We start from the raw sequence: 144179 nt of genomic DNA, 5'->3' as shown, positions 1-144179 counted from the left end.
TGGGTCAGTCGCAGTGGTCAGGTATTCTGCCGCTGTGTACTCTCTGTGTAGGGCCAAATAGCATTCTAGTTTGCTCTGTTTTTTGTTAATTCTTTCCAATGTGTCAAGTAATTATCTTTTTGTTTTCTCATGATTTGGTTGGGTCTAATTGTGCTGCTGTCCTGGGGCTCTGTAGGGTGTGTTTGTGTTTGTGAACAGAGCCCCAGGACCAGCTTGATTAGGGGACTCTTCTCCAGGTTCATCTCTCTGTAAGTGATGGCTTTGTTATGGAAGGTTTGGGAATCGCTTCCTTTTAGGTGGTTATAGAATTTAACGGCTCTTTTCTGGATTTTGATAATTAGTGGGTATCGGCCTAATTCTGCTCTGCATGCATCATTTGGTGTTCTACGTTGTACACGGAGGATATTTTTGCAGAATTCTGTGTGCAGAGTCTCAATTTGGTATTTGTCCCATTTTGTGAAGTATTGGTTGGTGAGCGGACCCCAGACCTCACAACCATAAAGGGCAATGGGCTCTATGACTGATTCAAGTATTTTTAGCCAAATCCTAATTGGTATGTGGAAATTTATGTTCCTTTTGATGGCATAGAATGAATGCCCTTCTTGCCTTGTCTCTCAGATCGTTCACAGCTTTGTGGAAGTTACCTGTGGCGCTGATGTTTAGGCCAAGGTATGTATAGTTTTTGGTGTGCTCTAGGGCAACAGTGTCTAGATGGAATTTGTATTTGTGGTCCTGGTGACTGGACCTTTTTTGGAACACCATTATTTTGGTCTTACTGAGATTTACTGTCAGGGTCCAGGTCTGACAGAATCTGTGCATAAGATCTAGATCTCTCTCTCACTCTCACCACTCTGAGTGTAGCACAGCACACACATAGACCGGTTTGAGTAAGGTTAAAAATAAGGTGGCAGGGTGAACATGAGCCCCCGAGCTACACCTTATAAAAACCTCAAACCACAGTATCCTAGGAGTAATGTGGTTCAGGTTGTACATAGCAGACTGTGTGCACAGCCTGCTTCGGAGCTGATAACGCAATCGCTGTTTGGGAACGGCGCTCTGTCAGTGCAGCTCAGACCAGTGCTACGTTCACGAAGGGCTGGAACCACGAGGTTAAACGAGTATAACCAACGCATCATCGCCCCCGTTTCTCACAGAACGCCCAATTTTTCCTCTCCCTTTTGAAGGGGGCCCACCTTGGGCTCTCGCACCACTTCAATGTTCGGGGACAGCGGCTTGGGCCATAGAGGAATACAGGTCCTTCCTACTGTCTGCACCACAGCTTCGTACTCTCCCACTCTCAGAGCCTTATTGTGAGTGGCAGCAAAGCTGCACCCCCTCCCCCTGGCTAAGCCGGACGCTGGACAAGGGTTATGCCATCCAACTCCTCCCCTGTTTTTGGGCATGGTGGAGATGGTGATGAAGACGCCAGAGAAAGTAGCCGCTCTTGTGAAAAAGATTACGGAACTTTTGGCGAAGGAGGCGGTCACAGTAGTTCCCCAAGTGCAACAGAACAGCAGGCTATATTCGCCCTACTTCCTAGTGCCAGAAAAGATGGGGGGAATGAAGCCAATATTGGATTTACGATTTCTCAACGAGAGCGTAGTCAAACGGCCCTTTCGAATGCTTACGACAAAGTGTCTGCTGGACTGTGTCCGGAACAAAGCTGTATAAGCATAGACCTAAAGGATGCATACTTCCAAGTTCCGGTGTGTCCGCGTCACAGGAAGCTCCTGCGTTTCGTCTTCCAAGCAAATGCTTGGAGGCAGAAATAAACCATTGCGCCGTCAGGTAATATAGGTTTTGGCCTACCTAGACAACCTACTGGTTCACACGCTGAAGGCACATTCCGGCATGACACTCTTTGGTCTCATGTCGTCTGCCCACTCTGAGAGTCCATTGGGGCTCCTGCCATGCAGTGAATGAAATGTGTTTTTTCAAATGATAAGCAGCGCTATCCCACCACCATTAAGGTGCTCCTATGTTCTGGCCTTTCTAGGGAGTTTTTCCTAGCCACTGTGCTTCTACACCTGCAGTGCTTGCTGTTTGGCGTTTTTGGCTGGGTTTCTGTACATCACTTTGTGACATCAGCTGAATTAAGAAGGGCTTTATAAATACATTTGATTGATAGAATGAATGATATGTACGTACGGTCAGTGTTGGGACAAAGTCGTTGATGCACTTATTAATGAAGCAGGAGACTGCCGTGGTATACTCCTCATTGCCATCGAATGAATCCCGTAACATATTCCCGTCTGTAGCTTAGCATCCGCATCATCGGACCACTTCCGTATTGAGCGCATCACTGGTACTTCCTGTTTGAGTTTTTGCTTGAGAAGCAGGAATCAGCAGGATTACGGTCAAATTTGCCAAATGGAGGGCGAGGGAGAGCTTTGTACACATTTCTGTGTGTGGAGTTTAGGTTATGTAGAGTTTTTTTCCTCTACATGCTGGTAGAAATGAGGTAAAACTGATTTCAATTTTACTGCATTAAAGTCCCAGGCAACTAGGAGCGCCGCTTCCGGATGACCATTTTCTTGTTTGCTTACGGCCTTATACAGCTTGTTGAGTGCGGTGTTAGTGCCAGCATTGGTTTGTGGTGGTAAACAGACAGCTACAAAGAATATAGATGAAAACATGTAGACCACATTACTTATCAAGAGGTACTCTAACTCGAGACTTCCTTCATATTAGAGATTGCACACCAGCTGTTGACAAAGGGGCACACACCACCCCACCTGATCTTAAAAGAGGCTGCTGTTCTGTCTTGCCGATGCACGGAAAACCAGCAAAATGTATATTATCCATGTCCTTGTTCAACCACGACTTGGTGAAATAAAAGATATTACAGTTTTTCATGTCCCATCTCGAACAGAGCTCATCCAGTTGATTGCACGTTCGCCAGTAGAACGGATGGTAAAGGTGGATGATCCACTCGCCAACGCAGTTTCTTCAACCTATGTAACGGAGTCTCCTCTTAATAGAAATGACAGGGATATGGGCCTGGTCCGGGAAGAGCAGTACATCCTTGTCCAGTCCGAGGTGAGTAATTGCAAACATTTTGTGCCAAAAAGTTAAAAACAGTGCAAAAACCCCCCCACACAAAATAGCACAATTGCCAGGAGACCCATAGGGCGCGGCACAATTGGGGGGGCTTTACTGGTGCAGTTGGCTTTAAGCGAGCGGGTGTTAAGAAGCACGGTTTGGCGGTTCATGTTTCGGAGGACGCATGACTTGACCTTTGCCTCTCCCGAGCCCGTTGGGGAGTTGCAGTAATGAGACAATATCGTAATAATAATTGCACAATTGGTCACGAGCCCGTAAAACGGAGACCATCTCCTATGGCGCCATTACAGTTGTGGTCGTAAACATAATTTAAATAAATTCTGAGGTTGGGGAATTTTTTTTCCCATGAACCTTGATTTGGACCAGCCTCAGAGCTTGATCAGATTCAAAAACAGCCCCAGAGGGTGATAAATCAGGATTTTGCCTTGTAGGCTGTTTCATAGGTAAAGCTGCTTGCAGGCAGATTAGCAGTCAGTGCATTATGTATATGATCAAGAGTGGGTGCACTCTATTCCTGGAAGGCTGATCAGATTCAATAGCAGCCCCAGAGAGTGATAAATTAGGATGCTGGTTTATAGGCTTTCAGGGCTTAAATTCCCCCATCGAGTGCATGAGGCAGTTATCGTGCATCTGAACAAATTAATAGGTGATGCGTGGTATTTTGATTATCTTGTGATCTCGACAAAACAACTTTTGCTGTGTAGTGATCATGACACAAATAAGCTGTGGTCTAGACATTACGGTCTTGATTGAGATGAATGTCATGGTAATGTAGATTTTAACATCTGCTTCCAACTCACATCCTCAAACACGTAGCTCCCCTGAACGCAGCTCACTCTCCAGATCCTAATCAGCTGAATTCTAATCACCTGTTCACACACCTGTATGTCATTATCACACACTATTTAGTTCAGTTCTTTGCACCCCATCACTGTGAGGTATTGTTTGATTTGTGACACATGTCATTTGGAATGCTAGTGTTCCCGTGAATGATAGTTTTTGCCTGCCTCACTAACAATGTCTTTTGCTATTCCCTGCCTATACTTTAGCCTAACGGATTTCCTGTTATTTACCTATTGCCTGATCTCCCGGACTACGTTACTAGCCTTTTCCCTGCCTCTACTGTCACCCTTTTGGACCCCTATATTTGACCTTCTGCCTGCCCCTGTGGTCCTTTGCAAAAAACACCTGCTGCGCCCTGTGCTTGAAACCAGCTCTCTGTCTCCCCTTGTGTTCATTACATTGATTAGTCATCAGATTATATGTTATAGTCATTAAGACTGGAAAACCAGGTCTGATTTAATGCATTTCACCATTTATTTAGATAAGATATTTGTTGAGTATAAGCTATTCTATTGCCAATAAGGGGGATTCAATTAGATTAAGTAAAATGCTTAAGGTGTAATAGAATTGGTCGAAGTATGGCCATGACATGAGGCACATGCACAGATAAGATTCTACCTGTGCAGAGCACATGCCCATTTGCCCTTCCAGTCTACAAAGTGCACTTTTGGGTGATGATATAATTTCCACAAATATTTAGTTTTTTGAATACATTTTTGTTACTGGTATTCAGAACCCACTGCCTGCACCTATCCATTGATTGCACCTATAGGTTGTTATCAATAAAACTTCACAATAAGATGCTGAGCATTCGATTTGGCTGCTGGGGGGTAGGGAGACACTCAGCTCTGCTAAAACCATTGAAAACTGCCTTCTGTTTCCAAGTCAGAACTACAAATGTCTGATGCAAAAGAGGGTTTGGCCAGCAGGGATGTCCTTGTCGGGCTGGGCGCTATGCAACCGGACACGGTCGCCAGGTGTACGGTGTTTTCTCCGACACATTGGTGCGGCTGGCTTCCGGGTTAAGTGGGTATTGTGTCAAGAAGCAGTGCGGCTAGGTTGGGTTATGTTTCGGAGGACAATATTCTCAATATTCGCCTCTCCCGAGTTCGTATGGGAGACAGCGATGAGACAAGACTGTAACTACCAATGGGATACCACAAAATTGGGGAGAAAAAGGGGTAAAAAAATAAAATAAAATCTATAAAAATAAAATGGTTTGTCGAGATCGGTGTGGAAGAACTTGACTGGCCTACACAGAGCCCAGACCTTAACCCCAACGAACAAATTTGAGATGAATTGGAATGCTGACTGTGAGCCAGGCCTAATCAGTGCCGACCTCACAAATGCTCTTGTGGCTGAATGGAAGCAAGTCCCTGCATCAATGTTCCAACATCTAGTGGAAAGACTTCCCAGAAGAGCTGTTAAAGCAGCAAAGGGGGGACCAACTCCATATTAATGCCCCTGATTTTGGAATGAGATGTTCGACGAGCAGGAGTCCACATACTTTTGGTCATGTAGTGTACATGTGGGTAGCCTCGAGATATCCAAATCAAATCAAATTGTATTCGTCACATGCGCCGAATACAACAGGAGTAGATCTTACAGTTAAATGCTTACTTATAAGCACTTAATTAACCAACAATGCAGTTTTGAGAAAAAAAACTATAAAAAAGTGTGAGATAAGAACACTTTTTCTTTTGTGGTAATTCTGTATTGTTCTGTAATGTTTTATGGACATGCTGCAATTTCCCTGTTTTGCCTTCTTGTCAGGTCACCCTCGTTAAATAAAGGTTAAAAAATAATAATAATAAAGAGCAGTAGTACATAAAGATATCGGGGCTATGTACAGGGGGCACCGGGGTCGAGGTAATTGAGGTAATATGTACAGTTGAAGTCGGAAGTTTACATACACCTTAGCCAAATACATTTAAACTCAGTTTTTCACAATTCCTGACATTAGGTCAGTTAGGATCACCACTTTATTTTAATAATGGGAAATTTATTTAGCTTTTATTTCTTTCATCACATTCCCAGTGGGTCAGAAGTTTAATACACACAATTAGTTTTTTTTAGCATTGACTTTAAATTGTTTAACTTGGGTCAAACTTTTATGGTAGCCTTCCACAAGCTTCCTACAATAAGTTGGGTGAATTTTGGCCCATTCCTCCTGACAGAGCTGGTGTAACTGAGTCAGGTTTGTAGGCCTCCTTGCTCGCACACGCTTTTTCAGTTCTGCCCACAATTTTTTTTATAGAATTGAGGTCAGGGCTTTATGATGGCCACTCCAAAACCTTGAGTATGTTGTCCTTAAGCCATTTTGCCACAACGTGGATGTATGCTTGGGGTCATTGTCCATTTGGAAGACCCATTTGTGACCAAGCTGTCTTGAGATGTTGCATCAATATATCCACATATTTTCCTGCCTCATGATGCCATCTATTTTGTGAAGTGCACCAGTCCCTCCTGCAGCAAAGCACCCCCACAACATGATGCTGCCACCCCCGTGCTTCACAGTTGGGATGGTGTTCTTTGGCTTGCAAGCCTCCCTTTTTCCTCCAAACATAATGATGGTCATTATGGCCAAACAGTTCTATTTTTGTTTCTTCAGGCCAGAGGACATTTCTCCAAAAAGTACAATCTTTGTCCCCATGTTTTAGAGCAGTGGTTTTGGAGCAGTGGCTTCTTCCTTGCTGAGCGGCATAGGACTCGTTTTACTGTGGATATAGATACTTTTGTACCTGTTCCCTCCAGCATCTTCACAAGGTCCTGTGCTGTTGTTCAGGGATTGATTTGCACTTTTCAAACCAAAGTACGTTCATCTCTAGGAGACAGAACGCGTCTCCTTCCTGAGCAGTATGACTGCTGCGTGGTCCCATGGTGTTTATACTTGTGTACCTTTGTTTGTACAGATGAACGTGGTACCTTCAGGCGTTTAAAAAAATTGCTCCCAAGGATGGACCAGACTTGTGGAGGTCTCCAATTTTTTTCCTGAGGTCTTGGCTGATTTTTTTGATTTTCCCATGATGTCGAGCAAAGAGGCACTGAGTTTGAAGGTAGTCCTTGAAATACATCTACAGGTACACCTTCAATTGACTCAAATAATGTCAATTAGCCTATCAGAAGCCTCTAAAGCCATAGCATAATTTCTAGAATTTTCAAAGCTGTTTAAAGGCACAGTCAACTTAGTGTATGTAAACTTTTGAACCACTGTAATTGTGACACAGTGCACAAAGTAGATGTCCTAACCGACTTGACAAAACTATAGTTTGTTAACAAGACATTTGTGGAGTATTTGAAGTTTTAATGATTCCAACCTAAGTGTATGTAAACCTCCAACATCAACTATGTTTTGTGTGCTTAGGTTCACAGCACGGTAGGGGGGGGCAACAATTCATTTGAATAGTTGTTCAGGAGCCTTATGGCTTGGGGGTAGAAGCTATTTAGGAGCCTCTTGGACCTTAACTTGGTGCTCTGGTACCGCTTGACTTGCGGTAGCAGAGAGAACATTCTATGACTAGGGTGGCTGGAGTCATTGACAATTTTTAGGGCTTTCTTCTGACACCGCTCGGTATAGAGGTCTGGATGGCAGGCAGCTTGGCCCCGGTGTTGTACTGGGTCATACGGACTACCCTCTGTCATGCCTTAAGGTCAGAGGCCAGGCAGTTGCCATACCAGGCAGTGATGCAACCCGTCAGGATGCTCTTGATGGTGCAGCTGTGAAAGGTTTTGAGGATCTGAGGACCCATGCCAAATCTTTTCAGTCTTCTGAGAGGGAAAAGGTTTTGTCTTGCCCTCTTCACGACTGTCTTGGTGTGCTTGGACTATGTTAGTTTGTTGGCTCACAACCTGCTCCACTACAGCCCTGCCGATGAGAAAGGGGCGTGCTCGGTCCTCCTTTTCCTGTAGTCCACAATCATCTTCTTTGACTTGATCCAGATGAGGGAGAGGTTGTTGTCCTTGCACCACACAGTCAGGTCTCTGACCTCCTCCCTATAGGCTGTCTCATCGTTGTCGGTGATCAGGCCTACTACTGTTGTGTCATCAGCAAACTTAATAATGGTGTTGGAGTCATGCTTGGCCGTGCAGTCATGAGTGAACAGGGAGTACATGAGGAGACTAAGCACGCACACCTGAGGGGCCCCCGTGTTGAGGATCAGCGTGGCGGATGTGTTATTACCTACCCTTACCACCTAGGGGCGGCCCATCAGGAAGTCCAGGATCCAGTTGCAGAGGGAGGTGTTTAGACCCAGGGTCCTTAGCTTAGTGATGATCTTTGAGGGCACTAGGGTGTTGAACGCAACTGTAGTCAATGAATAGCATTCTCACATAGGTTTATTTTGTCCAGGTGTGAAAGGACAGTGTGGAGTGCTATAGAGATTGCATCATCTGTTGATCTGTTGGTGCGGTATGAAAATTAGACTGGCTCTTGGGTTTCTGGGATAATGGTGTTGATGTGAGAAATGACCAGCCTTTCAAAGCATTTCATGGCTACAGTTGTGAGTGCTACGGTTCGGTTGTCATTTAGGCAGATACCTTAGTGTTCTTTGGCACAGGGACTATGGTGGTCTGGTTGAAACATGTTGGTATTACAGACTCAGACGGCGACCATAGAAGTGATTTAGCTCATCTGGTAGGCTCGTGTCACTGGGCAGTTCTCGGCTGTGCTTCCCTTTGTAGTCTGTAATAGTTTGCAGGCCCTGTCACATCCGACGAGCGTCGGAGCCGGTGTAGTACAATTAGATCTTAGTCCTGTATTGAAGCTTTGCCTGTTTGATGGTTCATCGGAGGACATAGCAGGATTTCTTAGAAGCTTCCGAGTTAGAGTCCCTCTCCTTGAAAGCCACAGCTCTATCCATTAGCTTAGTGCGAATGTTGCCTGTAATCCATGGCTTCTGGTTGGGGTATGTACGTACAGTCACTGTGGGGATGACGTCCTCGATGCACTTATTTATAAAGCCAGTGACTGATGTGGTGTACTCCTCAATGCCATCGGAACAATCCCAAAACATATTCCAGTCTGTGCTAGCAAAACAGTCCTGTAGTTTAGCATCTGCTTCATCTGACAACTTTTTTATTGACAGAGTCACTGGTGCTTCCTGTTTTAATTTTTGCTTGTAAGCAGGAATCAGGAGGATAGAATTATGGTCAGATTTGCCAAATGGAGGGCAAGGGAGAGCTTTGTACGCATCTCTGTGTGTGGAGGAAAGGTGGTCTTGAATTTTCTTTTCCTCTGGTTGCACATTTAACATGCTGATAGAAATTAGGTATAACTGATTTAAGTTTCCCTGCATTACAGTCCTTGTCCACTAGGAGTGCCACCTCTGGATGAGCATTTTCCTGTTTGCTTATGGCAGTGTACAGCTCTTTGAGTGCAGTTTTAGTGCTAGCATCGGTCTGTGGTGTTATGTGACAGCTACGAAAAAACTAGTTTCAACTGTTCTGCCTGCGGTTATGGAACCCTGACCTGTTCACTAGACGTGCTACCTTGTCCCAGACCTGCTGTTTTGGACTATCTCTCTACCGCACCTGCTGTCTCTAACTCTGAATGATCGGCTATGAAAAGCCAATTGACGTTTACTCCTGAGGTAGCACCCTCTACAAACACTGTGATTATTATTATCTGACCGTGCTGGTCATCTATGAACGTTTGAACATCTTGGCCATGTTATTTTATACTCTCCACAGCCAGAAGAGGACTGGCCACCCCTCAGAGCCTGGTTCCTCTCTAGGTTTCTTCTTAGGTTCTGGCCTTTCTAGGGAGTTTCCTAGCCACAGTGCTTCTACAACTGCAGTGCTTGCATTTTGGGGTTTTAGGCTGGGTTTCTGTACAGCACTTTGTGACATCGGCTGATGTAAAAAGGCTTTATAAATACATTTGATTGATTGACTAAGGTACTTAATTGTGACCTAGAAACTATTTTATATTGAGAAAAATGTACCATTGTAGGCTAGCGGTTGGGTTCAAAACATTGAATGGATTCAGTTGTGAAACTGACTAGGTTTCTAGGAGATGTGGATGCAACGGTTGACCATCCATGAGATCAAAATGATCGTTTTAACCCTGTTTTGAAGTTTTGTTCGTGGACACTGCATTCATGGTAAATACTGCATTTGTCAGCTAAAATCGGAAATTATCTTTAAAATAAGGCGGATTTAGAACAGATCATTCATTCCAAAAATGTATGTACCAATCACAGACTGCCACATTTAATCATGGCTTGCGTTCCACTTTAAGGAATTATGATATTTTAAACAAACTCTTTTTTAACTTAAAAATACAGAGAGCAGTCACTATGTTATTTCTCTCACAACTTTTATGATCTATACTTCCCAGCAGTCCATATCTCCTTAGCTACGCATACATGCACACACATACATACACACACACATACTAGAGAAATAACATTGTGTCCAGAGATTAGATTTGCAGTAAGGACAGCATTCCCTCCTCAAACCAAACACCATGAGGTGTGCTGTTATGTAATTATTATCCTTTTCTCTTCTGCCCCCCTATGGATCTTTAGGGAAACTACACCCAATACGGGTATTCTGCACTGGACACTTGACAAATGAGCACTATCAGTGGTGATTTTAGCATATAAATCTTGGTGGGGTAAAAAATACTAATGTGGGATGCTTGCCAGCTAAGTCACTACATAACACAACACTAAACAATACATTACATGAATTGCACTATAACGGTGACAAACGGTGACCACAAACTGTTAGAGTCCCAACACTTACTACCACTGCTACACCTGGCTATCAGCGGAGCCTTGTATGGCAGCTAAACAGTTCATTCAGCATCATTTACTGCCTTTAAAAAAACATAGCTGATATGGCTGACTTGCTTACACAAATATGTTTTCTACTGACAATTGAGATTGACAAACTATGGCATAAGAGGACGACAAGCCGATAAGAGGCAATCCGTAATTTAGATTAACAAATTAATGAGCGAGCGACGACGGACATAGTCAATATAACTATTTGTTCAGCACTTTTGAAATGGACAGCAACAGAATTTAGAACATGGGCCGTTGTTACAGCGTACTCCCTGCACACCAAGTCAGAACCGTAGGATAAATAAAGAGGGCATATAAGCAGACAATGAAAGCTCTTACAATATTTGATGATTACATTTCTCTTAAACAAGTTATAGGCTACATTCGCACCACCAAGTTAGAACAGTAGGCGAAATTAAGAGGTGAAAATATAGCAAATTATTAGGGTGAGGCTCATGGGCAACTACCGGCTTACTACACAACATACACTTAGTATTACTTTCTTAGCTACAGTATACATATCTCCCTGGCATAATACATAATTTATGCAGCAGCATACAATACATTTTTGGACTCACTTGCTCACTTAAACAGGAAGGTGGCGCGGCGGTCCTTTCTGGGCAAATTTTGTCACCAAAGTCTGGCATCCTCTGGATTTATGGTGGAAACTCAGGAAAAAAACACACAGCCACTCCACTGAATTGGAGGCTAGTGGCTAGTGGTTGCTTTGCAATGCTTGCAGTTAGCCACTGATTCCTTCCAAACCACTCATTGTTGAATTAGCGATTTCCAACTTGTTTTGTAATGGGTATGTCCAATGGCCAATGAGCACCGATACATTCTCTTCATTATTTCTCTTCATATGACAAGGATTAAAAAGGATTTACCAGTAGATTGTCGACTTGATTCATGATGATGACTGCTAGCTAAGATTTTAAAAGTAAGATGTTGACATGATCAGTCCAATCAATCAAAGCTACTGTACATATAACGTGATTTGACATAATTGTATCTGTGGCCAATGGTCTTGAGCCTTCTTGGAAGGGAACTTATTATATAACTCTATGGCAGGACCCAAAGGGCTGACATTTTTTATGTCTACTCTTACTAAGGACTTAGACTTGACCTGTCCTCATGAGTGACAGAACACTGAGCAAATCAGGCGCAATGCTCCTATTTTCTGCTGGCTTGCCCCACAACCTGCATTTTGGAGATGCCTTACTCAAGAAAACAAAAAAGAGACCATGTTTGTATACGGCTTTATTAATTAAAATATATATATTTTTTACATAATTTGCAAACTGATAGGTGACACGTATGTATTTTTAATTTAAAACATTTAATACATTTTTTTATATTTTTGGGGGCAAATAATTGTGGGGCTCTGCCCTGAATGACAGGTCACCACTGAGCACCATCCACCTCAACCACTGTAGTATCCCAGATTCTTTAACCCACTGTTATGCCCAGTTCTTAGTCTGTATCTTTCTCCTGCTCACTCTATCTCGTGTTTGCACTTTTCACAGGCCTTTATTCAACGAGTGAGGGAGCTCACCCCTGAGGAGGAGCAGTGGAAAAGGGTCACATTAAAAATGGTTGGAATTCAAAACAGACCCTGATGACCCACAGTGTCTTGTGACATTCACCAGTGTGGCGTTTTGAAGAATTAAATAAATTAATAAAGCTGAACAAAGGAAAAATACCTTGGTCGCCACACCCCATCCTCATCCAATACACAGTCAATAACACGTCAGTTGTTCGTGCTGGTTTGGTTTAAAGGGGTAGCCCCGCCTCTTTCAGGTGGACATGATTGTTCTTAATGAGCTTTGATGGAGGTGTGTGGCAACCAATGAGGAGAGGGCTCCCTTCCAGGTAGGAAGGGAGTAAGGAGGGGTTTTGTACAGCCGCCTTTCAAAAATGTGCATGCACATTTTAATATTCTGTGGTGAATGTGGGCTGCAGATGGTGGTGTGTCTTAGCGGATAGAGGAGGCAATGGCCGCCTGATAGTGGGGTGTAGGTGGTGGCATGGCTCAATTTGGCCACCCCATGGAATGCCACCCGTTCGGGGAGCATGACATACTGGTCATTGTAGGGCAGATGTGTCGAACTCATTCCACGGAGAGCCGAGTGTCTGCCTGTTTTCACCACCCTTGTACTTGATTGATGAATTAAGGTCAATAATTAGTAAGGAACTGCCCTCACCTGGTTGTCTAGGTCTTAAATGGAAGGTAAAACATATTGGAATGAGTTTGACACCCCTATTTTAGGGGGAGTGCTCTGGGGTGGTGGCGCACTGACCACTGAAGGGGAAGCGTTCTGGGGGTTTGGTCCATTGGAGGGAGGGGTCTTGGCACTGGCCACTGGAGGGGAAACACTCTGGAAGGGTGGCACTTTGGATTTGTGACTAGGTGTCTGGTATCCATCCCAACTTGACTGGAGATGGGGGTACCTGCCTGGCTGCTCAGGATAGGCATAGGGAGCCTGGTAAGGCTGAGCTGGTTGCTGGACTTGGGCCTGGTAAAGCTGAACTCATTGCTGAGCTGGCTTTTCTCTAGGTAAAGTTGGGCTGGTAGCTGAGCCGGGGCATGGTAGGGCTGAGCTGGTAGCAGAGGTGGGACCTGGTAGGGCTGGAGTAGAAGCTGAGCTGGGGTGTTGTAGGGTCGGCGACTGGTGCGGCTGACCTGGGGCCTGTTATGGCTGTAACAGGGGCTGGTAGGGCTGAGCTGAGGCCTGTTATGGCTGGGCCAGGGGCTGGTAGAGCTGAGCTGGAGCCTGGCATGACATGGCCAAGTCTAATGGGGATGAGGTGGTTTCTGAGCTGGGGCCTGGTAGGACTGGGCCAGGGCATGGCATGGCCGGGACGAGGCTGATGGGGATGAGCTGGTTGCTGAGCTAGGGCCTGAGCTGGAACCTGGTATGGCTGGGCCAGAGGCTGGTAGGGCTGAGCTCGGGCCTGGGCTGGATTCTGGTATGGCTGAGCCAGGGGCTGGTAGGGCTGTGCAGGGGGCTGGCATGGCCGGACCAAGACTGATGGGGATGAGCTGGTTGCTGAGCTAAGCGCTGGCATGGCTGGAAAAGGGGCTGGTAGGGCTGAGCGGGGGTCTGTGCTGGAGGGTGGTATGGCTGGACCAGGGGCTGGAGGCTGGTATGGGTAGACCAGGGTCTGGAGGCTTCAATTTAGCCTACTAGAAAGTGTGTGCCCTCAGGCCTGGAGGGAAGCAGAATTCATTACTCTTTCAGATGGACATGATTGTTCCTAACTAGCTTTGATGGAGGTGTGTGGCGACCAATGAGGGGATGGCTCCCCTCCAGGTAGGTTAGAAGTGGGAGTGGTTTTGTACAAGGACAATAACCTAAAACACATGGCCACATCTACACTGGAGTTGCTTACCAAGAAGTCAGTGAATGTTCCTGAGTGGCCGATTTACAGTTTTGACTTAAATCTACGGCAAGACCTGAAAATGGTTGTTTAGCAATGATCAACAACCAATTTGACAGAGTTGAAAGAATTTTGAAAAGAACCATGGGCAAAGGTTGCATAATCCAGGTGTGGAAAGCTCTTAGAGACTTACCCAGAAAGACTCGCAGCTGTAATCACTGCCAAAGTTGCTTCCATAAAGTATTGACTCTGGGGTGTGAATACTTATGTAAATTAGATGTATTTGTCTGTATTTCATTTTTAATACCAATCTATTTCATTTTTAAAAATTCAGGCTGTAACACAACAAAATGTGGAGTAAATCGAGGAGTATGAATACTTTCTGAAGGCACTGTGTACACATAGCCACTGTTCTATTACCAATGGCAGTCTGAATAGGTGATATCTGACACACAAATAGATACTATGTTGAAGTTTGAAGAAGTCACCAACCTAATTCTGTTCTCCCCATCGACAATCCGTTGGTGAGCTGGCAAGAGGTGAGGCTGGAGGTGAGGTCTTTGCCAGAGCCCCATAGCAGTATAGATCGAATCCCCAAGCTGACAAGGTACATATCTGTCGTTCTGCCCCTGAACAGGCAGTTAACCCACTGTTCCTAGGACGTCATTGAAAATAAGAATTTGTTCTTAACTGACTTGCCTAGTTAAATAAAAGTAAAATAAAAAATTGATCAGCTCTTGGGTCCTCATCAAAGATACTGGTCGGTCTGTCTCTCTCTCTCTCACTCACTCACTCACTCACTCACTCACACACACCACTGATTACATTATCAATGGTGGTTATGATTAGACTGGTGGAACCAACTTGATCACTATGTTCACTGTTCTATTTCACTTCAGTTATCTATGTATCAAAGTAATGAAGTGTGTTTCCTTCTGTATTTGTAGAAATGATGTGCCTGCGAAAGCCGTTGCCGCTGACAGGTGAAGGTTGCTGGCCAGATACTTGCCAACATGTGGCTGACTGTTCCATTCATAGGAATGCTCACAGCGAGGGCATGTCTGCGTGATGCAGATAAGGGCACCCTTACTGGTCGCGTTGGGCCAGTAACCCAAGCCGACAATGTGAAAAATCTGTCGATGTGCCCATATGATCATGACACTTACCCCTAATTGCTCCTGTAAGTCGCTCTAGATAGCGTCTGCTAAATGACTAAAATGTAAATGTACAGTGCATTTGAAAAGTATTCAGACGCTTCACTTTTTCCACATTTTGTTAAGTTACAGCCTAATTCTAAAATTAATTAAATAAAAATAAATCCTCAATCTACACACAATACCCCATAATGACAAAGCGAAAACAGGTCTAGAAATGTTAACAAATGTATTAAAAGTAAAAAACAGAAATAACTTATTTATGGAAGTATTCAGACCCTTTGCTATGTATCTCAGGTGCATCCTCTTTCCATTGATCATGCTTGAGCTGTTTCTACAACTTGATTGGAGTCCACCTGTGGTAAATGCAACTGATTGGACATGATTTGAAAAGGCACACACCTGTCTTATAAGGTCCCACAGTTGAAAGTAGATATCAGAGCAAAAACCAAGCCATGAGATCGAAGGAATTGTCCGTAGAGCTCCGAGACAGGATTGTGTAGAGGCACAAATCTGGGGAAGGGTACCAAAAAATGTGTGCAGCATTGAAAGTCCCCAAGAACACGGTGGTCTCCATCATTCTTAAATGGAAGAAGTTTGGAACCACCAAGGCTCTTCCTAGAGCTGGTCGCCAGTCCAAGCTGAGAAATTGGGGGAGAAGGGCCTTGGTCAGGGAGGTGACCAAGAACCCAATGGTCATTTTGACAGAGCGCCAGAGATCCTCTGTGGAGATGGGAGAACCTTCAGAAGGACAACCATCTCTGCAGCACTCCACTGATCAGGCCCTTATGGTAGAGATGCCAGACGGAATCCACTCCTCAGTAAAAGGCACATGCTGTGGGGATGTTTTTCAGCAGCATGGATTGGGTGACTCGTCAACATCGAGGGAAAGATGAACAGAGCAAAGTACAGATTGATCCTTGATGAAAACCTGCTCCAGAGCACTCAGGACCTCAGACTGGGGCAAAGGTTCATCTTCCAACAGGACAATGACCCTAAGCACACAGCGAAGACAAAGCAGGAATGGCTTCGGAACAAGTCTCTGAATGTCCTTGAGTGGCCCAGCCAGAGCCCGGACTTGAACCCGATCAAACATCTCTGGAGAGAACTGAAAATAGCTGTGCAGCAACGGTCCCCATCCAACCTGACAGAGCTTGAGAGGATCTGCAGAGAAGAATGGAAGAAACTCCCCAAATACAGGTGTGCCAATCTTGTAGCATTATACCCAAGAATACTCAAGGCTGTAATCGCTGCAAAAGGTGCTTCAACAAATTACAGAGTAAAGGGTCTGAATACTTATGTAAATGTGGTATTACATTTTTTTATTTTGCATTTTAATCTAAAGAAATGACAAATATTTTTGCTAATGCACTTCACAACCAAAAGTACTTTACTAGTTGTATCTGCTTGGATGGGGAATTAGCCTACTAGTATATCAAGCTGGGTATTTTTTTATACAACGTTTCACATACTGTAACACACATTACCTGTCTTTGTTGATGCAGCATACATAAATTAACGCTGGTCTGACCAATCGGAATCCACACTTCAAGATTGTTTTGATCACACAGACTGGGAAATGTTCCGGAAAGCCTCAGAGAATAATATAAATTTATACGCTGATTCGTTGAGTGAGTTTATAAGGAAGTGCATTGGAGATGTTGTACCCACTGTGACTACTAAAACCTACCCTAACCAGAAGGTGGCGGCATTAGGTGGCGGCATTCACGGTAAACTGAAAGCGTGAACCACCACATTTAACCATGGAAAGATGACTGGAAATATGGCCGAATACAAACAGTGCAGTTATTCCCTCCTCAAGACAATCAAACAAGCAAAATGTCGGTATTGGGACAATGTGGAGTCGCAATTCAACGGCTCAGATACGAGACATGTGTGTCAGGGTCTACAGGCAATCACGGACTACAAAAAGAAAACCAGCCACGTCATGGACACCGACTTCTTGATTCCAGACAAACTAAACACCTTCTTTGCCCACTTTGAAGATAGTACAGTGCCCCCGACGCGGCCCGCTACCAAAGACTGCGGGCCCTCCCTCTCCTTCTCCGTGGCCGACGTGAGTAAGACATTTAAACATGTTAACCCTTGCAAGATTGCCGGCCCAGACGGCATCACTAGCCGCGTCCTCAGAGCATGCGCAGACCAGCTGGCTGGTGTGTTTACGGACATATTCAATCCCTCCCTATCCCAGTCTGCTGTCCCCACATGCTTCAAGATGGCCACCATTGTTCCTGTACCCAAGATGGCAAAGGTAACTGAACTAAATGACTATCACCCTGTAGCACTCACTTCTGTCACCATGAAGTCGCAGGAGTCTCCTCTTTCACTGTTGAAATTGAGACTGGTGTTTTGCGGGTACTATTTAATGAAGCTGCCGGTTGAGGACTTGAGGCATCTGTTTCTCAAACTAGACACTCTAATGTACTTGTCCTCCTGCTCAGTTGCACCGGGGCCTCTCACTCCTATTTTTATTCTGTTTAGAGCCAGTTTGCACTGTTCTGTGAGGGGAATAGTTCACAGCGTTGTACGAGATCTTCAGTTTCTTAGCAATTTCTCGCATGGAATAGCCTTCATTTCTCAGAATAAGAACGAGTTTCAGAACAAAGTTATTTGTTTCTGGCCATTTTGAGCCTGTAATCGAACCCACAAATGCGATACTCAAAGAAAGCCAGTATTATTTCTTCTTGAATCACCACAACAGTTTTCAGCTGTGCTAACAGAATTGCAAAATGGTTTTCTAATGATCAGTTAGCCTTTATAAATTAAAATCTTGGATAAGCTAACACAAAATGCCATTGGAACACAAGAGTGATGGTTGCTGATAATGGGCCTCTGTACGCCTAAGCAGATATTCCATAAAACGTCTGCTGTTTCCAGTTACAATAGTAATTTACAACATTAACAATGTCTACACTGTATTTCTGATCAATTTGATGTTATTTTAATGGACACATTTTTTTGCTTTTCTTTCAAAAACAAGGATATTTCTAAGTGACCCCAAACGTTTGAACGGGATCCCCCTAGACACTCAGAGGCCAGCTCCTCCCAAGATTGTTTAGATCAGGAAGAGGAGTCACGCAGGTACCACAACAAGAGAGGGAGAGGACGCGGAAGAAATCAAGACTATCCATCCACACGGAGCAGGACCAGAACAAGGCTGTGATCAACATTTCTTGAGAACCCCTTTTTGATGATTGCTTAAGGGTATTGTCTAAAGGACTGTCCTTTGCCCCCATATACTCAACTAATGAATTTAATACAAGGAATCTACATCTGAAGGCCTGGTACAAGCAAAACATCTCTCCAACTACAGACGCCAGTGTTTCAGGTCAGACAGTTTCTGTTCCCTCAAAAACACCTTTTAAGCCCAAGTCCACCTTTTGTCTCATCGTCCAGAACGCCACACTAAATACATTTGCCAAGAAGGTGAATTTTGATGTGGAGAATCTGTTTAAGGGTAAAATTGACTCCAACCAAACACGACGTACCCTTTCTAAGACAGAGCGGGATGCAGTTGAATCATTGTCCTAAAAATTAACGGATTCTGGTTAAAAAAGCAGACAAAGGTGGCGCTACAGTAATGTGGAGTAAAGACAAATATGTGACAGAAGCCTACCGTCAATTAGACAATGAGGAATTCTACCAATATCTTACCTTCAACCCTACAGAGGACCTAAAAACTGAATTGAAAGGAATCCTCACAGAAGCTAAGGAGAATGGCTACATTTCAGACAATGAGTTCAAATTTATTTTCAATGGCAGTCCGCGTATGACTTCTTCCAAAAGTCCACAAAAATCTTGAAAATCCCCCAGGCAGGCCAGTCATTAGTGGCAATGAAAGTAGATTGATTACTTTATTAAGCCTTTTCTGACTTCACTCCCAGCCTATCTTCAAGATACCACAGATGTGTTGAACAACATTAAGGAATTGAATAATATAGGTACAGCTTCCTTTTTAGTCAACATGGATGTGGAGTCTCTATCCACCACCATTGAACGTGAACAAGGTTTGGCAGCTATACACCATTTCTTGAGTACCCGACCTGAAACTGAGATGCCTCCTACAGAATTCACTGTCTCACTGACTGAATGGACTCTTAATCATAACATCTTTATCTTTCAGGACTGTATTTTTAATCAGGTCAAAGGGTGTGCCATGGGAGCTTCCTATGCTGGTTTGTACTTGGGTAAATGGGAAAATGACTTCATTTTGGATCCTTCTAATAACCATTTCTTTGATCGGATTATATGGTGGGGGCGCTATATTGATGATGTTTGCCTGTTTTGGTCCGGCTCAGAAGATGAACTTATTTCCTTCTACCAATACCTTAACAGCATTAACCCTAACATCAAACTAACACTATGGAGTAAGGATAACATAGCTTTTTTTGGACCTCGACATTAGTAAAAATGACAAAGGTTGTTTGCACACATCAATCTTTAGGAAGCCTACAGATGGGAATACCATTATGAGGGCAGAGAGCTTTCACCACAAAAGGCTAAAAGAGAATATTCCATATGGCCAATTCCAAAGAGTCCGCAGAATTATCAGGAAACAGACTACAGTGTCAAATCGGCTGAATTGGAGAATCGCTTCTTGAATCGAGGCTACAGCGTTCAGGTCCTGAAAGATGCAGGTATAAGGGCTGGATTACTTGACAGAGAGAACTTGTTGCGTAGGGGAGCGCCTCGTGATACATCAGAGAGAGTGTATTTTGTTACAAAATACAGCACTAAAGCAGAGAACATTAAAATAATCATCCAAAGTGAAACGCTACTACGCCAAGTATTTCCTGAGCCATCAGTCATAAGCTTAAAGAGATGTCCTACCCTAAATGACAAATTAGTCCACAGTTATCTTCCGGGTGACTCTCAAAAAACTTGGCTTGACCACAAACCCAAGGGCTCTTTTAAATGTAATCAATGCAGAAATATTGCACAGAAAAAGTATTTTGTTGACACAGCTTCCAAAATGGAGTATTATGTCAAGCATTTCATTAACTGCAAAACCACTCATGTCATCTATAGATTGGAATGTCCACAGTGCAAGGTGTTCTACATTGGACGGACAAAGAGACGCCTTCAAGACAGCTTAGCGGAACACAAGTACGCCATATGGGTAGGCAATGAAGACTACCCCATGGCAAGGCACAACAAGTCCCTACACCATGGCAACCCTGCCTCCCTACAAGCTATGGGTATTGATCATATTCCGGCCTCTATTAGAAAAGGGGACTGTCTTAAACAGTTAAACCAAAGGGAAAGTTTTTGGATTTACAAACTACAGGCCACTAAATACCCTGGTTTAAATTAAGATATGGATTTCTCACCCTTCCTGTAGGGTTGTGATAGGTCCATTTGGTGTCATCTAGTGGACATTTTGCTCAATTGCCCTCAGCTATGTTTAGACTGTTGTTGTTCATGTTTTGCTGTGTTCTAGTGTACTATGGAATATATTGCTTTCTCATTCTTGACACTTCTCCCAGTCATATTTAAGGTTAGAACTCCTTCTAGAACTACTACTTCTGATACTTCTAGCTTGGAGTTGTATTTGTATGATAACATAGCTACAGTATTTCACTTTTTAATGTGTATAGTATTGCTTACTAGGTGTGTCCAATCAATTTTGTAACCACTCGCTCTTCAAATTAGGGCTAATTGGAAAAGCTGTTTGAAAGAGGACTTTGTATTATTTCTTTGTACTGCCTGACGAAGGCCATGCAGCCGAAACTCGTCGGATTTTTAAAACCTTGTTTCTATTGAACATGCCATACAAATAAAGGCATTATAATTAATTATATGAGAGTGCCTTGATCCTCCTTTATTTTTGATGACCAATTCACCCCTTTTACCATTGAGCACCTTCTGTCTACCAACATTTACTATTGTGTACCTTAGTAGCGCTTCCCTTCCTCTTCCTCTTTCTGGTAGTGTACATAGCTTGAGAAATAACGTAATCTAATTTGCAAGGTAATTCTATGCTTTACAGATGTAGATTGACTTGTTCCAGATTGAGTTCAGGCCGGTGAAGCCGTTACACAATCTAACCAACTGTGACATGTTTTGCTATATCCTTGGGTTGGCTTGGGTTTGTTGCTGCTAGTTCGTACAATGTTGTAGTCAGACATGAGTTAACTTGTACCACCATATCTGCATCCAATATTTATTTGTTCCCTAGAGGCTAATGTGACTGTTTCATCTACAGTAAATTACACGCCATCTAGCAATGAGGACAGCCCAATCTCAGCCCGGAACTGATTTAATCGACCCGAATCCGGGTGCCAGGCTCGATTCAATGTCATATTGAATGACTGCCCAGAATCGGCCCATCACGTCTGCCAGAAGTAAGCCGACACTGCCGGTGTCTTCCCAGAATCCCCCCAGATGTGGCCCGATGCAAATTCATATTAATATTACCTAGCCACCCCCCTGATAGTTTTCAATTCAGTTGCATTATACTATATCAAACTACAAACAGCTGTAAATACCAACTTTAAACAATTAATAAGTAGACATTTACTAATTGCTCAGAATCATATTTTATTTTTTGAGAGAACAGGAAAGATATTATTACAATTCATACAACAAAATACAAGGTAGAGAGTAGGGAGCAGAGGCCTGTGCCACACATACACAACAGCAGTGTCCCCTTATACACATACACACACAATAAAACAAATATCAACTACGGTCTCAGATCAAAGCAATTCATATAACAAATCACAGGGTAGGGAGTAGGGAGCAGAGTCCCATCCACAACAGCACACATATTCACTCAGAGAGGAGTCGCAATACTAGGCCTGGGAGATGAGGGTTGGCCACAGCTCTGAGATCGACGGGACTAAAAGAGAGCGAAGATGTGAATAATTTGGACTTCAGCTAGAAGCAACTGTCTAACTACACACTGCTGGTTGTAACATTTGAATAACTCACTCAGTGAGTAGTCGTAGGTCTGGGCAATGAGACTGGAGAGGAATGATATTCTGACTGCAATGACATTCTCACTCTCATACTGTAAGTAGACTGTCGCAGTAATTACCTGTTGATGAGGAGCTCACAGAACTTGTAGTAGCCCTTGTCTGCAGCGGTGGTGAGCACGTGTCTCGGGAGGCACTTGCCCCACCCCAGCCTCTGTGAGAGGAGTCAGACCAGTCTGAGCGAGAACCACCGCATCTGCCTATGTTGCCCTTCCGCATCTCCAAGGTGGCCGAGCTACAGCTGTGTTTGTTAGACCATGAGACATCCCAAAAATCGTTCTTCTCACGTCTGACGGTAACACATACAAAATAATAGAAGTATGGAGGTATTTTTTTGTTCCAACAGAAATAAGGGATAAAAAAATATATATTGCCTGAGCTTTCTTATATCTCCAAGATGTAGGACAGAAACTTCAAAACCTTATTCCTTATTTTTTGCCTGTCTGTTATGCCATTTATGAATGTATTATTCAGCACATTTCAATTAGCAAGGCCAACTTCAATATTTTATCAAATAATTTGTAAATATATAAAATAAATACATAAAGGGCTCCTAAAATTCAAAGTCAAATAGCTAAATTATCCATGGTATGACCATCTTAAAACAATTCAGTATGTTGGCTTAGTAGAACCCCTTACCCCTCCAACGGCTTAGACCTTTAAAGTCATCATTGGCCTCATGGTGAAATCCCTGAGTTGTTTTCTTCCTCTCCGGCAACTGAGTTAGGAAGGACACCTGTATAATTGTAGTGACTGGGTGCATCGATACACCATCCAAAGTGTAATTAAGAACTTCACTGTGCTCAAATGGATATTCACTGTCTGCTTTTTAAAAATGTTTACCCATGTAGGCATTGGAAAACCTCCCTAGTCTTTGTGATTGAATCTGTGTTTGAAATTCACTGCTCGACTTAGGGACCTTACAGGTAATTGTATGTGTGGGATACAGTGATGAAGTAGTCATTACAAAATCATGTTAAACAGAATTATTTCACACAGAGTGAGTCCATGCAACTTATTAAGCACATTTTTACTCCTGGAGATATTTAGTCTTGCCGTAACAAAGGGATTGAATAAAAGGGATTGAAATAATTGTATTGAGTACACACATCCAGATTATTATTTTTTTACAGATGGTTGAGATTCACCGAATATTCCTTTGTATGACTGTGGACACTCAGGTCGAGGTTATCAGGACATTAGCTTATTACGCCTAGTCTTAAAATTTTGGATAACAAAAGTAGGCTGTATTGATGAAAGTTTAAAAAAACTATTGACTATGAAAGTGTGCTGTTTTTGTCGATTTATACATCTTGTGTCATAACGGGAGGTCCAAGGCAGGTTGCATTCATTTGAATACAAGGAGGGACCAGCGAATCTGGACAGATAAGAGACACATTTTATTACCATGTATAGACACAACAAATCTCGATCAGATGGTGATCGGATCATCTTGATCGGATGACAACAACCACATGGAGTAGCGAGTGGGGGAGTAGTAGTCTAGTGGTTCTTTAAACGTTTTAAAACCGTGGTATACCTTGATGGGATAAAAAATTCTGCTGCACACCTGAAATGTCTCTATTAATTTATTTAGTGGTAATAACCTCCATCTCATCTGATCCACACTGCAAATCATCTATTTTGACAAATGTTTGTTTTCTAGATTTTATAGGCTTTATTTGAACTTTTTTCATAGTTCCTTACTCATAATGATTCATTTGTGTACCCTTTTAAGAGCATCCTGTGAATCCCTACTAGAAACATATATTCTTTAGCTCTAGTAAATAGGTATTTTGTTTTGAGTGGTTTGGGCAAGAGACGAGTGGTTTTCTGCAATGTAAAGGTACAACCAACAAAACAAAGGCATGCTTCAACCAAGAATACAAAGCCTTTCAGACTTATACATTACTTTGCTCATAATGCTTGCCCCTCAATAATGATATTATATTATGATATTATAAAATTGGTGGTTCGAGCCCCAAATGCTGATTGGCTTACAGCCGTGGTACATCAGACCATATATAGCATGGGTATGACAAAACATTTATTTTTACTGTTCTAATTGCGTTGGTGACCAGTTTATAATAGCAAAAATGCACCTCGGGGGTTTGTGGTTGATGGTCAATGTACCACGGCTAAGGGCTGTATCCAGCCACTCCGCGATGCGTTGTGCTTAAGAACAGCCTTTAGCCATGTTATATTGGCCATATGCCACACCCCCTTGGGCCTTATTGCTTAAATACAACAACCAACAGCCTGAGAGCACCGGACTTGAAACAACGATACAGATGTAACCATGTGCTATTCAACGTATTATCTGAGTGGCACTCGTGCTCCCAAGTGTAAATGTAATGTGCATGTTTATAAGTGAGTGTTCCAAAAAATAATCAAGATTAGGAAAAGTTTCGCAGCACACCTGAGAGTTCCACTGTTGAAAACCGCTGGTGTAGTCTCTAGACGTGGGCCTGGTGTAGACTAATATGTTAGTTGATGCATGCAATTTGCTAAATTATTCATAATGTAGGCAGGTTTTTACTTAATTACAATCTCTTACATTCAACATTAGGTAGCCTACAATACGCCCAAAGAAAAAACAGGTACAACTGGGAGGGACCACAGAGGTAAGACATATTCTCTCATCTCTGCATCAAACGTGAGCAAAGGGCACCAACAAACACATTTTCTTTTAAATTGCTCTTACCATCACTAATTTAAAAAAAAGTACAGTAGTATGGTTTAAATTTTTAACTGGCTGGCTGACTCTAATATATTCTCTTACAGGACTCGTCATCACCCAAGAAGGTAAGGTAATGTATTCCCGTAAACCGTATGATCACAGTATCATAACCACAGATTGACGTTAATTGGGATGAGTCTTGTCCTTGAGGCAGAACTGAGCGTTTTCCGCTAGATGGGCCAACTGCAAAGTCAAAATTGTCTATATTCATGAATACAATTTTTGTGGAGATTTGTTTTGGTAGTTAATCTAGCCAGCTTTCTAAACTTGTAGGAATCATGGCTGAATACCGACCGGGCACATGCCCAGGGGCACTGACATCCAGGAGGCTCCCATTGATTTTGTTAGTCATTCTTACTCAGATATCATAATAACATGGCATAAATGAATAAAACATTTATAGAATTGTAGAAAACGTGCTTTAAAACCTGCAACATTTCGCTACACCCAATGGAAAAATGTGTAGAATTGCATGAAATGCACTTTAAAACAAACAAAAAAATGTCTCCACCATTAACAAGGGGACAACTAAAATGTTTTGCCGCAAGGTGGGGGGCCCCCCATCCAAATCTCGCTTAGGGCCCCCAAAAGGCTATAGGCGGCCGTGAGTGGTGACACCCACACATGCACACTCAAGCATGAAGAGAAACTGCGACATGAACACAGGTGTCAAATCATGGGTAAACTGGAGAATGTGTGTGTATGCCAGACACGAGCGCTCACTCTTCCCCCACCTCATCAAAGTGGGTAATTGGGTGATATTTGGTTAAGGCGCCTATCAAAGAAATTACAACCTATTTTCACCCACTCACAAGACAGCCAAAAGTTAGTTGCATTTCCAGTGTGTGTTTTAAAACCACCAAACTAAAACAACATGCAAATTGTCACACCCTGATCTGTTTTACCTGTCACCAACCAGGTGTCACCTGTTTTTCTCATTGGTCCCTGGGTAATTATTCCTGTGTTCCCTGCTTGTCTGTTGCCAGTTCGTCTTGTTTTGCCAAGTCAACCAGCGTGTTATTCCGTGCTCATGTTTTTTCCTTTTCTCTGTTTTTGCCTGCCTTGACTCTGAACCAGCCTGCCTGACCATACTGCCTACCCTGACCTCGAGCCTGCCTGCCATTCTATACCTCCTGGACTTGTAATGGTCTTTTGCCTGTCCACGACCATTCTCTTGCCTGCATCTTGGATTATAATAAATATCAGAGACTCGAACCGTCTGCATCTGGGTCTCGCCCTGTAATCCCTGATACAAATATCTATCACTGTGCATTCAACCATTGAAAAGCACAGCAAAGTTTGTGAACACAATGTCGAATTATGTTTATTTATACAACAAATTACTGTGTTATTACTGTGCTTCATCTAATAGCAAAACCAAATTACCTGGATCGCAATTGAGACAATGATGCCCCGATTGTTATTGTCATACCTGTTTTATTTTTGTTATTATTTTTTATCTTTTGTGTATCTACCATAGGTATTATCAACAATACATTTTTGATAAAGTATTTTTCTATTTTGTAAATCAATGCAATGCTGTCACTGTTGCCTTGATGTTTTCTCCAGGCACTGTGTGGACCAGCTTCTCCCGGTCTGGTCCTGGGCGGGTACACATCTTTATTCTTGCCCTGATGCTGGCGCACTCGACTCAACTTACCAACTCATTATCAAGCCCTTGATTGACCAACTCTGGGTCCCTGGGTCCAGGATTGGGGGGTGCTATCATATGCTAAATAGAGAGCTGCTAACAGGGAACAACATTGCACCCGAAAATGTGTAGACTGATCTGGATTAAACCCTCTTGGGGCTAGGGGGCAGAATTTTCACTTTTGGATAAATAGCGTGCCCAATTTCAACTTCCTGCTACTCATGCCAAGTATATAAGTTATGCATATTATTCATAGATTTTGATAGAAAACACTCTGAAGTTTCTAAAACTGTTTGAATAATGTCTGTGAGTATAACAGAACTTATGTAGCAGGCAAAACCCTGAGGACTAACTGTTCCGATTTTTTTTTATTTTGCCTCTCTCTGTTCCCTGACTTGTTATTGCCAAGGGATATTTCTTAGGAACCTGTTTTTTCAGTTCCTACCACTTCCACTGGATGTCACCAGTCATTGGAATTTGGTTGAGGTTATTCCTTTGTGCAATGAAGAAGTAGGCCAACTAGGAACTGGATACACTTTTGTGAGTTGCGCAAGACGTGAAAAGTGGGGCTGGTTTGTTTTCATTCCTGTATTGAACACAGATTGCTCCGTCTATAATTTGATCGATTATTAACATTTAAAAATACCTAAAGTTGTATTACAAAAGTAGTTTGAAATATTTTGGCAAAGTTTATAGGCAACTTTTGAAATATTTGTAGTGACTTTGAGTTTTTTGTAAGCTGTTTTTTTCTGGATCAAACACGCATTATAAATTTACATTTTGTCTACAGTTGGGCAAAAAAGTATTTCGTCAGCCACCAATTGTGCAAGTTATCCCACTTAAAAAGATGAGAGAGGCCTGTAATTTTCATCATAGGTAACCTTCAACTATGACAGACAAAATGAGAAGAAAAAAACTGAAAATCACATTGTATGATTTTTAATGAATTTATTTGCAAATTATGGTGGAAAATAAGTATTTGGTCAATAACAAAAGTTTATCTCAATACTTTGTTATATACCCTTTGTTGGCAATGACAGAGGTCAAACGCTTTCTGTAAGTCTTCACAAGGTTTTTACACACTGTTGCTGGTATTTTGGCACATTCCTCCATGCAGATTTCCTCTAGAGCAGTGATGTTTTGGGGCTGTTGCTGGGCAACACGGACTTTCAACTCCCTCCAAAGATTTTCTATGGGGTTGAGATCTGGAGACTGGCTAGGCCACTCCAGGACCTTGAAATGCTTCTTACAAAGCCACTCCTTCGTTGCCCGCGTGGTGTGTTTGGGATCATTGTCATGCTGAAAGACCCAGCCACGTTTCATCTTCAATGCCCTTGCTGATGGAAGGAGGTTTTCACTCAAAATCTCACGATACATGGCCCCATTCATTCTTTCCTTTACATGGATCAGTCGTCCTGGTCCCTTTGCATAAAAACAGCCCCAAAGCATGACGTTTCCACCCCCATGCTTCACAGTAGGTATGGTGTTCTTTGGATGCAACTCAGCATTCTTTGTCCTCCAAACACGACGAGTTGAGTTTTTACCAAAAAGTTATATTTTGGTTTCATCTGACCATATGACATTCTCCCAATCTTCTTCTGGATCATTCAAATGCTCTCTAGCAAACTTCAGACGGGCCTGGACATGTACTGGCTTAAGCAGGGGGACACGTCTGGCACTGCAGGATTTGAGTCCCTGGCGGCGTAGTGTGTTACTGATGGTAGGCTTTGTTACTTTGGTCCCAGCTCTCTGCAGGTCATTCACTAGGTCCCCCCGTGTGGTTCTGGGATTTTTGCTCACCGTTCTTGTGATCATTTGACCCCACGGGTTGAGATCTTGCGTGGAGCCCAAGATCGAGGGAGATTATCAGTGGTCTTGTATGTCTTCCATTTCCTAATAATTGCTCCCACAGTTGATTTCTTCAAACCAAGCTGCTTACCTATTGCAGATTCAGTCTTCCCAGCCTGGTGCAGGTCTACAATTTTGTTTCTGGTGTCCTTTGACAGCTTTTTGGTCTTGGCCATAGTGAAGTTTGGAGTGTGACTGTTTGAGGTTGTGGACAGGTGTCTTTTATACTGATAACAAGTTCAAACAGGTGCCATTAATACAGGTAACGAGTGGAGGACAGAGGAGCCTCTTAAAGAAGAAGTTACAGGTCTGTGAGAGCCAGAAATCTTGCTTGTTTGTAGGTGACCAAATACTTATTTTCCACCATAATTTGCAAATAAATTCATTAAAAATCCTACAATGTGATTTTCTGGATTTTTTTCTTCTCATTTTGTCTGTCATAGTTGAAGTGTACCTATGATGAAAATTACAGGCCTCTGTAATCTTTATTATTTTTAAACTATTGAACTTTCATTAAACTTCAGCCACTTTAACAGGATGTTTTCAGTATTTTACACCTCCCATTGTTTAAAAACTGTTGTTTTTGTTTAAAAATCATGACTTCAAACATTTTATGCACTGTAAACTTTTGACAGACCCAAAACAGCTACTTTGACCACTTTCCCAAAAAGTTAGACAAAAGGTTAGTGTAAGAAATCTTCCTCTACCTCTCTGCTTTTTAAATCGGAAATCGAAACAGAATTATATACTTCCAATCAAACATTAGTTGTTTAAGTAACCGCATCAACTGCAATTTCAGTAAAAAATGGTATTATGAAATCTTTGTCTACTTCTCTATTTAAATCTGATATCAGAACAGAAATATCTATTAACAATCAAGAGATACCGTTGTTTTAGTAAGCGCATCACTTTTCAACTCTAAACTCTTTTTTGATTCATTCATCCACCGTTTCCTCACCCCTCACACCCTCACCCCCAGGGGGACTAGAGCGTCTTAATCCATTACTAGGGGAAATGAAAAATTATCCCTGGGTATCCCACCAAATGCTGTCCTGATCTTTATATCAGCACTCCTGCCTGGAAAACAAAATACTTACCAATGACAAATCAGTATGATAAAGTCTTAATTAAGGAAGGGACAAACTTGCTATCATATCATTGTGTCTAGGAATTTATATCCATTCATCTCCACAATTATGTTTGTTGGAAAATGTAAAAATTGGTGACCATTATTAAAGAGAGCTTTGTAACTTAGGTCTAATGTCACGACTTCCGCCGAAGTCGGGTTCTCTCCTTGTTCGGAGTCCGGTCGGCGTCAATCCACTTTTCATTTTTCCATTTGTTTTGTCTTGTGTTTCCACACACCTGGTTTCAATTCCCTCATTTACTTGTTGTGTATTTAACCCTCTGTTCCCCCATGTGGTATTGTTTATTGTAGTGCTTGTGCACGTTCCCCGTGAGCGCACAACGGGTTATTTTTGTGCCCATTTATCTTGTTGTTCTGGATGCCGTTGGTTTTGCTTAATAAATCTCCGGTTATTACCCAGTTCTGCTCTCCTGCGCCTGACTTCTCTGCCGCCAATTACGCACCACATCTAATTGCTGCATAAAATGTTTTATAGCTGTCAATTGGAAAGCATCATACTCACCCCAGTCATGACGTGACTACCATTAAATGTGATGACATGATTAATTTAATCACGTAATAATTAATGTAACAATTAACTCATTAGGAATCTTGGGGCACCACGGGAAAAGTTATTTAACGAGTTACTATCTCCTGACTTAAACTCTAAAGATATAAATATCTCTTACATCAATAACAGTCAATTATTAATTATTATTAAATCATATCAGTCTTATTTTCTAAACGTCGTTGACTTCATAAATCTGCACGAACCCTAGTCTAAATCATGATTTAGCGATACACAAATTATCTTAATTATTTATTTACTAACTAACTAAATATTCACACAGAAATACATACACACACACAATATAGGTTGAATGGATTACTAAAATAATGTAATGAAAAGTCCCTAGTGGACTAACCCGATATGACGGCTTGTTACACAATGAAAGGGGTGGGGAAAGAAAGAGCGGGAGAAGGAGAGACAAAGGAATTTAACTATCGTACATACAGTTGTATAATATGCTCACCATAAATATTTGGATATTTAGCACCCTAACAACCGCTCATTCGGATTTAGAAATGCAACATATATTTAAGCTTAGATGTCTTTGTCTTAGATGTCTTTGTCTCTCTGTTGAAACCACTCGATCCGTCCGTGACAAATATTTTGACAGAAAGTCTCTGGATGTGTAAGTCTCTGGTTGTCCACCAGAGGTTACCGTGTCCTCAGTTGTAGTAGGCTTCTTTGTCTCTGAGTGTTCGTTAGACTGGATTCATCAGAGGTACACACGCGGTGGTCTTTGGTTGAGTTTACTAGACTAAAGTACTTAAACAGCTGCAGACTGAATGTTCCGATGAAGTCTTTTTCTTCTTCACTTGAAATTTTGGGTCTTACCATTTTCTGGTCTGGTAATTTTAAACCATTTCAACGTGTAGCCACTGCTCCACAATAACTGGTCTGGTAGAGTCTAACCATTCGCAATGTCCAGCTCAACACCATCCGCCTGCTTGGTCAAATGTAAAAAGAGTATTCCATCCTGTTGGCATAATGTCTATGCTCACGTGGGTGTGGTTACTGAATAGGGTAAAACTTTGTGGCAACTATTATCTCATTTAAAAGGATAAAACGTTGCTATATTTTCACAAAAAAATTCATATTTAATCATACATGTTTTACAACATTTAGATGTAAATCTGATAACTGGGACATATACATTTGTAGAGTTACCGTTATCTTGTTATTCCATCCTTAATGACATCAGAAAACGTCAACTGATTTGACATGATTATTGTTTCGAACCCCACCAACCATCTCTCACATTATTTATGTTAGAAATATTGTTTCGTTGTGCAATCTTTTAATGTTAAAGTACTGCAAAGTCTCTCTCTATTGTAACACTCAGACATTCCATTCTCAATACTGCAAGGCAACAGAGAGAACTTTACGTCCAGTCGTTAAGTCATACAACCGGCCCAAAGAGGGGGTCTCTTTGATCCTCACCCAGGGGGGAAAGTCATAACACCGCCAATAATTAACTGAAGGGCTGAAATATGTAGTTACATTTAATTAGATTCTGTATAAAATGTATAAAAAATATCATGATCATCTTGAGGACTGTGACATTTCCCAATGGACGTAATTGTGTTTGAATTTGATATGTACAGTGCCTTCAGAAAGTATTCATGCCCCTTGAGGTTGTGTTACAGACTGAATTCAAAATTGATTAAATATATGTTTTTCTTAGCTGTCTACATACAGTTGAAGTCGGAAGTTTACACACACTAAGTTGACTGTACCTTTAAACAGCTTGGAAAATTCCAGAAAATGATGTCATGGCTTTAAAAGCTTCTGATAGGCTAATTGACATAATTTGAGTCAATTGGAGGTATACCTGTGGATGTACTTCAAGGCCTACCATCAAACTCAGTGCCTCTTATTTTCATGGGAAAATATAAACAAAATCAGCCAAGACCTCAGAAAATAAATAATAGATTTCCACAAGTCTGGTTCATCCTTGGGATGAATTTCCAAATGCCTGAATGTACCACGTTCATCTGTACAAACAATAGTACACAAGTATAATCACCATGGGACCATGCAGCTGTTATACCGCTCAAGAAGGAGACGCATTCTGTCTCCTAGAGATGAACGTACTTTGGTGCGAAAAGTGCAATCTATCCCAGAACAACAGCAGAGGACCTTGCGAAGATGCTGGAGGAAACAGGAACAAAAGTATCAATATTCACAGTAAAACGAGTCGTATATCGACATAACCTGAAAGACCGTTCAGCAAGGAAGAAACCACTGCTCCAAAACCGTCATAAAAAAAGCCAGACTACGGTTTGCAACTGCACATGGAGACAAAGATCGTACTTTTCGGAGAAACATAGATGCATACAAAGCTCTCCCTCGCCCTCCATTTAGTAAATCCGACCACAACTCTATCCTCCTGATTCCTGCTTACAAGCAAAAATTAAAGGAGGAAGCACCAGTGACTCGGTCTATAAAAAAAGTGGTCAGATGAAGCAGATGCTAAACTACAGGACTGTTTTGCTTTCACAGACTGGAACATTTTCCGGGATTCTTCCGATGGCATTGAGGAGTACACCACATCAGTCGCTGGCTTTATCAATAAGTGCATCGAGGACGTCATCCCCACAGTGACTGTACATACATACCCCAACCAGAAGCCATTACAGGCAACATTCGAACTGAGCTAAAGGGTAGAGCTGCCGCTTTCAAGGTGCGGACTCTAACCCGGAAGATTACAAGAAATCCTGCTATGCCCTGCGATGAACCACCAAACAGGCAAAGCGTCAATACAGAGCTAAGATTGACTCCTACTACACCGGCTCCGACACTTCTCCTATGTGGCAGGGCTTGCAAACTATTAGACTACAAAGGGAAGCACAACCGCAAGCTGCCCAGAGACACGAGCCTTCCAGACAAGGTAAATCACTTCTATGCTGGCTTCGAGGCAAGCAACACTGAGTCATGCATGAGAGCATCAGATATTCCGGACGGCTGTGTGATCACGCTCTCCGTAGCCGACGTGAGTAAGACCTTTAAACAGGTCAAAATACACAAGGCTGCGGGACCAGACGGATTACCAGGACGAGTGCTCCGTGCATGTGCTGACCAACTGGCAGGTGTCTTCACTGACATTTTCAACATGTCCCTGATTGAGTCTGTAATACCAACATGTTTCAAGCAGACCACCATAGTCCCTGTGCCTAAGAACACAAAGACAACCTGCCTAAATGACTACAGACCCGTAGCACTCACGTCTGTAGCTATGAAGTGCTTTGAAAGGCTGGTAATGGCTCACGTCAACACCATTATCCCAGAAATCCAAGACCCACTCCAATTTGCATACCGCCCAAACATATCCACAGAGAATGCAATGTCTATTGCACTCCACACCGCCCTTTCCCACCTGGACAAAAGGAACACTTAAGTGAGAATGCTATTCATTGACAACACCATAGTACCCTCAAAGCTCATCACTAAGCTAAGGATCCTGGGAAAAAACACCTCCCTCTGCAACTGAATCCTGGACTTCCTGATGTGCCGCCCCCAGGTGGTGAGGGTAGGTAGCAGCACATCTGCTACGCTGATCCTCAATACTGGAGACCCCGAGGGGTGCGTGCTCAGTCCCCTCCTGTACTCCCTGTTCACCTACGACTGCATGGCCAGGCACGACTCCAACACCATCATTAAGTTTGCAGATGACACAACAGTGGTAGGCCTGATCACAGACAACAACGAGACAGCCTATAGGGAGAAGGTCAGAGACCTGGCCGGGTGGTGCCAGAATAACAACCTATTCCTCAATGTGACCAAGACTAAGGAGATGATTGCGGACTACAGGAAAAGGAGGACTGAGGACGCCCCCATTCTCATCGACGGGGCTGTAGTGGAGCAGGTTGAGAGTTTCAAGTTCCTTGGTGTCCACATCACCAACAAACTAGAATGGTCCAAGCACACCAAGACATTTGTGAAGAGGGCAAGACAAAGCCTATTCCCCCTCAGGAAACTAAAACGGTTTATCATGGGTCAGGAGATCCTCAAAAGGTTCTACAGCTGCAACATCGAGAGCATCCTGACTTGTTGCATCACTGCCTGGTAGCATCACTGCCTGGTACGGAATTTGCTCGGCCTCCGACCGCAAGGCACTACAGAGGGTAGTGCGTTTTGGCCCAGTACATCACTGGGGCTAAGCTGCCTGCCATCCAGGACCTCTACACTAGGCAGTGTCAGAGGAAGGCCCTAAAAAGTGTCAAAGACCCCAGCCACCCCAGTCATAGACTTTTCTCTCTACTACCGCATGGCAAGCGGTACCAGAGTGCCAAGTCTAGGACAAAACGTATTCTCAACAGTTTTTACCCCCTATCCATAAGACTCCTAATCAGGTAATCAAATGGCTAACCGGACAAGTTGCACTGTGTGCCACCCCCCCCCAACCCTTCTTTTACGCTGCTGCTACTACTCTCTGTTTATCATATGCATAGTCACTTTAGTTATACATTCGTGTACACACTACCTCAATTGGCCCGACCAACCAGTGCTCCCGCACATTGGCTAACCGGGCTGTCTGCATTGTGTCCTGCCACCCACCACTTGCCTACCCCTCTTTACGCTACTGCTACCCTCTGTTCATCATATATGCATAGTCACTTTAACCATATCTACATGTACATACTCCCTCAATCAGCCTGACTAACCGGTGTCTGCCTCGCTACTTTTATAGCCTCGCTACTGTTTTTCACTGTTGATTTTATTTCTTTACTTACCTATTGTTCACCTAATACCTTTTTTGCACTATTGGTTAGAGCCTATAAGTAAGCATTTCACTGTAAGGTCTACCTGTTGTATTCGGCTTGTGTAACCACTAAACTTTGATTTGATTTGATTTTAAATGTCCTCTGGTCTGATGAAACAAAAATCAAACTGTTTGGCCATAATGACTATTGTTATGTTTGGAGGAAAAAGGGGGAAGGCTTGCAGGCCGAAGAACACCATCCCAACCGTGAAGCATGGGGGTGGCAGTATCATGTTGTGGGGGTGCTTTGCTGCAGGAGGGTCTGGTGCACTTCACAAAATAGATGGCATCATGAGGTAGCAAAATGATGTGGATATATTGAAGCAACATCTCAAGACATCAGGCAGGAAGTTAAAGCTTGGTAGCAAATGGGTCTTGCAAATGGACATTTAAAAAAAAAATCACCTTTATTTAACCAGGTAAGCTAGTTGAGAACAAGTTCTCATTTGCAACTGCGAGCTGGCCAAGATAAAGCATAGCAGTTCGACACATGCAACAACACAGAGTTACACATGGAATGAACAAAACATACAGTCAATTATACAGTAGAAAAAAAGAAAACAAAGTCTATATACAGTGAGTGCAAATAAGGTCAAATAAGGGAGTTAAGGCAATAAATAGGTCATGGTGGCGAAGTAATTACAATATGGCAATTAAACACTGGAATGGTAGATGTGCAAAAGATGGATGTGCAAGTAGAGACACTGTGGTGCAAAAGGAGCTAAATAAATAAATACAGTATGGGGATGAGGATATGGGCTGTATACAGATGGGCTATGAACAGGTGCAGTGATCTGTGAGCTGCTCTGACAGCTGGTTCTTAAAGCTAGTGAGGGAGATGGGAATCTCCAGCTTCAGTGATTTTTGCAGTTCGTTCCAGTGAGTGGCAGCAGAGAACTGAAAGGAAAGGCGACCAAAGGAGGAATTGGCTTTGGGGGTGACCAGTGAGATATACCTGCTGGAGCGTGTGCTACGAGTGGGTGCTGCTATGGTGACCAGCGAGCTGAGATATGGCGGGGCTTTACCTAGCAGAGACTTGTAAATAACCTGTAGCCAGTGGGTTTGGCGACGAGTATGAAGCGAGGGCCAGCCAACGAGAGCGTACAGGTCGCAGTGGTGGGTAGTATATGGGGCTTTGGTGACAAAACAGATGACACTGTGATAGGCTACATCCAGTTTGCTGAGTAGAGTGTTGGAGGCTATTTTATAGATGACATCGCCGAAGTCAAGGATCGGTAGGAATGTCAATTTTACGAGGGTATGTTTGGCAGCATGAGTGAAGGAAGCTTTGTTGCGAAATAGGAAGCCGATTCCAGATTTTATTTTTGATTGGAGGTGCTTAACGTGAGTCTGGAAGGAGAGTTTACAGTCTAGCCAGGTATTTGTAGTTATCCACGTATTCTAAGTCAGAGCCGTCCAGAGGAGTGATGCTGGATGGGCGGGCAGGTGCGGGCAATGATCGGTTGAATAGCATGCATTTAGTTTTATTTGCTTTTAAGAGCAGTTGGAGGCCACGGAAGGAGAGTTGTAGGGCATTGACGCTCGTCTGGAGGTTAGTTAAGTGTCAAAAGAAGGGCCAGAAGTATACAGAATGGTGTCGTCTGCGTAGAGGTGGATTAGAGAATCACCAGCAGCAAGAGCGACATCATTGATGTATACAGAGAAGAGAGTCGGCCCGAGAATTGAACCCTGTGGCACCCCCATAGAGACTGCCAGAGGTCCGGACAACAGACATGACCCAAAGCATACTTTCAAATTTGTGGCAAAATGGCTTAAGGACAACAATGTTGGAGTGGCCATCACAAAGCCCTGACCTCAATCCCATAGAAAACCTGACTCAGTTACACAAGCTCTGTCAGGAGGAATGGGCCAAAATTCACCCAATTTATTGTGGGAAGCTTGTGGAAGGCTACCCGAAACGTTTGACCCAAGTTAAACAATTTAAAGGCAATGCTACCAAATACTAATTGGATGTATGTAAACTTCTGACCCACTGGGAATGTGATGAAATAAATAAAAGCTGAAATAAATCACTACTATTATTCTGACATTTCACATTCTTAAAATAAAATGATGATCCTACCTGACCTAAGACAGGGAATTTTTACTAGGATTAAATGTCAGGAATTGTAAAAAAAACTGAGTTTAAATGTATTTGGCTAAGGTGTATGTAAACTTCCGACTTCAACTGTATAATACCCTACAATGACAAAGTGAAAACATGCTTTTGTACATTTTTGCAAATGTTTTGAAAATGAAATATGTAAATTAGATATTTCTCTAGGTATTCACCCATGTTAGAATCACTTTTGGCAGTGATAACAGCTGTGAGTCTTTCTGGGTAAGTGTCTAAAAGCTTTGCACACCTGGATTGTTGTAACGGTAGTCGTATGAAGAAGGTGTGGACCAAGGTGCAGCGTGGTAAGTGTTCATATTATTTATTGAACTGAACACTAAATACAAAAATAACAAGAGAATAAATGAAAACCGAAACAGTCCCGTAAGCTGCAAACACTGATACGGAAAACAACTACCAACTAAAACCCTGTGGGAAAAAGCTACCTAAGTATGGTTCTCAATCAGAGACAACAATAGACAGCTGTCCCTGATTGAGAACCATACCCGGCCAAAACAAAGAAATACAAACACTTAGAAAAATAACATAGAATGCCCACCCAAATCACACCCTGACCAACCCAAAATTAGAGACATAAAAAGCTCTCTACGGTCAGGGCGTGACAATTGTACAATATTTGCACGTTATTTTAAAAATAATTTTCAAGTCTTGCCATAGATTTTCAAGCTGATTTAAATGAAAACTGTAACTACGCCACTGCCTTTGCTTAGCTCTATTCCGTTTCCCTTTATATATATAAAAAAAACTCCCTAGTCCTTGCTGATGACAAGCACACCCATAACATCATGCAGCCACCACCGTGCTTGAAAATATAAAGAGTGGTACTCAAACATAACGCTTTGTAGGAAGTTAATTTCTTTACCTCATCTTTTGCGGTTTTACTTTAGTGCCTTATTGCAAACAGGATGCATGTTTTGGAGTATTTGTATTCTGTACAGGTTTCCTTCTTTTCACTCTGTCAATTTAGGTTAGTAATTGTGGAGAAACTACAATGTTGTTGATCCATCCTCATGTTTTCTCCGATCACAGCCATTAAACTCTGTAACTGTTTTAAAGTCATTATTGGCCTCATGGTGAAACCCCTGAAAGCTTACCTTCCTCTCCAGCAACTGAGTTAGAAAGGATGCCTGTATTTTTGTAGTGACTTGGTGTATTGGTACACCATCCAAAGTGTAATTATTAACTTCACTTTGCTCAAAGAGAAATTCAATGTCTGCTTTTTTTTTACCTATCTACCAATAGGTGGCCTTCTTTGGGAGACATTGGAAAACCTCACTGCATTGTCGGAACTAGAAGCACAAGCATTTCGCTACACTCGCATTAACATCTGCTAACCATGTGTATGTGACAAATACATTTGATTTGATTTGGTCTTTGTGGTTGAATCTGTGTTTGAAATTCCTTACAGATGTGTGCCTTACAGTGATGAGGTAGACATTAAAACATAATGTTAAGCATTATTATTGCACTATTTCTGCTCCTAGGCTTACCAATATTATTTTCAAAACATTTAGAAAAACATAATTCCATTTGGACATTATGGGGTATTTAATGGAGGCCAGTGACATTTTTTTTTTTTAATCAATTTAAATTAAGGCTGTGACATACCAAAATGTCGAAAAAAAGTCAAGGGCTGTGAATACTTTCTGAAGGCAATTTATATTTGATACGTTCAAGGACAGGTGTGGGAATGTTTTGCTGTGTATCGGGTGTGGTGGTTGTGTTGTTATTGTGTTGTTTCTGTTTTTATAAAACAAATGAAGTAGACAGTGGCAGTGGGAGGGAGTCTGGACAGAGAGAAAGTTATCAGTGAAGGGATGTTACTGTTTAGAACTCTTCCGTTGAAAAAAATCATCTTTAGAGCTACAATTCAGCTTTGAAGTCTGGATGAGAGGTTTTCCAGCACTTGCGACTCGACGCTCACAGTTCTTCATCTTTGCCCTGATTTCAGTCAGGAGGAAGAGAACCTTTCTCTGAAATTCTGTGGACAAAAACAACAGCACAACTTACCACAAAGATGTGAGGGCACAAATAAACTATTACAAACACATTATCATGGGCATACAATTTGACATATTTCATTTCCTGACAGAGTTCTTACTCTCCGAGGGCAGAGGGAAGAAATTTCTCTGGGGGCGACTCATGGAGTATCTCCTACACACAGGTAAGGACAAATATCAACACAGGGAGAGGTTTTGATTTTAAGATGGAAGTGTGGGCTAACTGACATTGTAATCACTCAGGTTAATACCTCGATTGACAGAGGGAGCAAGGCCCCTGTGGTGGACTTGGAAGTTGAGGATAACAGCATAGGAATGCCAAGCTGGAGTAAATACATGCTCCCACCTTAAGCAGGTAATGTCTGAATAGTATGATAAAAGAGCATTATATTTGTGAACTTGCCCCTTCATTATTTGTCTCATCATCATCATCGATTTCCTCAAACAGAATCAAACTCTCTGGCTGAGGACAGGCAAGTACAGGACCGCAGGCAGGATCAGGGTCAGGACAAGCAGAAAGGTCTGAACTGGGAAGGCTAGGAAAAACAGGATTATAAAGGGCTGTGAGACAGAGGTTTAATCTTAGACAATTGAAAAGTCGGATGTATGGTGAGGGTGCGGGGCAACAGAAGACAAACAGCAGAGGGGCTAAGGATTTTAGAGATGGGGAAAGGGCTAGGTCCTGAGTGGAAAGCCATACCCTCTGCCCGAGCTGATAGCAGGGAGCAGGGGTCCGTCCGGTGGTGATCCGCCTACCGCCGATACCTGGATGTGGTCTTCAGGAGAACTGCCCAGGCTCTCTTCCAGGTATGGCGACATCTGAGCAGAGGGTATGCTGACTTTTTCCTCTTGCGCAGGGGAGAGCAGGGGCTGATATCCCACGGAATACTTGAAGGGCGAGAGACCAGTGGCCGAGCAGGAAAGGGTCTTACGGGTGTATTCCACCCACATGAGTTGCTGGCTCCAGGTGGTTGGGTTGGCAGAGACGAGGCAAGGAAGAGCCGTCTCCAAGTCCTGATTGGTTCGCTCCAACTGAGATAACGTTGCGGAGCTGATCCGAGTCTGCTGGGTCAGTCATTGCCAGTTCGTAATAATACATCAAAAGATTGGTCAGAAAACCAGTGGTTTTAATCAGCTTATGCTTCCTTCGATTTTTTTAAATTTACGTTGATTAAGGTAAGCAGAGTATAGTGTTTACATGACTGTTGCCATACTTGGCCTACTGCCATAATCAGTTAAATATTGAATTATTAGTGTGCATGTAAACATAATCACAGAGAAGGACCTTTCTTTTTAACCACAGCTCATAGAAATGCGCTGTTTTCACATATGTAGACACTGGTTTGGTGCTGGAGATGATGAATATGAGGTTGAAAAGTGGCGGAATTGTCCTTTAAGTTGGCTAGTAAATAAAGATGCATCTGGTATGATCATCATGACCCACTAGAGACAGACGTAAATTCAACGTAATTTCGTAAAAATGATGTGGAAATAACGTTGATTCAATCAGTGTGTGCCCATTGGGAATGCTTAAATTACATCGCAACTGCAAAACGAGGCCCTGGTCTCTCTCTCTTTCTCTCAATTCAATTCAATTCAATTCAATTCAAGGGGCTTTATTGGTATGGGAAACATATGTTAACATTGTCAAAGCAAGCAAGGTAGATAATATACAATATCTCTCTCTCATCAATGGGCTAGCCCTGAACAAAAAAAGAGACATGAACCCACGAGAACTGATATATAAAATGTTTATAATTATAAGCCGTGTGAAATAATTATATGAATTACATTGTTATAACTAAAGTTCAACAATGAACATCCTGTCAATGATGTATCTAATGTTCCCATTCATTGTTGTGGATAATAGTTGCGAAAAGGTCGTGTGGATTTAAAAATGCTATTTTTCTTTTCCCAATGGAAACCAGATGGTGTCCAGGATCTTGCCAGTCAAGACAAGTGGAACCAATCAACAGTCCCTAAACTTTTAAATCCCTCCCGCTTAACTTCGGGAAAGCTTGGGTCAGACGTAGAAGTTTATGTGGGTTGAAATTCCTATAGAACGCTCTGTCGCCGCGTCCGCTTCTTCTTATCTAGATGCAAGAGCCGCCCGCTGAATTCCTATCAACCTCTGTTAGATCAATGCATAGCTTTTAAAACATTTATAATGGCGATGGGAAAATTAATGATATTTCTACTTCAGTTGTCGTGGACTGTTCATCTTGTAACAGCCATTCAGAGGAAAGATATATTTCCTTATGGGACACTGAGCGGCGATTTGACTCTACAGGAGGGGGACGACGAGACGTCCAAAGTACTCGCGTTGAAGAGACCTCTCTATTTCTATGAGTCGCAGTTCAATGAGCTATACGTGAGTATGAACTATGACTAATATTTGCCTTGAACACTAAGCATTCGGGGTACATTTGGGGTTCTTGGTCATTGCACATATATGAGCACGATAATTAATATGTCAAGAGAAATTTCCTAGTACGGTCACTTAAGAAATAACACGTTTAGTCATATTTTAAAACGTGTCAAACGGTGTTCTGTCGGGGTACATTGCATGTGAACATGGAGTTTAACTAGGCAAATTCAGGGTAAGGAAATTATTAAATTAATAACATCTCATTACTCGTAGCATAGCCTACTGTTTCTAAATACGACTTTGTCATTGTCAATGGGTCGATGTTGGACATGATGGACTAGGAAAATATGCCGATATATAAGGACATTTGAATAATTATTATTAATCATTCAATTGAGTATTTTGGTTCTATGTACCAATCATGAAACACTTGCTTTCTTTGCATCTGTTACATGAGTTCATTAAAGGAAAGATTCAACCATTTGAATGTTATATCGTATTTGTGCGTCTCTGAGCGATATTCTATCGATTCCCATGGTCATTTCATGTTTTTATGTGTATCTGGGCTATTCGCCGTTTAAGCAGGCAGACATTTAGCCGGTCTGACACGTTTTGCAAAATGCAGGCTGTATTTTTGCCTACTTAAATGGCGAATATCTCAGATATACACATGAACAACTGAAATTATCCCAGGAATCGATCAAACATCACTCAGAGATGCACGAAGACGATACGACATTCAAAATGGGTGAATCTTTCCTTTAAGTTACTCTTAGGAATCTGTGACCATTGAGTCGCTACCCCTTCAAGGTTGTCAGAGTTTAACTCCCATGGGAAAATCACCCATTTACTCATATCAATAGATCACTTGTTAGAATCCATTCGGGGTCAGCGAAAGAGTTGTAAAACTAACATTTTACATTAAATGTAGTACAACAAAGCAATATCTAGTGCTGCATGTCAGAATAAACTTGTTTTCAACTCTATAAACTATCTGAGGATATGTATTTTACACATGGTAACTTTTCTCAGAGCATAGAAATATCAAGGCACAATTCGCCAGACAGACAACTCGACTCAAATATATATATATATATTTGTCAGTTTGAAAACAATTATCAGTTAGCAGTGGTTTTCAACTGGTTTTGTCACGGGAACCAGGTTGTCTCAGCCGCGACCCAATATTCGCATCGCGAAAAAGAATCGACGAAATACAATCGGGAAAACTAATTTTAATGCTATATTAATAGTAATTGTAGCTATTATATGACAACATTCCCATCTCTTTCATTGTCAATAATACATTTTTGCCCATACTCTTGATGAAGAATGTTAATAAACTCACTGCGAGACCACCAAATGAACAAAAAATAGTCCTGCAAATTGCCCTATATTGAAAACACTGTGATTAAAGCAAAAATGTTCAGATTAAAAGATTAAAAATGTAAGTTCAATATAATTTCTACACAATTTGTTACAGGTTTAAGTTCAGACTGGAGTATTTTTTTTATTTTAAAGAAACATTAGTATCATTATTTATTTATTTTTACTGACACCCAGCCAGTTGAGAATCGCTGAGCTAAAGTGCATGTTTTTGACACCAAGGTGAAAAAAAGTCCTTTGTAGGATCTGGTAACCCTTACAACAGCTGTACTATCACTGAGTCTAACACACTTCTTGAGAGGTCTTCCCTTTGGCCTTTGGAACAATAAATATTGAATTCCAAATTGCCCCTCATCCCTAACTCCAAACCCCTAAGGCATCCTCTAGCTGGGAAGGATTGGATAAGCTATCTAATTACGCCAGCTCGCCCTATGATAGGCTGGATGACATTTTTTGCTCTATTGTATCCATTCATGAAACAGTTTCAGATCTACAGGAGTGCCTAGGGGCCAGGGTTCACTTGTTAAAAATAGATGTCAATCTTAATGTGACCTCCCAGGTTAAATTAGGGGTCGATTTGCTATTCAGCACTCATTCCTATTTCCCACACTGCACTCTTTCCCCATTCTTTCTTCTCCAGGTGGCAACCAATGGCATCATCTCAGCCCAGGACCTGCCTATGGAGAAGCAGTATGTGGACGATGGCTTCCCCACCGACTTCCCCGTCATCGCCCCCTTCCTGGCAGACATTGACACCAGCCAGGGGAATGGTGCCATCTACTACCGAGTCACCGAGTCGCCCACCCTTCTCAACCGGGTGGCACAGGAGGTGCACCGGGCCTTCCCCGGCGGCCACTTCACACCCACGCATGCCGTCATCGCCACCTGGGAGAACGTTGCCGCATATGAGGAGGTGACGCGTGCCACCGGGCCATCCGATAGAGTGAGTCTGCCTGCATGACTAGCTGTCTGTGCACCTGGCTGGCCGTCTGGCTGTCTGTCGGTCAGTCCTTTGTTCTGTCTGTCTATCATTTTGTTTGTCTGTCTTTCTATCGGTCTGTCTATCTCTCTGTAGCGGAGTCTGTAGCCTGTAGGGAGTTACTAAGTATACATGACTACCTCCCCCCTCCCTCCCCCTAGGGATTTGGGTCTCCCTCATCCTTAAACTGCCTCTTGACCTTTGGTCACTGGCCAGAGGTCATCAATCCAGGTCATCAGCCGTCCACTTCAACTCGTCGCCCCTCGATCCCTCTACCCTTCGTCCCCCTCCTACCCCCAAGGGCGACTGGGCATCTCTCTCCCACCCTCACAGTCTATTAGGGATCAAGTCATCATAGTATGTGTATTACCCATAGAAATAGAACTACTAGAATGGATATTCCCATTCAAGTCAATGTTCAAGTAATTATATTTCTATGGTATCGTCATGTATTACTCACAGAAAAACATGTTATGTGAAAGTCTCTCAAACCCTCCATTAGGCATGTAACTTATCATTAAGAGTGCATATTTCTGGCTAGCTACTAAAGAGATATTGCAGAGATTATGAGGACAAAAACGTAGAAAGCAGCTTGGTTTAATCAGATAACATCTACCCTACTCTGACTGTGCCAAGATCCTAGAATCCGATCAGATGTTTCGGAGTCTTATTCTCTGTAGAGCCTCTGTGGAGTGTTGCCTTTCACTATAAAAACACTTGATATAAGTCTATGGGGAGAAACCAGAGAAACCATACTCTTGCCCCCTGCTCAATGGAGAGGCTTGTGCTTTCTAATAGGGGAGCAGTGTGAGACTGCCACTGCTAGTGCTAACAGTCATTATCAAAATGCTTGGGCTTTACTTCATAAATTAATATATTCAATGTATTGGATTCAAATCGCACAGACAGGCTATAGTGGCTTGTGCATCACACTGATAGCTCTTAGGGTTGCTTGTTCTAGAATCTATAAGGTCCTGGATAGACATATTCACAGAATACAAACCTAGATTTCACCTATCCCATTTATAATTGAACCTTCGCTAATCCCTGCCCCGGGATTTTGGGCCACCAATTGCATCGCTCCAATGGATAGCAACTGCTGTAGGGTCCGACGCCTCGGAAAAGCTCACAAGCTCATGTTTAAATTGCATAAAAGACCGTGAGGGCTATAGCAAAACTGAAACTTTTCTTTAAAAAATAACTCAATAATTGAACAGTGCACCAGTAGTACTTGCTACTGTGATTCCTGGAATGCAGTGTCTTGATGGAGTATTTTTCGAATCTAAAATTATACTTTTGTTACATTGTTTGCTACCTCGCTGGTTAGCTAGCTTGCAGTCTCATTGACCACCAAACATTGCTTACGCTAGCTAGCTAACCAATTAATATAACATGTTTTCTCAAAATGTATATTAGCTAGCAAAGTTAGCAGTTTTGAATACAACTCCCATCTGCTGTCAACATCAGCTTATGGTTTGAGAGCACTAGTTAGCGCCAAAAGTGGTTATAGCTTTGACTGCATGCTGATTCAGAGCCATTCAGTGGCTATCCACACTACAAACATCATTTTACCAGGTTCCCGTGAAGCAATTGTAATGACAGTCCACCACTTCATGATTAGCAAAGGGTCGTTTGTGTTTAATTTCATTGTGTATTAAAAACACAGTATGAAATCATTGTGAGGGGATTTTGCCCAGTGGTTAGAAGGGGGGCGGGGTTTAGCAAAGGGTCAATTGGATTAACTAATATGTTCGCTAAGCATGAGGGTAATGTTTGTGAAAGTGTTGTCTTAGACACAGTACACCAATAATGCAATAACTTTCATGAAAAATACCAAGATTTTCCCTTCAGCTGCTATTTCATGGACTCTTGGAATCTGGAGAAACGTACACGTTCTATCTTTCAGCCGGGGCTCAGATAATGACGTTTTTAAAGGGTCCCCTTTCCAGCCGGGGCAGTACAGCGATGCCAAACAGCTTTTGTTCCATCCCACCATGAAAAGCTGAGTGTGTTCAGTCACTACCCACAGGTAGGCTACAAACAAACCTGGGGTATTAAGAGTGACTGGTTGTTCGCAATGAGGGGGGGAGGAGGGGTCCCTCAGGTTGATATGGATTGACTTCAGATTTCTGTGTATGTGCGTACATGCTTGCGTGCACGTGTGTAATGAGGAAAGTCCCACTGACTTGAACTGAACAGCCATAATATTCAGTGTTGCCTAGTGATTCTAATGCGCCTGAATGAATAGGCTTTTCTGTTGGACCAGGGCCCACGCCTTCTCTCTCAGTGAGAGAGAACAGACAGCTGTGAAGGCACACTGGAAATATTGTCTTTTGTTATTTATTAGTTCTGGGGACGCCTCTGCTCTTGCCCTTAACAAGAGTCCTCCTTGGAAACACCTCCCTTCTTGTTGAAGTCTCTAAGTGCAAGGGAACATGAGTTCCACCCTCTCTTTCCCCCAGACACCAGATAAACCAAACAATCTGAATCAAAACCGTACAGCTTGTTGATTAGAGGCCTTTACTGTTCTGTTTCTGTTGGATCATGTTCAGGGGGTATTGGTGCCAAAACCAGATTTTGTCCCCCTAAACCACAACCTATCCCCACATTTTATTACATTGGTCTAAGAGAACATGAAAGCGGGCTGTAAAATTAGCAGACCTGTCTGGCAACCCTGTGTGCATATGTGTGTGTTCTTGTCTGTCCGTCCCTGTGTGTCTGTCCATCTGTCCGTCTGTGTGTGTGTGTGAGTTCCCATATCATTGGAAATGCCTAATGGACTGGTTGGCAGCCTGCTCGTCTGCAGCTGCGGACGCTGCCTCAAAACCTGGCAACAAACAAACAACGGCATCTGTCTTGTGGCATTTTTGCCATTCCTCTCTCACACACACCCACCTCAAGAGGGTCTGGGAGACGTCTGGTGTGTCTGTGTCTCTGTGTGTTTGTGTGCTCCGATCCCAGACTGGCCCCTAGTCATCACTGACTCACCCAACAGATCCTTGTGGTAGTCTCCAGTTCAAGTGTTGCTGTGACATGACCAGGAATACACTCCTTGAACATCTTCGATAGACAGTATTAATGAAGTTTGTTTGTGTGTTTGTGCATGCGTGTTTTCCGTGCGCATGTGTGTGTAGGAGTTGGACCTTACAGTAAAAGCACGCGCTCTTCCTCTGGCTTTTGGTTATTTACTATGTTTCCGCTTGACCGAACGTGGAGGGGAAGAAGAGAGTGTGCCAGCCAGTGTGTTTCACTTCGTTTCGGAGGAGGGGAAGTGACATTTCAAGGGGAAAGGAAAAACCTCTGGATGATCCCTCTGTGTTTTCCTTTGGGATTTGAATGGCTTTATCTCTTGGAACAACACAGCTCTCCAGCCTACCACCTCTCCAGCTCATCCAAACCTCTGCAACCACCCCCAGCTCCAGATGTCCATCTCCCCACCTCCCTACCTCCCCTGCTGGGGTTGGGGTTGATGGTGGGTGTGTGTGGGGGGGAGGTAGAGATTGTTGGAGGTCTGTTGAAGTGTTAGCCCTTGAGCAAACATGCAGTGGTGGAAGTCTGCTCTAAACCTTGAGTATTTGGAGCAAATCTCAACAATGAGAGGGTCTGGGTGCTATCATCTCATCAGGCTCGGCACAGTGTCTCCATTACCAGTCCCCTACCTCCACATCAATTCCAACACCCCCTTCCCCCAAATGTATGCTTGCCACTCCCCCCCCCCCCCCCCCCATCTAAGCTTGTCCTCGTCCTATAGCCACACGTGGGAAGAGTAATTTACAATAACATCTTTAAACAATCTTGTATATGGGCTTGTTTTCTAAAGCTGCTCCGAGGCAGTGTGGTCTTGTAATTAGGGAACTTTTCTGTGGCGGGGGTAGGTTGGGGGGGCTGTGGGGGCTGTGGAATTAGTAAGCCTGAGGGTCTTTCTCTCTTGTCTGTCTCTTGTCTTTCTGTCTCTCGCTTTTCTCACTATTTCTCTGTCTTCTTTCTCTCTCTTTCTCTCACACCTCTCTTTCTATTCTCTCTCCCTTTCTCTATTCTCGCTCCCTCTCTCTCTGAACCAGATGCACGATTGTCTCTGGGGTCTGGAATGGGGGAATGAGGGTGGAGGAGGGGGTTGTTTTTACTGTGACAGTGGTGATGAAGGTGATAGCTCTGCTCTGGGATAGCTTCTTGAATTACTAGAGCTGGGGGGGGGGGGGGATTTCATACAGGTCTAGGGAGAGATAAGAGAGGTTGGGGGGGTATCTCTGTCCTCAAAGTTGAAAAGACCATGCTGGGTGAGATATGGGCCTCTATCACCATTTGCTCTCATTCCCAAACTATATCAGTCTAGGTCTGTAAACTGTGTGTGGCCATCGAGAAGTCGTCTTCTCCTCTTCAACGGTTTAAGACGTAACCCCCACTCAGCCGCTCTCTTGAAGTTTTTGTGTTCCCACACTTCCCACACATTTAATTAAACGGCTCAGAAAACCACACTGCTTGTAATAATAACAAATTGCACAAGACAAGACATCAAGAGCGGTTCCCCTCACAAGCCCGCTACACATTTAATTATGGTCTTTTAAACCTTTTAGTGGTGTGCTGGACCTCTTTAAAAAGGGTGTGAAAACCAGTTTGGAGGGGGAAGAGGACAGCCTTTAAAAACCTCCATAAAGGGCATGGGGGGAAATGTTTCCGGGGGGGCACATTTGGTGAGAAACCCCGGCTTGTAAAAACGGTGACGCTCCTGTAAAAGTTGGAGGACAGGAATGATATTCGGTCAACATTTTGGAGTGGGGGGTACCGGGGAGAGTGGTGTGAAGTTTAAACATGGGGAGTGAGTGTTAAAATGTTAGAGGATGACTGTCTGTCCCCTGGGAACTAATAGGCAGAGGATAAGAAATGGAATCCAGTGCACTGTACTATACTGTACTTGGAAAGAGCTGTTACAGAGTTTGATTGAAGCTCTGTTCACTTTCACACTTCTGTTATTGCACAGATAATGCTACCACAGTTTGTTGCTTACACGGTTAACTCCTTACTTGAGACTTATACACAAAATGTCAACTTTTGTGTGAATCATACATCAAATCAAATCAAATTTTATTTGTCACATACACATGGTTAGCAGATGTTAATGCGAGTGTAGCAAAATGCTTGTGCTTCTAGTTCCGACAATGCAGTAATAACCAACAAGTAATCTAACTAACAATTCCAAAACTACTGTCTTGTACACAGTGTGAGGGGATAAAGAATATGTACATAAGGATATATGAATGAGTGATGGTACAGAGCAGCATAGGCAGATACAGTAGATTGTATCGAGTACAGTATATACATATGAGATGAGTATGTAAACAAAGTGGCATAGTTAAAGTGGCTAGTGATACATGTATTACATAAGGATACAGTCGATGATATAGAGTACAGTATATACGTATGCCTATGAGATGAATAATGTAGGGTAAGTAACATTATATAAGGTAGCATTGTTTAAAGTGGCTAGTGATATATTTACATCATTTCCCATCAATTCCCATTATTAAAGTGGCTGGAGTTGAGTCAGTGTCAGTGTGTTGGCAGCAGCCACTCCATGTTAGTGGTGGCTGTTTAACAGTCTGATAGCCTTGAGATAGAAGCTGTTTTTCAGTCTCTCGGTCCCAGCTTTGATGCACCTGTACTGACCTCGCCTTCTGGATGATAGCGGGGTGAACAGGCAGTGGCTCGGGTGGTTGATGTCCTTGATTATCTTTATGGCCTTCCTGTGACATCGGGTGGTGTAGGTGTCCTGGAGGTCATTGGGAGTCATTGGGAGTCCAAAATACCCATTTTTATTCTGTTCCAATGTTTTCCATAAGCACCGGCCGTTGGCTAAACAGCCAGCTACTTTTTCCATGAGAATGCCCCTGTCTCTGTGTGTGTGCTGTGCGCGTCAAACACTTTGTGTACCGTTAGCATCATGCTAACGAAAACGGTCCTCTTGTACATAGAATCGCATCAGTAAGAGAGCCATTCAAATGGCTCCCTAATTTGTATTCTGGTAGTCTACCATTACTTTTTGGCCATTATCTGCAGTTACATTTAGAAAACATTCGATGAAGATGGTGAATCCTCACTGCAGGAACAATTGGTAGTGGAGAGAGCTTTTTTCTGGTCCAAAATATGATAAAAGAAATATTGAATTATTATAAAAGCCCATGATACTTTTATACTATTTGTTAAAGATATTGATATAGACCTACTTATTTAATGAAAGTGTAGACAATGGAGTAGTCAACTGCTGCTTTCTGTGTAGCAGAAACACATGCTTCATCATATATGTTGCTATCAGGTTTCAGGTAAGACCCAAGTGCAGACTGTGTTGAAGTAACAATGTTTATTGCAACAACAGGGGCAGGCAAATGACAGGTCAAGGTAGGCAAGGGTCAATAATCCAGAGTAGTGGGGCAAGGCACAGGACGGCAGGCAGGCTCAGTCAGGACAGGCAAGGGTCAAAACCAAGAAGATGAGAAAAAGAGAGATGGGGGAAAAGCAGGAGCTGAGCCAAAATGCTGGTTGACTTGAACAAACAAGACGAACTGGCAACAGACAGACGAAGAACACAGGTATAAGTACCCAGGGGATAATGGGGGAAATGATTGACACTTGGAGGGGGTTGGTGACAAGCACAAGGACAGGTGAAACAGATCAGTGACAGTTGCAGATAGCTGAGAAAATGCCTAATAAAAGAAAGCTAAAAGAAAGCAATCATATCATGTGGAACAGTGCCAGGGAAACTAAACTAAAGCCAGGATTGCTGTCATACCTTGACTGCTTACAGGGTAAGGAAACCAATATGTCATTTTGTATCCCTAAAATGTTCTCTTAGAAAATAGCCCTGATCACATAGGCCTAGACGATATCCAAAACAATTAAACATACACTGAATTCATTTCAAATTGTAAAGTCACATCTTTCTACTCAATACCACAACTCATTTTACCAATCTGGGAGGTAAAGTTGTTAAACTATTCAATAATTTAGCTTTGTATTTCAGATGGAATCAAGGCATTAGAATGTGCCAGAGGCCACCAAAATAGAGCTCGTTCAGCAAAAAAATTACTTAGGGGGGCTTGGCAGCTCGGAGAACTCTGGCTGGCTACTCCATGTACTTAGGAAAAGCACTGCTGTTAGCTAGTCACTTGAAATAAAAGCGTCTTCAAATTCCATGAACAGTAAATGCCATGCAAAACATTTCCAATGAAACTGTAAAGGTAAAATGCAAGATTGCAAACTAAAAGGGCTTTGTGCGAACAGTGCACTTACTCCACCCTCTTATCTCCTCTGTAGTTGAACACGTTCCAGGCGGTGGTGGCCTACGATGAGAATGACTCCTATGCCCTCTTCCTCTACCCCGAGGATGGACTGCATTTCTTTGGGACGCGCCCTAAAGAGTCCTACAATGTGGAGATTGAGCTGCCGGCTAGAGTTGGCTTTAGCAGGGGAGAAGTGTCCTTCATATTTTCTCGGATGGAAGGACCCTACTACAGCGTCACCAGCAATGAGCAGAGTCTAAAGAACCTCTACCAGTAAGTACAGGACATCACTACTCCTTAGTCCCAAACATAGAGTTAGTTACAGTTGAAGTCGGAAGTTTACATACACTTAGGTTGTAGTGATTAAAACTCATTTTTCAACCACTCCACAAATTTCTTGTAAACAAACTATAGTTTTGGCAAGTCGGTTAGAACATCTACTTTGTGCATGACACAAGTAATTTTTGTTTACAGACATATTATTTCACTTATAATTCACTGTGTCACAATTACAGTGGGTCAGAAGTTTACATACACTAAGTTGACTGTGCCTTTAAACAGCTTGGAAAATTCCATAAAATGACGTCATGGCTTTAGAAGCTTTTGATAGGCTAATTAACATAATTAACATAATTTCAGTCAATTGGAGGTGTACCTGTGCATTTCAAGGCCTACCTTCAAACTCAGTGCCTCTTTGCTTGACATCATGGGAAAATCAAAAGAAATCAGCCAAGACCTCAGAAAAAAAATTGCAGCCCTCCACAAGTCTGGGTTACAAGTCCTTGGGAGCAATTTCCAAATGCCTGAAGGTACCACGTTCATCTGTGCAAACAATAGTACGCAAGTATAAACACCATGGGACCACGCAGCCGTCATACCTCTAAGGAAGGAGACGCGTTCTGTCTCCTAGAGATGAACGTACTTTGGTGCTAAAAGTGCAAATAAATCCCAGAACAACAGTAAAGTGTCACGATTGTTGTTGGAAGCATACTCGAGCCATCTGGGTTCCACATCTATTTTTATTTAAGTAAGTGAACGGGACAACAAAACAGTAAAGAAACAACGAAACGTGACTTTGTGATGCACAAAACACAAAATAATATCCCACAAACACAGGTGGGAACAATAACTACTTAAATATGATCCCCAATTAGAGACAACAATTACCAGCTGCCTCTAATTGGGAATCATACAAATATAGAAATAATAAACATAGAAATAATAAACTAGTACCCCACATAGAAATAATAAACTAATAAACCCCCCAGTCATGCCCTGACCTACTACACCATGGAGAAACAAAGGCTCTCTATGGTCAGGGCATGACAGTACCCCCCCCCCCCCCCCCCCCCCAAAGGTGCGGACTCCGGCCGCAAAACCTGAAACCAAATGGGGAGGGCCGAAGAACCCGCTCATCCCGCAGATCCAGCCATCCAGCCAAGACTGGACACCGGCCCTGGCCTGGACATCGGTGCAGAGGAAGACTCCTGCCATGGAGCGGGACTGGACGCCGTGTCTGGACTGAGAACCGGCACAGAGGAAGACTCCGGCCATGGAGCGGGACTGGATGCCGTGCCTGGACTGGGTATTAGCGCAGAGGAAGGCTCCGGCCATGGAGAGGGACTGGACGCCGTGCCTGGACTGGGTATCGGCGCAGAGGAAAACTCCGGCCATGGAGCGGGACTGGACGCCGTGCCTAGACTGGGTATCAGCGCAGAGGAAGGCTCCGGCCTTAGAGCGGGACTGGACGCCATGTCTGGACTGGGCACTGGCGCAGAGGAAGGCTCCGGCCATGGAGCGGGACTGGACGCCGTGTCTGGACTGAGCACCGGCACAGAGGAAGACTCCGGCCATGGAGCGGGACTGGACACCGTGCCTAGACTGGGTATCAGCGCAGAGGAAGGCTCCGGCCATAGAGCGGGACTGGACGCCATGTCTGGACTGGGCACTGGCGCAGAGGAAAGCTCCGGCCTTGGAGCTGGACTGGACGCTGACACAGAGGAAGGCTCTGGCCCTGGAGCTGGACTGGACGCCTTGCCTGGAAGCTCCGGACCGTAGACCCTCACTGGAGGTTCCGGACTGTGGACCGTCGCAGGAGGTTCCGGACTGTGGACCGTCGCAGGAGGTTCCGGACTGTGGACCGTCGCAGGAGGTTCCGGACTGTGGACCGTCGCAGGAGGTTCCGGACTGTGGACCGTCGCCGGAAGCTCTGGACTGGTGACACGCACTTCAGGGTGGGTGCGAGGAGCTGGTACAGGACGTACCGGACTGGGGAGACGCGGTGCGTGGAGCTGGCACAGGACGTACTGGGCTGTGGATGTGTACTGGAGACCAGGTGCGTGGAGCCGGCACAGATTTCACCAGACTAATAGCATGCTCCTCAGGACGAGTACGGGGAGCTGACTCAGGTGGCATTAAACTGCTAACACGCTCCTTAGGGCAAATGTCGTGCATCTTCCACCAACTCCACAACTCTCTCTGTTCTTTCTCCTCCAATATCTCCATCCACTCACTAACGGTCTCTGACTCTCTCCGTTCACTCTTGTCCAGTTTCTCCCTCTTCTCCCAGACTGGCTCTGGTTCACTCCTCGGCTACCCCTTGTGTCCCCCCCAAAAACAATTTGCGCTGTTTCTTCGGCTTTCCATGTGGCCATGAACCCTGGCGCCGTCGCTGTCCTCCCTTCTCTCCTTGTGTCTGCCGCCAAAGAAGGCGATCCTGTCCTGCCAGGATTTCCTCCCAAGTCCAGGATCCCTTCCCATCCAATATCTCCTCCCAAGTCTAGGATACCTTATCCTCCTGAGCATGCTGCTTGGTCCTGTTGTGGTGGGATATTCTGTCACAATTGTCTTGGAAGCATACTTGGCCCAATGTGCAGCGTGATCTGGGTTTCACATCTTTTTTATTTAAGTAAGTGAACCCCACAACAAAACAACAAAGAAACAACGAAACGTGACTACGTGGTGCACAAAACACAAAATAATATCCCACAAACACAGGTGGGAACAATAACTATCGTAATTTCCGGACTATAAGCCGCTACTTTTTTCCCACGCTTTGAACCTCACGGCTTATGCAATGATGCGGCAAATTTATGGATTTTTCCCGCTTTCACAAGCATCATGCTGCAAAAAAACTGAGCACTGTCACATAATGTGACGTAAGTTGAGCGCGCTCAAACTTCCCATCATTCTGATTACGGTAGTCATTTTGTCACCCTCATCATGGCAAGGACAGGGAGAAATGCATTGTTGTGAAAGTCAACAAGAAAGGATGGATGATGGAAGGCCTAATGCATGAATGGCATACGGAGTGTTACGGCAAGCGACCGGGAGGATTCTTTCACAAGAACAAGGCATTGCTCGTGTTGGACAGCATGAGGGCCCACATAACAGATTCTGTGAAAGAAGCCATCAAGAGGACAAACTCAATTCCAGCTGTGATTCCTGGGGGCACAACAAAGTATTTGCAGCCACTCGACATCAGTGTAAATCGTGCATTTAAGGTGGCGCTCCGTGTTCAGTGGGAGGCTTGGATGACAAGTGGGGAGAAATCCTTCACTAAAATGGGCCGCATGCGAAGAGCAACTTATGGTCAATTCTGCCAATGGGTCCTGACAGCGTGGAGCATTGTCAAAAAATCCACTATCATCAACGGGTTTTGAAAGGCTGGACTGCTGAGTGTTGAAGAGGGCAGCATGAGCTCAGCGGGGAATTTGTCTCCTGATAAAAGTGACGAGAGCGACAATGAAAACGATCCAACATCGGATGAAGCAATTCTGAGGCTATTCAACTCCGACACCGAAGGAGATGACTTCAGTGGATTCAGTGCACAGGAGGAGGAAGATAGTGACCAATGACTTTCTTGGTAGGCTACTGTTTACTGCTATTTTTTTTAATTTTTGTTACAAGCCGTGTTTCGTTAAAGCCTATTTATTTTTGTTACAAGCCGTGTTTCGTTAAAGCCTATTTATTTTTGTTACAAGCCGTGTTTTGTTTAAAGGCTGTGTAAAGGTAATTTGTTTCAATGTACCGGTAGGCACCTGCGGCTTATAGACATGTGCAGCTTATTTATGTACAAAATGCATATTTTTTTTAAAATCCAGTGGGTGCGGTTTATATTCAGGTGCGCTTAATAGTCCAGAAATTACGGTACTTAAATATGATCCCCAATTAGAGACAACGTTTACCAGCAGCCTCTAATTGGGAATCATACAAATCACCAACATAGAAATAATAAACTAGAACCCCACATAGAAATAATAAACTAGAATACCCCCCAGTCACGCCCTGACCTACTACACCATAGAGAAACAAAGGCTCTCTATGGTCAGTGCGTGACATAAAGAACCTTTGAAGATGCTGGAGGAAACAGGTACAAATGTATCTATATCCACTGTAAAACGAGTCCTATATTGACATAACCTGAAAGGCTGCTCAGCAAGGAAGAAGCCACTGCTCCAAAACCGCCATAAAAAAAGCCAGACTACAGTTTGCAACTGCACATGGGGACAAAAATGTTACTTCTTGGAGAAATATCCTCTGGTCTGATGAAACAAAAATAGAACTGTTTGGCCATAATGACCATCGTTATGTTTGGAGGAAAAAGGGGGAGGCTTGTAAGCCGAAGAATACCATCCCAACCGTGAAGCACGGGGGTGGCAGCATCATGTTGTGGGGGTGCTTTTCTGCAGGAGGGACTGGTGCACTTCACAAAATAGATGGCATTATGAGGGAGGGAAATTATGTGGATATATTGAAGCAACATCTCAAGACATCAGTCAGGAAGTTAAAGCTTGGTTGCAAATGGGTCTTCTAAATGGACAATGACCCCAAGCATACTTCCAAAGTTGTGGCAAAATGGCTTAAGGACAACAAAGTCAAGGTATTGGAGTGGCCATCACAAAGCCCTGACCTCAATCGCATAGAACATTTGTTGGCAGAACTGAAAAAGCGTGTGTGAGCAAGGAGGCCTACAAACCTGACTCAGTTACACCAGCTCTGTCAGAAGGAATGGGCCAAAATTCACCCAACTTATTGTGGGAAGCTTGTGGAAGACTACCTGAAACGTTTGACCCAAGTTAAACAATTTAATGGCAATGCTAAAAAATACTAATTGAGTGTATGTAAACTTCTGATCCACTGGGAATGTGGTGAAATAAATAAAAGCTGAAATAAATCATTCTCTCTACTATTATTGTGACATTTCACATTCTTAAAATAAAGTGGTGATCCTAACTGACTTAAGACAGGGAATTTTTACTAGGATTAAATGTCAGGAATTGTGAAAAACTGAGTTTAAATTTGGGTAAGGTGTATGTAAACTTCTGACTTCAACTGTATATCGAATAGCTTATCTGATGTTATAAAGCTGGGATCTGTTATTTAAGGTTTTTAAGTGTTCCAACTGTTTTGACACATTTTACAGAGACCTTATGTAAGGACTTCGTAGTAAGATAGATAGTACATGCAGTTTCCTTCTCCTGAACTGCATAAAGATGCTTCTTCTCCTTTTCTTCCTTTCCTCAGGGTTGGTAATACTGGCGTACCTGGTGTTTGGCTCTTCCACATCGGCAACCGCTACTCCTTCGAGAATGTTGTGCCCGCCGCTGTGGGTGGTGCTCTCGCCACGCCACCTCCTAGAGGCCAGGAGGGCGATGACAGCACCACTGCAGGGTACTCAGAGTTAGAGTACCCCGAAACCTTCGAAGAAGAACCCGACGAGGACTACCCACCCATCGCCGACCCTGACTTCCAGTCCCCCACTATCCCAGAGTTCCTCCAGCCCTCACACTTGGACCATGGCGCCCTCCCGGGTCAAGCCCGCCTGCAGCCCTATGGAGGTGACCTTCCTTTAACCTCTGACCCCCAGTATCGTGAACATGACAACCATGGCAAGCCACCTCCAGCATCCGGTCCGTCGGGTCCAGGGGAGTACCCGGCCAAGTACCCAGCCCGGGAGCCCGAGCCCAGGAACCAGCCCCACCAGCCCCCTCTGGAGGACGTGAAACAACAGCAGCAGCTCCAGCCCCAGGCACAAGCCCCCCAGGTGGTCCCTCGACCGGAGCACACGGTCCTGGAGGTGTTCCCCAACAACAGGGGAGAGAGCAGCCCTCATATGGAGAGCGATCCCCCACTTGCCCCCCATGGCGGACATTTTGTTAGCGTGGTGGAGGAGGAGGACGTGGACTTTGACACAGGAGGTGGGTTCAAGTCTGAAGTTCTCTCTTAAGCTAGCTAGTTCGGTCAGTGTTCTTCACTGTGGGGTCCTGAGAACCCACAGTGGATTTGCAGGCTTTTAGTCCAACCCAGTACTTGTAACATACCTGATGCAACTCATGACCTCCTCTTGTATACTCATGTATATCACCTTTTGTTTTTTGTCTGCCTTTCACTCTGTCCATCTGTAAACCAGCTTCGCACTCAAGGCTGGATAGGACCTGTTCTCATTCACCATAATGCCTTGGTTTCATTGTTTATATCTCTGATACACTCTTGACCTGTAAGCTGGTCACTTCTGTTTATAATTGAAACACCCTTTCCTCACTCTGACACCATCCTAGGGTCAGTATTTGTATTTATTAGGGATCCCCATTAGCTTAATGTGTTTGGAACCCAGGAAGAGTAGTTGCTGCCTTGGGGATTGTGAAGAGACCTCTGGTCGCATGTCTTGTGGGTATGCATGTGTGTCCGAGCTGTGTGTTAGTAGTTTAAATAGACTCCTCGGTGCATTCAGCATGTCAACACATCTTCCAAAAACAATAGTGATGAAGTCAATCTCTCCCCCACTTTGAGCCATGAGAGATTTACAATATTAGCTCTCCGTGTACATTTAAGGGCCAGCCGTGCTGCCTTGTTCTGAGCAAGTTGTAATTTTCCGAGGTCCCTTTTTGTGGCACGTGACCACTAGACAAAACAATAGTCCAGGTGTGACAAAGCTATGGCCTGCCTTGTTGATAGTGTTGTTAAGAAGGCAAAGCAAAGCTTTATTATGGACAGACTTCACATCTTAGCTACTGTTGTATCAACATGTTTTGATCATGACAGTTTTACAATCCAGAGTTTCTTCAAGCAGTTTAGTTTAGGATTTAGTGAATGATTTGTCCCAAATATAATGCTTTCAGTTTTTGAAATATTTAGGACTAACTTATTCCTTGCCACCCATTCTGCACCCTGCAGCTCTTTATTAAGAGTTGCAGTGATTTCACTTGCTGTAGTAGCTGACATGTATAGTGTTGAGTCATATGCATACAAAGACACTCTGGCTTTAGCCAAAGCCAGTAGCATGTCATTAATAAAGATTGAAAAAAGTAAGGGGCCTAGACAGATGCCCTGGGGAATTCCTGATTCTATCTGGAGAGGCTTCCATTACAGAACACCCTCTGTGTTCTGTTAGACAGGTAACTCTTTATCCACAATATAGCAGGGGGTGTAAAGCCATAACACATACGTTTTTCCAGCAGTAGCATTTTATCTGGTCAAACATAATTTTGGGCAGATTTTTTTGGGAAAATGTCAGTGAAGACACTTGCCAGTTGGTCCGCGCATGCTTTGAGTACACGTCCTGGTAATCCATCTGGCCCTGCGGCTTATTGAACGTTGACCTGTTTAAAGGTCTTGCTCACATCGGCTACCGAGAGCGTTATCACACAGTCATCCAGAAAAGCTGGTGCTCTCGTGCATGCTAAATATCATATGTCCTAATTGTAGAGGTCGGGTATATTATAACTTAAAAGCTGTTATATAGTGCGGCCCTTGTTCGCCGATGTGAATCCGAATGATTTGCTTTTAAAATGTAATAAATATGAATAGATGTATTATAGGGCTAGGATAAAGGATTATATAATTTAAAAAAACCTGCCTAGGTTCTCTATTGGAGTAGGCCTATATGATTCTAAAATAATTGTTATGACCTTTTACATCTAAAAAATACATCTCAATATAAAAAATGTAAAGGATGATTATTCTTCCGATACATACCGGAAAATAGATCGATTAGGTATTGTCAACAGGGTTGTTGTCTCTAGTGTATGTGGGCTGGTTAACACTGGGATAAAGTGATTCAAGTTAACGGTTAAACTAATACAACAATTGGCATATGGAAGCGAGAGAAAGGTGTATTATCTATTTCTATATAAGCTATTCATGCTACCTATTATATTCTTGATCCTAATGATATAGGCCTAGGCGTAAAACAGCTGTGGTGATAGTGCAACAGCCCTGGAATAAAAAACAATGTGTAGGTGGAGAGCGGGTTGGTTTTACAGGTTTACTCGTTCTGGATTGTCAGTACTGCATGTGTTCTTGGCTGTCGTGCCGTGGCTGTGTCGGAATCGATTGTGAGTAGAACTTGAGTATGCTTTCCTATAAGAGAGTGCCCGGGGTTGGCTTGCGGTTGGCTCTGGCACAGCCAGAGCATGATACAATAGGATATAATGTGATGCCTAAGCAGAATATTTACTTGCAGTCATTAGCGGCCGTTAGAATCTATGTTCCTTTTTTCTTCTCTTGACTTTATATTGCACTTGGCGTCTTTGATAAATTAGGTCCATTACCGCCACAGACCTTGTTCGTCTTTCAGTCACCCACGTGGGTATAACCAATGAGGAGATGGTGGGTACCTGCTTCTATAAACCAATGAGGAGATGGGAGAGGCAGGACTTGCAGTGCGATCTGCGTCAGAAATTATTTTAGAAACTATTTTAGTCCTTGGCAACACAGACGCTTGTTGGCGCCCACGAGCAGTGTGGGTGAAATCATTGAATAACTTAGATTTCTACATTTATTTTTGCAACGCTTGCGCACCCGATGCGAGCAGTGTGGTCAGCCTGTTAGAGCCTTGCTAGGGCTTTCAAATATTAGCATGTATAAGATCGTGCTGTTATTATTGTTACACATTTTTTCCTGACTGTTTTCCATTTTATTTGGTTAGTTCTCTTAGGCATCCTCATAGATAATTATGTTATCATGGGACTACCCATATTTCCCTCTGGTCAACGCCAATTGGCGGCCAAGGGTTTGCCTTAGGACACAAATGTGCGTCATGAGTCAGGGAGATGGTCTGATGGTCTTAGTGACAACAGACCTAGATATGGGGGAGGTTTTAGTGGGTGGAATATTAGGACAATTGGAGGTTTACAAAGTTGCAGCTACAGTATGCTTAACAGTGCACATTATTATGATACAGCTATATGGACACTTAATTATCATTGTACTTTTTAATGGTAAGTTTACAAACATTGGTTGTGGTAAGTGGGGAAATAAGTATAGCAAGCTGTAATGGCTTAGCAGATCATAAATAAAGAAGATACATTTTTACATGGCTAAAAGAGAAAGAATATAATATCTGTTGTTTACAGGAAACTCATTCTACAAATATAGATGAGGTTGGGTGGAAAAAGGACTGGGAGGGAGAAATGTATTTTTGTCATGGACAAAGAAATTTAAAAGGGGTGATTATACTAATTAATACACATTTTGATCCGATTGTGCAAACAGATCCGCAAGGAAGATGGATTATACTAAATATGCTACTGGACCAAAAACAGATCTGGCTAATTAATCTATAGGGGCCAAATAATGATGATCCACACTTTTTCTAAAATATATATAATAATCTTTTGAGCTCACAAGCAACAAAATAATATATTATTATGGTGGGAGATTATAATATTGTTTTAAGTACCTCCGTGGATCGTAAAGGAAATCATTCTACAAATGATCACCCTCAAGCACTTAAGGCGATTACAAAGATCATGGATACATTAGAACTAGTGGATATATGGAGGTTGAAAAACCCTGACCTAGTGAGATATACATGGAGGAGGCTTAATCAAGCTAGACGTCTTGATTACTTCCTAGTCTCGTTCTTGCTGGCATCAAAAGTTTAAAAAGTATTAATAGCAGACTGAATGCGACCGGATCACCATCTAATTGGCCTCCATATAACTCTTACAGAATTTCCATGTGAATGGGGATATTGGAAAATGTATCAAAGCCTTTGGGATGACAATTTGTTAACTAAGACAAAATAATTAATCATTTACTTTTGTTGTACAACATGTACAGCAGATCCCCTTATTGTATGGGACACTTTCAAATGTACTTTTAGAGGGCATTCAATACAATACTCATCATTAAAATAAAAACAGTTTAGGTCAAAAGAGATTAGACTAATAAAGGAAATAGAGAAGTAACAGCGGAGGTAGATGGTAATGGAACTGTACTATAGAGGCACGAAATAGGTTAGAGGAAAAACAAAAAGAAATGGAGGTAGTTATTCAAGAATGATCAAGTGTAATGTATTACAAAAATAAAGCAAATTTTAATGGAAAATGGGGAAAAATGCATAACATTTTTCTTGAATCTTCAACACAGAAATTCTACCAAAAAGAATTTACAGAAACACATTACAAATGGAGGCATCCATGATTCAACAAATTATATTTTGAAAGAGGAAGCAAAATATTTTAAGCGTGTTTTCTTTTCAGTCTCCATTTCCACTGAATGATGATAGCTGTAAGGATTTATTTCATAATAATAATAATGTAAAATTAACAAATTTACAGGATAATTTAGGATAATTTTGACAGTGTGTGAAAGTTTACTTACAAAATTACATTGCTCTCTAATTTTTTTAAGTGGGAGAACTTGCACAATTGGTGGCTGACTAAATACTTTTTTGCCCCACTGTATACCCGTTTCATCTGAGGACAAAAATGTTGACAGCTGCGCCATACAGGTTGCAAAATAAATGGGAAATGGGAATAAATGGCACATGGTTTATGAACTGGTACAAACAACTACACTAGACTCAACACTTAGTTTTTCGATTTAAATGATTATATAAAATTCTTGCCACCAACAGAATGCTATATATATATATATATGGGGCATACAACAATCTCAGCTCTGTAGATTTTGTTGCGAAGAGACAGAATCAATAGATCACTTATTCTAGTATTGCTTGTCTCTGGTCACAGGTTCAGGAATGGTTAAAAAATCACAACATGCACTTAAAATGAACCTTTCAAATAGCAGTGTTGGGCGATCTGGAAAGCCATAGCCAATCAATCAATAATATAATAATACTCGTAGGAAATATTTTCATCTTTAGCTCACATTCTGTGAATAATATATGATTAGAAAGATTCAACAGTTTTGTAAAACATCACAGCACAATTGAAAAATATATGGCACACGGAAACCAACCAAGGGTGGTCTATGGTTGTAGGTGGGATGAGCTGAGAGTGGCCGAGGGTTGGGATTAAAGAGTTTGTTTGGTAATGTATTGTTATATATAAAAGTACCATGTATGTAAAATGTATGGAAATGTGGCAAAAAAATATGTATATGTGGTTAAAAAAAGAAGAATGCCGCTCTCCCCACAGGTGTGATTACTACCTATGAGGGTTTAGAGCTTGAGGTAGTCACCTCATACAAGTACTTGGGAGTATGGCTAGACAGTACACTGTCCTTCTCTCAGTACATAGCCTGCAGTTTGACAAGGTTAAATCTAGACTTGATTTCCTCTATTGTAATCACTCCTCTTTCACCCCAGCTGCCAAACTAACCTTGATTCAGATGACCATTTTACCCATGCTAGATTATAGACACGTAATTTATAAATCGGCAGGTAAGTGTGCTCTCGAGCGGCTAGATGTACTTTACCATTCGGCCATCAGATTTGCCACCAATGCTTCTTATGACACATCACTGCACTCTATACTCTGTAAACTGGTCATCTCTCTCTATACCCGTCGCAAGATCCACTGGTTATTTATAAAAACCCTCTTAGGCCTCACTCCCCTCTATCTGAGATATCTACTGCAGCCCCCATCTTCCACGTACAACACCCGTTCTGCCAGTCACATTCTGTTAAAGGTCCCTAAAGCACACACATCCCTGGGTCGCTCCTCTTTTCAGTTCGCTGCAGCAAGTGACTGGAACGCGCTGCAACAAACTCTCAAACTGGTCAGTTTTATCTCCATCTCTTCATTCAAAGACTCAATCATGGACATTCTTACTGACAGTTGTTGCTGTTTTGCGTGGTGTATTGTTGTCTCTACCTTCTTGCCCTTTGTGCTGTTGTCTGTAAAAGATGTGAACAATACATGTTGATTATTTCATTCCTGTGCTGTTTGTAATTACCCTGGTAGGTTGACTGATAACCTGAACCAGGTTGCAGGCACTGGTTACAGTGAAGCTTTTTCTTGAGTGGGCAGCTTGATGAAAGCCAGTCAATATTTAAATCACCCGGAAAATATACCTCTCTGTTGATATCACATACATTATCAAGCATTTCACACATATTATCCAGATACTGTTAGCACTTGGTGGTTGACAGCAGCTTCCCACAAGAAGGGGCTTTTGGTGAAGCAGATGAACCTGTAGCCATATTACTTCAACAGTATTTAACATGAGATCCTCTCTGAGCTTTACAGGAATGTGGTTCTGAATATAAACAGCAATACCTCCACCTTTGGCATTTCTGTATTTTCTGTAAATGTTATAACCATGTATTGCTACCACTGTATTATCTAAGTGAGTTTCAGAGATCTGATACTAGCAAGTTATTGATTTCATGAACCTTGTTTCTTATGCTACATATGCACGTGGGATATTTTTAGCACTTTTCTTGGATGCTTGATTGTTTTTTATTGCTTTACTGGGAAGCTTAGCAGAAGTATACATGCACATATTACACGGTGGACTTCCTACTAGGGTACACTGTCTCAGTGCGAACAGTATCTCTGGAAAAATAGGCATGATTACTGCATAAAATAGCTGTAGGATCAATAGAGGCATTCCGGATAGTTAGAGGGACATACAAGTACATTAGGTTACTCACATTGTGTCTGCCAACGCCCCTGGGATAACATACATTTGCTGCAGCATAATGACGACTCAGCAACACAATGGTAGGGATTAACTGAGCTGGGCTTGGCGCATTGATAAGTCATTGTCTCAACACAGCCTTTAAATGCGTGGACAGGGTCCAGGAGCCAAGGTGATTCGGATGGACTCCATTATTTCTGTAGAGCATCTTCTGTCTCCAGAAGATGTCAAAGTTATCTATAAAAGTGATTCCAACAGAGCTAGCCTGCTGAATCTTTCACACATGTGGCTCAACAATGGTACCGGACCTGAAATAATTGGCCGCTTTTGGGAATAAATCAGTGCTAGAATCAGGAATTTTAAATACATTTTCAGAAGTTCCGAGCTAGCCCTCCTAATGCCGTTTGACCCCACATGGATTTAGACGGCACCTGGCAGCTGTCATAGAATGGTCGGAAGCAACCTTGTGAGATCCTGTACTCGTGCTCCAGGATAGCAGATCGTTTTTCCCCCGGGAACCAAGGTGTTACTTACCATAGAACTGCCGATGAACATCCACCAAGTCATCCAGGAGCATCCCACCAACTCCATTCTCCAGGGAAGGGGGAGACCCCTTCTGGGAGGGATCCTGCAGAGAACCAGCCTGTCGGCTGTGGGGAGCCGACACGGCGGCAACACTTCCACCAGGCCAGAGCGGCGTCCGGCTACTGGGGTGGAGAGGAAAGAAAAAGTAGGCGGGCGTGGATTCCCCAGTAGTTTGTGTAGGTTCACTACCTGTTTGCTAAAAGTAGCCACTTCACCCCTGTAGTCCTCAGCAAGTGAACATGTCCTACATTGAAAGTCTTGGCGATCCACATTGCTCCAGAATTAAGCAAAATAATCACAGCTCTTGCAGCATTGAAAAACTTTGTTAGCGTCCTCTATTTGATGTTCCCAGTCTTCCTCTGTGAGATGTGGCAGGAGTGTTTATGAGTGAGTGTTGTGTGCGTGTGTACAAGTGTTCGTGTTCATCTGTATGAGTGTGTGTGCATGTGTGTATGTGTACCTTAGCCACAGACATGTAGCAAACAAGCCAGGCATACAGGCTCCTCCGAGCAAAGGGAGAGTCCCCACTCGGTTGAGGAAATGCAGTATCCAGAAAATCAGAGAGTCTTTCTCTCTCCTCGCTAGCTTGCTAAGGGTTGTTTTGCTAAAGCAGACAAGCAGGTGTAGAGCATTAGCCTCTTATCTGGCAAGCTGCTCTAGCGCTAAACCCTCCATGTTTAAATAATTGATTAGGAAGTTTTAGTGGGCCAGAGCAGAAGGGTTTGGCAAGCTAGTTTATCGTAATTCTGGATGACGAATGACTTGAAGTTTGATTTTCTCCACAAAGATTTACTGTATGAGTCTGGCGTTTTAGTTGGGCTCCCATCAGCTTACATTGTAAAAACCTGCAAAAACATTCCAGGAAAGAAAATGAAAAGTTACTTGGAGTTCGTAGTGATGCAATGAATCATCAAATGAAATATTGTCAAAAGAGCTATAGTAAAAGTATCTCTCTCTCTGCGTGTCACGAGGGTGTGCTCTGACTTCTACTGAACCTACTTTACGGCGAGAGGATAAGCTAATAGGGTTTTAGGTTTGCTGAGCTGTTGTTTTCTCTGCAAGGTTCTCAGATCTGCTATGGTCAGGTATGTAGTGCTGCCATAGAGCGGGGGAGCAGTGCTACCTCCCTTTTTTCAATTTGAGAATACATGGAGCCGGTAAAAATATTTCTGGAACAATGACCACTAAAATTCCATGAAAACCATAGAATGACTAAATACATATGTAGGCTATGAGAGCCTATAGGTAGGCAACTTGTGTTTTATTTTCTGTCTTCTCTCTCTCTGGCAGTGGTGTGAATGATGAATGACTGTAGGCGTGTGCTGAGGCTCGTCAGTCTGAGGCAAGACCACTTTGAGCAGGCCAAATCCGACGTAACTTCCACAGACAGAAAACTAAAATGTCTGTCCTCAAAACAGTTTTGTTATGGACTTGGGGCTCTTGTACGATGCACTTGACCTCGCCCTACTGTCCTAGTGCTTAGCTTACAGAAACGTACCACCTGTATTGGGTATGCAGATAAACTGATCCACCGCATGAACCTTATCTCACCAACGAGATCTAGGATCCAAATTCACTGCCTGTCTGCCTTGATGTTCATAAAACTCCACGGACCTCCTCTTGCGTAGTGAAACCCAGAACGATATGTTGACCACTTGGTTAAGGTTCTGTCCTTTCAGCACCATGATTCGTGTCTCGCAAGATCACATAATGATTCATAGTTATTTAAATAAAAAAAATTAAAAAACGAATATTATAGCATGTTCTAGCATATTAGGCCTATAGCATGTAACACCAAAACACCTCCTCAGTCATTTCTTATCTGAAGCTGAATAGTCGAAACAAGTTCCTCATGCTGCCAAAACTCAACAGTGCCCGCCACTAAGCCGGATATGCTTTGTTGAATCAACGTAGACCTGCAAGAAAGGCTTATAGTTTGTTAACACCATCTGCTTTAACCTCTCTGGGATAATTGTAAAAAGTGTCTGATTTCAAAAAGGCTTTTCGGCGAAAGCAGAAAATATCATTATGTTAGGTCAGCAACGAGTCACAGAAAGCATTCAGCCATTTTCCAACCAAAGAGAGGTGTCACAAAAAGCAGAAATATAGATAAAATGAATCACTAACCTTTGACGATCTTCATCAGATGACACTCCCAGGACTCATTGTTACACAATACATGTATGTTTTGTTCAATCAAGTTCATATTTATATCCAAAAACCTCAGTTCACATTGGTGCCATGTTCAGAAATGCCTCCAAAAATCTGGATAAATTGCAGAGAGCCACATCAAATAACATAAATACTCATCATAAACTTTGATGAAAGATACATGTTTTGCATAGAATTAAATATAAACTTGTTCTTAATGCAACCGCTGTGTCAGATTTAAAAAAATCTTTACGGCAAAAGCACAATATTCAATAATCTGATAACAGCGTTCAGCCACAAAAGCAAGCCATACAGTTACCCGCCAAGTTGTGGAGTCAACAAAAGTCACAAATAGCATTATAAATCTTCACTTACCTTTGCTGATCTTTGTCGGAATACACTCCCGGGACTCCCACTTCCACAGGAAATTGTATTTTTGTTCGATTACGTCCATATTTATGTCCAAATACCACTTTTTTTTGTTTGCGTGTTTAGGCACAATGCGCGAGCGCAAAATCCAGACGAAAAGTCAAGAGTTCCATTACAGTTTGTAGAAACATGTCAAACGATGTTTACAATCAACCCTCTTTTTATAATAAATCTTCAATAATAATCCAACTGGACAATAGCGTATTCATTACAGAGGAAAAAGAAGGCAAGGCTCGCCCGCGTGACCGCGCAGTAAACAATTGATTGGTCAGAGCCTAGTCCATTTGTTGAAACAGCTCTTATTCAAAGCCCTTCCACAATAGAAGCCTCAAACAACTTTCTAAAGACTGTTGACATCTGCTGGAAGTCTTGGGTAGTGCGATCTGGCCCCATAGACACAGCATATTGGATAGGCAATCACTTAAATGAAACGACAAACCTCAGATTTCCCACTTCCTGGTTGGATTTGACTCAGGTTTTTGCCTGCCATATGAGTTCTGTTATACTCACAGACATCATTCAAACGGTTTTAGAAACATCAGAGTGTTTCCTATCCAATACTACTAATAATATGCATATATTAGCATCTGGGACAGAGTAGCAGGCAGTTTACTCTGGGCACCTTATTCATCCAAGCTACTCAATACTGCCCCCCTGTCACCAAGAAGTTAATTCACTCACGAAACAGTCAATCTAAATGCATATTCTCATGAAACTGATGGAGATCAAATGATTGGCATAAAGGTGAATATTTCACCGGTAAAACATGAAGAATTATCATTTGCAATTGACTATTTTGAAATTGGGTATGCCTAACTTAGTGTTTGAGGTTATTAAAAATATAACATTTTCTTGAGATAATATGTGGTAATAGCTAGACGTTGCAATTGGAGGATGCATTTCATGTATAGGCTTATTGTACAATGATATTTAATAGGATACATCTGTCGGTACGAATTTTGAGATATGATGACGTCATTACATTTTCCAACACCTAAAAAACATAGCACTATACCACTGGCAATGGTGCACATGCTCTGACCCTCCCTAGGGTTCCCCCAACCACATCCAACAGAGTCAGCTTATTTTGACAGATTCAAGTTCTGACTATTTTCTCTTCTTGTCCTCCCCTCTTTCTTTCGTCCTCCCTCCCATCTCTCACTCCCCCTATTTTTATTTCAATTGAATTTAATGAGCTCTATTGGCATCCAGTAATATGAAAACATCTTATCTTACATTGCCAAATCTATATGAGGAACATATTTGGAAATAATCTCTCTCTCTCTCTCTCTCTCTCTCTCTCTCTCTCTCTCTCTCTCTCCTGCAGTGATCCAGTACAGCACAGAGACCAAGGAGACGTGTGCTCGCTTCCAACAGCAGTGTTCTCAGAATGCTGACTGCACCGACTACTCTTCCGGCTTCTGCTGCCACTGTCGCTCCGGTTTCTACGGCAACGGTCGTCACTGTCTACCTGACGGTGAGTCCTGGGGATGACGGTATAGGACGTGACAAAGGCTCCGAGGATCACCGGCAGGGTCATAATATCGCAAAATGTCACACAATTATATTTATGGATTTGAATTAGTGTGGTTTTGTCAGCCATACAACATCTGTGAACAATATTTTTGATTATTGGTGAGAAATTGGTCATTTGGCTTTCCGTACCTGTATTTCTGTTTCCACAGTTCACATTGCCTTAGTGGAAAGGTACACTACCACTCAAAAGTTTGGGGTCACTTAGAAATATCCTTGTTTTTGAAATAAAAGCACATTTTTGGTCCATTTTAAAATAACATCAAATTGATTAAAAAAAATACAGTGTAGACATTGTTAATGTTGTAAATGACTATTGTAGCTGGAAACGGATGATTTTTAATGGAATATCTACATAGGCGTACAGAGGCCCATTATCAGCAACCAGCCCTTTTGCAGTTATGTTTGCACAGCTGAAAACTGTTCTGATTAAAGAAGCAATAAAACTGGCCTTCTTTAGACTAGTTGAGTATCTGGAGCATCAGCATTTGTGGGTTTGATTACAGGCTCAAAATGGCCAAAAACAAAGACCTTTCTTTTGAAACTACTCCCTTCATAGAACAGCGCAACCTGGCTCTAATCAGAATAGAAAGAGGAGTGGGAGGCCCCGGTGCACAACTGAGCAAGAGGACAAGTACATTAGTGTCTAGTTTGAGAAACAGATGCCTCCCAAGTCCTCAACTAGCAGCTTCATTAAATAGTACCCGCAAAACACCAGTCTCAACGTCAATCAATCAAATGTATTTATAAAGCCCTTTTTACATCAGCCGATGTCACAAAGTGCTGTACAGAAACCCAGCCTAAAACCCCAAACAGCAAACAATGCCGATGTAGAAGCACGGTGGCTAGGAAAAAATCCCTAGAAAGGCCAGAACCTAGGAAGAAACCTAGAGAGGGACCAGGCTCTGAGGGTTGGTCAGTCCTCTTCTGGCTGTGCCAGCTGGAGATTATAACAGAACACTGGCAAGATGTTCAAACGTTCATAGATGACCTGCAGCGTCAGATAATAATAATCACAGTGGTTGTAGAGGGCGCAACAGGTCAGCACCTCAGGAGTAAATGTCAGTTGGCTTTTTATAGCCAATCATTCATAGTTAGAGACAGCAGGTGCGGTAGAGAGAGGGTCCAAAACAGCAGGTCCGGGACAAGGTAGCACGTCTAGTGAACAGATCAGGGTTCCATAGCTGCAGGCAGAACAGTTGAAACTGGAGCAGCAGCATGACCAGGGGACAGCAAGGAGTCATCAGGCCAGCTAGTCCTGAGGCGTGGTCCTAGGGCTCAGGTCGAGAGAGAGCAAACTAGAATGCTAAAACAGAGCAAACTAGAATGTTATTTGGCCCTCAACAGAGTACACAGTGGCAGAATACCTGACCACTGTGACTGACCCAAACCTAAGGAAAGCTTTGACAATGTACAGACTCAGTGAGCATAGCATTGCTGTTGAGAAAGGCCGCCGTAGGCAGACCTGGCTCTCAAGAGAAGACTGGCTATGTGCACACTATCCACAAAATGAGGTGGAAACTGAGCTGCACTTCCTAACCTCCTGCCCAATGTATGACCATATTAGAGACACATATTTCTCTCAGATTACACAGATCCACAAAGAATTCGAAAACAAACCCGATTTTGATAAACTCCCATATCTACTGGGTGAAATACCATAGTGTGCCACCACAGTATGCCATCACAGCAGCAAGATTTGTGACCTGTTGCCACAAGAAACGGTCGACCAGTGAAGAACAAACACCATTGTAAATACAACCCATATTTATGCTTATTTATTTTCCCTTTTGTACTTTAACCATTTGCACATCGTTACAACACTGTATATATACATAATATGACATTTATAATGTCTTTATTCTTTTGGAAATTCTGTGAGTGGAATTTACTGTTCATATTTATTGTTTATTTCACTTTTGTATATTATCTACCTCACTTGCTTTGGCAATGTTAACATATGTTTCCCATGCCAATAAAATTGGGTCGAGAGAGAGAGGTCGAGAGAGAGAGGTCGAGAGAGAGAGGTCGAGAGAGAGGTCGAGAGAGGGGTTGAGAGAGGGGTCGAGAGAGGGGTCGAGAGAGGGGTTGAGAGAGGGGAGAGAGAGAGAGAGAGAGAGATAAATATTTTTATTGGCCAGTCTGAGATATGGCTTTTTCTTTGCAACTCTGCCTAGAAGGCCAGCATCCCGGAGTCGCCTCTTCACTGTTGACGTTGAGACTGGTGTTTTGCGGGTACTATTTAATTAAGCTGCCCGTTGAGGACTTGTCTGTTTCTCAAACTAGACACTCTAATGTACATGTCCTCTTGCTCAGGTGTGCACCGCGGCCTTCCACTCCTCTTTCTATTCTGGTTAGAGCCAGTTTGCGCTGTTCTTTGAAGGGAATAGTACACAGCGTTGTACGAGATCTTCAGTTTCTTGGCAATTTCTCGCATGGAATAGCCTTCATTTCTCAGAACAAGAATAGACTGACAAGTTTCAGAAGAAAGTTATTTTTTTCTTGCCATTTTGAGCCTGTAATCGAACCCACAAATGCTGATGCACCAGATACTAAACTAGTCTAAAGAAGGCCAACTTATTGCTTCTTTAACCAGGACAACAGTTGTAAGCTGTGCTAACATATGTGCAAAAGTGTTTTCTAATGATCAATTTGCCTTTTAAAATGATAAACTTGGATTAGCTAACACAACTTGCCATTGGAACACAGGAGTGATGGTTGTTGATAATGGGCCTCTGTACGCCTATGTAGATATTCCATAAAAAATCTGCCGTTTCCAGCTACAATAGTCATTAACAATGTCTACACTGTATTTCTAATCAATTTGATGTTATTTTAATGGACTAAAAATGTGATTTTCTTTCAAAAACAAGGATATTTCAGTGACCCCAAACTTTTGAATGTTAGTTTGCGGGATATGTCTGTACTTTTTGCTGCATAGAGGGAAAAGAAACTCACACACTACAACTCTCCGTCTCCTAAATACACACACACCAATTCTCACCCAAACTCTCACAGACTCATAAAAACCTGGTCTCCACCTCCCCCTCTCCAAACCCCCCTGGCTCTCTCTCTCACATGACAGCATCATCTTGTTTCTAGGCCCTGCAACCATTTCCTGCCAGATCAACACCTCTGATGCAGTGGTGGGCTCCTCAAACAATCCTCCTATTGGTCACTGGGCCATGCCGAGCTCCTCTAGCCCCTCGCTAGCTGGCTAATTACCTGGACGTGGCTTGACAGACATTCCTATTTGGAGAGCAGTATAAACGCTCTCTCTCACACATGCACACACACACACACACACACACACACACACACACACACACACACACACACACACACACACACACACACACACACACACACACACACACACACACACACTTTATTAGTCTGGCTGCTTGTTATTAACCCAGGGGTTTGGGTTTGTGTGTGTGTGTGTGTCGAAGGGCATGTAAAGTAATGGGGGTGGTATTTAAATGTTAGCTTTATAACCGGATGTTTTGGCAGCCAGTCAATGCTTTGACAAATACAGTCAGTCGACTACTTGAAAGAGTTGGAGGGGATGATGTCACCCTGACTGACTTTCCACTGGGTTGGTTCATCCTCAGGAATGAGGTGTTTTGTTAGAGGCTGAAGTTTCACAACAAAATGTGAACACATTGTTCCAGGTAGAAGTGTCAAGGCAAACTTGTGTATATTCCAGGGTTGGAGTGTCAAGACTTGTCAAACGTGGTACTTGTGAAGCCTTTGTGATTTGAGAGACATTGGGAGACACTGACAGACATGTATGCGGGATGGTGTATTCAGTCTAAGTTCTTGTGGGTGCTTTGATGGAACAGGAACACAAACACACACAGGGTGCTTTGTAGTAAATAGAGGAACATGACAAATTGGGACTGTCAACAGTGTCAACAAAGTGGGGACCTGAGCTATATTTTCACAGTGAGATAATTACTACAGTAATTCCATATCAATTCAGTCAATTACTTAAATAGGTAAGAATAAATGTCACTTTTCAATTCTTGAATTGTAATTTCAATTATTTGAATTTGTCACGTTGGTATTAAGGGATCGTGAGACAGGCGCAGGAATGTGTAATATTTGTTTTTATTATATCCAAATTACGGCATGCCGTATAAAGGCACAGGGACGAAGACCAAACAAACACGTATACAACAGACAGGGTTGAAACCCAAACAAAAGAGTGAGGAGTACCTCGAATAAATAGCACAAACGCACAATGATTAACACATGGGATGAGACCGTTAATCATCTACGCAATCCACAATGGCATGAAAGCCAAAACACACAGCACAGGTACTCACACGAACGAACGGACATTGTAACAATAATCGACAGGGCACACTTATACAATTACTAATCAATGGGAATAGGGGCCTGGTGTGCGTAATGAAAGTTCTGGAGGGATCCGTGACAGAATGGATGGAAGTGAAATGGAATTGATGCCAATGCTGGTACCTATACGCCCAGTCTATGTGCCCAAAATACACTCATGTCCCTTCCTGCTTCCTCAGTAGCTGTGTGTTTGTTCCTTAAGTCATACACTTCAAAGACCTGTTTTTAAGCTAAAAATACAGGAATTATTTTAAAAATTCCATTGTCGTCTGTTTTGTCACTTTGTATGTCTATGGAGTTGTATTTGGTGCAGATGTGTGCTGTTTGTGGTATTGGTGTTCTCTACATGTTTTGTGTTGGATACACAGACACTGATTGGTTGACAGGCGATGTATGGGGAAAGTTTCTGGTATCCGTTCTGAAAAATGCGAGCAGCATGAATTGCGGAGACAGCATTCTCAGTTTTGACCGGATTAAGCATAAATCTGCTTTTATGATGCATGCCCAATACATTGACTCATTATTTGTAGTATACATTTGTTACCATGTCTTTCTTTCCATCCTTCTATTCTCTCAGGTGCTCCCCATCGCGTCAATGGCAAGGTGAGCGGGACAGTGATAGTAGGTTCCACCCCTGTGGACCTTAACAGCGTGGACCTGCATGCCTACATCGTAGTGAGTGACGGGCGGGCATACACCGCCATCAGCGAGGTGCCCGAGCCCGTGGGATGGGCACTAATGCCTGTGGCGCCCATCGGAGAGCTCTTTGGCTGGCTTTTTGCCCTGGAGCTGCCCAACAGCCAGGCTGGCTTCAAGATCACAGGTGAGCTGAGTCATGATGTTACTGACGCTTAGTGAAGTTGTCACCACGTTAACAAAACATCCTTTTACAAACAGTATTCAACCTGAACATGGCATCATTGCAACCAATTTTGCCTACTGGGCACTATAGGAGGGTCCCAATTCTCATCAGAGTCCTAGTACCTCACTCAACAGTCTCCCTCAGAGTTAGTGTGGCACTGTTACATACATGTTACCTTTATTTAACTAGGCAAGTCAGTTAAGAACACATTTTTTTTTTCAATGACGGCCTAGGAACAGTGGGTTAACTGCCTTGTTCAGGTGCAAAATGACATATTTTTACCTTGTCAGCTCGGGGATTCGATCTTGCAACCTTTCTGTTACAAGTCCAACGCTCTATCCACTAGGCTACCTGCCACCCACATATTTTAATCTCTACATAACAACTGTTCTCCATGATGTCACCACTGCATGCATGTGCATAGTTAGGTATGTGTGTGTGTGTCTGTGGTGTGTGCGTGTGTGCGTGCATGCTTTGTTTGTGTGTGTCTGTGGTGAGTGTGTGTAGGTGCGTGCTTTGTTTGTGTGTCTGTGTGTGTGAATGAGGCTGCCCGCATGCTGGCAGACTTCAGGTCGCTCTGTGTGTTTGTGTAAAGTCAGTTTAAAGTCGTACAGCTGTGTTGTCTCCAGAGGAGGGATATGCCTACTCCACCCCTCTCAGGCTAATTTGAGTCAGGTGTTTCGTTGATGTGTGTTTAGACTCATTGTATTAGCTAAGAGGCTTGTGGATTCAACCTGTCAGAATTATAGTATGCTCAGATTCCCTGTCTGTATTGAATAGTTTATCATCTGGCAAATCTAATAAGATTGACCTACTATTGGAGGCATTAATGTTATTATGGAGAATTGAGAGACTGGGTGTAATAGTGAGATTCTGCTGGGTCCCAGCCCATTTGGGTGTGGAAGGGAATGAAATTGTAGACCAGATAGCCAAAAGAGCTTTAAAACGAGTTAGATGTGAGGCCAAATGTAAGATCAGATCCTTTTTGATAGATGTGTGGCAGAAGAGATGGGACTCGGAGCCCAAGGGCTGGCATTTATATGCCCTCTTAAGAAATTTAGATGGACCAAGATTCAAAGGTCAGATTAGGAAGGAAGAGGTGGAGTTTGCTCAATTGCGTCTAGGATATTGTGTATCTGGTTGGCAGCATGTGAATGGTTTGTGTCTGGAGTGTATAGTCAATGAAATGGTGGAGCATGTGTTGTTATATTGTTGTAACTATGTTGAAGAGAGGGAAAGCTTGAAGTGTAGGGTCATTGAGGTTGGACAGTGTTTTGGGGATGGGGAGGGTCTATTAGAAGTTAGTAGGGCTCTTTTTTATTTTCTCAGAAGTACTGAGTTAGGTAGGAGGATTTAGAAATGTGGAGCTAATGTTGTAAACCGTGATTGACCACACACTCGAGCACAGTAGGTGGGGTCATGCACCTTTAATGTTTGTTTGCGGATCGTCATTATATCACAGAAGAAGAAGAGGCTTGTGGAAGATGTGTAGGATCTTCGCGAAGAGAAAGCAGGCTTGTGTGAGAGTTTTCACGAAAGCCAAATATAATGGATATTATTCTCAAATGTGCTAAGTTCACCTAAGTTAAAAAATGTATAAATCATTATCTCAATGAAGGCCAAATAGCAAAGACCTTACTCAATTGTTCTAGTTGTAATACGAAAATATCAGGTTCAAACCACCCAAGGTTAAATCTCATTGCCATGTATTCATTATGACATCTCTTCCTGTCGCTTATATAGCGATATCACTTCCTTATGATGTCACGTCCTGTCCCACAGGTGCTGAGTTCACACGCCACGCCGAGGTTACCTTTTACCCCGGCAACCAGCGGCTGAGCATCGTCCAGACGGCCCAAGGATTGGACAGCGAGAACCACCTCAGTGTTGACACCCGTCTCCACGGCGACGTGCCCTTCATTGCCCCCGGCGCCACCGTGCAGATGGAGCCCTACAAGGAGACCTATCAGTACTACCCTTCAGGTGCGCTAGCCAATAAGTAGCCAATCACTGCCCACCAGGGTTGGGAAGTGTAAATTACATTTACATTCTTTCAATTCAGGAATTAACTCAAATTTGAATTATCATTGCTTTTCTGTGTGGAAAATTTCAATTGGTATTGGAATTTCAGTTTGCTTCCTGAATTAACCAAATTGAAATCTTAGTTGTCCACCTCCACCCCACTTTACCTCACAGGCGTTCTGGGCCTTCCATGTCTCTGTTCCAATATCCACACTAGCATACTAGCATACCACCTAGAATGAAGTTCACTTTTTGGGCATACATACATTATAAGTGGTAAGCTAGTATAGACATTGGAGCATAGCCATAACTGGAGCCCAGTGGTTTTACCGACTATGGAACCTGATCAGGAAAACCTTTGAGTATTAGATTGAGTATTAGGTGGTAGTTTCAGGAGGTTCTCCCTAGCCCGAGTCATGACTTCCTCTCTTCCTGTACTCCACTGACTCTATTTCAAAAGAAAAAGTTGTTGGTAGTACTTAGACAGTGGGAAAGCAGGTGTGTCTCTTATATCTCCTCGCAAATGAATCCTAACTTGATAAGCCGAACTAAATAATTTTTCCATAACCTACACTACCATTTAACTGGTCCCCATCTGATCTAATGTCATGATGCAACAAAGGCGCCACTAGCCTCTCTCTCCCCTTCCTGAGTGTCTCAGCTATCTCTCGTTGCTTGGAGATAAGGATCGGAGGGGGGCTAGTCGCTAGTGGACGGTTGGGACTATAAAAAGAACCAACCTCTGAGACTTCACTGCCTCCACTTCCTTTTAGAGGAAGCCAGGGACAGATTTTTTTACGTGCTCCCCAGAACATAAACTGTGTTTCATCTGAAAGGCCCACTGGATGAGGAAGTGTTCAATTAGCAGAGCCATTCATCCTGCCAGGGCTGATTATAGACCAGGGTCGTTAGTTAGGGTCATCAAAAAGAAGGGGGTTTTCTGGTCTTGGTAAAAATGTTATTTCAAGGTGCACTGCTCCAGACCAAACCGTAGTACATATAGTTGAAGTTTGAAGTTTACATAAACCTTAGCCAAATACATTTAAACTCAGTTTTTCACAATTCCTGACATTTAATCCTAGTCAAAATTCCCTGTCTTAAGTCAGTTAGGATCACCACTTTATTTTAAGAATATGAAATGTCAGAATAATATTAGAGAGAATGATTTATTTCAGCTTTTATTTCTTTCATCACATTCCCAGTGGGTCAGAAGTTAACATACTCTCAATTAGTATTTGGTAGCATTGCCTTTAAATTGTTTAACTTGGGTCAAATGTTTCGGGTAGCCTTCCACAAGCTTCCCACAATAAGTTGGGTGAATTTTGGCCCATTCCTTCTGACAGAGCTGAGTCAGGTTTGTAGGCCTCCTTGCTCTCACATGCTTTTTCAGTTCTGCCCATAACTTTTCTATAGGATTGAGGTCAGGGCTTTGTGATGGCCACTCCCAACACCTTGACTTTGTTGTCCTTAAGCCAGTTTGCCACAACTTTGCAAGTATGCTTGGGGTCATTGTCCATTTGGAAGACCCATTTGCGACGAAGCTTTAACTTCCTGACTGATGTCTTGAGATGTTGCTTCAATATATCCACCAAATTGTCCTCCTCATGATGCCATCTATTTTGTGAAGTGCACCAAAGCACCCAAACAACATGATGCTGCCACCCCCGTGGTTCACTTTTGGGATGGTGTTCTTCAGCTTGCAAGCCTCTCCCTTTTTCCTCCAAACATAACGATGGTCATTATGGCCAAACAGTCCTATTTTTGTTTCATCAGACCAGATTACATTTCTCAAAAAAGTATGATTTTTGTCCCCATGTGCAGTTGCAAACCATAGTCTGGCTTTTTTATGGCGGTTTTGGAGCAGTGGCTTCTTCCTTTCTGAGCGGCCTTTCAGGTTCTGTCGATGTAGGACTCGTTTTTACTGTGGATTAAGATACTTCTGTACCTGTTTCCTCCAGCATCTTCACAAGGTCCTTTGCTGTTGTTCTGGGATTGATTTGCACGTTTCGCACCAAAGTACGTTCATCTCTAGGAGACAGAACGCGTCTTCTTCCTGAGCGGTATGACGACTGCGTTGTCCGATGGTGTTTATACTTGCCTACTATTGTTTGTACAGATGAACGTGGTACCTTCAGGTGTTTGGACATTGCTCCCAAGGTAGGGAGCATCCAGGTAATGCGTCCACAGGTACACCTCCAATTGACTCAAATGATGTCAATTAGCCTATCAGATGCTTCTAAAGCCATGAAGTCATTTTAGGGAATTTTCCAAGCTGTTTTTAAAGGCACAGTCAACTTAGTGTATGTAAACTTCTGACCCACTGGAATTGTGATACAGTGAAAGTGAAATAATCTGTCTGTAAACAATTGTTGAAAAAATTACTTGTGTCATGCACAAAGAAGATGTCCTAACCGACTTGCCAAAACTATAGTTTGTTAACACAACATTTGTGGAGTGGTTGAAAAACAAGTTTTAATGACTCCAACCTAAGTGTATGTAAACTTCTGACTTCAACTGTAACAGATCATAAGCATTCTAGAAACAGCCTACTGGGAAAAAACAGGTTGCATCAACATTATTTCCACGTCATTTCAACAAAACAATTTTACGTGATGACGTTGAATCAACGTGGGAAGCTGATTGGATTTGCAAAATGGGAATTGGGAATTTCGTATTTTTGTCACCCAACTTTGAACCTAAATCCAATGACATGGTCATTTTGAATTCACATTAGTTGCCAACTCAACCAAATATTAATAATAAAAAAGTACTGTACTGATGTCTGTGACCAGTGGGAGATCCGCACAGACCTGAGTCAAAATGGTGCTTGTTTTCTTTAGAATATTTTGTGCGTTTGATTGAGCCTGCCTAGAGTGCTAGACGGGTGGGCATTGCACTTTTGGGACTATTCCATTGGTTCCATTGCGCCAGGCAAGTTCAATCGAGTGCTTGAAAGTATTTGAAAGAAAATAAATACTATTTGGACTGTGGTGTTTTTAGAATGTGTCTATGATCAGTTATAAAACTATGACAAATGGTGCTTGTAAAAAAAAATGTAAAGAGTATTCATGACACCCAGTAACACTTATGCTAAATTGTTTCATATGCCATGACTCTATAAATGACTTAAAAGCTTTTTTACAGCACGGAAACGTCAACAACAGACAATTTACATATTATATATTGTTGATAATGTACTCTGTCAACAGACTATTTAAACTCGTACATCGTAGGTAATGTAGTCTTTCTACAGGCTTCTACTGGTGCATAGTGGGTAATGTAGTCTCTTCTCCTCTCCCCACTCTCAGTGGTGAGGTCCACGTCGGTGCGGGAGTTCACAGTGGTGTCGGCGGAGCGCGGCTCGGAAACATTCACCTTTCAGCTGCATCAGAACATCACGTACCACGACTGCCGCTACGGGCCCAGAGCGGGGCCTGAGACGCTGCAGCTGACCACGGAGCGTGTCTTTGTCATGTACGTCAAGGACGAGAACATCTTGAGATACGCCATCACCAACAAGATAAGCCCAGTCGGAGGTCAGTTCAAGTTTAAAGTTCGGAAGTTTGTGTCCATTTTTCTTGTTGTTAGTGTTGTCTGTGAGGTTGTGTGATGGGAAAAGGTATGGGGCTGGGTATGTGTTTTGTTTGGTTGTGCAGACATTTGTGAAAGATGACAATTAGAAAGGTAAAGTTTCCGGGTAATTTTGGCATACAATAGTAATTATAAACCTGTTATTAAACTAGTATTAAATGAAGTAGAGTCAGTTGAGTGTGGGCGTATGTCAACTGTGAACATGTATTTTTTGGGGTGATGTCTTCGCTAACATTAGCCATAGAAGTCCAGTACATGCTGTTGAATCACTGCTGAGTATGTACAGTACTCCCCCTCAGCCTCTAGTGCCCCTCCCTCCATCCCTCCTTCCCCTCATTTTTGGGATAGCTCCTTTATTAACACGTTGACAGATGACACTGAGTAATCCCCCTCTTTCTCTCCTCTCACTGGAAATCTGTGCCGGCGTGAGTTGCTCTCTCTCTTTCTCACTCCTTATCCCACTCCCTCCATCTCACTTTTTCATTTCCCACATCCCATGAGCTCAAGATAGATCTCAGCCCACCTGTCGCTGCTGTTTAGATACTGTAAAGAAAGGAAAGCCACCTGCCTCAGGTTTCCGACAGCCAGTAGAAACTAGACAACGATCCATAATTCAGTGAAGCATATATAGGTTTGTGTCGCAAATGGCACTTTATTTCCTATAAAGTTCACTACTTTCCACCAGGGCCCATAGGGCTCTGGTCAAAAAAAGTACCCAAATGTCATACTGTAGTAAAAGTAAAGATACCTTAATAGAAAATGACTCAAGTAAAAGTGAAAGTCACCCAGTAAAATACTACTTCAGTAAAAGTCTACAAGTATTTGGTTTTAAATATACTTAAATATCAAAAGTACATGCACATTTCTTATATTTAGCAAACCTGACAGCACAATTTTCTTGTTTTTTTATTTACAGATAGCCAGGGGCTCACTCCAACACTCGGACATAATTTACAAATGAAGTATTTGTGTTTAGTGAGTCCACCTGATCAGAGGCAATAGGGATGACCAGGGATGTTATTTTGATAAGTGTTATTTTGATAATTTGACCATTTTCCTGTCCTGCTAGCCATTCAAAATGTAAGTTGTACTTTTGGGTGTCAGGGAAAATGTATGGAGTAAAGTGGTACATTATTTTCTTCAGGAATGTAGTGACGTAAAAGTGGTCAAAAATATAAATAGTAAAGTAAAGTACAGATACCACCAAAAACGACTTAAGTAAAAAACATTTTAAGTACTTTACACTACTGGTCAAAAGTGGTGCATTACGTAGGGAGTAAGGTCAGATTTGTGATGCAGACTACTATGGCTTTGGCAGACATGGCTGCATGCCTTTAATACAGCCCAGCGTGTACAGAGCCAGACTCATTGTCAGTGTAAAAAACAAATCAGTTAGGAAATCACTCCCCTATGTGCGATAAATCCAAGCACTAAAACCCATCTAGACATGTGTATCACACTTGATTTCTCACTTGATTTCTTCCCCCATAAAATAGCTACATGCTTACGCTAGGTCTCCGCAGCGGTAAGGCTAGAGTCAGTAAAGATGTATGTCTTTATGGTACCCGTTTGGGTCAAGTTTTGGTCACGGTTGTAACAGGAATGAGCTTGTTGCGACGTCAACCCAGTTACAGTGCTTTCAAGTTCCAGAGATGAGGTTACTCATACACACTGAGGAAAACACACACAGTTCACCCCCCCCCCCCCTTCCCTTTACATCACTCATTCACACCGGTGAAGTCTGGGACCCTCTTTGGAGACAGGGTGAGTCTGGGATATGTCTCCTTGCATCTTTCTCCCATCCCCCCTCATAGAGAGTGCGAGGTTTGCGTGCGCCTCCGCTGAGGTCCCATCTGAGGCCGTGGCCTCATATGTTCCTCAAAGACAACCTGTACCCCTTTCACCTCACCATCCTCCTCATCCTATTATTCCTCATCCTCCCTTCCCACACACTTGAGACTGACGCGGTCCATTTGTATGAAAGATATAAGGAAATCCGAGGGGAGGAGGTTTGCTGCGGCAGCACCTGCGTCTGTGAAAGAGTCTTGTTTCGCTGTAATGCTGCCCTCTTTTGAAAAGCCGTTCGTCTTCTTTGTCGTAAGCAATATTGTAAGACGCTTACACTGAAATGTTTTGACAGGACAGGCCTCCAGTGCGGCCGACGGAGGAAGAGGGAGATGCACTCGCACACAGATGCACGGACATGCACACACTTACACCACGCACACACACACACATACACACACATACACATACACACTTGTATTTATCTCAACCCCATCAGTGGAAAGCTGTATTGCGATGAGCTGTCATGCGGAGGGGGATGTCAGTGCTAGAGGAAGGGGGGTTATTGTTAATCTCTGCTGCTCTCTGGGAAATAATATCCCTTCCAATGACAGATTTACAGGAAGGAGGGGGGGGGGGATTCGTGTGGAATAGCTGAGGAGTGATGTCATGGGAACCAGAGCAGAGACCCGGGAGCGATACCATGTTTCCGATGCCCCAGGAGAGAGCTCCGATCACAGGGAAGGAGAGAGGATGGGGGGGGGGGTTGGGCCTGGGGGACATGGGGGCCAAACCAGCTGGGTGTGGGGGTCCAGCTGGTGCTGTCTCGGAGTTCTTGGGTAAAATACATGTAATTACTCTGGCTGAGTGAGTCATGATTGGGGATTGGGATGAACTGACTGTCATGGCTGTGATGGACTGTAGTCTCAAATGGCATCCTATACCCTTATATAGTGCTCTACTTTTGGCCAGGGCCCATGGTGCTCTTCAAATCATCCAGAAAATGTTGAAGTAAAATGCAGCCATTGTCCTTCCTCCTCCCCTCCCAATTCCTTTGCCCGTTCTTACATTTAGTTTGTTTTTAGTGTCACACATGTGCACGCACTCACACAAACAATTGAAAACAATCACAGTAGGATATTTGATTGTTACACTGAAATGATTTAATATTGAGATAAAAATGGCTGTGTTAGACTTTTATGTACCTTACGTTGATTGTTTTCAGTTAAAATGGTCTAAAAGAAACAAAGAAATTTCAGGCAAGAATTTTGCTAGGACTAACCGGGAGTGGAATGAGTGGGGAAGCTGTTATTGGCAGAGAGGTTTGGAACTCTCTTTCTTATTGGCCTATTAAATGACTGGTGATGTCATCAGGCAGGTCAAAACTCCATCCCACCAAAACAAGCCGAAATTTCAGCCGGTCTTTTCAAACAACTCTTACACTAAAGGGGATTATCATAATTTTCACAATTTCACAGATTTATTCCAACCTTCATTGTGTGCGTGTGTGTGTATATATATATATAAATAAATAAAACACAGGAAATCACGTTTATGACTGCACTGGTGTCAGCGATTAGGTGAATGGATAAGGCGGAGTCAGGCGCAGGACACAGGTATGAGTAATAATCAGAATTTACTCAATAATATAGGCAATGTTTGAACGAGGAAAAACACAAAATTCAGAGCACAAAGAATGAACCCACATGACAATGACAATCACGCACAAAACAGAAAGGGAAGCCAGAGGGTTAAATAAGGAACATTAATTATGGAATGGAAACCAGTTGTGTATAATGAAGACAAAACTAAACGAAAATTAAACATGGATCGGTGGTGACTAGAAAGCCGGTGCCGCCGAACGCCGCCCGAACAAGGAGAGGGACCAACTTCGGCGGAAGTCGTGACAACTGGGCCTTTAATGTGACTGTGGAAAGAGGGAGGGAAAGAGAGAGGGTGGGAAGGAAGGAAGAGTCTCAGAATTGAGGAGAGAGAGCGAGAACGGCAGAATGAGGGGCACGGAAAGAGGGAAGAAGAGCAAGTGAAGAGGACTAAGGAGAAGGAGAGAGGAATAAAGGCATCAGTGTGCTTCTGTTCGGCTGGCGCATCCCTTACGAAAAAATATTGCAGTCAGAGTGCAGTATAACTGCAGTACACTGCAAATACTGTGTCCAAAATAAGTACTTTTTTTGTATATATATTTTTTGTTGAATTTGACCCTTTTTCTCCCCGATTTCGATCTTGTCTCATCACTGCAACTTCTCAACGTGCTTGGGAGAGGCAAAGGTGGAGTCATGCGTCCTCCGAAACATGACCCACCTAACTGCGCTCCTTAACACCCGGCATGCTTAACCCGGAAGCCAGTTGCACCAGTGTGTCGGAGGAATCACATTTCAACTGGCGACCGGGGTCAGCCCGCGGGCACCTGGCCCACCACAAGGAGTCACCAGAGCGCGATGAGCCAAGTAAAGCCCCCCTGGCCAAACCCTCCCCTAACCTTGACGACGCGGGGCCAAGTGAGCGCCTTCCTATGGGACTCCCAGCCACGGCCGGTTGTGGCACAGCCCGGGAATGAACCCTGGTCTGTAGTCATTTTGTACACTGCAGTTATTCTGCAATTACTGCATCCACAAAACCACAGTTGACTGCAGTTGCTGCACTTTTACTGCAATTTTTTTTTGTAAGGGTTAGCCAAACCAAATGAGTTTGTCATTCATTTCGACATTTTTGCTGAGGAGATCTTAGACGCGCAATGTTACATCTAACTACGATGGTTGCTGCAGTATTTCTCATTGAAAAAATAGGAAAGCGAGTCATCTCTCGAATGACAACAAAGACTTTATTGAAGAATCCCTACTGTCGACCAATCCCCGATGAAGGGGCGCAGACTTTAGCTTGCCTGCAGTATTAAATACTGGGGCCCCCTATTTAAAACAGAAGATCAGAGAGAATGAGTGTAGTTAACCCCCCTAGCTTGTCTTTAGGAAGCTTGTGTAAGGGACCCCCCTGCTCGTAAACACTGAGAAGAGAGTGAGGGGTGTCTTTTGTTGTGTTTTACTGCCATTTTAAGCGTGTCATGAGAGCCAGGTCAAGTGCTTTGACCCTCAAGGTCGTCCAGAGCGGCTATGGCGGAGCACCAGCTGTGTTAAAATCCTTTGCCTCCAGTATCGGCACAGTTAGCCAATGCAGCTACAGTAAAAGTACATTGTACACATCACCCCATACTGTTGCTCAGAAGCCATTTTATGCTAGAACACTCACCACTCATCGGTTTGATGTGAAACCATTGTGACTGACTGGGTCTCCCGGGCCTTTTGCTCACCATATCATTGCGTTAGCCCGCTGAGCTTAAGGCTTAACTCGGGTAACTCATCATGCGAGTGTGGTTCACTGAACCATCATCTCCTTTACACCAAAATACTCCAACCATAACACAGTAGACATACACTGCATCATCATACCATGTCAACCTTCCATATTTCTTACAGTCGCATCCAATAATGGTGGGTTTAGTCATGTAAAGACTATGGTTATTTGGCTATACGATTTGGACATTTCAAAATGATTCCCATACACATTCCTATTTCCAACTTGATTTTTCTGTGTTCTGAGTCATCTGTGGTTTTGGGGAAACCCTGGCCTGCACTCATCCGGTTACTCATCCATCTCTCTCAGTCCCTCTCTCTCTTTCTCTCAGTGTTTGTCTCTGTCTCTCTCACTCAGTCTCTCTCTCTTTTTGGGGGGGGAACCCTGGCCTGCGCTCATCCGGTTACTCATACCAGCTCTCTCTTTCAATTCAATTAAATTTGCTTTATTGGCATGACGTAACAATGTACATATTGCCAAAGCTTATTTTGGAAATGTACAATATAAAATAAAAATGAGAATCAAAATTGTCAATGGGACAACAGTAACAACAATAACCAAGTGTCAAAATAACCATACATCCAACAATAACAATAAGCATACAGTAGTACATGTGCAGGTTGATTGGTTTGTCAGACACTATCCCTCAACTTATGGCAGGCAGCAATGTTGTGCGCTGCCAACCCACAGCTCTCTGCGTCCTCCCCCAACAGGACGGGTAGCCTACTCTCATCAGAGAGATCTTTGAAACCTTGAATAAGGTTTTCAAATTTGGGGAAATTACACTCTCTAAATGTTTTATATTTTTTACATTTTGTCAGGAAATGCAGCTCCGTCTCAGGTTCTGCTGTGGTGCAGTGGTTGCACAGCCTTTCATCTACAGGGAGCCAGGTTTTCCTGTGTCTACCCTTCTCAATGGCAAGGCTGTGCTCACTGAGCCTGTACTTTGTCAAGGTTTTGATCAGTAACCATGGTCAAATATTTGGCCACAGTGTACTGTCGATTTAGGGCCAGATAGCACTGCATGTTGCTTTGTGCTTGTGTTTCCCAATAAGCAATATAGTTTTGTTTTGACTGTGTTGTAATTTTGGTTTATCCTGATCTTTCACTCAGTCCCTCTCTCTCCTTCTCTCAGTGTTTGTCTCTGTCTCTCTCTCTAATTTTTTTTGGGGGGTGGGACCCTGGCCTGCACTCATCCAGCTCTTTCTACCTGTCTCTCTCTCACCCAGCTCTCTTTCTCCCTCTCTATCTCTCTTTATCTCGGTCCCTCTCTTTCTCTCTGTGTGTTTCTTTGTCTCTCTCTCTCTGTGTTTCTCTGTCTCTCTCACTCAGTCTCTCTCTGTGTTTGTCTCTGTCTCTCTCACTTAGTATTTGTCTCTCTCACTCAGTCTCTCTCTTTCTCTGTGTTTGTCTCTGTCTCTCTTTCTCCCTCTCTCTCTCTCTCTCTCTCTCTCTCTCTCTCTCTCTCTCTCTCTCTCTGTGTGGTAGTCTGGTATTTATTTGCCTTCTCTGCCATGTGGTCCATGGCTGTGTGTGAATGTGTCTTGTCTTACATGGATAATTGTATCCATGAGGTTGTACAATTAGGCCAGGAATGCTTTTGTTTCTGTCTGGTTTCCAGGGAATCGAGTCTACTTGTCATTCACCATTGGATAGATTAAAGACACAACTTTGGATTTCAATCTTCACATATGATATATACACTCACCGGTCAGTTTATTAGGTACACCACCATGTCCATGAAAATTGATTGCTCCTACAGACAGTGAGTCACATGGCTTGCTATATAAAGCAGGCGGACAGGCATCGAGGCATTCAGTTACTGTTCGATTGAACATTAGAATGCAACTTTTTAACGTGGTATGATCATCGGTGCCAGGCGCACCGGATCCATGATCTCAGAAACGGCCGCCCTCCTGGGCTTTTCAGGCACAACATTGTCTAGGCTTTCCAGAGAATGGTGCATACAAACAATAATACGCAAGTATAAACACTATGGGACCACGCAGCAATCATACCTCTCAGGAAGGAGACGCATTCTGTCTCCTAGAGATGAACGTACTTTGGTCGAAAAGTGCAAATCAATCCCTGAACAACAGCAAAGGACCTTATGAAGATCCTGGAGGAAACAGGTACAAAAGTATCTATATCCACAGTTAAACGAGTCCTATATCGACATAACCTGAAAGGCCGCTCAGCAAGGAAGAAGCCACTGCTCCAAAACCGTCATAAACAAGCCAGACTGGTTTGCAACTGCACATGGGGACAAAGATCAGACTTTTAGGCGAAATGTCCTCTGGTCTGATGAAACAAAAATAGAACTGTTTGGCCATAATGACCATCGTTATGTTTGGAGGAAAAAGCGGGAGGCCTGCAAGCCGAAGAACACCATCCCAACAGTGAAGCACGGGGGTGGCGGCATCATGTTGTGGGGGTGCTTTGCTGTAGGAGGGTCTGGTGCACTTCACAAAATAGATGGCATAATGAGGGAGGAAAATCTGGTGGATAAAATCTCAAGACATCAGTCAGGAAGTTAAAGCTTGGCCGCAAATGGGTCTCCAAATGGAGAAGGGCCCCAAGCATACTTCCAAAGTTGTGGCAAAATGGCTTAAGGACAACAAAGTCAAGGTATTGGAGTGGCCATCTCAAAGCCCTGACCTAAATCGCATAGAAAATGTGTGGGCAGAACTGAAAAAGCGTGTGCGAGCAAGGAGGCCTACAAACCCGACGCAGTTACATCAGCTCTGTCAGGAGGAATGGGCCAAAATTAACCCAATTTATTATGGGAAGCTTGTGGAAGGCTACCCAAAACATTTGACCCAAGTTAAACAATTTAAAGGCAATGCTACCAAATACTAATTGAGTGTATGTAAACTACTGACCCACTGGGAATGTGATGAAAGAAATTAAAAGCTGAAAAATAATTCTCTCAACTATTATTCTGACATTTCATATTCTTAAAATAAAGTGGTGAGCCTAACTGACCTAAAACAGGGAATTTTTACTTGGATTAAATGTCAGTAATTTCTTCCCAAGACCTCAAAAGTGGTTTCCTGGTGTTTTTCTATTAAAAAAAGTGTGATTTTGATAGTGAAAAAAATTAGTTTTTCTGTAGTTTTTGGTATTACAATGGCGAATACATTTATTCTCTGGTAAAAATTCTGAGTGGCTGGTTAGATTTTTTTTTTGGTCCAACACCGTGGCTGGTGGACCAAAAAGTTTGTTTTTAGGCCGTGTTCATAAACCATAAACCATGTATATTTAAACATTTGGGGGCACAGAAAGAAAGGAAAAGGGGTAGCTTCTTTAGAAGAGCAATTATTATACCAGTGAATGAATGTCTGATCTTTTGCACGTCATCACTCAAACTTGAACGCTCTTAAAGAGACAGTGTACCTTTTCCGATGTAATGCATCTCAATAGGTGGCGCATTTGCACAATGCAGAAATCTAATATTCCACAAATTACTTTGTAATTTCAATGACAGGTTTTTGTATCAACATTTTAGCTTTTTATAATAAACAAATGTCTTCACATGGTTAAATATTAGTTTCTAGAGCACATGTGCATCAAAAGTAGTTAAAGCATATTGGGCCTATATAAATGCTATCTCAATCAATAAAAAAAAATATTATCTTCTGGTGCTCCTGGATTTTATGTTGTGCAACCTAACTTTAAATTGGGAGCACCAGTGCTGGGAACACAAATGTTTAATATAGAGTCCTGCCTACGTTTATTGTATTGTATCTACACCAACAATGCGTCATGTGCGTAATGATCATGTGGGGTGAAATATGTATATATTTGAAGACTGGATCACTCAGTCTGCTTGACCAGATGAAGACCCGTGTTGGATCTAAACGTTGTCATTAAAGGTGGTAAATTAGAAGCATTTTCAGTGTGCGGGCCTTTCTGTTCTTAACAAGCAGTATTGACCACAAACAAATGGTACATGAAGGCACTTTGAATCACATACATTTAAGTTGGTCCCACGTTAAACTAACCATTTTAGGCTTGAAGGCTTCATAGTGGCTTTACAAATCAATTATAAGTCGTCATCCGATAGAGGCCACGTGGCAAAGCGCGAGCTGTAAGTACGTCTTTATAACGCCTTTTTTACATAGTGTGAATTTGCTTATAGATATTTTTTTCATAATCTAGGCCATACTAAGGCTTCAAAATATGTTAGTTTTAGGTGGTACCGTAAATCCCAACTGACTTGGTTTGTAACTAAAGATGTGCTCCTTGTCTCCTCAATGGAACCGCCAGAACCTGTCCAGGTGAACCCGTGCTACTCAGGAACCCATGACTGTGACACCACCGCCCAATGTCTGCCCGGAGAGGGCCAGCAGTACCAGTGCCAGTGTGCCACTGGGTACATGGGTGACGGGCGCAACTGTTATGGTAAGAGAGGGGTACTGTGGATGGGGTGGGTCTTGGGGGATGGAAGTGTTATAAGGAGCAAAGCTTTTGAAAAATAGTTTTATTTTTTGGGGGTGTAGATCAGCTTTAATAATGCAGATAGATTGTAGCTTCCATCATTGTAATTGTCTGCATAATTTCCAATCCCCCATAAACAAATTTGCATATACACTACCGTTTAAAGGTTTGGGGTTACTTGAAAATGTCCTTGTTTATGAAAGAAAAGCACATTCTTTTGTCCATTAAAATAACATAAAATTGATCAGAAATACAGTGTAGACATTGTTAATGTTGTAAATGACTATTGTAGTTGGGAATGGCTGATTTTTTTAAATGGAATATCTACATAGGCGTACAGAGCCCCATTATCAGCAACCATCACTCCTGTGTTCCAATGGCACATTGTGTTAATCCAAATGTATCACTTTAAAAGGCTAATTGAGCATTAGAAAACCCTTTTGCAATTATGTTAGCACAGCTGAAAACTGTTGTCCTGGTTAAAGAAGCAATTAAACTGGCCTTCTTTAGTCTAGTTGAGTTTCTGGAGCATCAGCATTTGTTGGTTCGATTACAGGCTCAAGATGGCCAGAAACAAAGACCTTTCTTCTGAAACTCGTCAGTCTATACTTGTTCTGAGAAATTAAGCCTATTTCATGTGAGAAATTGCCAAGAAACAGAAGATCTTGTACTACTCCCTTCACAGAACAGCGCAAACTGTCTCTAATCAGAATAGAAAGAGGAGTGTGAGGCCCTGGTGCACAACTGAGCAAGAGGACAAGTACACTAGATTGTCTAGTTTAAGAAACAGTCGCCTTACAAGTCCTCAACTGGCAGCTTAATTAAATAGTACCCGCAAAACACCAGTCTCGACGTCAACAGTGAAGAGGCGACTCCGGGATGCTGGCCTTCTAGGCAGAGTTCCTATGTCCAGTGTCTGTGTTCTTTTGCCCATCTTTATCTTGTCTTTATATTGGCCAGTCTGAGATATGGGTTTTTCTTTGCAAGATATGGCTTTTTCTTTGCAACTCTGGCTTGAAGACCATCATCCCGGAGTAGCCTCTTCACTGTTGACGTTGAGACTGGTGTTTTGCGGGTACTATTTAATGAAGCTGCCATTTGAAGACTTGTGAACATTTTATTGGTAAACTATACAGTAATGTAAAAGTTATATTTTTTTTGTGATCCAATACGTAATACAAGTACACTTAATTTAGTTGTAATCCAAAGAGGTTAGAAAAAATATCTGGATCCTCTATTGACATTTGGCAGACCTTGTTTGAGATTTCACATTTTCATGGGTGCCATATTGACACGAAAAGCTCTATGACAATCACATTGTAGCTACTGGCTTTGATGAACTCATGGCTAACTAGGAGCTGCATGGCTAGCTAGGAGCTGACACGAGGGAGTTATCATGAGGTCCTGTGCAGTGGAAAGAGATGGGGCAACATTGGGTTGGATAAGAGTAGATGAAATGTACAGTATAAGGCATTGGAGTACAATGTTTCTGGCCAGTAGAGAAGGGAATGTGGGCTGTGGGACTTGAGATGGCATTGTTTAGGGAGTGGAGAGGAATTTCCCTCCATCCCCCTCTCCCACCAAGTGTCTCGCTCTCTCTCTCGCTCTCCTCTTCTGAGTCATCCATCCAGCGAGGAGACAGGGCTGTGACACTGTTTACTCTCAGTGGAGTGTCCTGGATACTCCCTTCTTATGCCTCTCCTCTCCTCACTGCTCTCTCCAAAGCCCCCCCCAGTCCAAGGCTGCATCTGTAGGGAGTGGAGGTAGGGAGGAGAGGAGTGGAGGAGGAAGAGAAGAGAAGAGGGAAAGGGAGGGGAGAGGAGTTTATTTGAAATTAATTGAGTTAGACAGCAAGGGAGTGCATGTTTCTATAACAATCTTGGTAAACCCCCCCCCACTCTCATGTATGCACGCACGCACGCACACACCTCACCTTCACCTTCACACATTCCCACTACTCCACTCTACTGCAGAGGAATCTGGAGCTGATTTCCTGGCTGCCGAAGGGCACCTCTCATGTTGGTTGGGTGAGGGGGATTTGACAGTGTGTAATTTCGTCACCTGTTAGAATGCCCCTCTCCCTCCCCTCCAGGGCAGGTAACAGGGGGGTCCAGACTCCAATGTCATTAGCCGGATGATCAAAACCAGCTCCCCCGCTGCGTTCGCTACGACCACCCTCATCGACTCCCAGCTGCCCTTGGGGATCCAAGGCCCCATTCTCATGAGGTGTGGCGCGGAGCCTTCACCCACCAGCCTCCCGCTGTCATCACAAACAGCCGTGATTGCAGTGCATAGTTTATATCCCATGTCTCAAGGCGCCATGCACAGAGCCTTCTTTACATTCACCAGGACACCAGTAATGGCTCTTAAACAAATGTCAGACTAATTAATGTTTAGTGTCAACTGTGGGATCCCGGCTCCCCTGTGGAGTGGAGCTTTATAGGACTGGGTTACGCTGTGTTTCTTAGGGCAGGCAGATAATACCAGAGACCTGGGTTCAAATACTCTGTCTCTGATTAATTGAGCATGTCTGGCCTGATGGAAACAATGGAACAGTTCCAAAAGTGAACATTTCAATCCCCGCCCATCCAGGCAGACTCAATCAAACTTAGAAGTATTTAGAAAGAAAGTAAAGGCTATTTTAAGAAAGGCTAGTTTCTAAGATTTGAAGACATATAGGGCTTGCTTAGCCCAAAAACAGTAGGGAGGTCCAGGGGCATTCTCCCCCGTCCCAAAAAAACCTGACCAAATTTCAACAGCTAAATGCATGAATTTGGTGCACTTTGAGATGAACATTGAGCGATTAGATATTTTTCAAGGTAACTTGCTACACCTGCTACATGTTTAATGTCAAAGGTGGGATCCAGGCTCCCTGTGGTCTCTCTACTCCGGAACACTCTCTACTCTCGAACACATACAGTGTATTGCCAAAAACCACTCACCAACGTAAAACACAGACTCTGACCCGTTCAAACTGATTAAAGAATCCCACAGTACTCTTGACACACACTTACACACACACAATGTGTAATTAGAATCCATATAGCAGTTTTAAGTGATAGTCTTACCCCTCCTCTTCCTCTCCCCATCACTTTCTGTGTGTCGTCTGTTGCTGTCTCTCTTGTCTGCCTTCTGTTGCTGTCTTTTAGTACTCTGTGTTGCTGTTTCTTGTCTACCCTCCTCTCTCATCCTGTCCTGGCTGTAAAAAGTAAAAGTAAACAATTGTTTTAATAGTAATTTCACAGGCTTTTTCACCTCGCCAGTACATTTTTTTTTTTGGTGCAAATAAATAGAACTAATTAGAATATATAGCAGAGCTTGAAGTGATACAGTCTACTGTGTGCTCAACACACCACTGTTCTCTCCCCACCTGTCCTCCTCTGTCACTTTCTCTGTGTTTTGTCTGTTGCTGTCAAAATCAAATCAAATTGTATTGGTCGCGTACACATATTTTTCAGATGTTATGGCATGTGTAGTGAAATGCTTATTTTTCTAGCAGGATACCTAACAATACACATACAGTGGGGCAAAAAAAGTATTTAGTCAGCCACCAATTGTGCAAGTTCTCCCACTTAAAAAGATGAGGCCTGTAATTTTCACCATAGGTACACTTCAACTATGACAGACAAAATGAGAAAAAAAATCAAGGAAAACACATTGTAGGATTGTTTATGAATTTATTTGCAAATTATGGTGGAAAATAAGTATTTGGTCACCTACAAACAAGCAAGATTTCTGGCTCTCACAGACCTGTGACTTCTTCTTTAAGAGGCTCCTCTGTCCTCCACTCGTTACCTGTATTAATGGCACCTGTTTGAACTTGTTATCAGTATAAAAGACACCTGTCCACAACCTCAAACAGTCACACTCCAAACTCCACTATGGCCAAGACCAAAGAGCTGTCAAAGTACACCAGAAACAAAATTGTAGACCTGCACCAAGCATTACAATTATCCTATTTACACTTTGTAGTCAATTTTGACAGTAAATTCAATGTTTCTGACTCATATATGTCAATATTTTCTAAATGACAGATTGGTTTTTAGGGGCATTTGCTCTTTAAAGTTACTGTATACTGACACAACCAGGGATACTCAACTGTAAAGAAAAATTAAAGTGTCCGCATAACAGCGCAACAACTCCAAACGTGACAGATAAGAACCTACATACATAAGTTATAATTTGGTCAGTTCTACCAGCTAATGTGAGATTTTTAGATTACATAACATTTGAGGGCACATCATTTAAGGGCCTATGTATTTTTTTAATGTTTTCTTCACCTACCATCTGACCACAAAGCTGGCCATCTTTCCTCCTCTATTTCTGGCTGCCCTCCCACTTCCCTTCTAAGTTCAAGTTTGTTAAGTTGTCATATACACGTGGTATATAGTACCTTCAGAAAGTATTCACACACTGTCACGGATCCCTCCGGTACTGCTGCTCATTCCTTTCACCAGCTCCGGAGGTCTACGTCACCGGCCTTCTAGGCGTCACTGAACTGGATTAATTACCACCAACCCCAGATTGTCTTGTCTCATTACGCACACCTGGTTCCAATTCCGCCTGATTAGTATGTGTATATATCTGCCCTCTGTTCCCCATTGTCCTTGTCGGTTATTGTAACCATGTTCGTTGGTCCTGGAAGTACCTGTGCTATTATATCGGCTTCCATGATACGTGTTATTGTGCATTTGTTTTACAGGTTTCCACCTCGCTCTTTTGTTTGGGTGGAAGAAATGAAACCCCCTATTATGTATTCCTTCCCCTGTCTCCAATCATTAGACAACGTGACACACACTTTGACTTTTTCAAAATTTTGTTGTATTACAACCTGAATTTAAAATGGATGAAATTTAGATTTTTTTTCTAATTAATTAAAGAAAAGCTGAAATGTCTTGAGTCAATAAGTATTCAATCCCTTTATTATGGCAAGACTAAATACATTCAGGAGAAAAAATGTGCTTAACAGGTCACATAATAAGTTGCGTGGCCTCACTCTGTGTGCAATGATAGTGTTTAACATGATTTATGAATGACTACCTCATCTCTATACCTCACACATACAATTATATGTACGGTCCCTCAGGTGAGCAGTGAATTTCAAACACAGATTCAACCAAAGACCAGGGAGGTTTTCCAAAGCCTCGCAAGGAGGGCACCTATTTGTATTGGTAGATAGGTAAAAATAATAAAAGCAGAAATTGAAAATCCCTTTGGGCATGGTGAAGTTATTAATTACAATCTGAATGGTGTATCACTACACCCAGTCACCACAAAGACACAGGCGTCATTCCTAACTCAGTTGCCGGAAAGGAAATAAACTGCTCAGGGATTTCACCATGACGCCGGTGGTGATTCTAAAACAGCTACAGAGTTTAATGGCTGTGATTGGATAAAACTGAGGTTGGATCAACAACATTAGAGTTCCTCCACAACACTAACCTAATTGACAGAGTGAACAGAAGGAAGCTTGAACAGAATACACATATTACAAAACATGCATTCTGTTTGCACTAAAGTCATTCTGCAAAAAATGTGGCAAAGAAATGTACTTTTGTCCTGAATACCAAGTGTTATGTTTGGGGCAAATCCAATACAACGCGTTACTGAGTCATATTCTCCATATTTTCATGCATAGTGGTGGCTGCATCATGTTATGTGTATGCTTGTAGTCGTTAAGGACTCGGGAGTTTTTCAGGATAAAAATTCAACAGAATGGAGCTAAGTACAGGAAAAATCTGGTTGTCTGCTTTCCACCAGACACTGGGAGATTAATTCACCTTTCAGCAGGACAAGAACCTATAACACAAGGATTTGCTGGAGTTGCTTACCAAGAAGACAAAGGATGTTACTGAGTGGCCGGGTTAGTTTTGACTTAAATCGACTTGAAGTCTATGGCTAAACCTGAAAATGGTTGTCTAACAATGATTTTTTAATTCAGTGGAGACGTAACCAATAAGACTCACAGCTGAAATCCCTGCCAAAAGTGCTTCTACAAAGTATTGATTCAGAGGTGAGATTAAATTAAATATTTAATTTTCAATAAATTTGCAAACATTTCTAAAAACATGTTTTCACTTTGTAATTATGATGTATTGTGTTTAGATGGCAGAGAAAAAAATATTTCATAAAGGTTGAATTCAGTTTGTAACATGAAAGTGTGGAATAAGTCAATGAATACTCTAGGCACTGTACATGGAGTACAGTGCATTGAAATGGTTACTTGCAGGATAACCTTTCGACAATGCAATCACAACAGAAAAAGTAAGTAGCAAAGTGAATAAAAAGAGTAATACAAAAAAAGCTCAATTAAATCATTTCAACAATATAAAAAGTGTTTTTGTTGCAAATAGTTACATAGTTTATATCGAAATAACAGACATGAGCCAAGCATGCTTACCTGTAGAATGGCATATGTTATAAGACCTCTATGATTAATTTAATTTAGTTTGTTTTACCACGTCAACATTGCTCATTTTAAACGGGTTTAAATATAATGCTGTAGTAAAGTTCAGCTTCAGTCCACAGGTGGGCACTGTGTCACTGTCTGAAGATATGTGCTTCAGTCAGAAAAACATTCTCTCGTATATTCAGTCTCAGCTAGCTAGCGAAGTGGCTAGCCAGCCAAGCTAGCTAAAGAAGCGAAACCCATTAAATACACTCGCTGTAAATAAACACTTTTTCTAATATCATGACTTAACATCCTTAGCTTGCCCATTCACTAAATATACTATCAAATAACTCTGACACCCAATAGCTTAAGGATCCCGAGTGCTAACTCTAGCTTATTAGCATTAGCCACCAACCCTGCGCAAACCTCTGGCTAACTCTGCTGCTGCTACTGCACTATGACTTTCTCTCCACCCCATTCACTGGTACCTCAAGCTGCTCAACCTGAACTCTTTCGGATGAAGTTCTGAATATCCATATTTGCTCTTTAATATGCTGCAGCCTCTGATTGCCTGACAGGCATTTTGCTGAGGGATGAACTTGACATCTCACCGGTGCTGTAAGGGTGGGAAGGGTTCAAGGGACGTGAGCGGTCCACTGTGTTGTGATATCTTGACCAATCACAGCAGGCACTGCGTCTTTCCATGGGCTTCTTGCAGTACCTGGTACTGCACATTGTATTGTATTGTATTGTTTTGTTTCTTTTTGTCATAAAAATGTTGCTCCAAGCAGCTCCAAGCAGCTGAGTATAAACATGTTTTTATACTGCATAGGGCAAGTGATGTGTGGTTATGGAAACTCATATCAGACTGAAATGTACAAAATTAACTAAAGGTTTGGGGTTTGATCAAAAACACCCGGGGCTGAAGCCTCAGAAGCCCAGGCCTAGTGACACCACTGAACCTAAGTCTGATCTCAACAGTGGAAACGGACAGAGAATCTACTCAAACTGATGGTCTGATGATACTATAATTGTGACATAAGAGTTCTGTTTTCTCTCTCTTCTCCCTCAGATGTGGATGAGTGCGTTGAGGGTCTCAGCCTGTGCGGTGCCCACGCCCAGTGTGTCAACCTGCCAGGGAGCCATCGCTGCCAATGCCAGAGCGGCTACAAGTTTGGCTTTGATGGGCGTACCTGTATAGGTAATTGATATGGACTATTGGAAACCTGCCAAACAGGTGGTGATTAAGTCTGTTTTTGAAAGTGGTGATGAAGTCAGAATTGCGGGAGGCTGGGGAGTTCCAGTGTTTAAGGGAAGCGGCGCTGAATGCTCGTGGTGCAGTCTTATTTTTGGGATGGTAAGTAGTCCAGAGTCAGAGGAGCGGAGACAGCGGGAGGGGATGTGTGTGTGGAGGAGGTTGGAGAGGTATGAGGTGGCAAGGTCATGGAGGGCCTTGTAGGATCTTGTAGGTGATGTGGAATTTGACAGGAAGCTAATGAAGTTGGTGCAGAGTGGGGGTGATGCATTCCCAGGGTTTGGTGTGTGTGAGGACCCTGGCAGTGGAGTTCTGGATGTACTGGAGCCTATTCAAGGCTTTGCTGAACACCTTGAATAGGACTCCATTGCAGTAGTCCAGACATGATGTGACAAAGGCATGTATGAGGGGCTCCGCTACTGGGTCCGTGAGGGATGGTCGGAGTCGGGAGATGTTACAGAGGTGGAAAAAGGAGGAATTGGTGATGTATTTGATGTAAGGCTCGAAGGAGAGAGTGGGGTCCAGGATGACACCCACTTTTTTGATGAGAGCCTTGGGAGGCTCCAGCATGACCTCAGTTTTATTGCTGTTGAGTTTGAGTAGATTAGATGTCATCCAGTTTTTTATATCCTGGAGATGAGAAGTGGGTTTGGTGTGGATGTAAATCTGGGTGTCATCCGCATAGCAGTGGAAGTTGAGACCATGGCGGCAGAAGATCTGGCCCAGGGGAAGAATGTAGCTCGCTGTGTTTATTAAAAATCCCATTGCACTTATCGTATAAGCAGAGTTGTTAACCCCGGTGTCATAGCAAAATTCCCAACCTGGCCCCATTTCATCATGGCCACCAAATCATCCCCCTCATTCCAAGTTGGCATATATAACTCCTCACCTCTCCACCTGATAGCTGATGTGTGGTGAGCGTTCCGGCACAAAAATGGTCGCTGTGCATCATCTAGGTGGGCGTTCCACATTGGTGGCGGATGAGATGATTTTCCCCCTACTATGTAAAGTGCTTTGAGTACCTCAGTTGGTAGAAAAGCGCTGTATAAATCCAATAAATTATTATAAGGCTGGGGGAGAGGAGTGTGTCACAGTGAGACACGAGCTCCTCGGCAGAGGATAGAAGGATGAGGGCTGTTGTGTGTTTGAAGCCTGTTTCTGAGAGACTTTATGTTCCTGTGTGTAATGGTCCGTTTTTGCCGCAACTTGGTTAGGGGGAAAGGCACATTACAGAGGATGGCAAAGTTTTTGTAGTTACACATAGCCTGGTGGTTTAGCTTGATTAAGCACTGTTAAGTCATTTGGCTGCTGCCAGTTTTCTGTTAAGCACATCAGGTCAATATCTTTATCGATGATAGCACCATGAACCAGCAGTGAGTATACTGTTCAGCAGAGCAAACTAACTGGTGTTGTAGGGTGGAAGAGGGGTCAAGGGATGTGAGGGATCCATTGTGTTCTCGACCAATCACAGCACACGCCACGTCACTCCAGGGGCTTCTTGCAGTACCTGGTACTGCCTAGCGCAGCATATTGTATTGTTTCTTTTGGTCATAAAAATGTGTCAGTAAAACAATGTTTTTAATACTGCACAGGACAAGTGATGTGTGGTTATGGAAACTCATATTCATCTGAAATGTAAAAAATGAAAAAATAATAAAAAAGGTTTGGAGTTTGATCAAAAACATCCGGGGCTGAAGCCTCGGAAGCCCAGGCCTAATGACACCACTGAACACAAGTCTGGTCTCAGCAGTGGAAACGGACAGAGAATCTACTCAAACTAATGGTCTGATGATACTATAACTGAGGCATAACAGTTCTGTTCTCTCCCTCTTCTCCCTCAGATGTGGATGAGTGCGTTGAGGGCATTGGCCTGTGCGGTGCCAACGCCCATTGTGTCAACCTGCCAGGGAGCCATCGCTGCCAATGCCAGAGTGGCTACGAGTTTGACATTGACGGACGTACCTGTATAGGTGATTGATCTGTACTATTGTAACTTATACTGAACTGCAGACTATCTGGGTATTGCTTTCAATTCACCATTGCTGCCTGCAACCCCTTACATATTATGCTTGCACAGTACATTCCCCGGATAAGATCTCTATCTTGTCCTTGTCTTCATTTTTACTGAGGAAATTATTCATTGTAAACACACTATCACCTACAGTTGACTAGGAAATCAACAGCACTGATTCATTTAAATAATAATAATATATTGGATTTAAAGAGAGAAAAAACATAACAAGAAATTGAACAAGTTCAAATTGAAAAGACACTTAGCTTTGCTAGAGCCGAGTTAAGTCTGTTTTTAAAAGTGGCGATAAAGTCAGAATTGTGTGGTGGCTGGGGAGTTCCAGAGTTTAGGGGAAGCTGCGCTAAATGCCCAGTCCCCTGTGGTGTACAGTCTTATTTTTGGGATGGTGAGTAGTCCAGAGTCAGAGGAGCGGAGACAGCTGGAGAGGATGTTTGTGTGGAGGAGGTCGGAGAGGTATGAGGGGGCAAGGCCATGGAGGGCCTTGTAGGTGAGGAGTAGGATCTTGAATGTGATGCAGAAGTTGACCGGGAGCCAATGAAGGTGGTGCAGAGTGGGGGTGGAGTTCAGGGTTTGTGTGTGTGAGGACCCTGGCAGTGGAGTTCTGGATGTACTGGAGCCTCTCCAAGGCTTTGCTTGACAACTTGAATAGGATTCCATTGCAGTGGTCCAGATATGATGTGACAAAGGCATGTATGAGGGGCTTCGCTACTGGGTCCGTGAGGTGGTCGGAGTCAGGAGATGTTCCGGAGGTGGAAATGGCTCCAATCAGAATATAAAGAGGAGTGGGAGGCCCCGGTGCACAACTGAGCAAGAGGACCTTGCAACTCTGCCTAGAAGGCTAGCACCCCGGAGTCGCCTCTTCACTGTTGATGTTGAGACTGGTGTTTCTCAAACTAACCACTCTAATGTACTTGTCCTCTTGCTCAGTTGTGCACTGGGGCGTCCCACTCCTCTTTCTATTCTGGTTGAGCCAGTTTGCGCTGTTCTGTGTTGTGCGAGATCTTCAGTTTCTTGGCAATTTCTTGTATGGAATAGCCTTAATTTCTCAGAACAAGAACAGACTGACGAGTTTCGAACCCACAAATGCTGATGCTCTTGATCAGTGGTTCTCAACCCTGGTCCTCATGACCCAAAGGGGTGCACATTTGTGTTTTTTCCCTAGCACTACACAACTGATTCAAATCATCAAAGCCTGAAGAGGAGTTGTTGATTTGAATCAGGTGTGTAGTGCTAGGGCAAAAACAAAAATGTGCACCCCCTTTGGGTCCCCAGGACCAGGGTTGAGAACCGCTGCTCTAGATACTCAACTAGTCTAAAGAAGGCCAGTTTTGTATTGCTTCTTTAATCAGAACAACTGTTTTCAGCTGTGGTTTTCTATTGATCAATTAGCCTTTTAAAATTATAAACTTGGTTGCTGATAATGGGCCTCTGTACGCCTATGTAGATATTCCATTAAAAATCTGCCGTTTCCAGCTACAATAGTCATTTACAACATTAACCATGTCTACACTGTATTTCTTATCAATTTGATGTTATTTGAATGGACAAAAAAAAATTGCTTTTCTTTCAAAAACAAGGACATTTCTAAGTGAGCCCAAACTTTTGAATGGTAGTGTAAATCCAATCAATTATTAGAAAGCTGGCCGAGAGCAGTGTGTTATAAGAGTACATGGCCAGTAAGAGCAGATTGTTCTTCTAGATCTTCAAATATTCATAGATATCCCAGCAGGGTCAAATAATAATCAAAGTGGTTGTGTGTGGGGAAACTGCACATGCTGTGTGATGTTGAAACAATCCAGGAGAGACAGGAACTCGATAGCAAAGGCATACCTGTTGGAAGGACTTTCATCTTTAAGTCTATATGATGGATAACAGCAAGCCGCCCACCCCGATCCACAGAGCAAGGTTTTTATAGTTACACATAGTCTGGGGATGTAGCTTGATTAAGCACCATAAAGTAATTTGGCTGCTGCCAGGTTTCTGTGAAGCACATCATGTCAATATCTTTATCCATGATGTGTATGTATTTTCTGCACAAGACCCTATGTTTGTAGGCCCTCTGACACACAATATCCAGGTCGCGGTGCATCCGTAGGGAAAACAGGGCTTTAAAACTGGCAGTTAGTAAAAATAAATGCTAACACTTGGCAACCAAGACTCAGCAGCCAACAAAAGGTCAAACTATTAGCAAGAAATCCTATTAAGCCAAAAAAATCACAATGATGAACGGTAGTTAGCAAACAAGAGGCAGCCAAAGCGCCACAGGTTACTCACAAAATTAAAAGGGAGTCCCATGTATTATTACTACTATTGGTTCAATGTTCATTCAGTTTAGTTATCATTATTGTAGCAGTAGAGGAGGAAAAGTAAGGCAAGTAAATGTGTAGTTATGTACCAGTTTTTAAGCCTGGCTAGCGTTGCTACTAAGTTAGGGAATTTGCCTCCAGGCCGCTTAACACCACCTTTTATTTAACCCTTCCTCCCTTTCTCCTCTCCTGATGTTGGCCATAGAACTAGAATCACTAGAGGGGACATTCAAGTTAAGGCTCTATAGTGTGTGAAAGACCCCTCCCACCAGATCCCAGTTCTATGATATTGTCCACTTGGCCTCATTTCTCATGTTTGGTGATTGAATCTACAGTATGCTTGTTGTGCCACAGACTTGGACGAGTGCCGCTCTCAGCCCTGCCATCCCCAGGCCACCTGCTCCAACACTCTGGGCTCCTTCCAGTGCCAGTGTCAATATGATTTCCAAGGAGACGGCTTCCAGTGTGTCCCTAGCAATGGTGATGCTCATTTAAACTTAGACTTCAAAGCAAACTAGATTAGCTTTTGTGCCACACTGTCTCAAAATCTTAAAATGTGCACTAGGACTAGTAGTTAGTGGCACTGTCTTCCAACAAGCTTTGAGTCACCATAGATATGGGACTTAGGCTAGTTGTACTGAATCTTGTCTCAGGTCTTGTTTGCCATGTGTCTTGGTTCTCAGGGCATCCGGAGCGCCCTAAGACACAGTGTGAGCAGCACAGAGACAGCCTGCAGGGTGGGCTGTCTCCCCGAGGGCCTCGGCCTGTTCCTGGAAGCCTTGCTCCGGGGGCCTTTGTCCCTCAGTGTGATGAGCAGGGTCAGTACAGAGCCCTGCAGTGCCACGGCTCCACAGGACACTGCTGGTGTGTGGACAGTAGGGGGCAGGAGAGAGCAGGGACCAGGACTTTGCCCAGAACTCCCCCCACCAACTGCGACAGACCAGGTGAGACCTGCTCAGACACAGCATATCACATTCACACACATACTGAACACACTTTTCAAAGAGACAGCACTTAAAAAATATATAATGTTTTCAATGGTGTTGATCAAATTTTTCTATTTCACACAAAGTTGAAAATAGTGATAATAGCCTCTCTCTGGTGTAAAACCTCACATTTTTTCTCTGAGGAAAAAGGCGATAGGATCAAGAGCAGAACACTGATGTGTAGAGACTAGAAGAAGTGTATGGTCTTTTTACACTAAGGAAATATGTGAAGTAAGATCTGCCTTACTTCAATGTCAGATTTGCTGTGTGTAAAAAGGCTCTTAGCAATGTTCATCTGGATCTTACGTTCCCAGTATGATCTATTGTCAGTTTGTTGTGTTAAACTGTTACGTTATCCCATCAAGTTTGTCTTTTGGTAAACCTAAACTCTTCTGACCCCCATCTTTTGACTGTCGATATTTCTGACTGACCGTCTCAATTCAGGTATATGTAGCAAAATTTGAAATTGTGTTTTTTACATTGGTTGAAAGTAGAGACTCAGAGTTAGAAAATGCTATATCATACACTACAGTTGAGGAACAATGGGAAAGTAAACATGCTTTGAAAGTTGATAAACTTGCTGCCTCACTTTTGAGAAAATGACCCTTGAATATTTTGTAAACCTACTGGAGAGCTCTTATTTGTCTACACTCATTCAGCATTGTTCACACCCTCTTAAGCCTTAGCCCCACTTAGCCCCACCCATCTCTTTAAGGATTGACATGTGAGGCCATGTACCAAAGATTTCAAGACGAAAGGCTGGTTTATATTACATCTATCGACAGTTGGCCCAGTGACATCATGAACATTCTATTGTCATCCAACATCAAACATGTCATTGTCGTTATGAAAAAGTATAAACACAAAAACTACAGTCTGCATGATATCAGCAGCCTGGTGGTCCAAAATAGGTAGTGTATTTTAACACCAATAAACTAAATCCGTTTAAAAATGTAAAATTTAGTATATGTCAATCTAGCAAACCAGGAAACTAAAAGCAACTTTCTAAACAATGTTTTGGTTCATTTCTAGCTTGTTAGCTAATGCTAAGTTAGCTGGCTTGCCAGTTCAAATAATAACTATATCATATAGCTGACATCTTCACTTTAGCAAATTTGTATTCATTATTAAAGGAAAATAAACTCACAACATGATCATTATTTACAAGGTAATGGCGAGCCAATTTTAGAAAATAGTTTACCGTTGTGAGTGTGACAAAATAGAAGCAGGGCATTCTACCGGAGAATATTAGAACTTGGACATTGTCTCGTTGACCGAATGTTTTATCCTAATTTCACTTTGGTTTAGGTCATTTTGTTCTTCACAATACCATCTCTGGTAAACACATACACAGAAGGCGTAGTAAAATGGTTACTTGCATAGTGAAGTCTTTTGTTTAGACATGTAGCTAGATAAACTATGAACCATAATCCCAACTCATAATGTTACTACCCTGCATGAATCTGCAGGTAGCTAGCCAACCAGGTTCAATGTTCGCTAGCTAGCTAACATTAGGCTATAACTAGCGATACAAATGGCTCTGAGATCCGAATAATATTACTACACAGATCATACAGTGCCTTGCGAAAGTATTCGGCCCCCTTGAACTTTGCAACCTTTTGCCACATTTCAGGCTTCAAACATAAAGATATAAAACTGTATTTTTTTGTGAAGAATCAACAACAAGTGGGACACAATCATGAAGTGGAATGACATTTATTGGATATTTCAATATTTTTTAACAAATCAAAAACTGAAAAATTGGGCGTGCAAAATTATTCAGCCCCCTTAAGTTAATACTTTGTAGCGCCACCTTTTGCTGCGATTACAGCTGTAAGTCGCTTGGGGTATGTCTCTATCAGTTTTGCACATCGAGAGACTGACATTTTTTCCCATTCCTCCTTGCAAAACAGCTCGAGCTCAGTGAGGTTGGATGGAGAGCATTTGTGAACAGCAGTTTTCAGTTCTTTCCACAGATTCTCGATTGGATTCAGGTCTGGACTTTGACTTGGCTATTCTAACACCTGCATATGTTTATTTTTGAACCATTCCATTGTAGATTTTGCTTTATGTTTTGGATCATTGTCTTGTTGGAAGACAAATCTCCGTCCCAGTCTCAGGTCTTTGGCAGACTCCATCAGGTTTTCTTCCAGAATGGTCCTGTATTTGGCTCCATCCATCTTCCCATCAATTTTAACCATCTTCCCTGTCCCTGCTGAAGAAAAGCAGGCCCAAACCATGATGCTGCCACCACCATGTTTGACAGTGGGGATGGTGTGTTCAGTGTGATGAGCTGTGTTGCTTTTACGCCAAACATAACGTTTTGCATTGTTGCCAAAAAGTTCAATTTTGGTTTCATCTGACCAGAGCACCTTCTTCCACATGTTTGGTGTGTCTCCCAGGTGGCTTGTGGCAAACTTTAAACTACACTTTTTATGGATATCTTTAAGAAATGGCTTTCTTCTTGCCACTCTTCCATAAAGGCCAGATTTGTGCAATATACGACTGATTGTTGTCCTATGGACAGAGTCTCCCACCTCAGCTGTAGATCTCTGCAGTTCATCCAGAGTGATCATGGGCCTCTTGGCTGCATCTCTGATCAGTCTTCACCTTGTATGAGCTGAAAGTTTAGAGAGACGGCCAGGTCTTGGTAGATTTGCAGTGGTCTGATACTCCTTCCATTTCAATATTATCGCTTGCACAGTGCTCCTTGGGATGTTTAAAGCTTGGGAAATCTTTTTGTATCCAAATCCGGCTTTAAACTTCTTCACAACAGTATCTCGGACCTGCCTGGTGTGTTCCTTGTTCTTCATGATGCTCTCTGCGCTTTTAACGGACCTCTGAGACTATCACAGTGCAGGTGCATTTATACGGAGACTTGATTACACACAGGTGGATTGTATTTATCATCATTAGTCATTTAGGTCAACATTGGATCATTCAGAGATCCTCACTGAACTTCTGGAGAGAGTTTGCTGCACTGAAAGTAAAGGGGCTGAATAATTTTGCACGCCCAATTTTTCAGTTTTTGATTTGTTAAAAAAGTTTGAAATATCCAATAAATGTCATTCCACTTCATGATTGTGTCCCACTTGTTGTTGATTCTTCACAAAAAAATACAGTTTTATATCTTTATGTTTGAAGCCTGAAATGTGGCAAAAGGTCGCAAAGTTCAAGGGGGCCGAATACTTTCGCAAGGCACTGTACATGTAACATTAGCTAGCTAGCTAACAGTACGCTTTAACTTGAAATGAAAACGACTTTCTGACTAAATGAAATGTATAATATCTGAAAATGTAGCTAGCTAGACTATCTTACCCGTGGATGGAGGCTTCTCCTTCTCTGTCACGTATGCCATGGTTGCCCTTAGTTTGATGATGTAATCCAGAGACAGGTGTTTTATAAAACAGACTTCTGTGTGTTCTCTTTGACTCCTTCTGCATATGTGCAATCAAATGCCATCATTTTCTCCATTTCGTTAGCTATCATACTCTAATTCCACCGGGCATTCGACTGATTTCAAAACTCGGTCCTCCAGAAAGTGGAGACAAACACTTTTGCAATTCTACTACGTGATATATATATTTTTTAAAGCTGCGTTAGAAAGGATTACTTACACATCCTGACCAGCTCATGTTATAGACATAACATGGCAGACCAATCCAAACTCATCTCTCGGCATGTCCAGCCCATCAAATCAAATCTATTTATATAGCCCTTCTTACATCAGCTGATATCTCAAAGTGCTGTACAGAAACCCAGCCTAAAACCCCAAACAGCATGCAATGCAGGTGTAGAAGCACAGTGGCTGGGAAAAACTCCCTAGAAAGGCCAAAACCTAGGAAAGGTTACTTGTGTCATGCACAAAGTCGATGTCCTAACCGACTTGCCAAAACTATAGTTTGTTAACAAGACATTTGTGGAGTGGTTGAAAAACGAGTTTTAATGACTCCAACCTAAGTGTATGTAAACGTCCGACAACTGTGCATTAGCTATCTCATAAGGCCTTATTATGAGGCCTAGCTTTACCCTAATACAGTGGCCTGAAACTCATCATTTACAGGCCACATCAGGTCTGCAAGTATGGTTGCAAAATTCTGTTAATTTTCCCAGATTTAAAAACAAATTCTGTTTGAAGGATTTCCAGGAATTTTCCATCCGGGATTTCTGTAAAACCTTGGAAAATTGCCATAATTTTGCAACCCTACCTTACATTATGCAGGCTTGCAAAGTGAATTGTAATTTTTATTTTTTATTTTTTTATTTTACACCTTTTTCTCCACAATTTTGTGATTTCCAATTGGTAGTTACATTCTTTTCCCATTGCTGCAACTCCCGTACGGACTTGGGAGAGGCGAAGGTCAAGAGCCATGCGTCCTCTGAAAGCCACACTGCTTCTTGACACACTGCTCTATTAACCTGGAAGCCAGGCGCACCAATGTGTCGGAGGAAACGACCGTGTCAGCGTGCATGCGCCCGGCCTTCCACAGGAGACGCTAGAGCGCGATGCGACATGGACATCCCGGCCGGCCAAACTCTCCCCTAACCCGGACGACGCTGGGCCAATTGTGCATTGCCTCATGGGTCTTCCGGTTGCTGCTGACTGCGACACAGCCCGGGATTGAACCTGGATCTGTAGTGACGCCTCAAGCACTGTCGGGCCTTAGACCGCTGCACCAACTGGGGAGGCCGTGAAATGTAATTTCTATTGGAATCCAGCCAGAGTTAAGACATCCAACAGTTTTTACATTTGTATTCACCCACATCCTGCATTCATAATGACTGCCAGGGTTAGGAACAGTGGGTGGAGACCTAAGCCATTTTAACTGGAACAACCATTTCATTAACAGATGCAAAAGTTCAAACTAAATGATTGGATTACTTTAGAAAAATGTATGTATTTGATATTTGTGTAGCATAAGATTAATCAATCAATCACTCAATGTACATGAATAAACACAGATATTAAAAACTGTTTTTTTTAAGTAGAGCACACTGGGAAAGTTAATTTGTTATCATAACTTTAAAAAATAGAGTTGGTTTGACTCCTCATTGAGTTGAATCAGTGCCACATAAACATTTTAAATTCAACTTACTATAAGTATTTAAGTTGGCACAACAACTAAGAGAATTGTGTCTCTGTATGTGCATGTGTGTCTGAGCACCCTTTACCTGTCTCTACAGATCACACTGAGAGGCCTAAGACTCAATGTGAACACCACAGAGACAGTGTCCAGACAACCAGTCCTGAGGGGTACTCCATCGTGGAGGGTTTTTTACCCCAGTGTGATGAGCAGGGTCAGTACAGAGCACTGCAGTGTCACGGTTCTACAGGACACTGCTGGTGTGTGGACAACAGGGGGCAGGAGAGGGCAGGGACCAGGAAACCACCCGGTACTGGCCAGCCTAACTGTGATGAACCAGGTAAGAGTTTTAACTTTAATGACCCGCTCTGCTGATTTTTATGTGTCTTGCACACAGACAAACTTTTGATCAAATCAAATCAAATCAAATTTATTTATATAGCCCTTCGTACATCAGCTGATATCTCAAAGTGCTGTACAGAAACCCAGCCTAAAACCCCAAACAGCAAGCAATGCAGGTGTAGAAGCACGGTGGCTAGGAAAAACTCCCTAGAAAGGCCAAAACCTAGGAAGAAACCTAGAGAGGAACCAGCCTATGTGGGGTGGCCAGTCCTCTTCTGGCTGTGCCGGGTGGAGATTATAACAAAACATGGTCAAGATGTTCAAATGTTCATAAATGACCAGCATGGTCGAATAATAATAAGGCAGAATAGTTGAAACTGGAGCAGCAGCACAGTCAGGTGGACTGGGGACAGCAAGGAGTCATCATGTCAGGTATTTCTGGGGCATGGTCCTATGGCTCAGGTCCTCCGAGAGAGAGAAAGAAAGAGAGAATTAGAGAGAGCATATGTGGGATGGCCAGTCCTCTTCTGGCTGTGCCGGGTGGAGATTATAACAGAACATGGCCAAGATGTTCAAATGTTCATAAATGACCAGCATGGTCGAATAATAATAAGGCAGAACAGTTGAAACTGGAGCAGCAGCACAGCCAGGTGGACTGGGGACAGCAAGGAGTCATCATGTCAGGTAGTCCTGGGGCATGGTCCTAGGGCTCAGGTCCTCCGAGAGAGAGAAAGAGAGAAGGAGAGAATTAGAGAACGCACACTTAGATTCACACAGGACACCGAATAGGACAGGAGAAGTACTCCAGATATAACAAACTGACCCTAGCCCCCCGACACATAAACTACTGCAGCATAAATACTGGAGGCTGAGACAGGAGGTGATGGCCTTACAGGAGTAGCATCCCACACTGACACCAATACAGCAAATTCAGGGAGAAGTCTGACTGGGACTCAAACTCATGTCAGTCCAATACCTAAGTTATTACACTAAGTGTCCCAAACCTGTTGACAAGGTCGCTAGGTGTTGTACTATCGACCATACACTATACTAGATTTTGACCAATCCCATGGCCACTCGCAAAATTGGTTGTTGCAGCATTACTTTTGTTACGAATTGCATGTGGAGATGCACATATTGTAAAATGTATTTTTTATTTTTTTAAACAGATTTTTTTAGACTGTACTGTATACCTTTAATTTCCAATGGTATATGTTCAAGCTCAATGTATTCCTTGAGCCCGTTTGCTTTTTTATAATTAACTGTGGTGCATAGTGTGTAGATTTCTGGAAAATCATAAGCCAAAAAACTGCAAATCCCTATCTCCACTAGCCTTCCCATAGATTTCCACTAGCCTTCCCATAAATTTACTAGCGGTAGCTAGCTAACAAGCTAACTGAAGCTAGCAAGCTTGGTAAGGAATACTGGATTTTAACTGGTCGCTGAACACAAGTTATCGATCTTTTAGTAGCTAGCTAATTAAGTTGCCATTTGGGCGACGTAAAAAGTTCTCCCTATCCCCATTTAAATTTTACCTAGCCAGTTAACTTGTTGGCGAGCTCCAGTTAACGCAACTGTACTAGCTTTTGGGCTAGCTACCAAAGACAATACCTAGCATGCTACCACATGTAATAAACGATAATAAAGCAAACACCTTGACTCAAGGCTTGAGCATAGACATTTACTACTATTTTGTACTGGAAGTACCACCACAACCTATTTTTTATTTTTTTTACTTCACTTTTATTTCACCAGGTAGGCTAGCTGAGAACAAGTTCTCATTTGCAACTGCGACCTGGCCAAGATAAAGCAAAGCAGTGTGACACAGACAACATCACAGAGTTACATATGGAGTATACAATAAACAAGCCAATAACACAATAAACAAATCAATGACATAGTAGAAAAAAGAAAGTCTATATACAGTGTGTGCAAAAGGCATGAGGAGGTAGGCCATAGGAGCGAATGGTTACAATTTAGCAGATTAACGCGGGAGTGATAAATGAGCATATGATGATGTGCAAGTAGAGATACTGGTGTGCAAAAGAGCAGAAATGTAAATAAAATAAAAACAGTATGGGGATGAGGTAGATTGGGTGGGCTATTTACAGATGGACTATGTACAGCTGCAGAGATCGGTTAGCTGCTCAGACAGTTGATGTTTAAAGTTGGTGAGGGAAATAAAAGTCTCCAACTTCATCGATTTTTGCAATTCGTTCCAGTCACTGGCGGGAGAGAACTGGAATGAAAGGCGGCCAAAAGAGGTGTTGGCTTTGGGGATGATCAGTGAGATATAGCTGCTGGAACGTGTGCTACGGGTGGGTGTTGTTATCGTGAACTGAGATAAGGCGGAGCTTTACCTAGCATAGACGTATAGATGACCTGGGTCCAGTGGGTCTGGCGACAAATATGTAGCGAGTGCCAGCCGACTAGAGCATACAGGTCGCAGTGGTGGGTGATATAAGGTGATTTGGTAACAAAACGGATGGCAGTGTGATAGACTGCATCCAGTTTGCTGAGTAGAGTGTTGGAAGCTATTTTGTAGATGACATCGCCGAAGTCGAGGATCGGTAGGATAGTCAGTTTTACTAGGGTAAGTTTGGCGGCGTGAATGAAGGAGGCTTTGTTGCGAAATAGAAAGCCGATTCTAGATTTGATTTTTGATTGGGGATGTTTAATATGAGTCTGGAAGGAGAGTTTACAGTCTAGCCAGACACCTAGGTATTTATAGTTATCCACATATTCTAGGTCGGAGCCGTCCAAGATGGTGATGTTAGTCGGGTGGGCGGGTGCGGGCAGCAAACAGTTGAAAAGCATGCATTTGGTTTTACTAGCGTTTAAGAGCAGTTGGAGGCCACGGAAGGAGTGTTGTAGCTCGTTTGGAGGTTACTTAGCACAGTGTCCAAGGAAGGGCCAGAAGTATACAGAATGGTGTCATCTGCATAGAGGTGGATCAGGGAATCGCCCGCAGCAAGTGCGACATCATTGATATATACAGAGAAAAGAGTCGGCCCGAGAATTGAACCCTGTGGCACCCCCATAGACTGCCAGAGGTCCGGACAACATGCCCTCCGATTTGACACACTGAACTCTGTCTGCAAAGTAGTTGGTGAACCAGGCGAGGCAGTCATTAGAAAAACCAAGGCTATTGAGTCTGCCGATAAGAATACGGTGATTGACAGAGTCGAAAGCCTTGGCCATGTCGATGAAGACGGCTGCACAGTACTGTCTTTTATCGATGACGGTTATGATATAGTTTAGTACCTTGAGCGTGGCTGAGGTGCACCCGTGACCGGCTCGGAAGCCTGATTGCACAGTGGAGAAGGTACGGTGGAATTCGAAATGGTCAGTGATCTGTTTATTAACTTGGCTTTCGAAGACTTTAGATAGGCAGGGCAGGATGGATATAGGTCTGTAACAGTTTGGGTCTAGGGTGTCACCCCCTTTAAAGAGGGGGATGACCGTGGCAGCTTTCCAATCTTTAGGGATCTCGGACGATACGAAAGAGGTTGAACAGGCTGGTAATAGGGGTTGCAACAATGGCGGCGGATTGTTTTGGAAAGAGAGGGTCCAGATTGTCTAGCCCAGCTGATTTGTACGGGTCCAGGTTTTGCAGCTCTTTCGGAACATCTGCTGTCTGGATTTAGGTGAAGGGGAAGCTGGGGAGGCTTGGGCGAATAGCAATGTATGATTGGGTTGATCAGTTCCCTAGTTTAACCCCTTTACCTGTCTCTACAGATCTTCCTGAGAGGGCCAAGACTCACTGTGAGCAGCATAAAGACAGTGTCCAGACGATCAGTCCTGAGGGGTACCCTATCCCGGGGGTCTTTGTGCCTGAGTGCGATGAGCAGGGTCAATACAGAGCCCTGCAGTGCCACGGTTCTACAGGACATTGCTGGTGTGTGGACAGCAGGGGGCAGGAGAGAGCAGGGACCAGAAAAGGACCTGGCACTAGCCAGCCTAACTGTGATGAACCAGGTAGGAGTTGTAACTTTAATGACCCCCTCCACTCATTTGTATGCGTCTTTCACACAGACACACATTTGATGGCCTTACAGGAGTAGCATCCCACACTGACACCAATGCAGCAAATTCAGGGAGAAGACCGACTGGGACATTTCTCGTCGATCGCCAAACATTTCTGTAAAAAACCCAATGATAAAGCCTTGTGTTCCTATTTTTTTTTTATTAGTCTCGGCTGTTGGTGGTAGGTGAAGCCAATTCAGCTGTTGCCATTTAATGTGTCTGAAGGTACAAACTCTGCCTTCCCGGTGAGCCTGGAGAGGAAATCAAGTGCACTATTCCATTGCTGGCCAATCAGATTGCTTAGATGACCGAGTCTGCATTAACGTAGCAGGCATAAAAGAAAGCTATGGCAAAATTGATACTGTGAGATTTCGTTTAAACATTTAAAACCATGACTAGAGAGAGACTGTCAACGAATACAGCAAAGAGCTGCTGAGTTAGTGAGTTCATGTTTAAGTTCTTACTCAGCACAGTCACTACTTTGTATTCAAAACTTTTATAAGCCATTAAATGCGCATTCTTCCTATTTCCACTCAACGCTACAACAAGCAGTGCGGCAGTAATGAATGAGAAGGTAAGTGTAGCTATAGGCTTGCGTTGTTGTTATTATTAACGGCTTGGGTCTTTTTTAATATCAAGGAATATTTCACTTTCTTTGTTCATAGGAGTAACAACATGAATTTGTGCATGAGGCAGAAATAATGCGGTGCGACTCGAGTTTTCGCCATCAGCTGGAAGACTGTGTCCCTTTTTGGTCAGTGAAGGAAAGGGAGAGCTGAGGGATGTTGAGAGACGGACCCTCAGTCTGCTGCTCTCGCCCTCCGCTGAGACAGACCATCAGTAGCAGGCACCATCAGCCCAGTAAAATAAAAAGCTAATTATTTAAAAGTATGCTCACTCAGCTGTGCATCAATGGATCTACAACAATGGATCTATTACCGGTGTGATCATATAGCCTACCTCAAATTTTGAAATATAATAAAAAAAAATGTCCTGAACAACAATGAATTGGCAGGTAAATTCAAGCAAAGCCAGTATGCGGCGATAATGTATTGTGCCTATAGCTTACTGCAGAAACCTCATTGCTACAGTACTGTTTTTAATTGGTTATTGTTGCATAGGCTTACATTTTTTAAGTCATGTTAATAAAAAAATCACCGGTAAATCTCGGTGTGCATTTTGACTCAGAAAGTGATCTTGACTCAGAAAAGGTTGGTGACCAATAGACTAGGCCTACTAACCTTAGCAAAAAAAAAGAAACGTCCCTTTTTCAGGACCCTGTCTTTCAAAGATAATTGGTAAAAATCCAAATACCAACAATTAATGAACATGCACCTGTGGAACAGTCGTTAAGACACTAACAGCTTACAGAAAGTAGGCAATTAAGGTCACAGTTATGAAAACTTAGGACACTAAAGAGGCCTTTCTACTGAAAAACACCAAAGAAAGATGCCCAGGGTCCCTGCTCATCTGCGTGAATGTGCCTTGGGCATGCTGCAATAAGGCATGAGTACTGCAGATGTGGCCAGGGCAATAAATTGCAATGTCTGTACTATGAGATGGCTAAGACAGTGCTACAGGGAGACAGGACGGACAGCAGATCGTCCTTGCAGTGGCAGACCAGGTGTAACAACACCTGCACCGGATCAGAACATCCGAACATCACATCTGCGGGACAGGTACAGGATGGCAACAACAACTGCCCGAGTTACACCAGGAATGCATTATCCCTCCATCAGTGCTCAGACTGTCAGAAAAAGACCACATGGTTGACTAAGAAAAGAAAAGCAGAACCTTACAATAATTTTCACCATAAAAATGCACCTTTATAATAAAAGCATTACATGTATTTGATTATAGCCTACTGTCATGTGTGCATTGCTGCGCTTATAATGTGAAGAAATAGCCTAATAGTTTATCAACATTTTAAGCTAAACTTTCTGATCTGTTGTGTCAGCCACATTGCGTGAGAACCTTTTTTAATGGTTGTATTAATTTGGCATTTATTGCACCCCATAACTGTCCCAGACTATGTTTGGAATATTTATTTCTCGCACAGAATAGGCCAACTTTTGTACTACGGAGGATAGTCGATTGACATAGGCTAGTGCTTTTTCTGTTTGTCAGGCCTACTCATCTTGAGTTGGCTGATGAATAGTAAATGGGGACAGTTCTTCCAATATCTTCAATATGCACCTCGGAATTGGATAAGAACGCGGGCAGTTGCGTCCCCGATGTGTCTGTCTTCACTTGTAGCCTGTGAGAAAGACCCGATCACGTGACGAAGAGACATGTGAGTGAGAGGCGCTTCGGATTGCTCAGCACACTCAGGGAGAATGGCACAATGCAGCAATCAGGACCGCAGAAGGCATGGATGTCGCCATTAAATTCAAGGCATTTTCAAGTGCTTGTCAAATTGTGATTGAGAGACTTTTGGAGTACAGCCTTCGCAAAAAACAAAGCTGAGCTCATGCCTTTTTCAAATCATCATTAGAGTTTCATTATGCTGCCTTACATGCTGACCAGACCACTCGTCCATGTGCGCCATCGCACGCTTGTTGATTTTGTCCACCCACACCAGACGTGATCAAGACTCACAGATTGAAGTATAAAAACAAACTCTGAACCAACTTTATTAATTTGGGGACAGGTCGAAAAGCATCAAACATTTATGGCAATTTAGCCAGATAACTTGCAGTGGCTAGCTAATTTGTCCTAGGATATAAACATTGGGTTGTTATTTTACCTGAAATGCACAAGTTCCTCTACTCTGACAATTAATCCACAGATAAAAGGGTAAACCGAGTTTGTTTCTAGTAATCTCTCCTACTGTAGGCTTCTTCATCTTTGGACTTTATATGGTGGTTCGCAACCAACTTTAAAGTGCATTACCACCACCAACTGGGCTGGATTGTGGACCTCAGATCATCTTTCAATCACCCACGTGGGTAAATGCTCCTAAAAACCAATGAGCAGATGGGAGAGGTGGGACTTGCAGTGCGTCAAGCATCACAAATAGAACCAAGTCCTATTTTAGCGCCTGACTACGCAGAAGGTCGTTGACGCATGCGAGCAGTGTGGGTGCAGTGATTGAATAATATGTATGTGTACATTTATTTTGCAACGCTTGCGCACGCGACGCCATCGGTGTGGTCAGCATGTTACAATGTTTTAAAAATCAAAACATATAGCCCAATGTTTGTAGAACAACTAAAGTTACGTTTATAACTCTAAATTAAGCATTTCTTTGTTAACCGCTCAACACAGAATGTGCGCAATCACACATCGTTTGGAGAGCATATTTATATTTTATTCAGTTTTGTTCGATTGTATTCTTCATACTATAAAATAATGACACTGAATTATAAGTAAATCTTGTCTGCTAAATTAACTAGTGTAGCCCACAGCCATTTGGCATAGCTACATCAGGACCTAACATAAGGACAACTCAGAGTATGGTATTCTTTTCTTCTGAAATAGACTACATTTTCTTCATATCATGCTTTTTTAGACCTGTCTAAAATAAATAATGGATGTATTCAACTTTTTAGAAACCAGGAGATGTTAAATGTGTTTATGTTAATTAACGGTCAATTACCGTGAGACTGACAGTTATTTGCCATGACCAGTCGGGAAAAAAATAGGTTATTCCAGCATTACTTTTGTTACGAATTGCATGTGGAGATACAAATTTAGTAAAAAAAAACAACTAAAAAAGCCTAAATACATAAAAACAATAGTTTAAACTGTGACCTGGTTTAACCCCTTACCTGTCTCTACAGATCGTCCTGAGAGGCCCAAGACTCACTGTGAGCAGCATAAAGACAGTGTCCAGACGACCAGTCCTGAGGGGTACCCTATCCTGGGGGTCTTTGTGCCTGAGTGCGATGAGCAGGGTCAATACAGAGCCCTGCAGTGCCACGGTTCTACAGGACACTGCTGGTGTGTGGACAGCAGGGGGCAGGAGAGGGCAGGGACCAGGAAAGGACCCGGCACTGGCCAGCCTACCTGTGATGAACCAGGTGAGTTTAATGTTAAACACATTACGGATAATAACAGTAACATCCATGTTGTCTCTGTAATATTGTCTGTAAAGGGTACTTGTTTGTTCAGAATAACTAACTATAACCAGTGGGAAAAACTGGTTACAATAAAGTCCTTATGACGACTTTTATGATGTCATGGTCAGGTTGTATACTGGTTGTAATCTGGTAATAACAACCAAAAGATGTCTTGATGTTGTCATGAAATAGCCATCTTTACCTTTACATAAGCGTCTAGTTGGTTGTAATCTAGTTATATGACATTGTGTCAACCAGAAAAACAATATCCACCAGACAACGACGTCATTAAGATGGCATGTGCCTAATAACCCCGTACCTGCCTCTACAGATCACCCTGAGAGGCCCAAGACTCATTGTGAACACCAGAGAGACAGTCTGCAGACAACCAGTCCTGAGGGGAATGTTGACGGGGCCTTTGTACCTCAGTGTGATGAGCAGGGTCAATACAGAGCCCTGCAGTGCCACGGTGCTACAGGACACTGCTGGTGTGTGGACAGCAGGGGGCAGGAGAGGGCAGGGACCAGGAAACCACCCGGTACTTCGCAACCTAACTGTGATGAACCAGGTGAGATGAGTTCACATGTGTTGTGCATACATTTGACGTACACACAACACACCTGTATACACTAATACACATGCATAAACACTACCAATTGCAAGACCACACACACACCCACCTAGAGGTTCATGCTGCAATGCAATCTGCCTCATGTGGCCAGCTTAGACACACATAAGAGATTTTCTTAAGGTTTAGAATTAAAGCCAGGCAGCAGGCACTGTTGCTATCTAATACAGCTAAACAAAATGGAATCGTTAAAAGTTTAGGCACCAATAATGTGTTACGCCCTGTAAAGGCCCAGCTCAGCTCCTCATTGCGTATGAGTAATCACTTTAATTTGAATCGAGTAAATGGTGCCAAGTCATGCTGTCAGGTCTATATTGTTAGGGGGAGGAGGTAGGTCAGTGATGTGGTTCGCCCATGGTTTTCCTGCCAAACCACTGCTTCTTCTACACTGTGCCCAATGTGTGCTCTTCTCTCCCACGTCACAAAAAAACATATTTTTTGTGTCCGTGTAGGAGTCTTGAGTTGGAAAGAATTGAACATTCGGTCATGTTTTTTTAACAGTTTCAGAGATAACAAAAAAAATTACTTAGCCGTTTAACCTAAAGTGGTATGTTTTAAGTGCACCTGAAAGCATGTTATCAAGGTGGATTTGATAAAGTAAACACTTGGAAATCTGTAAGAATGTATACAAGTGGGTAGGTGACAGGGGAGGGGGTGAGTGTGTGTGTGTGCATGTGTACAGGTGTGCATGTGTGTGAAAGAGACTGATGAGTGTGTAAGGGGTTGGACATACCACGCTGGAGTGTGTATGTGTACATGCACGTGCACGTGCATGCATTTGTGAATGAGACTGAGTGTTTGTGTCTGTGTTTGTGAGTATGTGTGTACATGTAGTAGAGGAGAGACAGGAACGTGACCAGGAGGATTGATTTGATCTATTTACACATTCCTGACCAGAGTTGTTTATAATGTTGTCTCGTCTTCAGAGACTGACTTTTCACAAAGTGAGCTAGGTAGGTTAGTCATACAGCATACATGGACAAGCGTAGCCCTAGATTTAATAAGATCAAGCATTAACTGGTGATAGCAGACACCCACATAGCAGATGATTTGGGGTGTCGGAGGTGGAACTGCGTTGGTGAGCAGCTGCTCTTGCAATCATTGTCACTAAGCCACAGGCGTTAGAAGTTCAGAACGAGAAAGTGTAGAATATAAAGAAATAATTATGCTCAAATTGAAAAATCATTAAAGAAAATAATGAGGATGTCCCACCTTCACACTGTCAAAAAACAACGCTTGGCTAAAGCGGATCTGATTGAACCGACCCCATAGTCTTTAGAGCTCACATTGCGTCAAACCTTAGTCTGTTTTTCTTATTAGTTTGCTTTTTATTGTCAGGGTGTTTATTTAGATTTTGAAGTGGAACTGTTGACTGTGCATGCAGTCAGATTCACTGCAAGTGTTGACAGCTTACTTAGTCATAGAAAGGACCCTGTGAAAGAAGAGTGTACGAACCATCCACATACTTTGAAGCTTTGGTCATAATTCAATGATCAATTGGTGTCCTGATGTGATGATTGACATTTTAGTCATTGAGTAGTAGTGAGTTCATACATTGTCAGGCTTTTTTCGTATTGGTCCCCCGTGGGAATCGAATCCACAACCATGGGGTTGCAAGCGCCTTGCTCTCCCAACTGAGCCACACGGGACCCTTGGTGCAGGACGACAGAACAAATTACTTTCAGTGACACTTTATTTGGCTAGTCCCCTAAAGATGATCCATAGATGCTCGCACTATCAGCAAACTATCAACTGCAACTCTGTTGATATGCAACTGCTTGCCAGGGTTACAGTTAGGTTTAAGGTTAGGGAAAGGGTTAAGATCAGGGTAAGAGTTAGGGTTAAGGTTAGGGTTTGTAGTAGTTAGTTAGTTGAACACTTACTGAACATCTATAAACCATCTATTTGGGATTAGTCAAATAAAGTTAATTAATTCAGGAAAAAAATACCTGAGTTTCTCCTAGCCCTGTACGTATATGACCCATGTGCCATCTCCCTCTGCCCCCCTTTCTCCCTCAGCGGTTGTGCCCCCCACCCAGCGGCCGGAGACGGTGTGCGAGCGTTGGCGGGCCAGCCTGGTGGACCACTACGGGGGCCTGCCTAGGCCCCACCACTACCTGCCCCAGTGCGACCCCCAGGGGCAGTTCAACCCCATCCAGTGCTACGGCGACAGCAGCTACTGTTGGTGTGTGGACCGGGACGGCCGCGAGGTGGCCGGGACGCGCTCGCACGACGTGGTCAAGCCTGCCTGTGAGTGACGTTACTGACGCTGCTGGTCATCTTTTCACATTTTCAAGTTTGTACTGTAGGATTAAATGTCGAATGCTAATCTGTGACATGTATCTTAAACTGTATAAACATTTGTTGATGTTAACTTGAGGTTTGGGAGGAACATTTGAATTATGATAATGTGAGGTATCATTTAGTTAATTAGTTATCTACACAGGTAGGTTCATTAACATCTAATACAGTATATCTGTCAGTGTTTTATCCAGACTTTCTTCCTTCTTCTCACCCACCCTCTACAGGTGTCCCCACTGTAGCCCCTCCCACCATGCACCCTCTGCCTCGCCCTGATGTGACCCCGCCCCCCTCAGGCACCTCCCTCCTGTATGCCCAGGGACAGCAGATTGGGGCACTGCCTCTCAATGGCACACTCATGGACTCGGAGCGCTCCTCTACACTATTGGCTCTGCATGTAAGGAAGAATACTAGGCTACTCCATGCTAGTCCTTACAAGAGCTTAATGTAGAGTTTGTACTATTGAACAGCTAGGAATATCTCATTGTATGTCAACCATTCACAATTTCTTAGTGTTCTTTCTAGGCATTGTGTGAAGTTCACGGCACTCACCACTGTATTTGTAGATCCATATAGTTTTGTGTCACGTGTTCTGATCGTGGCTAAGGTACAACCTGTGTTGAACTGGTAGACAGTAAGTGTAATATGTATGTGTCTCTCCACAGGGCTCCATTGTGGTGGGCATCGACTATGACTGCAGGGAGAAGAAGGTGTACTGGACCGACCTGGCAGGCAGGACCATCAACAGAGCAAGACTGGAGCCTGGGGCCGAGCCTGAGACTCTCATCAACACAGGTACACTTACACCAGGGAAAATGTGGCACCGAACATTTTACATTATTATTTAGGCTAATAATATAACTCAATCACTGTTCGGAAAAAAGACTGTTCAATGCATGGCTGCGTATAGCGTAGAGGCCTGGGCTATAGGCTGTATCAGATATGTTTCTTCTTTCATTGCACGGGAAAAACACATTTCATGCAATTCTACTTTGTATGACTGGAGACATTAGCAGAATCTTTTTTTAACATGAAAAATGAGAGAGATCAATAAAAGCGTCTACCTTTCCTATGAGAAGGGGAGACACAAATAGAATACGTCCAGCTAGAGGAAGAAATGATTGTCCAAAAACAGAACTTTTAAGAGCCACTGAACCAACAATGATATTTGCTGTATTTGCTGCGCTCGCTCACTGTCTAAATTGTGCACGCTGCCTTTCCTTCTGACTGTAGGTAATGCGATTTAAAACAATCCCAAACTTATTTTTTTAAGGCTAATGATGCTATGTGGCCAAAATCATGCTTTAGTAGCCTATTTAGATTTTTTTAAATATTTCAGGTATTTACTACAGTATGTTCAACTGAATAACCTTTATGACTGTCCATTGTCCGTAGGTCTAACCAGTCCAGAGGGCTTGGCGGTGGACGTGGTGCGCAGAGCCATGTTCTGGGTGGATAGCACGCCGGACAAGATCGAGCGTGCTAACCTGGACGGCAGCGGGAGACAGACTCTCTTTGACACTGACATGGTCAACCCCCGTGCTATCATAGTGGACTCTTCCACTGGGTAAGGTTGAGGTTTAAAGTGGGTCATGTCAAAATCTCTCACAGTGGTGTGTACATTAACACATAAATACCTAATGTAATAAAGAAAGCGTACTTGCACATTCATGTGCGCTCCCAATAGTTTAGGTGTTACACTATATTAGTCAAGTCAGCACATCTACTATTCTCACTTTTTTACTCTAGAATAAAACATAACTTTTTGAGAACATACAGTAAATGTACCGGTTGGTTTTCTACATAGGAGTGACTATCGGCCATGGCTGTCTTATGTTCCGAGTTCAGTTACTGCGCCACTGCTTTCACAACATCTCTGACCAAAAGGAGACTTTCCCGAAAGTCATAAACTGTTCCGTGGAAAGGCGTTTGACGAGCTAGGGTGACTGGAAGAAATCAAAGCAGAACTGGAGGTGGATTGTTTCTAACTCCCACACTAATCTAAGTTTGCATCCCAAATGGCACCCTATTCTCTATATATTGCACTACTGTTGTTTATGGTCCTTGTGAAAAGTAGTGCACTATGTAGGGAATAGGGAGCAATTTGGGACACTGACTCACGTTAGTGAGACAAGGACGGCCTCGGGAGACCCTAAGGTCAAGGCTCACAGGTTTTTCTGGGTAATCTCACTCTGACCTCATCAGCTCCAAAACCCAGCCTCACCAAGATATCTCTTCTGAGGCAAGAATTGTACTTCAGGTGGTCCCTTAGGAGCAGGCTACCCTACCCTGTCAGATCCAGGTTGTGTGCGTGTGTGTGCCTTTAAGTGAGTGTATATCTTTACCTTAGTGTGTGTTTTTTGTTGTTGATATCTATGATTGTGTGTGTGTGTGTGTGTGTGTGTGTGTGTGTGTGTGTGTGTGTGTGTGTGTGTGTGTGTGTGTTTAATTTGAGTTGGGGCATTTCCCTTCTTTAATTAATAGCCACGTTAATTATGCTTAATTTCCTGTGTTTCCCGGCTGTCTTCCTGTGATGTGCTTACTAACAATACACTCTCTGCACATCAAGTCACGGGGGGGGGGGGACACACAGAAGAAGGCTGGGGCTACGTCCCAAATGGCACCCTATTTCCCATATAGTGTACTACTTTTGACCAGGTTCTATAGGGCTCCACATATTAGGTATACTCAGTGTATACCCCCCTTTTGCTCTCAGAAATGCTTCAATTCATTAGGGCATGGTCTCTACAAGGTGTCGAAAGTGTTCCACAGGGATGCTGGCCGATGTTGACTCGAAATCTTCCCACAGTTGTGTCAATAGTCTGGATGTCCTTTGGGTGGTGGACCATTCTTGATACACATGGGAAACTGTTGAGCGTGAAAAACCCCCAGCAACGTTGCGGTTCTTGACACAAACCGGTGAGCCTCGCACCTATTCTCATACCCTGTTCAAAGGCACTTCAATCTTTTGTCTTGCCCATTCACCTTCTGAATGGCACACATACACAATCCATGTCTCAATTGTCTCGAGGCGTAAATATCCTTCTTTAACCTGTATCCACCCCTTCATCTACACTGATTTGAAGTGGATTTAACAAGTGACATCAATAAGGGATCATAGCTTTCACCTGAATTCACCTGGTCAGTTTATGTCATGGAAAGAACAGGTATCCTTAATGTTTTGTACACTCAGTGTATAGGGAATAGGGTGCCATTGGGGACCTACCCTGAGGTTGACAGCGGATGGAGACAACTGATGAAGGAGAAGGCAAAAGAGGGATAGAAAGAGACAGATTGAAGCAGAGACAGAAACAGGGAAATAGAGAGGGAGGTAGATAAATTAGTTGAGATAGGAACTGAAGGGAAAAATCAAGATATCTAAACTGGCCCTGTCTCTCCCAATCTCTTTCTTTCTCTATCGCAATTCAATTCTAAATGCTTTATTAGTATGACGAAAGTATACACTATATATACAGAAGTATGTGGACACCCCTTAGTGGATTCGACGATTTCAATCACGCCTGTTGTTTACAGGTGTATAAAATTGAGCACACAGCCAAAAATCTCCATAGACAAATATTGGCACTAGAATGGCCTTACTGAAGAGCTCAGTGCCTTTCAACATGGCTCCGTCCTAGGATGCCACCTTTCCAACAAGTCAGTTCGTCAAATTTATGCCCTGATAGAGCTGCCACAGTCAACTATAAGTACTATTATTGTGAAGAGTAAATGTCTAGGAGCAATAATGGCTCAGCCACGAAGTGGTAGCCCACACAAGCTCACAGAACGGGACAGCCGAATGCTAAAGCGCGTAGCACGTAAAAATCGTCTGTCCTCGGTTGCAACGTTCACTACCGAGTTCCAGGCTGTCTTTGGAAGCAACGTTAGCACAATAACTGTTCGCCAGGAGCTTTATGAAATGGGTTTCCATGGCCGAGCAGCCGCACACAAGCCTATGTCAAGTGTCGGCTGGAGTGGTAAAAAACTCTCCGCCATTGGAGTTAGTTCCAGTGAAGGGAAATCTTAACGTTACAGCATACAATGACATTCTAGACGATTCGGTGGTTCCAATTTTGTGGCAACAGTTTGGGGAAGGCCCTTTCCTATTTCAGCATGACAATGCCACCGTGCACAAAGTGAGGTCCATAAGAAGTGGTTTATCGAGATCGGCGTGGAAGAACTTGACTGGCCTGCAGAGAGCCCTGACCTCAGCCGCATCGAACACCTTTGGGATGAATTGGAATGCCAACTGTGATCCAGGTCTAATTGCCCAACATCAGTGCCCGACCTCACTAATACTCTTTTGGCTGAATGGAAGCAAGTCCCCGCAGCAATGTTCCAACATTTAGTTGAAAGCCTTTTCAGAAGAGTGGAGCAAATGGGGAATCAACTCCATGTTATTAAAGCCCATGATTTTGGAATGAGATGTTCGAAGAGCAGGTATCCACATACTTTTGGTATAGTACATAGTTGTATTGCGAAACTGACAGGAGGAAAACAGGAGATTGGTCCATAGGGCAAGAGCCTTTCTGGCTCGTACAAGGCTTACTTACTTACTAATTGCCAAAGCAACCACTCTCTCCTTCCCCCTCTCTCTCTCCCCCTCCCTCTAAGGAACCACACATTCTGAGCCTGTCTGTCTATCTAAGCCCCACTCCACATCTGGAGGAACTCCTGGCCCGCTCTGCTCGGCCCACAAGATCAGCAATCAGCACAGCTACAAGTGCACGAGTGTGTGTGTACTGTGTGTGAGTGTGTGAGTGAGAAATGGGTTTTGTGTATGTGTATTTAGGATATAGGCTTGTGTGTTTGTTTCGGCAAAATGTATGCATGTGTTTGCGTGTGTTTTTTTGATGTTTGCCATACATTAAATTTGGGTTTATATCTGGTAGAGGAATTGGCTGTGAGTGGGTGCACATGTCTGTCCAGCCTCAGGAATCAAAAAGCACATGGTTAATCATGAAGCCCAATCATGCGAAGCAAAATTACACTGAAGTCACGTCCAAAGACCTGGCCTTTTCCCAAATACAATGTTCGCTCTGGAGTAACTCAAGCGTTCTTCTTTTATTATTTATACTGAACAAAAATATAAACGCCACATGTCGGTCCCATGTTTCATGAGCCAAAATAAAATATCCACACATTTTTCCATACACAGAAAAAGCTTATTTCTCTCAAATATTGTGCACAATTTTTGCACATGTTTGTTAGTGAGCATTTCTCCTTTGCCAAGATAACTTAAGTGACTTAAGCACATTTTTACTCCTGAACTTATGTAGGCTTGCCATAACAAAGGGGTTGAATACTTTTTGACTCATTACATTTCCGCTTATTATTATTAATTTGTAAACATTTCTAAAAACATAATTCCACTTTGACATTATGGGGTATTGTGTGTAGTCCAATGACACACAATCTCAACTTAATCAATAAAAAATTCAGGCTGTAATTAAGCAAAATGTGGAAAAAGTCAAAGGGTGTGAAAACTTTCTGAAGGCACTGTATATACAGTGGGGCAAAAAAGTATTTAGTCAGCCACCAATTGTGCAAGTTCTACCAGTTAAAAAGATGAGAGAGGCCTGTAATTTTCATAATAGGTACACTTCAACTATGAAAGAAAAAATGAGAAAAAAAATCCAGAAAATCACATTGTAGGATTTTTAATGAATTTATTTGCAAATTATGGTGGAAAATAAGTATTTGGTCAATAACAAAAGTTTATCTCAATACTTTGTTATATACCCTTTGTTGGCAATGACAGAGATCAAACATTTTCTGTAAGTCTTCACAAGTTTTTCACACACTGTTGCAGGTATTTTGGCCCATTCCTCCATGCAGATCTCCTCTAGAGCAGTGATGTTTTTGGGGCTGTTGCTGGGCAACACGGACTTTCAACTCCCTCCAAAGATTTTCTATGGGGTTGAGATCTGGAGACTGGCTAGGCCCCTCCAGACCTTGAAATGCTTCTTACGAAGCCACTCCTTCGTTGCCCGAGCGGTGTGTTTGGGATCATTGTCATGCTAAAAGACCCAGCCACGTTTCATCTTCAATGCCCTTGCTGTTGGAAGGAGGTTTTCACTCAAAATCTCACAATACATGGCCCCGTTCATTCTTTCCTTTACACGGATCAGTCGTCCTGGTCCCTTTGCAGAAAAACAGCCCCAAAGCATGATGTTTCCACCCCCATGCTTCACAGTAAGTAGTGTTATTTGGATGCAACTCAGCATTCTTTGTACTCCAAACACGGCGAGTTGAGTTTTTACCAAAAAGTTATATTTTGGTTTCATCTGACCATATGACATTCTCCCAATCTTCTTCTGGATCATTCAAATGCTCTCTAGCAAACTTCAGACGGGCCTGGACATGTACTGGCTTAAGCAGGGGGACACGTCTGGCACTGCAGGATTTGAGTCCCTGGCGGCGTAGTGTGTTACTGATGGTAGGATTTGTTACTTTGAACCCAGCTCTCTGCAGGTCATTCACTAGGTCCCCCCGTGTGGTTCTGGGATTTTTGCTCACAGTTCTTGTGATCATTTTGACCCCACGGGGTGAGATCTTGCGTGGAGCCCCAGATCGAGGGAGATTATCAGTGGTCTTGTATGTCTTCCATTTCCTAATAATTGCTCCCACAGTTGATTTCTTCAAACCAAGCTGCTTACCTATTGCAGATTCAGTCTTCCCAGCCTGGTGCAGGTCTACAATTGTGTTTCTAGTGTCTTTTGACAGCTTTTTGGTCTTGGCCATAGTGGAGTTTGGAGTGTGACTGTTTGAGGTTGTGGACAGGTGTCTTTTATACTGATAACAAGTTCAAACAGGTGCCATTAATACAGGTAACGAGTGGAGGACAGAGGAGCCTCTTAAAGAAGAAGTTACAGGTCTGTGAGAGCCAGAAATCTTGCTTGTTTGTAGGTGACCAAATACTTATTTTCCACCATAATTTGCAAATAAATTCATAAAAAATCCTACAATGTGATTTTCTGGATTTTCTTTTCTAATTTTGTCTGTTAATAGTTGAAGTGTACCTATGATGAAAATTACAGGCCTCTCATCTTTTTAAGTGGGAGAACTTGCACAATTGGTGGCTGACTAAATATTTTTTTGCCCCACTGTACCTATCTGGTTTCATATTCAGTGTGTGCTGGAATTGAACCCACAACCTTGATGTGTAGCGGAATTGATTTGGAATCACTCCCTCCCGTGAGACTTGTAACCCCAAATGCCCCCTCAGATCTAGAGGAAGTTAAGACTTGGGTTGGAGAGCGGGTGACCTGGGTTCGATCCCACCAGTTACCCTTGCACACACCATTTATGAACCAAATGAGCCACCATCCACACCACCATAATTGCCCTTTCTAAGTGCTTTCTAACTGTGTGTTGTCTCTCTAGGACCCTGTACTGGACTGACTGGAACAGGGAGGCCCCGAAAATCGAGAGATCCTCAGTGGATGGCCACAGCAGGAAGGTGCTGGTGAAGGACGGGATTGGCCTGCCCAACGCCTTGACCTTTGACACAGCCACGAGACAGGTGTGCTGGGCGGATGCAGGTAAGAGTCCCGTGCCTCCTCTAGGAGCTTGGCGCATATAGAACCACACCTAAGGCATATAACTAGAACCAGCTTACTTTCCCAAATCCTCACTCTCATAAAGAGGGGGAAAAATGCTAAACTGATCTTGGATCATGATTTTGATTTATTTTTGATTTTTTTAACTAGGCAAGTCAGTTAAGAACAAATGCTTATTTAGAATGACGGCCTACCCCGGACAACGCTGGGCCAATTGTGCACCGCCCTATGGGACTCCCAATCAGAGCCGGATGTGATACAGCCTGGATTTGAACCAGGGACTCTAGTGACGCCTCTTGCACAGAGATGCAGTGCCTTAGACCGCTGCACCACTCAGGAGGGCAGGGCTCCAGACGTTTTAACCTGGTGGCACCAGCCCATGATTTGGTCGCGCAATAAAAACATTTGTAATAATTTTATAAAGTCATTGTAAATTATTTCACAATGCTTAATAAGAAGTGTAATAGACTACTGAGATGGTATTGTTGCTAATAACAAATACATTTCCTATATGCTATTGCAAAATAAAATGTATTTGGTTGTGTTTATGAAAGTTTTAGGTAGGCCTACTATTAGAATATGAAAAAAATTTTTTTTCATTACTTTTGTTACTGTAGGCTATATGTAAAAACGATAAACCACAAAAACACCACAATTCAAGTGTTATACACGTCACAAAGAAATGAATTATTATTTAATTAAGACAGATCTTTAAAACATACAAAACACTAATACGTTGTATTATGTTATTAGTCTGTGCTTAGTAGCCTATGCTGCCTCAAGTGCTCACATTTAGAACACATGGAATAACAGCTGTAATATTCTACAAAAAAAAAGTGATATTCTGAAATCTCTATTTCAGAATATCACTTTTTTTTGTAGAATATTATGGAGGAGAGATGAATCAAATAACTATGTTTTCCATTTTTATCTGAGGATTAATTGTCGGAGTAGAGAACACAAGATTTTGTATTACTCAAAATGGATCCAAATTCTACAAAGATAATTCCCCCCCCAAAAAAAGGACCACATGTAAAATAACAACCCAATGTTTATCTCCCAGGACAAATTAGCTAGCAACAGCAAGCTGGCTAAATTACATGTCCCGATTTGAAGCTTCAGCACCATTCTCTCACTCCTTTCCTGCTGCCTTACGCGTCGATCACACCCACAGCTCTATTTGATCAAAATATTATGCCGCATCATCTGGATATGCGTGCATCAGAAGTTCAACATTCACCTTCTGCTACCATTTCTGTTCAACCTGTCTATGCATACAGTTTGATACATACGCTCTATAAATCAAACGTATGCACCACACAGAATGCACTGCTACCTTGCAGTGTTCCATTGGAAATGTACAGTGCCTTGCGAAAGTATTCGGCCCCCTTGAACTTTGCGACCTTTTGCCACATTTCAGGCCTCAAACATAAAGATATAAAACTGTATTTTTTTGTGAAGAATCAACAACAAGTGGGACACAATCATGAAGTGGAACGACATTTATTGGATATTTCAAACTTTTTTAACAAATCAAAAACTGAAAAATTGGGCGTGCAAAATTATTCAGCCCCCTTAAGTTAATACTTTGTAGCGCCACCTTTTGCTGCGATTACAGCTGTAAGTCGCTTGGGGTATGTCTCTATCAGTTTTGCACATCGAGAGACTGAAATGTTTTCCCATTCCTACTTGCAAAACAGCTCGAGCTCAGTGAGGTTGGATGGAGAGCATTTGTGAACAGCAGTTTTCAGTTCTTTCCACAGATTCGCGATTGGATTCAGGTCTGGACTTTGACTTGGCCATTCTAACACCTGGATATGTTTATTTTTGAACCATTCCATTGTAGATTTTGCTTTATGTTTTGGATCATTGTCTTGTTGGAAGACAAATCTCCGTCCCAGTCTCAGGTCTTTTGCAGACTCCATCAGGTTCTTCCAGAATGGTCCTGTATTTGGCTCCATCCATCTTCCCATCAATTTTAACCATCTTCCCTGTCCCTGCTGAAGAAAAGCAGGCCCAAACCATGATGCTGCCACCACCATGTTTGACAGTGGGGATGGTGTGTTCAGCTGTGTTGCTTTTACGCCAAACATAACGTTTTGCATTGTTGCCAAAAAGTTAAATTTTGGTTTCATCTGACCAGAGCACCTTCTTCCACATGTTTGGTGTGTCTCCCAGGTGGCTTGTGGCAAACTTTAAACGACACTTTTTATGGATATCTTTAAGAAATGGCTTTCTTCTTGCCACTCTTCCATAAAGGCCAGATTTGTGCAATATACGACTGATTGTTGTCCTATGGACAGAGTCTCCCACCTCAGCTGTAGATCTCTGCAGTTCATCCAGAGTGATCATGGGCCTCTTGGCTGCATCTCTGATCAGTCTTCTCCTTGTATGAGCTGAAAGTTTAGAGGACGGCCAGGTCTTGGTAGATTTGCAGTGGTCTGATACTCCTTCCATTTCAATATTATCGCTTGCACAGTGCTCCTTGGGATGTTTAAAGCTTGGGAAATCTTTTTGTATCCAAATCCGGCTTTAAACTTCTTCACAACAGTATCTCGGACCTGCCTGGTGTGTTCCTTGTTCTTCATGATGCTCTCTGCGCTTTTAACGGACCTCTGAGACTATCACAGTGCAGGTGCATTTATACGGAGACTTGATTACACACAGGTGGATTGTATTTATCATCATTAGTCATTTAGGTCAACATTGGATCATTCAGAGATCCTCACTGAACTTCTGGAGAGAGTTTGCTGCACTGAAAGTAAAGGGGCTGAATAATTTGTTAAAAAAGTTTGAAATATCCAATAAATGTCGTTCCACTTCATGATTGTGTCCCACTTGTTGTTGATTCTTCACAAAAAAATACAGTTTTATATCTTTATGTTTGAAGCCTGACATGTGGCAAAAGGTCGCAAAGTTCAAGGGGGCCGAATACTTTCGCAAGGCACTGTATGTACTTCTGGTGTACCCAAATGCACCGAGACGGTTGGTGTGATCAAGGCGTTACATGCATGCTGCTGAGGAAGGCGATAGTGAGGAGTCTTGGGCTACTATTGATGGCGAAGATTGAGGCCTTTTTGATTGAAGTAAAATAAAATAGTTAGAGTGCCTATAGTGAAATTTGGACAAGTATTAATATTGTATTGAACAAAGATGGAAAGAACGTTGGCGCGGCCAAATGCAGGCACAAGCAACTCGCTATTCAGGTAGGATGCAATTTTAGAACGTAATTGATTTTTTCGTATTTACAGTATTTTGTCATTATTATTACTGTATGTCATTGTAGGCATATTTATGAATATATGCAGCGTGTTTTGTTTCATTGTATCGAGACATTTTTGTTGGCTAAATTAAGTTTGATATGTCTTTTTAATTGTGTGCTCAGTTTAAAATGGATTATAAGTAAACCAGTTGTAAAATAAATATCATTAGCCTATTGCTGTCATTTGTTGGGGACGCACTAGCCTTTCTTGGTTGCCTAATTGCTGCAATACAGCCTATTCAAAACGTTTGTGACGTTTAAACCAGATAGCAATACACCACTGATAGTTGTTACAGTTGATTTTGGTATTTTAACCTGCTTGTCATAAACTCGTCTGGTGGGGATAGACAAAATCAGCAGACTCACGGCTGGAGCCAGTTTGGTCAGCATGTGAAAGCCGATTTATGGTCAATCTGGCTCTGTATTGGCCTTACAGCATTTACTGCTATGAGGCCTCTGCGGAAGTCAGGGCATTCATACTTCCTGCGCTTCGCGGAGCAGAACAGAGCTGTTCTCAAGGAAGTGAGTTTGTGTTTATACATGACCTCCCACGGCCCAACGCCCACCTACCCTCAAGCAATCTTGTCAATGCGGAGCTATACAGAGCCCTCTGCATTGTCACAACATTTGGGGGGAGATTGAATAATGGACATTTCTCGAGTTAGTGGGGATGGGGCCAAGCTGTTTTGGAGCAGAGTCAGAGGTGATACACAGTTCAGATGCATACAGACTGTATACTATGAAAGGGGCTTATACTGTTATCAACCTGATGAAACCTATAAAATCTCTCCCTTACCATCCCCAATCTCTTATCTTTTCTCTGTGTCCTCCCCTCTTTCCCTCTCACAGGGACCAAGCGTCTGGAGTGCATTGCGTCCGATGGGACGGGTAGAAGGGTGATCCACAGCAACCTGAACTACCCATTCAGTATGGTGTTCTATGCCAACCACTTCTATTTCACAGACTGGAGGAGGTAAGAGAGGAACATATCTGGGTTTAAATAGTCGTAGTTATGTCAAATACTTAAAGCTGTGCTTTGATGGAGGTCGATGGGTGCAATGGTTGCATGCAAACCCTGTAAGTAATGTTTAAAGTAGTGTTATTTTTAGGTTCAGTGTAATGGTATGAGTGGTTAAAAAAACTTCAAATCAAAACTCTTCAACAACACATTGCACAACTGGCAGCAACCAGCTGAATTGCGAATACAATTTACATTTAAAAAAATAGTGTACCAAAACACAAAAGACCAATAAGGTCCAAGCAAGCGCATTGAATGAAAGTATCTAGTAATGTTCATCATTAGCTGTTGTCTTGAACAGAGAGGGTATTGATGTTAAAGCCAGGGAGAAACAGTTAGGGCTCGATTCAATTTGTTATTGCGTGATTGAAATGTAAAAGTCATTTCAAGTTGAGCTGACAAGCATTTACCGTGAATGCAGTCCCGCAAAATGTTGAAACATTGCCTTTAAATTTAAATCATACTGTAATGCCGAACTTCAGTACCACGGATGGAATCTAGCTCTCCATCACAACTCTTCATTAGGGCACTTTGTTCAAACTTGAATATGCATTTGTTTTTCTGTGGTGTTTGTAGGGACGGAGTCATTGCTCTGAGTCGGGACAGCAGCCAGTTCACAGACGAGTACCTACCTGACCAGAGGTCTCACCTGTACGGCGTCACCATAGCTACCACCCACTGTCTATAAGGTAACAGTGTACATCTTTATAGCGTCCAGTCCATGTGGTCAACTTTTACATCAAGCTGCCTCATGCTACAGAAACATAATTATGTGGGCTCACACACAAATCTTAACTCATGTTATTGGTGATGTTCCAGGTTGTCTGTTTTGCAGTGGTGCTTGTGCATCTCAGAAGATTGCTATATCATATGAATTGATAAGACACTTTCCTCTAAATTGAAATCTGATAATCTGTGCAGCGCCTGCAAAACAATATGGAACACCAGCAATAGCATTCACTGTTGTCAGTGGTTTTACACATCTGGTGGAAATAAGTCAGATGAACTGTTCCACTTGAATTGTACTGTATGGCTTATGCCTTTTTGGGTGTCAGGTAAGATAAAAGCTGTCTATGTAGCCTGAAATTCTTATATTTTTGCAACTCTGCAGATGAAGTATGGTCCCCAGTGTTAAGGCTCCCTGCTTTCTCACAAGCTTAGTTATTATGTGACAGTATCAGAGCGGACACCTGCAAAAAAAAAAAAATAAACTAAAATGACATAACAGAAGCATTACAAACAGCCTTGAAACAGAACCTGTCAACTCGGAAGTTCCTCAGGGGGTGGGTAGAAGGCACCTGCTGCTAAATCACTGTACTTCAGACCTAGGTGACGAAATTTGACCGGTCCTCGCTTAGACATCAAAGCACTTCAAAGCCATAGAAATCTAGCGGCAAGAGCCCTATGAGATGACAGTCTTGCGTTTGTTGGGAGCACTCTTGAAATGTACAAAGAGGGGTATTTATGGAGATTTTTTTTTTAAAATGACAAGTTTGGAAAGTAATGTTTGTTCTGTGACTGACGTTAGTTTTTTTTTTTAGCTGAGTGTGGGGTAGCCATCAAGGATGTCTGCTATCCTTCCTGTGGCCCTAATGTGGTTGTCATCTGTTGCAGGGAGACAATGATAGAGACAATCGTGTTTATGGTGCTATTTTGGCAGGCTTGCCCGTGAGAACCCTTTCGTCATACACTGCTACAGAGGCGGCGAAAGAAGACTCGCGATGGAGCAAGTATTCCACCAACCACAGCAAATTTACAAAACACCAACTGCGACAACCCCCCCTCCCCGCAAAAAAAGTTTTGTACATTTGTTTTATACCTCATTTCTTACTTTCTACTGTATTTTTGTATGTGACTTTTTAAAGAAAGCCAAAGAAAATAGCTTTAAAATAAGATCTTTGAGCCACAAGTCCTGTTATAACTGTGTATTGAATGAACACACAGCAATGCAGTATGAGTATTCTGTGAACTAATAAGAATTGTCTTCTCAAATATCTGTTTTACCATATTTTTTTTTTTAATCCTTTTTTATAAGATGTGATATTTATAACAATAAAATGTGATTCAGGACTTAAACAGAAATGGGTCATTTCAGCAAAGAATCTGAGAACTTACCATTTCTTATTAAAAAAAAATCTAAAAATCATTAATTTTCATATTTAAAAAAAGCCCCACCCCCTCCAAAACAAGACAATTTAATTCCAGTCCTCCCGGCTCCTTATCAAAAAGGGGGAGGCGAAAATAGAATAAGAACAGGGTCCTGGGACCATGTATAGTTTGTGTGACTGGTACTGCTTTTCCACAGACTGCGTGTGTTGGGAGTTATAGGGCAGAGGTCAAGGGTTCAGGCAGGCCAGGTCATCTGCCGACCTTGCCCAGGCGGTGGTCTGTCTTGGGGTCTGCGATGATGGCCTGGACAGCTACGATAGCCTCGTTGATCCGGGTCTGCAGGTCTCGCAGCTCCTCAATGTGGAGCAGGCGCAGGATCTGAGCCGCCTCGTTCAGGGTAGCGTCTGCAGAGAAAGGAGCAGCACACCGTTTGGAGGCCGTGTTCCAGGACATGAGATTATGCTCAGTCAATGATCAAGGTCACAGTTGAATTCTTGTATGACTGTAGGAACACGTTGACAGGATTAAGGATGCATGCAATCATGCTTTTGTTTTCCCTAGGTTCTAAATGCTGTGTAAAAAAAAAAAAGAAGCCATTTGTAGTGACCCGAAAAAAATTTAACTTCCATACATACACTACCATTCAAAAGCTTTGGGTCACTTAGAAATGTCCTTGTTTTTGAAAGAAAAGCATCTTTTTTGTCCATCAAATTGATCAGAAATACAGTGTAGGTTCATGTTGTGAATTACTATTGTAGCTGGAAAAAGCAGATTTTCTTTTATTGGAATATCTACATTTATCAGCAACCATCACTCCTGTTTCCCAATGGCAGGTTGTGTTAGTTAAAAAGTTGTTTCTGGCCATTTTGAGCCTGTAATCAAACCCACAAATGCTGATGCTCCAAATACTCAACTAGTCTAAAGAAAGACAGTTTTATTTCTTTAGTCACCAGTTTTCAGCGGTGCTAACGTAATTGGAAAAGGGTTCTGTCATGATCAATTAGTCTTTTAAAATGATAAACTTGAATTAGCTAACACAACGTGCCATTGAAACACCGGACTAATGTGTAGATAATCCATTCAGGAAATATAAACTCAGCAAAAACAAGAAACATCCTCACTGTCAACTGCATTTGTGTGAACATAAAATTCAACAACAGACAAACTGAGCAAGTTCCACAGAAATGGAATGTGTCCCTGAACAAAGGGGGGGGGGGTCAAAATCAAAAGTAAGTCAGTATCTGATGTGGCCATCAGCTGCATTAAGTACTGCAGTGCATCTCCTCCTCATGGACTGCACCAGCTTTGTCAGTTCTTGCTGTGACATGTTACCCCACTCTTCCACCAAGGCACCTGCAAGTTCACATACATTTCTGGGGGGGGGGAATGGCCCTAGCCCTCACCCTCCAACCCAACAGGTCCCAGACGTGCCCAATGGGATTGAGATCCGGGCTCTTCCCTGGCCATGGCAGAACACTGACATTCCGGTCTTGCATGAAATCACACACAGAACGAGCAGTATAGCTGGTGGCATTGTCATGCTGGAGGGTCATGTCAGGATGAGCCTGCAGGAAGGGTACCACGAGGGAGGAGGATGTCTTCCCTGTAACGCACAGCGTTGAGATAGCTTGTCGTCATTGCAGGCACAGTCCGATGATGCAGTGACACACCGCCCCAGACCATGACAGAACCTCCACCTCCAAAAATTGAACCCGCTCCAGAGTACAGGCCGCGGTGTAGCGCTCATTCCTTCGACAATAAGCGCAAATCTGACCATCACCCCTGGTGAGAAAACCGCGACTCGTCAGTGAAGAGCACTTTTTGCCTGTCCTGTCTGGTCCAGCAACGGTGGGTTTGTGCCTGTAGACGACGTTGTTGCCGGTGATGTCTGGTGAGGGCCTGCCTTACAACAGGCCTACAAGCCCTTAGTCCAGCCTCTCTCAGCACTGATGGAGGGATTGTGCGTTCCTGGTGTAACTCGGGCAGTTGTTGCCATCCTGTACCTGTCCCGCAGGTGTGATGTTCAATGTACCGATCCTGTGCAGGTGTTATGCGAGGACGATCAGCTGTCCGCCCTGTCTCCCTGTAGCTCTGTCTTAGGCGTCTCACAGTACGGACATTGCAATTCATTTATTGCCCTGGCCACATCTGCTGTCCTCGTGCCTCCTTGCAGCATGACGAATGGCACATTCACACAGATGAGCAGGGACCCTGGGCATCTTTCTTTTGGTGTTTTTCAGAGTCAGTAGAAAGGCCTCCTTAGTGTCCTAAGTTTTCATAACTGACCACCATCTGTAAACTGTTAGTGTCTGAACGACCGTTCCACAGGTGCATGTTCATTAATTGTTTATGGTTCATTGAACAAGCATAGGAAACAGTGTTTAAACCCTTTACAATGAAGATATTTTGATTTTTACAAATTATCTTTGAAAGACAGTGTCTATACTGTATTTCTGATCAATTTGATCTTTTAATGGAACCCCCAAAAAATAAAAGAGCATTACTTTCAAAAACAAGGACATTTCTAAGTGATCCAGACCTTTTGAACGGTAATGTACACACCTCTCGGCAAGTACATACAACTCCTGCACTGACACAGCTTGCTTATGTTGACATGACAGGCCACTTCAAACAGTGGTTCACAGGAAAATGTCACTCGTCTCCACTGACACATTCCATGTCGTTTTCTTTGCCCGGATGCATCTCCAACAGATCTGGATCAGATCTCGACTATGTGATGGCAATAGCAATCCTACATCAACAGTAGTCAAGATAAATTCCATTACTATTCTGTCAATCATATCAATAGGACAGAACGGGTTTGCCATGGTGCCCTAGGGGGCAGCCTAGCTGGGCTGTTAGCTCCTGCAAATGTATTGTTAATTTTATTATGTTGTTTTAGGAAGATAGCGATCACACAAATCTCGTGATCTGAAATCGTATTTTCAATAATAAATCGATTATTAGATTGATTGCACTGCTTGTCAATGCAGTTTTGATTTGGGGAGCTCATGCCGGGGATGTCCTCTTGAGGTGTCGGACAGCTTGGACAGACTGTTGAATCGTGTTGCTGTAATGGAAGCCTGCTACATTGGGACTGGGAGACAATTCAGCCTAGAGAACACCACTGGAGATTACTTGGACTGAGGAGGTACGGGATGCGATTCAACTCAGCGAGGGTGCCTAAGCAGTGGAAAGATTTGCAAGGCGGAGCCAGGCTACTCCCAAGTGGTTGCAACCAACGTGGTTTGGACAGTGAAGAAAGCTGGCTGGCTAGTTCTGCAAGCTATTCCCAAGGAGAGCAACCACTTATCTGGAGGACTATTCAAATGTGTTATGTTTTGTTCTTTGCAGTATTTAATTATTTGGGCCATGTGATATTTACTGCAATTCAGCTTTTGGCTGTGATTGTGTAACATGTTTGAAGAGGACCACAATGGAAATACATTTTTTACTTAAATGCATTGTATCCTCATGTTTGTATTGCGTTTTATAATTGTCAAATAGAAATGTGTAGAGACTTATTATAATAATCGTCTTGGGCACAACAGGGAATTGACATCGTAAGCATTTGCAGTTACAGAAGCACTTCAAAATGTCATTTAGGGACTAGTCCCTTTGAGGATAATACACTGCAGTTTGAAATGTGTCCGTGTGCATTACTTAAAATACTCGACTGCGAGCACTCACCTCCAGTATCAAAGCCGAGGATGTGTTTGTCCAAGGCCACGGGGAGACCCTTGAGGCAAAAACAGGAAGAGACATCACAGCAATTAGGGGACACAGGAAGTGCCAATATACAGCCGTCCTCTTAAAATAGCGTAGCCACGGAGATGACTTGCAGACCACTGCACACAGGCCTTACCCATCACACTGAGGATCTATGTACAGTGCCTTGCAAAAGTATTCATCCCCCTTGGCGTTATTCCTATTTTGTTGCATTACAACCTGCAATTTAAATTGATTTTTATTTGGATTTCATATAATGGACATACACAAAAAAGTCAAATTGGTGAAGTGAAATGAAAAAACTTGTTTAATTTTTTTTAATAAAAAATAAAATAAAACTGAAAAGTGGTGGGTGCATATGTTTTCACCCCCTTTGCTATGAAGCCCCTAAATAAGATCTGGTGCAACCAAATACCTTCAGAAGTCACATAGTTAAATAAAGTCCACCTGTGTGTAATCTAAATATCACATGACCTATCACATAATCTCATATACATACACACACCTGTTCTGAAAGGCCCCAGAGTCTGCAACGCCACTAAGCAAGGGGCACCACCAAGCAAGCAGCACCATGAAGACCAAGGAGCTCTCCAAACAGGTCAGGGACAAAGTTGTGGAGAAGTACGGATCAGGGTTGGGTTATAAAAAAAATCTGAAACTTTGAACATTCCACAGAGCACCATTAAATCCATTATTTTTAAAAATAAATGGAAATAATATGGCACCACAAACCTGCCAAGAGAGGGCCACCCACCAAAACTCACAGACCGGGCAAGGAGGGCATTAAATCAGAGGCAACAAAGAGACCAAAGATAACCCTAAAGGAGCTACAAAGCTCCACAGCGGAGATTGGAGTATCTGTCCACAGGACCACATTAAACTGTACACTCCACAGTGCTGGGCTTTACGGAAGAGTGGCCAGAAAAAAGCCATTGCTTAAAGAAAAAAAACAAGCAAATACATTTGGTGTTCACCCACCAAAAGGCATGTGGGAGACTCCCCAAACATATGGAAGGTACTATTTTTGGCCATCAAGGAAACCCAACACCTCATCACCCCGAGAACTTCATGTTCAATGTTTTTCCCCCCATCGGCAGGGACTGGAAAAATTGTTAGAATTGAAGGAATGATGGATGGCGCTAAATACAGGGAAATTCTTGGAAGAAACCTGTTACAGTCTTCCAGATTTGAGACTGGGATGGAGGTTCACCTTCCAGCAGGACAATGATCCTAAGCATACTGCTAAAGCAACACTCGAGTGGTTTAAGGGGAAACATTTAAATGTCTTCGAATGGCCTAGTCAAAGCCCAGAACTCAATCCAATTGAGAATCTGTGGTACGACTTAAAGATTGCTGTACACCAGCGGAACCCATCCAACTTGAAGGAGCTGGAGCAGTTTTGCCTTGAAGAATGGGCAAAGAATCCCAGTGGCTAGAAGTGACAAGATTATAGAGACATACCCCAAGAGACTTGCAGCTTTAATTGCTGCAAAAGATGGCTCTACAAAGTATTGACTTTGGGGGGTGAATAGTTTTGCATGCTCAATTTCAGTTTGTCTTTTTTGTTTGTTTCACAATTTTTTATTTTGCATCTTCAAAGTGGTTGTGTAATGTTATGTAAATCAAATGATACACACCAACAAACAAAAAATATTTCAGGTTGTAAGGCAACAAAATTGGAAAAATGCCAAGGGGTGTGAATACTTTCGCAAGCCACTGTGTCAAGTGTCTCAGAGTAGAGTGCCCCCACCCCTGTCCATATAATTTTATTCATTGTGATTTAAAAAAGGCTAAACTGATCCTAAACCAGTACTCAGATGTTTTGTACACTTGAGTGTGCTTGCCTTGTGCAAATGGTCCAAAAAATACAAAACCTGTCCTGTTTGGACCCAGTTCTGAAATATTGTGGGCATTCTTTCAGATCACGTTTTAAAACCTTTGTCATTTTGATGAGGCCTAAATGTGTAGGCGGGAGGGTGGATCTGCCTCAGTATCTCACCTCTTTAGACTGCCTGGCCTTGGCTATAGCTTCTGGGGTCAGCCTCTCTTGGATGAGGATCCTTATAGCCTGTTGGACAAGTAGAATAACCACACCATTGCTGCCAAATCTGCACAGGGTCATCATTTACAACATCGTCATAAGAACTGAGTAACACCCTTTTCACAGTATAGCGCCAATCCGAACTGGTTCTGATATTTTCATTTTACATTGTCCTTTCCAGCAAGGTTCCAGTAACTATGGTGGATGCGTAACTAGGCCATCGCACTACCGCTAGGCACAGCTTGGCTCAGTAGTGTGAAAAGGGCCTTAGTACATTTGTCCCGCTTGATGACTGCTGGTTCTCACCTTCAGCATGACCAGGTAGTCGTCGTGACGCTGGATCTTCAGCATGTTAGCCAGGCCCATCACGCCAGCCTTAAAATCTGGGTTGTTGCCTTGCGGAGCAAGAAGGGAACACACCCAGTCACCTTAACACTATACATATCTACCCCTACCACTCCAGTATCCCTGCACATTGTGAATATGGTATTCGCACTGACCCTGTACATTCAGTAGCTTACTTTGTGTTCATTTCTATTCCTTGTGCGTTTGTGTTCTACTTTACTTTATAGTACTACAGATATTGATTACTGCATTGTTTTGAAAAAGTTAGTCATTTCACTATATTTGTGCAAGTGACAATAAAACTTGAAGCACTTATTTTAAATACAGCATGGGCCTGCTGACATTCATAATGTCAGCTGGAGTCACAACTGTCCCTGTTGGTTTGATTCTCATCTTGTTTTGCATGGTAATAAAACAAAAGATAACCATATGTAATCACTGGGAATAAACCATCTTCAAGGGAAGTCGAGCCTAAGCAGGCCAGGTAGGTAATGAGCATACAGCAAAGGAATGGTGCCTACGCTAGAAGAGTAGCTAGTGAAAGGCACCACATGAGCCTGAGGTATCCAATGTTTCTAGTCACCACTGTCAGCCTCTACATTCCCATAGCAGTGGGAGGTTGCTGTGTACAATGATGATTTTATCACAAAACATAAGGGACAGAGGAGGAGTGAAGAGAGGATGAGAGAGATGAGTAGAGGGGTAAGGGGAGAGAGGAATAGATGAAAGAGTGGTTAAGCTCACTGTCCAGATGGATGAGTGGATCCGAGGGTTTCTCCGCCTTGGTGGCCGTGGCTGGCGGACAGTTCTTGTACTTCTCAACTGGGGAGCCAGTGGGACACACAACATCCAGAAAGTGACCACTTAGTCCATGCCCCCCACTTATTACAAAATACTTGCTTTAATAGTGTGTAAACTCAGTCATTTAACACTCCTGGACACTAACAGTGTATGGCAACAGAGGGTGGAACCACAATTAGATTATCCCTCTAACCACTAGGCAGGCAGCCTAGTGGTTAGAGCGTTGGACTAGTAACCGAAAGGTTGCAAGATCGAATCCCCAAGCTGACAAGGTACAAATCTGTTAACCCACTGTTCCTAGGCCTTCATTGTAAATAAGAATTTGTTCTTAACTGACTTGCCTAGTTAAATAAAAGGTACAAATAAATGACCCCTTATGGTGGAGCAGTCAAAGTTAAAGTTGCCACTGTTAATACAATGCTACCATCTAGTGGCTGACATTCAAAATACCGAATCACACCTAGGAAAATAACGCTAGTCCCTTCAAGAGATATAAGGAGTAAATGGATGGTACAGTACCATTGTCTCCATACTCGAACCGAACTGCTAGACCCAGCAACCAGTCCACCGACTCCTGTCTCTCTTGGACACTGAATGGGCAGTTTACATCTTGAAGATACTACGTAGAAAACAGAAAATCAAGCTCATGTTCAGAAGGGAGAAAACTTGTCACAGTGTGTCTTACAGAATATGACCCAGGGTACCTTGAATACAAGATTCCTGAGACCATAACCGTGATACAATCTTCTTCAAAATGGTTTACTCCATCGGAGTGGTGTCGTTACTAGCTTTCAACATGTAGCTCTTTAATTCAGAGCTTGTGTATTCATCAGCGCTCACTGTAAAACTAAAAAAAGCATTTATTGGACAAATGCACATAGGTCCCTCCCTGTTTGCTTCCGTTTGGTTCCTATTTAATACACCGCAGGTGAGACATGGCTGACCAATTGTTTTCAAATGCCGCCATTCACATTTCATGAAAAAAAATTGTAGTTTCTCCTTGAGCAGCACTGTCCAGACTCATCACACTGGGGAACTATTCAAGCCTGGAGACAAAGGTTTCTGATGCAAGCGCTGACGTGTGCTATGTCTCAAGAGTCTTTCCTCATCCCGTTCTCCCCTCGCCACTTTCTTAAAAATGGCAGTTGGTAGCGAAAGGATTCGTGGAGAGGGTGCTTCCTGGACAGAAAACGGGATGGTAACTTCACAACCCCAATGGAGGTTCTCCAATGAAAAAGAGAGCGTCACAGCTATGGAGACCAGTGATTAGGCCGGTAAATCGGATTGCTTTCAGCATTCTAGGATGATTAGATCTACAGACTAATCCTGGGGCGTGTTCAGCAGGACGTTTTGGAATGTTCAGATAGAAATATGTCATGTAGAACAAACATCCATGTCTGCTCTATTCATGGGATTTCCATCTGCAACACTTGACACCATTTGGCCTTGGACTGGCTCTATTGTTTTGCCTGTGATGTAAACGGTTAGGGAAGGGGTTGAGAACAGATCCTCCTAGATACGCTGATAAAGTGGAAAAAGAACCCAGTTCAGTAAGGAGACCATTATGAAACATGGAGATACTACGTGAACTTGCACAATAATAAAAAAACACAGATTTTAGTTTTCCATCGCAACTGTGTTACAGTGCGCCCTACTGAACATAATCCAGGTTGTAATTTCTCAGATGTAATATGAACAGACCTTTGACTGACCCTGCAGCAAGTCTTGCTGCTCACCTGCTCAAAGGACTTGGGCCATTCCGAGCTGGGGATATTTCTCAGGTTGCCCCGGTCTTCAATTTTGTAGTGTCTGATTTTCTGGTCTTCCAGCCACACAATGAAATTCCTGAACTCTGTCTCATCTGTGCAAAGCAGAACATGAAGACAGTGACACAATAACTAGATGCACAAATAGTGGTAATAATAGATTTCATGTGTTAAATTATAGGCTGTGTTATAACTGGGGAGCCAGTGGGAATAATATATTATGTAAATAGGACAAAGATAAAGCATTCACATTTATTTTGAACCGGCAGAAATTCGCATAAGAAAATTCTGTAAAATTCCTAAGACAATTCACTTGTAATATACCAACACGGAATAGAGAGAGTATTACTTTCAGATGCCACACATAGCCTAGCTAAAGTTAGCTAATTATCTAACATTACCTAGTTGCGTTCTCCGTCTCCACTGCCTCGATGGCACTGCTGTTAGTAAACTAGCTATGCTAGTTAGCCAACTATCTGGTTTAGCTAGCTCCCAAAAAGCTAGTTAGCTTTGCAAATGCACAAAACCTGGACCACCTAACAAGACTCACAGGTTAATAATGTTGTATTATTAAACACAGCTAAGATTAACAAAACATGCATACATATTACAGACATGGCCGTATCGAAATGTTTTAGACTAGAGTAACATCAAAATACGGTACGGTAACAACTAACGTTAGCTAGCTAGATGCTACATATTCTGAGCATGGCCATGGGTGGCTCTGAAAGTGCACGTCATTCACTTGCAGATAGCTTGTTTATCGTGGTTTTGTTATAGCTACCGTTGCAGTCAAATCCAGAGGGGTTATGGTAATCCAACGCTGTCAGTTTTCTTCTAAACATTTTGTCAAGTGGTTCTACCTTCATAGGTCACAAACAGTGGAACTCCTAGCAGAGACGCACAGAGTTCTTCTGTGGACTACAACCCAACAAGGTGTATTGCCGCCACCAACTGGACGGGTTGAAACCAAAATAAGGTAAAAAGAAAATCCATACATTTTATTAAACCTGGCAAGTCAATTAAGAACTAATTCTTATTAAATGACGGCCTAACCCGCCCAAACCCTTCACCACGACGACGCTAGATCAATTGTGCGCTGCCCAATGGACAGCGCCCAATCAGGCTGTTGTGATAAAGCATGGAATCGAACCAGGGTCTGTAGTGACACTGAGATGCAGTGCCTTGGACCGCTGCGCCACTAGCCCCCATACATGATAGGGAAACTAACACCTACATTTAAAAAATAGTACACTGACAAAACAAAATTAAACTCCCACTTCTTTCTTCTTTCAATTCTCCATATGTCCCTTCTCAGGCTCTAGGGCCTGAGAGGGTGCTACGGCTTGTGATAATATTCCATATAACTCCTTCGCAGAGAAATCTTTCAGCCCCAGGAACCGCTCTGCCACTTCCACAATAATTTCTATCTTCCTGGACTTTCTCTCCACCTTGGCAGTGCAATTTATCACCATAGCTATAAAGGCCACCTTCTTAACCTTTAAAATGTCAGGATCCAGCCGGTGAAAGGCAACCCCTGCAGCCTGCAGTGAAGATCTATCCACCACTATGGACTCTTCAAGTGCACCATTCAAACCCTCAACCCTTTTATTAACAGCTGCTGCATATGATATGCTCTGGATAGCGCTGACTTTGGGCATTCGAAAGACGTGGCTTCATGGTTCCCACCACAAACGCATATGATATTTTCCACAACTCCCTTCTGCAAACACTTGAAACATGACCAAAAGCTTTACAATGATCGCATTTATCCCATTGGTCTTGGGATAAATGCTCAGACTCTGTAATAATAAACCCTAACTGCACTTGAGTAGGGAGAGACTCCCTATCAAAAAACAAAAGAACATATAAACTCTTAATTTTTCTTCATTCACCACACGATTCATCCAAAGTGCATCAATCACTCCAGGAATATTTTTCATCTCTTAAACATCTACTTCCTACGAGACTCCAGATATAACCCCTGAGGGGTGCCCTGTTCCTAAGAGACACACACAACACTTAAAACTTGTAAAATCGGGTGAGACGCAACACACGTTTATTCTGATCCTCAGAGACACAAAAAAATTGAAACAAGCCCGCCTCTCGTGATCCTCACAACCTTCACTCTACCCAGCACTCTCGCCACCAATTTGGATATCTCAAATGGATTCCTCAAGATTGGTAATTCGATCAGCTGCTCCTGATTTACAAACTATACTCCTACAAGATACGAAGTGACATTCTCATCACTGTTATCTACTTCGCTGTTTTCCTTTATTTTGGACAATGTTCCAATTCTTCTTGATTCTACCACCATTAGATTCAGAATCCACTTCATCATCTGCTTCAGCCAGCTTTCCAGAAAATCCTTCCTCGTTGTCCCACCTCTGCTACACACATCAACAACCCATTAGGGCATTTGGAGAATGGGCGCCTGTGATCCTCTGGAAAACAGAGTTCTTCTTCTTCTTTAAAGTTTTATGGCAGACTAAACCTATTGTTGTATTGCTGCCACCTACTGTACAGGGTATTGAAACAAAAGCAAATATATATATATATATTCCATTGGGGGGGTAATACAGAGATAATACAAAATACAAAAGTCTACCTTTTTGACAAGGAACTACCATTACTTATTCAACTTCACTCCTTTCTTCCGCTCTTCTCGCCTCCAGATAGGAGACATTCTGAACAGCTCTTATTCTTGCCACCTCCATCTCCTTCACCCTAACAGGACACTACAGAAATTCAGATCCATGTTCACCACCACAATTGCAGCATTTAGGCTCAGCTGGCATGTAATACTCCTCCTGTCTACATACACTTGACACATGACCAAATAACTTACATTTATCACACTGCATGGGTTTGGGCATCCAACCTAAATACACGTAAGAAGTGAGAGACTCTTCATTTAAAAAAACAATAGAATGGATGGACTGGGCTTCCACACTCCATCCACCATGTGAGTTAGTCATCGTGCACCAACCACTTGATCCAATTCTTCACGTATATCCTTTGAATTTACTTCTAGCGCCACCCCAGAGATAACACCCTGCTTTGAAGATCCACACACAACACATTCCAATCCAACATTTTGATGTGCAA

The 144179-nt window shown here is 42.8% G+C and overlaps 2 protein-coding genes across 5 annotated transcripts; one reads left to right on the top strand and one right to left on the bottom strand.

The window, feature by feature from the left end:
- Positions 1-41102: 41102 nt before the first annotated feature.
- On the top strand, positions 41103-132293 carry LOC139383335 (nidogen 2a (osteonidogen)). 3 transcript variants are annotated; one of them, XM_071127837.1, is made up of 25 exons: positions 41103-41430; positions 43451-43753; positions 51098-51336; positions 56590-57263; positions 68390-68539; positions 73535-73780; positions 75602-75802; positions 79150-79377; positions 88853-88987; positions 96487-96615; positions 98511-98639; positions 101362-101487; positions 101691-101951; positions 107178-107417; positions 111158-111397; positions 115228-115467; positions 115838-116074; positions 118154-118384; positions 118663-118832; positions 119101-119230; positions 119831-120002; positions 125822-125979; positions 130109-130232; positions 130854-130966; positions 131892-132293. In XM_071127837.1, the coding sequence occupies exons 1-24, from the start codon at positions 41227-41229 to the stop codon at positions 130963-130965; spliced, it is 5079 nt and encodes a 1692-aa protein (XP_070983938.1). In that variant the 5' UTR covers positions 41103-41226; the 3' UTR covers position 130966; positions 131892-132293. The 3 variants fall into 3 exon arrangements, with proteins under 3 accessions (XP_070983938.1, XP_070983939.1, XP_070983940.1); XM_071127838.1 differs by having other exon boundaries at positions 41122-41430; positions 131938-132116; XM_071127839.1 differs by lacking the exon at positions 88853-88987 and having other exon boundaries at positions 41122-41430.
- On the bottom strand, positions 132274-142176 carry LOC139383337 (RNA transcription, translation and transport factor protein). Of its 2 annotated transcripts, none has more exons than XM_071127841.1 (8): positions 141853-142176; positions 141039-141163; positions 139822-139921; positions 139246-139323; positions 138463-138551; positions 138115-138183; positions 136077-136125; positions 132274-132790 (listed from the first exon to the last, which is right to left on the bottom strand). In XM_071127841.1, exons 1-8 carry the CDS (start codon positions 141935-141937, stop codon positions 132636-132638), a joined length of 750 nt encoding a protein of 249 aa, XP_070983942.1. In that variant the 5' UTR covers positions 141938-142176; the 3' UTR covers positions 132274-132635. The 2 variants fall into 2 exon arrangements, with proteins under 2 accessions (XP_070983942.1, XP_070983941.1); XM_071127840.1 differs by having other exon boundaries at positions 132458-132790; positions 139246-139334; positions 139824-139921; positions 141853-142063.
- Between the last annotated feature and the right edge of the window lie 2003 nt (positions 142177-144179).

The sequence above is a fragment of the Oncorhynchus clarkii genome, chromosome 25, assembly GCF_045791955.1.
Source record: "Oncorhynchus clarkii lewisi isolate Uvic-CL-2024 chromosome 25, UVic_Ocla_1.0, whole genome shotgun sequence".
Lineage (NCBI taxonomy): Eukaryota > Metazoa > Chordata > Actinopteri > Salmoniformes > Salmonidae > Oncorhynchus > Oncorhynchus clarkii.
Note: the sequence above shows the minus strand (reverse complement) of the source record. Positions and strands in the feature narration are given on the sequence as shown.

Coding starts and splice junctions, on each gene's coding strand:
- LOC139383335 (XM_071127837.1), top strand. CDS start 41,227: ATGGCGATGGGAAAATTAATGATATTTCTACTTCAGTTGTCGTGGACT. Junction 51,337..56,589: donor AGTCTAAAGAACCTCTACCA/GTAAGTACAGGA, acceptor TCCTTTCCTCAG/GGTTGGTAATACTGGCGTAC. Junction 68,540..73,534: donor TCGTCACTGTCTACCTGACG/GTGAGTCCTGGG, acceptor CTATTCTCTCAG/GTGCTCCCCATCGCGTCAAT.
- LOC139383337 (XM_071127840.1), bottom strand. CDS start 141,937: ATGAAGGTAGAACCACTTGACAAAATGTTTAGAAGAAAACTGACAGCG. Junction 141,164..141,852: donor CTCTGGATTTGACTGCAACG/GTAGCTATAACA, acceptor TGCTTTGCACAG/ATGAGACAGAGTTCAGGAAT. Junction 136,126..138,114: donor AGGCCAGGCAGTCTAAAGAG/GTGAGATACTGA, acceptor TTTTGCCTCAAG/GGTCTCCCCGTGGCCTTGGA.